This window comes from Diprion similis, chromosome 2 (genome assembly GCF_021155765.1).
Source record: "Diprion similis isolate iyDipSimi1 chromosome 2, iyDipSimi1.1, whole genome shotgun sequence".
In the NCBI taxonomy this organism is placed as follows: Eukaryota; Metazoa; Arthropoda; class Insecta; order Hymenoptera; family Diprionidae; genus Diprion; species Diprion similis.
In genome coordinates this window covers 22632302-22776480 of record NC_060106.1, presented here as the reverse complement: position 1 = coordinate 22776480, position 144179 = coordinate 22632302, and the positions used below count along the sequence as shown (strand labels likewise).

Below are 144179 nucleotides of genomic sequence, written 5' to 3'. Positions count from 1 at the left end.
TAACCTAACCTAACCTAACCTAACCTAACCTAACCTAACCTAACCTAACCTAACCTAACCTAACCTAACCTAACCTAACCTAACCTAACCTAACCTAACCTAACCTAACCTAACCTAACCTAACCTAACCTAACCTAACCTAACCTAACCTAACCTAACCTAACCTAACCTAACCTAACCTAACCTAACCTAACCTAACCTAACCTAACCTAACCTAACCTAACCTAACCTAACCTAACCTAACCTAACCTAACCTATAACCTAACCTAACCTAACCTAACCTAACCGGAAGTCGACCGGTGGTCACGGCTATAACCTAACCTAACCTAACCTAAACCTGACCTAAACCTGACCTAAACCTGACCTAAACCTGACCTAAACCTGACCTAAACCTGACCCAAACCTGACCCAAACCTGACCCAAACCTGACCCAAACCTGACCCAAACCTGACCCAAACCTGACCCAAACCTGACCTAAACCTGACCTCAACCTGACCTAAACCTGACCTAAACCCGACCTAAACCCGACCTAAACCTGACCTAAGCCAGACCGGCGAATGATATTGCCGACCGAAGGTGATAACCCTCCAGTTATCATGATCGACGTGATTGTGATTCGACTCGTACTAATCTGAATGATTTTTAACTCTGGGCTGCGACTATTTTGGGAAAGCTATCATGATTCTAACCTTATGATGCTATTGTTCCGGAAAGGCTCTCCTTATGCAAACTTTTGTTTGCCGTTATTATATCATTGTTTTTCGTACTCACGTTCGTGTTGTGCCTCAACCCCAGCTGGGTTGGTGGAGTCCCTGAGCTCAATCCAACTTTCTATGGGTCACTGTCACGGATGTCCGAACTTGTACCAAACATACGCGAGACACGGCCTCCTCAGCCGTTTGTTGCACCCACCTGCGCGTGAGCGTTTCGGAAAGCAGAACTCACTACACACTATACACATTCAAGTTCGATTTATTCTGACTGTCAATATCCTCTGAGCCCTACGTTTCGGCTAGGTGCTTCAAAGGACATTTTTTCGCCGCGGTGGCTGGATTTGTCTTCCGGATGTTTTGCAACTTTTCAGGGCAATTTTGGATCGATTCGCCTCCGAAGTGTCACTGTCGTGGGATGACCGAGCTTATCCTGACCTTCCGGTGCCACGGTTACCTTTCGCGGTTTCCCTACTGTGACATATGTGGCGGAAAGCGAACCGATTCTCTCGCGACGACGCACCCGTTTGCCGGGCACCTCCCTCCGAACTTGGTTCCTCACTACTCGTGCTCGCTTTTCCCCCACTCAACCAGCCGCACGCTGCGCGCTTACAGCGCCACGCGGGCACAGCGCGGGCGCTCAGAACTAACTGGTCTTAAGCGCGATTGTAGCGCAGCAGCGCTCCGCTCGTAAAGCTGCCAGACTAGAGTACCCGACGCTTGTCTTACCCCTTGTTGTGCGTACGGGGCCTTGACCATCTTCTCGACTGGAGAATGTCGAGACCACATGCCCGACACTTGGCTCGACCTTTTGGTGTGCGTGTACGGTTCTTCGACCGTGTCTTTCACAGAACAATACCGAGGCCACGCTACTTGACGCCTGGGTTGTCCTTTGGTGTTCATGTACGGTGCTCAAATTTAATTTTGTACCACTAATCAAACAGGAAGAGAGAAAAAAAAAAAAAAAAAAAAAAAAAAAAAAATTATTTAACATGAATTATAGAATCCCTTCCAAAACGCCGTATTGTAGGCAACGCCCCCAAACTTTAGAGATAACGTAGACCTCTATTGCAGAACCGTACAAAACGCTACCCTGAAGAGTGTATCAGTAACATAATAACAAAACCATTGAAGGAAAACCAACTCACGGGATGATTCTGTAGGGCGAAGCAATCAAAAGGCAACCCAGGAAAATAATGATGAATAGACTTTTCTTAAATCATCAAAATCAAAACATCTACATTATTTTTAGAGAGATAATATAACAATGTTCTAGAATTAATCATCTTTGTACTTCGATAAAATATATAAAATGTTATATTATAAAACGCTCTTGTATCGCAGCTAAACATTAAGCAAGCAAATTAATCAATTATCTTCTATACAATCCATCATTGCATTCTTCAGCACACTAGAACATTCCAGAAGTAAAACCACGCTTGTAATATAACGCCCCGTCCGCTCGAGAACGCCAACGTTGTATAAAATCAAAACCAACATAATGGTGTAGGTAAAGCTCACACGGATTCAACCCTAGGAAGCGGCGATCTTGAGCACACGCGCGTTACGCACCCGAAGGCCACCTCATAAAGTTGTGTTAGACCCCCTACTCCTTCAGTACAGCTATCAAGGGACCACGCGCCTATCGTCAAATACATTAGCGCGTTGCACCAACACACATATACATGAAACTCATGCCCATAACATACACTAATTCAAATCTCTAAAAAATGAACACCACTCTAGTTTTTAGTTTTCGAGAGGTGGTAAGGGCAAAGAGTTGGGGGGACAGTTCAAAGTCCAACTTTGCACCCGGCACCAATGAATCCAATAGCATAGCATACCAGCCTAGTTTTAATTCTTAGAATAAGGGGAAGAAATGCGTTGTTATGGGGCAATGCTTGAGGAGAGGATTTCACACCCCTACCGCTACCGATCTGAATAAATACGAGCACCCAGCGATCATTCGCTCTCTTGGTTTTTATCTCCAGTAACTACTAGTTCTCAAGTAGATCCTCGCGGTAAAATCCTCCAGCACTTGCATATTAACAACGAATCTCTGCTCGATTCATTATCCAATTTTATTATTCACTCTTATTTTATGTGCTAAATCGAAATATATTCTATTTTAAACCAACTTCAAATATAACTCTAGTGCTTATTTAAAAAAAAGTTCCTCGTCACATCTATCCAACAGTTCCAGAAGAAGACATCTCATAAAAGGTAAAGTAAACTTTATTTCAATAATTTATAACAATTTCCAACTCCCCGTATTAACCCAATTACGCGAATTCGATCAAGCTGTCCGTTTCACTTCAGTGATTAATCGATATTTGCGACCCACAACTACTGATGTGAAGTCCAGCTAAACATCCGCGATAATCTCCAGTGGCAGTTTTGGGGAATTTTCGTGGAGTGCCGCTCCGACGTCACATTGGCGACCCACAGCTACTGATGTAAAGTCTAGCTAAAGATCCGCGATAATCTCTAGTGGTAGCTTTGGGGAATTTTCGTGGAGTGCCGCTCCGACGTCACACTATATACCGACGAGCGTCTAACTGTACTTTCGTGATTATTTCTGAGTGTCTAACATTAGGATATTTTAGTGGAATGCCGTTCTGACGTCACACTATTGCTTGGCGACATTTGGCTACCTGTGTTCTTCCTTTTGGCGACTTACACTAACACTATTTACTTGGCAACCCTGGTTACCGGCGGCGGTGGTGCTTTATCTGGGCAAAGGAAGAAAGAAAGGTGAGCAGGAAAGAAGGACCGGTTTGTCGGCGATGGAGCATCAGCAGATCTTGGGTTTGAGCAAGAATGCCATCTTCGACGAGGAGGTAAGTACATGCTCGGGTAGATCGTAAAGGTGCTCACATCGCGCTGGGTGGTGTGCGAAAACGTGAAACTGATTTTATGGTATTTCTCCGCAGGTATTCGGATTTAGCCGGGAGGATCTGGCCGACGCGGTCTCCTGGGTCGATCCGCGATTCCACCTGGTGGATCCGTTGCCAGACATCGAGGATCTTCTGCAGCAGTTCGATCAGGCCGCTTTCGGCGGAGAGATATTAAAACGCGAAACCGGCCGCAGACGTGTGAAGATTGTGTGGGGACGGCGTATGTACACGTAAGTGTCGCACAAAATCCGGAAATCCATTATGGAGGTGTTGTTTTTCACACTCTTGCAGGAACGCGGGGGTAACGGACTTGCAGACGCGGAATGGCACAATCGTGATAAGATTGTCGATTCCTATTCTTCAGGGCGGAGACCGCGGGAACATCGTCCGGATCCTCCTCGTAAGTAATTAAGCGGATTATGACGCGTAGCGACTGACAATTGTCGATTGTTATTGATGGCTGATCGTATTTCAGCAGGAGATGATACACGCGTATCACTACCACAAGGGGATGGTGGACCCTGCAGATGACTACGGCGAGGAATTCCTGCAGGAGAAGCAGCGGCTTGAGAAGCTCGCCGGTATTGACGAGATATTCGTAAGTTCGAATACAATCGTGTGACGATGTTGTTTGATTCCGGCATTTTATTTTTAATTTGTATAGCGTTGGTTGTTTTCATCGCTACACAGGTAGAACATAAACATGTCGCGCAGGTGCCGGACGCGGAAGCGCATGTATGGGAGTGCTCCTCAAAAGCATGCCGGGACACTCCACCGTTTTACTACGGCATGTACCGCACGTGGCGCGACCGTGGGCCGGACATCGGGGGCGCCAAGAGGCAGATTCACACGGAGGTCTGCGGTGGGACGTGGAGGAAGATTCGATGGCCTGTTGGGTTCAAGCCGAGAAGAGGGCGTCGGAACTGATGCGACGGCGCAGAACCCAACGGAGATAGGTCGATACCCAATTAAGGTAAAATAAGTTGAGCGGTTATTACAGCGTGCATGCGCTATACATCATTAGCTGTTGACATTTGTCCTCTTCGATCCATTTTGCCTGTTTGATCGCATGCCCATTGTTTGTCTAATTCTTAACTTTTTGTTTCCGGTTATATTCATTCCTTATTCGTTGTTTCTGCAATCTGATTTCAGCTATTGTTACTTCGATTGAGTAGTTTTGTTTCATCCTTACTTCTGACTACACAGTTCCATCCGTTCGCGTGTGACTCACTGGCAGTTTCTTTTGTTTTTAATTTTATTTCATCTTTTTAAGTGTTTTACAACCTTATACTTATGTGTGATATTATGTAATAAATTCATGAACCTTCTTACCCCAGCTCGCACTTTTTCCAATCTTCAAAGAGGGTCTTTACGCCTTGGCGAATTGTTGCTTCCTTGTCTTTTACATATATGTCAGAGAACGTGGCTCAGGGGCGTCCATAGTTATTCTTGCAGGAGTCTTGTTTACACTTATCTCATCATTAATAACAACAACACAAATAATAATCATAATTCACTAACAATACCTCTATCCCTAATATAGTCTGTTTCTATTCCACTAAGAATTAGCTATCGGGTACAGGCGATGCAACAACAAATCCACCCTGCCTCTAGAATTCTCTCAGTATTCCTTTATGTTTCTTTACCGATCTCTAGCTCGGTTCAAATGCGAACCAGCATCTTCTAGAGCTGTGGATACATGCGACGAAGAGCTTTACCTCTCAGAGCAAATTTTTCACCCTCAAAATGCGCTATTCATAATTTTTCTATTAATTTTACAAAAATGACACAAAACAATTCATGCAATCATAACTTGTATGTTGCTTACAAACTGGGTTTTTGCATTTCCAGACATTCCTGAGTGAAATTTCATTCAAATACATAATATTTACCATGAATTACGATAAGTACAAACAAAAAAAGATTAGGTGTCACTTGGGGTCTTTCATGCTTCCTGCGTTGACTGAGGATATGGAAATTTCAATGGCTCTTTTCCCATAACGGGGAGAAAGCCGCCTGGCTTTCTTGTTTATAAAATATTAATTATCATTTACCTAATTGATGAGAAGTAAAAAAAAAGCATTTAATTTTATGAATTTGAATAAATTACATTGAATAAAAAAAATAAATAAATGAAATTTGATAACAAAAGTAAAAAAAAAATATTCACTTACATAATAACTTGATTACTTATTTATTTCATGTATATCGACCGAAATTTAGAAACAGTGCGTTCAACGACACTCATTTACTAGACTGTTCAAACTTTTTATTACACACATTGTACAACATAATACCCCTTGCAACGTGTTATAATATTATATTTCTTCAAATTAGGCGCCATTTTGGGCTTACTAAATGGCCGCTGTAGGCTTTCTAAGCGGCACTCGGCAGAGCCCACGGTCTTACATACAGGGCATACAGGTCTTGCAACGAAGCCAGGTTTCTACTGAGCGGCGTGGTTCTCTTGTTGTCCGCGGCGCTGCTATCTAGGGATGACGTGGGGTAGGGATGAAAATGTACCACCAAAATTATATTTGAAATGAAGCATATAACCTAAAATCAGCGCGTGCATCATACTGTATTAACTACTTTCATTCATAACAATTCATTGCTTGTAATAACATCAATAATATTATTATTAGGTTGGCGCTGTATTGCGCACGCGTTGATTATCCATCCCACGATCACAACGCCGTCCTGGCGGCCACAAAGTGAAATAAATAACCGCCCGTGAAATGATCCACCCCCACTACCTTCGTTGCAAGACCTGTATGTAAAACCGTGGTAGAGCCTATGCTACCACGGGCTATCCTTCATCCAGTTAGTATATATACTAACCATATGAGATACCACCTAGGCGCCGCTGACCTGGCATGTCATATATATATATTTCGTGACGTCAGAAGCGGGAAAATTGAGTGAAAAAGCCTATACGAATCCTGCGATAACGAGAGTATGAATCTTACTCGGAAATATTTTAAATCGTAGCCTGAATAAAAGTGTGCGTGTGAATCTCAGTCACTGCTCAGGCAAATCGCTGATAATGTTTATAATAAAGAATGATGAAGTGAATAAAATCACGCGACAACAAACATGGCCGATCGGAGCTACCGCATGTTGAATATTCACTGATTGCACTGTTCCACAATTTCTTTCACCCTCGCCAGGGAGATTCACACGTACAAAAGCACATACGTTATCCGGGAAAACTTATACTATCAGTTCTTTTTTTGTAAACATGGCTCGATTCGTATAGGCGTTTTTCATGTGACAGCAGCCCGTTCATGGCCCACAAGAAGTATGTCTCGATCTGTAACTGATATCATTGGTTGGATCTAACAGAACAAGCCAATGAAATCAGCGGTGTTATTTCACCGTTTAATATTCAGACGCGCTAACGTACTTATGACGTCACGATTTGATATTTTCAAGTCAGTTCAGCGGCGCCTTAATCCAGGAAGCAAGAGGCATGATACATGCGTAAATATCGGTACAAAATGTCGTTAAAATGAGATGTCGGTATTCTTCATAATCGTAATCGAGATCAGCTGCCATTTCGTCATTTTACCATCAAATCTTATGGGACTGGCTCAAAATGTGTGTTTCAGCAGCGCCGAGTGGGCATCATAACGGATAGTTAGATCCATTTAGTGCAGCAGTGAAAATTTTCCGAATTTCTGTGAGTGATATTCGGTCTGTAAAACTTGGACAAAATTAAAAAAAAAAAAGTAAAAAGTCGCTCCACTTTTTGCTAAAATAAAGCATTAATTGCCCAAGTTTCGTTCTGATCGTTTCAGCGGTGTAGGAGTGCAGCGTGGGTCGCGTACCGCCGCCGCGCCGCGCCGGCTTGACTTGAATGTGCGGAAGATAGCGCTTAAGTTTCATCCCGGACGTTGCGGAGCTTTCGAGGACTAACAACAATAATAACATAGGCAATAATAATATTGCGTTATAGAAACGGCTATGAATAGAATACAACGAATCATGAATTGTGATGACAACTTCGTCAAAAGATTTACCACACATCATTTACAACTCTGTATCTTACTTTCATTTATCTATTCAATTATCAATCTTTGGTACATGAATGTATCGGCGTTGCCCGTTGATGTTTAGATAAATAAACGAATAACCAAATATGTGTGCAAAATTGTGAAACTTATTCGAACTTTAGGTCTGTGTATTTATCTATTCAAGTATCCCACTGCCATAACAATTTCCCACTAAATGTTTCACAAACCAATTCGTAAAATTCCTAGAGATATCGAGCGTATCAGTATTTATCCGACTTTCTGTACATCGTGCGCGTTAATTTTTTTTTTTTTTAATTTTTTTTCTACGTACATACATTTTTCCTGTGCAGTACCTTCGTATTTCTCGATAATTTCACCGGATTCTACATTACTCAAGAAACATCTAAGGCCGCAACGAAAAACGGATATGGATGGTTCCACAGATATTGTAAAAAATTCTGGGGCTGTTCCTCAAATACTCTGTCGTGGAGTATATTATAACATACAATTAAATTTCGTGCCTCTACATCATGTCAGCAAACAAACAACAAGTTGCCTTGGTGATCTTCAAATGTACTGCTGTTCGCTTCCATGTTTTGAAATCTTTATAACTATAGTACTCGGTCAATTTTGATAAAATTCTCCATAGTCTCCACCCATTTCGCAATACGCATAACTGAGATGATATTGGATAGAAAGTCAGAGTCGATGCAGTAATTCTCGCAACCACCCAATTTTGACGACTTCGAGCAACCCGTACTGTGGCAATTTGATTTTCATAATAGTGGGGTAAGATTTGGCCAATTCTTTGCAGTTCATGTAAACCTCTGATATTTCTTCGATCAACTTACCATTAGCACGTTTACTGTGCCCATCACTCAATCAATGACATTTGTATTTATAACCTCGAAACAGATATCTTTATACATTAATTGATTACAACTCTGTAGCAATTGCAGCATGAACTCGCGGCCAAGTCATCTTCCTACCTGTCCACGCGTGATCCCAGTGGTGCCCTGTGCTCCCTGCATCACCTGTCGACCTCCTTGCCCCCCACGTTGTCCACCCCGCCCGACGAAGACTGTGGCAAGCTCTTCATACCAGTCATTCTTGTCGCGCTGGATATAATAATTTCACAACTACGATGTTATCTTAACCATAAATGTGAAACTAGTTCCACGCATTATATTCACCTCCCATGCGGTAGAAATTTATTTTTAATTAATATGCAAAAATACAAATCATCGTATTCGTGTTTGGCTGGAACCATGTGAATCGTGACTATGAATTTATGAATAACTTGTATAATCAGTGATCATGTACGCAAGTTTGGATTATACCTATATACGCACTTGCACCATTCGTAGGTGTATCTTCAACCGTGCCCTGCTTCACCGCCACGTTGCCCAATGCCCTGTCCACCGAAGGTACTTATCACGAACTCCCCGTGGGCGGCTCCGTCAAGTTCACCACCTACGCTGACCTGTCGGTATATCTGTACTCCAAAACAAATTCCATGCATGCCATGCCCACCACCGTGTCCCCCAGCATGTTCTCCGTGCAGACCGAACTGTCGTTAAGTGGCGAATCTAATTTTTATATGCCATCACTACTAACTTGATTTATATTTCCAAGAATTATTATACAATCGCATATGAAAAGTATTTAAAATATCAAACATATTTGTTTCTTTCAGTCCCGTGCGCATATTGCTAACGATTGACAACTAATCTCAAAAAGTTCTCGTGGTCCCAACGCAATCCTTTCGTTCTCGATATAGTATCGGCCCTGCCCATTCATGTGTAAGAATTCCGTTACACGACGTGAGGTATACTCTACCGTACTGGCAACCAACTCTTCTTCAGACTCGGCTGCACAATGCACTTCGTACCAATAATGGTAAGATATTTAATTTTACTTTCGTTGAACGAAAGTGTTTTACTCGTAAACTGCACTCTGTACCATTGAGTATAACTGGCCCTACCCAATCTACGAGTGGTCCGCTCCACCTAACATTTACTGTACCACATATACCATAATTAATAAGCTATTTATTCTAATATTAAATACTCATTATAGGTTACATGCAGTTCTAGTACTGGAACTACGATCAACGGAAAATTACCGTTACAGAGGACCATACTGTATACAGAAATGATAAGTCATCGCAGACGAAATTTCTATATGCAAGCGACTCACGCATCACATTGACAAGCCTAATTTCATCAACACACTATGAATATTTCTCCGTACACGATTCTGGAAAAACAGTCAATATCACCGCATTTTGTAACAAGAATTAATAATTTATACATGATCTAATTTTTCTACAATTGATTTATAACCTTTCTTCCAAAAAACTATATCTACGGTCCCCGATCGCGCCGAGTTCGTGAAGAATCAAATGAACGCGGCTAAGTCGACCGCGCTATCTTTTAGCGCGATGAGAAGCATTGTAACCCCCCCGGCGAAAATGTTATCTCGCGTTGCTCCCCTCTCACGATGAAATTCGCCATTGGACAAGTTTCATACGATTGTAGAATCTTGAAGCTTTTAATCAAGCCCTGCATCGATACGATCGATACACGGAGAGCCGAAGTATACCAATTCCAACTCCGACGAAATCGTCAGTTCGATAAAAATTTTCGTTCTCGTCAGATTAGAAACTTTTGGTGTGTATAGGGTGGAATCAATTTTGTAATACGAAATTTAAAGCATAACGCCTAGTGTCGTTTTAGAGTCACAATTTCGCCAGAGTCCACGATAGCACGGGATTTTAGATCTTAGGATTCTTGCCCAGATAAATAATAAGTATAAATATACGGATCTCCAAGTCGTTTTATACGAATCCTCGATATTTACGAAAACCAGAATTTTAAGATTACTCGAAGTTCACGAGTACTCGACGTTTGCGAGTGGCCGAAATTAAAGAGTACCCGATGACAATTTCGGGTACCCGATTGTAGCGAGTAATGCAAAAATGTAACCCGTCGGGTACCCGAGTGAATCGAGTACTCGCAGACCCCTAGTAATCAATAAAGCACCAGTAATTCTTACAATTTATATGGCAAGACCTAACTTGGATTTAATAAAAATTTTAAATATTCTTTTCAGAATAATGTTGCACCGATTCAATGAAATCCAAAAAAAAAAAATTGGAATAAGGGTACACAGAAAACTACTATTTTGTAAGACTTTTATAATTGTACCTCGAAACGGTCATATTGAAACGGCCATTTTCAATTTTCATCTCTTTGTTAGAAACAAGTATTGCTATAAAATATTTTAAAAGCTTTTCGTTTTATATGCTTTCTCGATAAGTACTTAAAAAATATCAACAGAGTCAGCATCATAAACATAAAATGTGAAAAAAGAATAACAACTGAAATTCCCATTTTTTCGATTACTCTGAAAATAATGGGATTAGAGAGTTGAAATTCAAAGGAAAATCTTTTTGTGTAAGGATGCAATAGGCGTTGCAATACGTTGAGTCCATGGTTGAGTCTCATTTGAAAACTCGCGGGTACAGTTTCAGTATTTTATTTGGTAGGTATACGCTTTATCGTTCGCACCACGCCTAGGATGGCGTTGCGAGGCTAACCACCGTCACATGTTCGACCGACATTGTTGCTTATAATTTTGACATTTTGTCTGGTGGATGTGCAAAATCTGACCGCAAATTACTTCTATACTTCCCTACAATGATTTTGTGACCCTACAAAAACGTCGATTTATTAAGTATCGTTGAAAATGAGTAAAAGGTGAGCTAATGAGGAGTAAGTTTGCCCATAGTCACGATCCGTCTTAACAGGACATTTTTTTTACAACACCAAATCGACCACAATAGTGATTTAGTTTGTAAACTATAGGAAAAATATATTATACTAAAACATTATTAAAACTCGAGGAGAGACGTTGTCGGGCGATCCAACATTCAAGTGTGAAAAAAACATTCACTCATTCCTGTAAAAGATGTCACTATTCGTATGGTTCAGTTCATGTTCAGTTGATCACTGTAAACAATTGAATTGATTATTTTCTGCAGTAGATATTGTGCGCTATACTTGCACATAGAGAAATTTATTATTGAAAGAGTTGATCAAACTACGTGACACAGTTGTCAAAAAATCACACTTAAATTTCTACTTGAAATATATATAGTTTGTTTTACTACATGCATCTCTTAGTCGTGTTCGGATCACTTAATTAGGGATGGGATCATTACAGAAAGTCGTCTACTGATTCGAATCGTGGATTGCCTTCACCTGTAGGAAATTCACGTATCACTAATGTTCGAGCACAAGCAATGAATCTCGTACATCGAAAACCTGGTGCCATGAACGTGCGACCCACGTCAAGTCACAAAATTCTACAAAGTCGTATGGACGCCAAACGAAGTAGTTCGAATGTACAAAATGCCCGCAACTTTGATGTCACTGGCGCGAGAGCCTTTGATATTCCGAAGACTCGCATTGGTTCCGCAAGGAGTTGGAATGCCCGCTCGTCGAGGCTTAGATATTTTCCTGCAGAATCGGTTAAGAAATCAGTAGCCGGTTGGTCACATTCGCGACCTTTCGTATGCAAGGCAGTTGATCAGAATGCTCATCAAGAGAGCAAGAGCCAACAAAAGGGAGCAAATCAATCGATTTCAAGGGCATCCTTTCCAAATCACGGGTACGGGGACGCGTCAAATATTCCTCTGGCTGTCGGACGAGTACAGGAGCAAATGAAAACGGAACAGAATCAGCAACACCCGACAACGAATGCAGGTCTTCGGAACGCCCCAGGTGGTCAATACTTTGACGGAAAAAACCAGTCGGAATCAATTTTGAACAAACACCCGCTTTCGCCGGGACGTCGAATACATCGACCGTTTGTACCCGATGCAATGCACGGGATGACGGTGCGAGACTTGACGGAGTATCCATCGATCTGCAATAACTCTGTGTCTTCAACGCAAATGCAACGGCAACAAATACACTCTACAGGTATGCTACAGTCTGGACAATCTCAAAATCCCACTGAGCAACAACTTTCACGGAATACCCAGCAATCTGCGATTAATCCGATAGATGAAGGAAACAAAATAGTTATACAAAATATCAAGCCATGGTCGACCCAAGATTCCTTAACGTCCAATTACGCATCTCTTCCCATCGAAAACAGGATTTCCGTCGGACAGGATAGCGAATTTCCGTTTCATGGCAAATCGGGTGAGCAAATTCGGGATGTTACTCTTACCGAGTCAAGGAGGCAGAATGGTATTTCATGCAATGACTCCGGCGTGCAAAAACAGGAGACGCGTGCAGAATTACTGCAAAAACCGCATTTGAATCAACAGGAGCTGAGGCGGGGGCAACTCTTCTCGAACCACCCGGTAAAAACACCGCTAAAACCACCACAGGACGCACGACAGATATATCAACAGTTGCAAAATAATATGATTCGTCAACGGGAAATGCAGCAACGGGCGCAAAATCACCATCAACACACCATGGCACAGATCGTACGACAAAACGATCATTGGTCTATGCCTTCTCCACTGAGAGAGTCGACAGGACACATGCATACACACCAAGAACCCTGTTGTGATCACTACAATCAACAACAATCTGTTATCGATGAGCGATTTTCTAAGCCTCTTCGTGACGTACAAACTACCTCCACGCAAGGGTATCCAAAGAGTGAAATGAAAATCCCCCACCACCAAATGCTTACTCAGAAAGAATCTAACAGCTACAAAATACCACAATTATATGCGCATCAAAGCCGTGTGCATGATTTTCCACCGGCGGCTATTCGTGAACGTGATACTGAACAAAATTATACACCTCCGGAGGCCACTAAGCGATATAGAAAATCACAATCGAGTTACGCACACTTCAATACTGGTCAGCAGATTACTTATCATGCCAATTCACACCAACGAGCGGAAATTTCAACGATGCACCAATATCCTAATATTCAACGTCAAGAGCGGGGATCACTGTTCAGTCTCTCGCAACAGCAACATCAAACAGCTTCCACACCATCACCAGTTCAAGCATGCGAGCTTGACGACCGTAAATATAGCGGACCACAACTGCAGCAGGATGAAAAAGAAGCAAAAGGCCAAACAAATACTCCTCAGAAATTCGATAAACTCGATACCAGTCAAACGTCTCAAATTTCCAAGAAAAAGTATTCCGAATTCACGCCAGCAATGGTTCGTGACCAAGAGTTGCTTGTCGCAAATATGCGTCAGCAAAAGATCCCGGAAAACATAATGAAACGGCAGTTTGACACGCTTCTTAGCGAGCAGCGACGTTATCTCGCGTTCCTAAGTTCACAAGAGTCAGTGACGGCGAAAAATGAAACCCTGTTTTGCAACAATTTGCCATCCTTGAGTGGAAGCGCGGGACCTGATTTTATAGAAAGAATGACACCGGGACGCATAGAGTTTGAAAAAGAACAAGGGTTCAGAGGTAACTCAAATCGACCAACAGTCACCGAGAATCGAGAACGGCAAAAGTTGGATTCAGAACTTATTGGGAATAACGGTGGGAGGCAAGTTCAGTTATTTCGACAGGCATCAGATTATCCAAGATATTCAAACTCGCAACCGTACCTTAACCAGAGTACCAAAAACATGGATCAGTTACGGCAGCAACAGATAACCAACTGGCATTTATGTGACACAATACCACCGACGCGATCATTGTACACCAGGATGCCGACGCAGCAAGTATTTTCGACGATCCAAGCTACCTTGGGCTGCGCGCAACCAACTGATTGTCTGCAACCGGAGGAGCCGTGTGACTTATCTCGCCAGAAGGATTATCGACAGATGGCGATTCGGCATGACCCGCAGCAACAGGAACGTCGAGATCACCCACATGAAGACAAACATCCTCCGCAAGTTTCGGCATTGCTTCATGAACAACAATCGCATCAATCCCAGCATCCACGTCTACAAAACCAGGTGGAGCAGCAATCGCCGGATTTCCAGCAATCATCGGCCGTGACAGAAACAATGCTGCAACAACGCAACCAACATGAGATGACAAGGCAACGACAGAGTGACGCGCATATTGGTTGCGAATCAAAGTCGTCGCAAGAACCACGTCCAAATATGAAGTCAAACGAACTGTCAAGCTTGCTCAAGCAGAGGGAATATCAAAAATATATACGGCCACAAAAGCAAAATAATGGATTGCAGGACGTGCAAACAGTGATCGAAAGCCTAGAATCATTGAAAAGTCATAAAGCCGCGAAAGGCTTGGAGTACGTCATTAACTCAGGCAATAAAGTAAAACCTCTTCAGTTAAACGGCACCCAAGATCCAAGCGAGATCAGTAAGATCCCACAACCACCGATAGAGTATCTACAGAGAACACAGCAGCCACAGCGGTCGAGCGTGTCGTCGAATGGATTATGCAATACGCGGAATGCTAACAATCCGGCGCCACCTCCGAGAACTTTTCGGAAACCGACAGATAACATGCCACCAGTTGGATATCCACGACAATATTGCGCCACCGAGAGTCAACGCGCAAAAGTAAAACAAGATAGCTATAATATGGCGGCTGAGAAGGAAAATGGAAGTGTTGCTGATGCATTATCGCCGGAACTGCACAACGATTTCGCATTCCTCAAGTACAGTCGGTATCCTCAGATCCAAATTCCGACTTCATCCCGAACCCCCTTCCTTTCCAAATCACCAATAATGCCGTACAGATTTACTGACTCAGCTCCGCTGTATCGGCAAAAGGTTGAGGAAGTCGATGGGAAACAGCAAACTTTCAAGAACGCTTCTAAGCATAATGGTCAAGGATTTTTAAAACTAGAATCTACCACGCTAAACGATTCAACTACGACAGCCATATGCTCTCGGGCACCACGAACCGATGCAGATTTCGAAAAGTCTGAAGTACGAGGTAAAGAGACTGTGCTGAATCATTCTGGTCAAAAGGAACCGATTTCAATCGAAACCAAGTATGCAGCACTCAGCCAACCAATTGTGATGTCGAGCACTGAAAAAGACGTTCGTCAGTTCCCAGCTGAAAACAAACAATCGATTGAGTATTACCAAATGGCACAGCGGGACACAACGAACATCGATAACGGTCAACCGGAACTTCGAGAGCCGAAAAAAATTGGAGGTTTTACGTACCTGGCACGCAAGGTTAATTATATTCAACATTCTCCGCTCCAGATCGCGCCCAACACTCTAATCGCCAGCAAGTTTTTGCAGCCTGTCATCAATTTTAGCTGATCGAAAATGTAAAAAGTCAAAGTCAGGTCAACCCCAAAATGGTCCGGAAACACTTTTCATTGTTCATTTGGGATTCCTCGATATTCTTATATTATACTATCCGTGTACGGACTTTCCTTCTATCACAGTTGTGAGTCTCGGTGCACGGAAAAAAACCGTTTACTTATATACGAGCATCTGACCGAATAGACAACGTTTTGTTGGAGTGAAAATTCCTGAGATTGTTCTGAAAGAATAACTTATTAGTATGTTGAATTTACATTCACGAATCTTTTTTAAACTTTTTTAATACTACCGTCCCCCCCTCCTGCTCCGATTTTCCTCCATCAAAAGGTTGACCGTATAATTATTGCGGCGCATGTAAATCCAACAAGTTTTTAATTCCATGTGGTATTTTTAGCGTGGCATTTAATTTTGTATGTAATTTATTTGTAATAAAACATGTCTATCAGTATTTTCACTAAATTTCACGTCGAGTATTGTTAAGTTACTACGAACGAAAAAGAATACAGTTTACTTGTGACTGCGCTTTTTCTGTTGAGTCGTTGAGTAGTTCATTATTTACTGTATGATAAATACGAATTTCAAATCACTATCCGATCGTAGATCTCGGAGTTCAAATCCCCAGCGCATCGTGTCGGTGACGACCTGGAATCGCAGCTCTAAAAAATTGTAGGACGGGTCAATTCGTTCAGGCGTCGAATCGGCGAGCTAAATCTTATACTCGGTCCAGCTACACCTAGGCAAGATTTTCTGCAATTTTTCTTATCCCTTGTTCGAATGCGGGTGTTTTTATTTTAATATCCGGAGACAGCTGCAGACGGTCACAAACCCATCGCTTCCTCACTCCGCACAGGCTATCCACTTAGAAAGGGTATGATGGGACTGGCAGTGATTAATAACGTTGTTGTAGTTGTTGTTTTTGTTCTTGCTGATGTTATTGTTCTTATAGTTTTTACTATTATTATTGCGGAAGAGGCGGGCAAAATAGGCCCCTTAATAAAAGAATAAGGCTAGACCAATTTCGACAACGCCATTATTTTTTGTCTTTTACCTGAAAATACATTTCATACGCTATCGACATTTTCTGAAACCCCATTTGATTGTACAGGTAGTCCATATTGCCCGCACTCTTCTATATCATACCTATATTATAGTCCTCATTTTGAACATTTGTATGCTTCATTGATGATTAATGACAATTCTCTATGCAATTTAATCATTCACCTTCCTTCGTAGTAAATCCTACCGTTTTGACTCATTCGCTATATCGAAGGTAGTTACGCGAAGACACGGCTGATTAACATATCGCATATGAGGCATTCCAAGTGAATTCGAGGAGTCATTTGCCTCATGTCACCAGATCCTTGCATAACTTTTTTCGCATTGATTCCACTTCAAAAGAAGCCTGATTTTTTTCAAGAATTTTCTCGCTACTACTTCAGGTGGCGCGACGATAATTTTTGTGTAAAAAGGGGATTACCAAAAAAACACCATTTTTTAAATTCAGCAAATCTTTTCTACAGATTCTGGATAAAAAATAAGTAATATCTATCGTAATTAGAAAGTGAGCTGCGGCTGGTTCATATTTTTTTTACATTTTTTTTTTAATTACCAAAATAAAAAAATTAAAAAAATCAAATCCTGATAAATGACTCCTCGATTTCACTTGGAATGCCCCATATATAATCCAAGTCCTGGCCTGACTGATTGCAATTTCCACCACCAGATATCCTGATGGCAAACGCCATCAACTTGTTGTCACCGATACACATAAAAACAATATGAATAATGAAAAAATTGAAACTTGTTGCCAAATTGCACAGGTTGTTTTCGGATTGGCTTTTAACAAATCTTAAATTGAAATAAAAAATATATTAATCAACTACAAAAGGTTCTGGCAACGTGATTCACCAAAATATAGGAAACCTGAAAATATGGCACATTGTGGCAAACGTAACTACATGAATGAACTGCACGATATAATCTGTGCGATTGAAAATACGTAAGTATTTTATCTGTGACTTATTAACCATACCTATGCCGAGCATACCCAGTCTAGGAATCCTAGGTCATCCTAGGAATATCAATTACAAAGATGAAACTGTTGGCTAACTGCTATTTCTTGTAGTTAAGACCCATAGCGTATACTAGGTATATGACTTTCAGACGTCTCGACTGTGGGACATTTTGTATGGAAAAATTCGCGGAAGCATTTTTTTAGCAGTTTTTAGTGCAAAAACACTGTATCTAGTCTCCGTACTCTCAGAATCGATAAATGCAACTTGAAATTTAGAATATTAACTTGTGTTGGACTTTGAGATCATGGCTTTTATTACGTGTGTTATATACGACTATCAAATCTTTATGACAATCAAGCGATTTTTCTCACTGCATGCCGCACATATGAAAATCAGAGCGAGCTAAATCGACTGATACTGCTTGTAGGAAACAATAGTACATGTATAAGGAAAACAAACAAAACTGACTGGCGGCTTGGCCTGTGAATGGTTCTGATATAACAGGACTTACCCATAATAATGTTTTTAGCACATTTTTCTTGACTGTATACATCTTAGGAAACGAGAGCCGGAAGTCTGTAACGTGAGATGTCCACCACTCGGATGCCCTAAGGGTCCCTGTATCGGTATGTGCTGTTATCAGGGTACGTGCGACGCCTGCTGTATATCGCGGATACCGCGCTGTGCTCCGCTGCCAGAACCTCCACACTGCTGTGTTACTCCGTCGATCCAAAAAACACGGCCGCCCTGTAAAATTATCTCTCCACCGGTGGCACAGTGCAAGTTGCGAGAAGTAGGCGCCGATGGCCCAACGGTGACATCACGATGTTCAGCTTCCCGATCGTGCGGTAAGAACTGACGTTGCCATGGATTATCCAGCGGTCATTCATCCTATGATGCTGCGAAGTGACATTGTCCTAGCACATTAACCATAGAACTGCTTTGAGAAAATCTTTCCAATTTCAACACCCATATATGTATGCACAGTTACTCCTCCATGTAACCTGCGGGGTATAATAAAGGTATCATTTATTGAATTGTTGCTACTCATCAATACGCTAAGCAAGCGATCTCAAATATTACATCGGGACTGGCGATGCGGAATAGGTTTAAATGCGGCCGGATTGATTGTAAGACCTGATTCGATTTCAAACGAATCATACTACGGCAAAATCAAGTTTATACGATAAGACTTACACGGTATGGTATGTATGAAGTAAAAGTCTGAAATAAAATGCGAGTTCGATTCTTATGAATTTTTCGACAATGACTGTCGATGCAGTTGATGTGAGAGAATCGGATGAATGGGATGCACGCTAATGGTGAGAGCATGTCTTATTCACAAAATTATTATAACTCCTAATTCTCGTCTAGCGACCTCAATTTTGCATGATAACAATCTCACGATGGCTCATTTTGATCCTCAGTCTTTCCGGAATTGCGCAAAGTATCACAACAACGTGCTTTTTGTTGCAATTATAATCTAATTATAATTATTGTAATTCTAAGACACTAAACTTGTATCCCTTATCACTGGTAATCCTCATAATAGTCGGTCATTTTACTTCGTTTAGTTTTTAGATCCTGTCGCCATGTTGAAAAATAAAACTGTCTTCTTCCTTCCATTTTCAGGCCGTTAAGAAAGACGCACGTGTTTTTTTATTATTCTACCGCCCATCAAGTTATTGCAGGGTTAAAAACTCCACACTTTTTGGCCCCTGAAATGCGAAAAATGTGGAAATAGTAACACGGATAAAAAAAAACACACATTTTTTTACGATTTTCGGGATATGAGTAACTTTCCTGAATTCCGCTACGAAAGCGAGTCATGCATGGTTGAAAGTTGAACCCTTTCCGTTATTTACATATTTAATATAGGAAGAAAAATGGTGAAGTTACTGGGTCGGTGAAGCTAGGAGTACTACATTCCTCTAATGTACATTTCTGTACAAACAATCAGTGTTATGTCACATTATAATTTCATTCCAGATTATGGGTCGATTATTTTGCTTTACATACTCAATTAACACTCTTATTATAAATCGTGACTGTTGGAACGAATTGTACCACTAAAGGCAGAATTCATGTAGGATGGAATTGTCGGGGTTTCAAGTAACAACACAGTCATTTCGCGGGTAATTTAGTGACTATAAGTTGCTCGGACGTAAAAACCCTCACGGAGTGGAGGGAAAAGCCCGGGCAAACCAGTCGATAATAGCTTGTTTGTTGGACAGAAGTGACGTCTGACCTGATTACGTAAAGATGAGGACCGTTAGCGGTCAACCTTAATCTCCAACTTAATGGACGCCACCAAAGAGAGCTCTCTGATCCTAGTCTAATAATCATATGACGGACGGTCTTAATAGTAAGAGAAACAGCACTTGGATCAATCTGTAAAGTATTGTGTAAGGCACACCCGCCTAAGCCCGTAACGCGGCTCCAACGACTCGGGACCCACATATATCACGTTGCAGGATATGGATACGAGGTCTCAAAAGGAGGTACCCCGGAGGCGATCTTGAGACCACCCCCACGAGGATAGCGTGTGTCTCGCTCAGCTGATGCACCTGACTAGCTAGACGATCTCTAGTCGAACAATTTGCAACTGGTAGCCCGCGCTCTTACAGCCTGATACATGGAATGGCCATAATAGAGAGTAGACCAAATACCGGGAAATCCGATTGCGGGTAAGACGGCTTAGGGAACACGCACCAAGTTGTGCTCGTCCGCGCTCGTTCACTGCCGAAAATTATCTACGAAAATCTGCGCGCTCGCGGTTATCAGGTCGTGAAGCGACACCCGCCTGCCCTCTGGTTCTGAGCGCTGAAACTACAAACTAGTCGAGGGGGGACCGGCGAGGAGTTAATATAAGCTTTACATATGAATACTTATCGTTAGAGAACGCGGTAGATAGAACGATCAATCTTTCTCATGCAAGAAAATGTACCACAATGTGTTGGTTGTTATATTGAAAAAGGTTCGATTTCTTGCTCGCTATTGTTCGTCGCGCATCGTTCGTAAAGGCAAATGGTATACGTAAAGGTAATCAAACAATTCCAAGTCCGGGGACATTTGGTGACCAAATATTTTGGAACTCGCGCGCCTCTCAAACCTAGATAAACAAGGGGCCATGGAATTAATTTCCATCTTATACGTGGTTTACATTCTATCTAATTTCAAAGTGTATCTGCATAGTCGTAGTTTTGTTTTTAATGTCGAACAGTTTCAAAAATTCACTTATATTGTTTTACCTGTGTGGGTATGTAAATCGTCTGCATCTCCATTAAGTTCAAGTTCAGAGCGTCCACAAGTGTAGCTTGACGTGAGACTTACAACCTCGTGGGACTCTACTAAAAAAGATCAGGGTATTCGAAGTCACACCAAATTCCTCACCCGGTATGCATTGTTTGTCGTTAAAATAGAGAGGGCAGCAGGTTAGAAGAATTTGTAGGGAATATGCCGAAGAATTAGAGTTGAATTAAGTAATTCAGTCACACGAGATACATTTGAAGTATAGAACGAGAATCTAATTTATTAAAAAAGAAGAATTTAGGTCTTTACGGTTACATGGCTCACGGATGACTAAAGACCAAATTTTTTACTCTCGACGCTAAGACTTCGAATAGCGAAGGTTCGTATCGACGCCACAACTGACGTGCGAGAAGCGCTGCCAACGGCTAACAATATTTATGTTCAAACATAGCCTACTTGAAACTAACTACAGCGTTGGTGCTGCAGGTGCCACAAATTCAACGGCTATACCGGTCTTGATCTTGCGTAAAAAAATTTTCACCCTGAAGATCTAAAACCTGCGGAGTGCATCCAATACATCCATTGATAAAACGAATAATCTACACTGTGGAATAGCTCATTATCGTTGGATTGAGTCCTTTTATTATCACTCGTATTATTCAAATACAACTCTCGGGTAGCAGGTATAGGCCAATGAACATGTATTTTTTAATATTTTTGTTTACAAATGATAATTCAATTTTGTAAGGTTTTAACAGTGACAAGAGTAACTAATGGATTCTTGCGTTTTTCAATGTGGCAATGGATGGACAACTCGAATTCGCCAGTGAAACTGGGTTGAAATTGTACCCTGTAGTGACAAGTATTTTATCATTACAAAATGTTGACTATTTGTAGACTCAGCCGTAGTCATACTCACGATCAGCTATTCATTATAGACGTTGACGAAGGTATATTTAGAACAATTAATGTTGAATAGGCACTTGAGATAGATAAGTATATAGTGATAATTTTTTAAATATTCATCGGCATTAATGGAAATCAATTGTTGACTTAATTATACTTCATCAAAGTGAATTTCACATCTTTGAAAAGAATACGTTGCAAATGATTCGCTCAAGAGCTACGGTTACGGTGTACGTATCTGGTAAAAAATTTGGGAGAAAAAAGATCATCACCACTAATTATTGTCCATATTGGCACCGGGTGCAAAAAGTGACGAATCATTTATATCTGTTGAAAAGTATTGCAACAATCACTATGATGTAGAGTATTATACCTATACGGAAGTGGATTCCGACCGATTCTAGCCCGCCTGTATCTTTTGCTGCCATTTATATTCAACCTGCGTAGCAGACGGCACTGGTAGCCCTGAATCTATCAGAATGCACTCCCACAGATGTCAATTTGCAGTACAACTTTAACCGTTGCACGGAGTCGCACGCAAAAATTATTGGGGCATTTACGATCAAGTTATCAGACGACGGCGAGATGGCCAAAATCAAGAGCAAGGCCGTGTGACTACATGATCCGTACTTCTGAACACAGGTATTCGATACTCTTAAATTGGTACCTAGTTTGGACTATATGTATCTATGCTTTAGCACAGCGCATTGCCATCTCGAGATATTATAATTGGCTACCAAAAAAACAAGAGTTTCCTCGTAGGAGAGCTAAAATTTTGAAAAATCTTACGTGTGTACTGTCTTATGCCAGGAAAATATCAGCATCAGTGCAAAGATGTACGATAAGAATCATTTGGAAGAATATTCGGCCGCAACAATGGGTTGGGCATCAGCTCCACACTCGCGCTATAACTACGGAATGAAGAGCTGGTAACGGGAGAGCGTGCAACGGCGGAACTTGTACCGGGTACCGCGGGTAACACGTTTATATAAGAGTTCATTACTCAAGGTGGTGTTTCTTGTTGGGCTGCAAGGTGCCGGTCATTGGCTTGACAAGCAGACACTGACTTCGATCCTCGGTGCGCAGCGTTTCTGGAATTATGCGAAACGATAGTGGAATGTTTTCTTTATTGAAGATGGTCATCGACGCATACGCCATCTCTCCTGAAACAAAATATAATTCACGTATAATCAGGACAGTCGTCGTCCTATAACAGAGAAAGTAATACGTTTCGGCACTACTGTGTCGGCGCGAGTCACTTAGCCGCTGAGATGAAATCTCAGAGAGTATTATTCTTTCGTTTAATGTTGCGATAATACGTGGTGAGTGCCGATTCGAGTGAGAAAGTAGTGTAAAAAAACTACTAAACGGGAGCCACGATACCACAACAGAGTTAGAAAAGGTCGAAGACTATATAGAGTCGGATGGAACCGATTCGGCTCTAGAGTCGATTATACATGCATCGTTTGCCAATTCTTGACAGCAATCCCTGAAATCTCAAATGTGTAACAGGCACTCAGCAATAACAGTTCAGTGGAAGTTGAGCACTGTCTCCTGTCTTAAACCAATGTACATGCACTTCACACATTCATGTGGATGAGACCCGACCAAATACGGCAATTACCAACTAGTATTAACATCTGCCGTGCAAGAATCGATTGAGTATGCTATATGTATATTGTATATGAAAATTACCAACGACAGTAGGCGCAATAGTCAGATGTCCGGGCGACAAGTGTACAGATGGCTCGGTGACCGTACCCACAAAGAGAAATGCGGTTTTCAACTCAAACTTTTCAATTGAAAATATCCAGAACGATTCGTAAATGCCCACTTCCTCAGCCAGAAACGTAAAGGTGAACTCAGTCTTTTTACCATGTTCAGCAATACCCTCCGGGGCAACGCAATTGAAATAATAAGCTCTATCGGCGCATTGAATCGGTTCTTTGGTTAGCTTACACCATGAAAAAAGATAATCCTCCGTTGTCGGGTTAATCATACGGAATTTTCTGTAATTGCAATAATAAAGGTCCTTATTTTGGGAAAGTTCGATCTGAATTGAAACAATAAGTTATACATATTAAAATATGCATTCATCTACTGTTTCCAGATGACTTTATTATTCCTGAGATGATTTTATTCTTTGACAATTTATCATACTTTATTCTACATGAAAACTGGCGTTGATAAGATAACATTATTCTGGACTCGTGAAAAAATTAACGACCCCCCCCCCCCAGCTCTCCCTTGTTTTTAGCCGGAAACGATCCAAGTTTGAGATGCCATAACTTTGCGTAGATTGCAAGTAGAAAATTCAATAAAAGACAACTTTCAAGCTGAACATCTTGGATTTAACCTCCATTCTCCACATTTAGTCTACATCCATTTTGTAGCTAGGAGTTTTCCCTTTAAAATGTTTTTTTCACTTTTGTCTGTGGTTTTCGCTCACTAAGTTATTCAATGTCAAAATAAACAGTGTCCGAAAAACTGTAATCTTACCTAAGAATCGAAAAACTCTCGGGTACCTAATGTTCATATCGGAGGTAAGCGGACAGTCACTATTTTTCATTTGAACTCAATATTTTTGGTGATAAAAAATGTGGATATAATTTAAAAATATTTTTTTTTCATATCGGATATCTTCGCGACACGGAACCGCAGACAAAATTGGAAAGTAGCGTTTTGAAAGTAAAATTCGAAGTTAGAAAATGGTCATTTTCTAAAATTAAAAAAAAATCTGTACATCGCGTGTGACCGCGTGAAGTTGAACGTTCGCTTTACAAATTTGACACGAGTGACTAAAAGATAGAATTACTCGAGCAAAATGGCGTATAGGTTAAATCTGGTATATGAGGCTTGAAGCCAAGATTTTTAGCTTCGAAATCGTTTTTTACTCAATGTTCTACTCTTGCAATTTACGCAAAGTTAAATCGTTTCAAAGGTGGGCCTTGTTTCGGCCAAAACGGTTGGGGGGGGGGGCGTTAATTTTATTCATGAGTGTATCTTCTATTGCGATTTAGTTTATTTTTAGTGTGTGATGTACAACTACCCCAATGATAATTTCAGTATTACTAGATTGACCAATGTAACGTATAAACCCGCCACGTCGCTCGACTTACTTCACATGTTTCAGACCCGATCCGATTACTTTAAATTCAACAACTCTTATTTCACCAACCGGATGACAAGCAAATTCTCTCGGTAATGGACCAAATGTGGCCACATCTCGTCTGCTGCTATTAAAGTAGTCGCTTTGGGGTAGTTCGAAGTGGTAGTAAGGCAACAGGCTTCGCGCTCTTATCGTTATCTTCAAGGGCAGTAGCCCCGGATCCAGATTTTCTATCCTTGAAAACATGTGCAAGTGATTGTATTTAATCATTTTTGTAGTGCGATGGTACATTTCGCATCGTGACGAATGAAATATACCGACAATTGTCTGTTGGTTAGAACGGATGGAAATGCCTCTGCACGTAATAGTACACAATGAAATGTCGGCCAAGAGAATATAAATCACTCGTAGCCGTCAATAACACCCTGATAATGCAATAATGCAATAATGCTTCGTGAATTGGGTCTTTAAAATTCCAACCGTAATAGCGAATGAATAAGCTGAATGAACTCAGTGATTTTCAGTACAGCGAAGCGTTTAATATTATATTAATACACGTATACCTGCACGATAGACACGCCGTATAGTCGAATACATCCAACGGCGAAAAAACGAAGGTACATCGTATGGATTCACCGGGAATAAGAACCCCGGCTCTTGGCGTAATATCGAATGGGAGGTGATTTTCAACCAAACCCTCTACAGCGCTACTTTTCACAAAGAGGACATCGCTACCGTGTAGATGGGCCTGCGTCTTATACTCTACTTCGTTTGCCATATCTGAAACTCGTTAAGGGACAAACAGTTATCTCTATAATTGCAGACTGATACGAATACTACCATTCGTAGATAGGGTGGTACATAAATTGCGTACGGCAATTTTTAGGGGTTTCAGTTAGGTGATGCTATAGTCATTAAATTTTTTTGTTTCGTTTTGCAGCACTTATTGTTACTTTCAGATGTTACGCGACCTCTGGGGAGGGGGATATCATATCCGTTTTTGGGGTATGTTACAATTTGATGAAACACCTGCATGTCTTGCGCTTTTTTACTATAATAAAAAATGCCAGCCGATGAAGCTGACAGGTATACATAAAATGAGTATTCTTCGTCTTAGTGGTCATTTCTCCACGGCGGTTTACTTTCGACTCACGATCAGATAATGCTTACGGTCAAAAACAGAGCAGATCAAGGGAATCGAGTGTCTTATACTTTCCGTGGACTATAATATATTTACAATTGACATAGCGCACCTGCGATGGATGTCGATATAATTTTGGAATGTCTGTGATTTTGCTGACCCATCGAGTCAAGTGTCTCGTTGGATTCTTTGATATTTGGTTGAGCTTGCCAGTCACCGGAATTGTCCAACGTACTCAGAACTTGATGCAGCACCAAATCAGTCAGCCTCGTTTGGTACAGGGCATCCGTGTCTATATCCCACTGATACCGCATGTCGACGACTCCAGAATTCTTCAGTTCGAAAACGTACTTGCAGCTCTACTGGTACATATTCACATTCGTCGAAACAAATTTTTTTGAAACTAACCATACGTAAGGAGCACTTGAATATGAGGGAGAATATGTCACGTTTATTTGAAACCAGCATAAGCGAAGGGATCCCTATCTCACAAGGCTTACCGGGCACCTTACGTGTGATAAGAACCCGCTTCATATACAATACGTAACGTATCCTCACTCGCAGACCTAACAAGGTGTATCTTTATGTGTTGTTTATGCGTATACAAATCTGATCTGATTGTGAAAAGTATCGCTGTAGCATTTCTGGGGGAAAAAAGGGGATATCGCTCGGGAAATAACGTGGATTCTTAAACTATCCGAAGTAAGGGTACACAAATTTTTCCCAGGCTAAAACTCTATATTTAATAGACTGGCCTTTGCTATATTTACCTGAAGCATCAATGTATCTTTCAAGTTTATTTCTCTAACCGGACAATCGTATTTTGAGTATGCAACAATGGCAAGTAGTACGATTCGAATGATTCTAGTCGTCTCTGGTGTAACATGAAAATCTGCTGGCTCCGTTGTTCGTTGCACCAATTTCCTAAAGACCTGTTCACTGTTTGCAATACAAAATCGTAACGTGTCCGTAAGATGTTCATTCAACAATTGCCTACACAGTGGAATGTACCCAAAACATTAAGACAAAACAAGTTTAACATCCAGGCACTTGGAACAAAAAATCTGTCAAATAATAAGTAGTTACCGAATGCAAGAACTCCGTAACGTTCCAAATTAAAACTATACCTATACTTGTATATATCGGTATGGGTTTAAGAGCGTTCATTAACGAATCGACTTACTATTGATTGTCTTGAAATATGGACCAGAAGATATTTATAGTATCCTCAATGCAATCACAAAATTTTGAGACCCGTACCGGTACCAATAAAGTGGAGATTTTCAATGTGATAATTTTAACAACAAAATTTTAAGAGACGGGGTTTCCTAGTTCTGTTGCTTAGGCGTCGCGATAATCCAAAGCTCGTGATCCGACAGTATTTTCGAGCGCACCGCGCCATTTAGGGGCTGCCGGGTCTCCACGGCACCCTACCGATGCTCGTATTGGTGTACCACATACTATGTATAAGGCACACCACAGACCAAGTTGCGTTAGTGCGTAGTCTACGCTATAAAAGTTTTGGACTTCGGAGAGCGGCCCGGCCGAGCATGCGTCAAACTTTTGCGTCCGATTGTCAATAGAGAACGGCCTTAAGTCGAAGTAGTGTGTAATTTCGTTCCCAATAACCGTTTATCGGTCGATAAACGACCACGGAAGACAATTGCGAAGTGAAATTCAACATTCGTGCGAACGAAAATTGCCGTTATTTTTAATTGAATAACTCTAAACGCGTATGAAATATGATAAGTAACCATGAGCCCCACGTATAGTATTCCCCAATAATATTACATTAGCTTCAAGCGTACGCGACTGGGGGCTTTCGTCATTCGTAAATTATTTTCCGATTTACACTTGTTCGTCTGTTTTCGCACGCGTTACCAATACAGTTTTTACATAATTTGACAAGACTTGGCAATTTGTACCTGAATGCCTGATCAAATTTCTCTAATTTGTAATAAGAATATTAAAGTAGGATCTTTATTTTTCCAGACCGTTAGCTAATCACTTGCCACGGTTTCGTCAACTGGTCCGATTCGCTGGGATCCCACTGGATGTTCCTCTGCCTGTCATCCCAACAAATGTCACCTGCCGCCTTAGATATCCGTGTCACTTCATTTATTGAGCATTCCATTTGCGTCTAATAGTTTAGTAAATGATTAATAAATTGTGTCAGTTGATTAATATGTTTTTTGTATGTCAATACATACGAATCATTCATGTAAGCATGCATGCACGCATGATTGTTTAGTAAATACCATACATATGCATAATCCATACATACATGCATATATGTCTTATATATATATATATTCAGAAAAAAATATATTTTCAAAAAAAATTAATTTGCGATTTTCCACTGTGGCACCCCCTAATGAGTTTTCTTTAGGTTGAAAGTAAGATTTTTTCAAAAGATGAGCTTTCTACATTATACGCAGGATCGCACTCGGTTGATTTTTCTCTCTTATACATTTTTCTAAATTTATGATGTATCGTGAATAAAATGTTTTCTTATTGCTTACATCAATCATAACATCAATTTGCGTCGAAACGAAGACCGACACTCGTAATATTAGATCTCCAGTTGACGTTTGAGATGTGCATCTGACGACTTCTTCTTAATTAATTCAATCTCATTAAATGGCAATAATTTAGTATGAACTTTTGAAATTGAACTTTAGGAGACTAAAATTCCCAGTTCGTATATCGTTGTGTTATGGATCGTGTTGTTTGGATTGAATATTAATGTCAGGAAGGAGATGTGAATTGAAGTGCTACAACTGTGCTTCAAAAATGAGAAAACAAAAGTGAAAAACCAAATGAACACGACCTTCCACATGTCCTATTGCATGGGAAACATGTTTATTCATGGTTATAAGTTAATAATTTTAAGTTGGCTTTGTGCTGTCGTAATAATCAGCACCATGATTTACAACTTTGGTGCGCATCAAAGTGGTCCAAAGCCATCAAATTACTTTTAAACTAGTGATTATGACCGCCGTTAAACGTTTACCTCGGTATGGACCATCGGCTCCACTGCCAGAAAAGTAGCGCTGATGTCTTTGGTCTCGAGCTCGTATAGATAACCAGCCGAGGGTGAAAATATAACACTTGGATGCGAGCTCAACTCGAAACGAAAAAGTTTTTTCTCCGATTTGTTGGAAACTTTGAATCGTATCCGTTTCATCTCACTAACGAAGCATCGACCGTAATCAAGTTTATAAGTAATCGGGCAAGTGGATTCTGTAAGTTGAAAAAAAAACGGTTTGCCTGATTACGATTATATTACGAAACGATACATGCATTAGGTACTTAATGTTCATTTGCAACTATATACATATAAGATATAATCCTGACCCGACTAACGTTCTATTCATTTACTATTTATTAACAGATATACTATTTACAATTAGTATTTAGTATGTGGTAGGGCTGTGCCGGTGCGAAAAAAACGTTAGATTTCGTGACCGGACGGGACGGATTCGTATCGGATTGGGTTTTTTGGCGATCCCGGAATGGTTCGGGAAACCCGAAATCTTTGAAAAACCCAAAGCGTGGGTAACCTAACTTACCTAACATTCATAGCCTTAGATAAATACTAAATTCTAATGGTAAACACTATATCTAGATGATATCAATATTCTAAATAAAAAGTATATCACCTTTTATCGGGGGATCCGGGAATCCCGAAAATTTCGAAAGACCTAATATTTTCGGGAGTCCAGAAAACCTACAGGCATTTTCCTGACCCGAAGAATTCTGATACATGCACAGCCCTACTATTTATTAATTTATTATTTGTAGAATCTTATAATTATTAGGTAAGTTAGGTTACCCACGTTCCGAATTTCTAAAAAAAATTTGTTTTCTCCAAGATTCCGCGTTTTACGAAGATTCGAGGTTTCCCGAAGAAATCCGGTTTCCCGACTATTTCGGAATCGCCGAAAAAAGCCGATCCGACACAAACCCGTCCCGAACCGAAACTTCTTTAACCCAAGATTTCGGAGAACCCGCACTGACAGAATGTACCGCGGCGTGTAGGTCGAGAACCTGCCAGGGCATAGATATGCCATGCAAAGTGTTCTCACTTCTATTTGAAACACTTGGGTAAAATATGGAAGCGATTTCCTGAACCAGACCGGAGTTATTTTACTTTTATTTTTTGTAATTTTATATCGAGTCTGACAGCTTCTCATGACATTCAATGGGAAATCGCGAAAAATTGAACGTAAAATAACTTGAGTACGATTTAGACAATCGCTTGCCAATTTTACACAGGTGTTTGAAATAAAGGTAAGGATAATTTGTATAATTCTCATCGACCTAGCACGACTTTGACGCTATGTCATTATTATAAAGTTGACGCTATGATACAAAGAAAAGCATAAATCTAGTTCAAGATCATGATCGAGTCGGCATGGAAATAATACGCCCAAGAGATGTGCGTTATCGCAAGACCTCTTTTCGTCCGAGAACTATTGCAACCCAATTTCACGACTCTCCCCAATATCCCTCGTCAACTTGTCTGTGAGCTGGGTCGTGGAACGTGTCGGAAATATCTTGTCAAAACCGAACACTGTGCATAACCGTTTTACGCTCCTTGCGGTGTGAATGAAAGATAGAGGGGAGTAGGTGTATAGAGGGCACGCGAATTTTCGGTTTTTACAGTGTAAGCCAAATTTTTTTACAACTCGCAAATGGGGATAACCAACTCTGGATGAAACTGATCGAGATTTGTTAACAGTACGTGTTAAGTCTACCATATGGTATATTTCACCTGCGGTTGGGGTAGCCAAGGGCAATTTAATTTGAGAATATCTGGAACCCTTCCGCGACTGCGAAGAGTTTTCGGTCATGAAGGATGTCGCTAATGCATCTTCCATTACGGTAAGACCCTCCATTATTACGATCTCAGCGTAACTCTCAGCCACGATAAACACCGAGGTTTCTTCGTACGGATTATCTAGCGTAAGTATTTGAAGATTGCTCTCGTACTTGCCAACGTGGTTTGATAAAAATCTCACATTCACAGAAGCAACCTCTTTCGGCATCAGTCGACAAACGATGCGCCGCTCATCTTTGGCTGAAATTTGAAACGGCAGTCTGTGAATACTTGGCAAACCGCGATATTATGTTACGTGTTACTTTTTATACATTGATATGTATGGGATATATATTTGTAGTCCTATAGGTATTGCCTTTATCCGTCGATTTTAGAAGTCGTCGGAATAAAGGCACTTTCAAGCGATTCTATATCAATTATTAGAATAATCTCAACTGCGAATCGAATGACCAAGGCAATAACCAAATACCTGCGCCGGAATTCACGTAAAAGGAATTTGCCGCCGTTTCTCAGACAACTTCTCAATTATGTACGACCCGAATACAATAGATCCTGATTATGCGAATTGACTGTCACGGGGCCTTGTTCGGATAGTGGAACACTAATGCCAGATAAAGCAATACTTCCCGATATAGAATATTAAGCGCATAACGCATGTTTGTGTTACTTTTGCACATTCGATGCGTAGCTTTAATACACGTCATACTATTCCAATTATACGTTAACGTCTGAAGTTGATTAAAATATCATAAATTTCGATACAAGACTGTGAATGAACCTTTTCCGAAATATTTTATTTCTAAAGACGTCTTTGTGTATTCCGAAATTTCGGACCCTCTTCGAATAATAGAATATTCGCTTAACGGAGGTTTGCATAATCAAGGTTCTTTACTATGTGATAGGAGATTCACCGTTTAACGTCCCGGCAGGAATTCGTTCAAAGTCGTCACAAATTTTCTAACAGTTGGGTTAAATATTAATTGTTAATCAGGCACGCATTACTTGCGTATTTCGGTGATCGCCCCGTGTCGTCGCCGTCATCTTCGAAGGTAAACAAGCCGTTTGTATCATTTATTCGAACGATTACTTTTGCTTCGATACAACCAATATTCTTGAAACATAGCAATCGGTTTCCCGTTTCCCCTACCACGCTGCATCCAAAGTTTAAAATATATCGATCGTTCACGTTCGGAGTCGTTGGTTCGACCAAAGCTATTTTCGGGACCACACCTTCTCCACATACTCTGATGTCCACCTCCTGATTCTTCAAAGGCACCGACAACTCATGAACAATATTCAGCGTCACCACGGAACACTAGACAATTTAAAAATCACGTTAAAACTACAAGTTTCAGTCCGCGTGTATGCAGTGAAACGACCCGGCGCTTTATGGCAACACTTATGGCGGTGGGATGCGGCCAAGGATGCGGCATTTTCCGTCTGACAACTCTAAACGGTGTCTTGTGACTGAATATCGCTTGACCAATATGTATTCTGAGCAGTCAACCACCGTACGTGATGATAAATGTGCATGATCACAGGGTAAACAAATCGGTGGCTACAAAAATCAAATCAGCCGATGATTATGAGTCCCTGTATCCTGACTCGACCAAACGATCAAATTCGCCAAAGACGTCGGATTATCAGGAGTACTCATTGTCGGCTGCTAATGTACAATATGTATGTTTACTCCCAACGTTTACCCGAAACCTACGACAATTGATGGTCTAATCCCACATCAAGTTCCATCGACTCCTATAAAATCCCTGTTCATACATTCGGGTAAACATATAGCTGGATAACGTATAAGGCGTAGCCGCCCCCACGTGTAGAACTGCCCTTCGTCATCCGCGCAATAAACAATAATCAAAATAGCAGAATAGCGCGAACTTGCTAATTATTCTAAAAAATTGGCACAACCGAAGGAAAGTCTTTTTATCCCGTCAGGCTCTGCCGTCGCTAATACCACAAACCGGTAGAAGCAATATCAATGTGGTTCGATGGAACGAATGGGTCCAACCGCACCGCTTTTTAGATCGATCTGCGATGCGGTGAGCCGAATTGCGTTGAGTAATTGAAAAGCCCGATGCAGCGAAACATGCAATTGTATATCTTGGACTGTAATGAGTACAACATTTGTTGGATGTTCTGATGGTAATTTACTTTTCGCCGCGGGAGGCGGAAAATGGGATTTTACCTCCGCATACAGATCATAATCACCCATCTTACACCTAAGTAGGGCGAAAAACATTTTCCCCATCACGGACTTAACAGTTTACACCCTTGATACGCAAATAGCTATTACTTCACTTACCCCTAAGGTTGTGGGCGTGAACGAAACCGTGAAAATTTTCGCGGACATCGGGGTAACGGCAGATTTCACTGGTTGAACGTCAAACGGGCCACTCCCGTACTCACTATAGATAGGACCATCTTTGGCAATATTGGCGGTTACGTTACTCAAGACGAGGCCGGGATTGTAAAGTCTGAGATGCACGGCATACGTACTCAATAGTTTTACATGCCGAATGTACAAACATTTTTCTTGGCGATCAAATACAGAGTGCGTGCCGAACTAAGGGAAAAATAACAGCTTTATATTCTCCAAATACTTTCGCTGGAAAGTAATATATTGCCATTGGGCAGTACTGGAGTGCCTACACAATTTGTTCGGCTAAGGTAGATAGAGGTTTCTACTTTGCGAGGGTAAAAATCTGGCATAAAGGGATTACGAAAAAGACAAATTCACTTCACTTTCTAATACGATGAAAAGAAGAAAAAAGAAAAAAGGTAATAACGGCGATAGGAAAGAGAGTGTAAATTGCGTGCGAATTGCAATTCGGACATACCTCGCACGGACACTCCAAGTCTGTGATTCGGTTAACGATAAGGCTTCCTGGGAAAATTGCGTGAAAATTGCACAAATCAATAGTGGGAACACAACCCGTGGCAGAAAGCTTTAAGGGCTCTCCGTCAAAAGTACTCCTCGCTGCATTGGGCACGAAAACCACTACTTCCTCCTGAAAAATCACTGCCGAGTCTGGACAACATTGCACTTTGACGGTCTCCAATTTCCCAGGCTCGACTTCTCCCTCAACCTTCGAAAGAAGGAATGGGCCCATCCTCAGGCAAGATGACTGCTGATCTTCCCTGTCGAAAAGATTACATAAAATTTGTATTAATCACAGAGTTCAACGTGTAATTACAACTGCTTGGCTGCAATAAACTCAAACTATTCATAGCGAATTTTAAACTCCCAAGATATACGGCTTTCTTATATTCAATTGCATTACCCAGTAAGTTTCATTGATTTCAGATGTGTGAAATGGAAGTTACCTAGACTTAGTCCCTTTTCCGGTATCGCAACTATTTTTATCCGTCTTGGATTTTCCTGCAGGGCTTCTTTCCGATTTCGACCTGTTCAATTTATCTATTTTGTCTGCACTTCTCTCCTTTGCGTCACCTTTGTCAAGACGCGAAGAGGCTCGCGTTGATGAACCTAGTCTTTGAATAACGTGCTGTATTTTGTATTGTAACGGGAAACGACCAACATTCTCAACTTCTAAGGCCATAATCTTTGTGTCAAAGATGGCCACGGGTCCAAAGTCCAGACCTAAGCTAGGCTGAATCTTGAATCTGGATGTTGTTAAAAGTAAATCGACACAAATAATGTAGAGAAAATAATACCTCGCATGATTTTGAGCAAGTAAACTAATATTGAAAGTTCTGATCTTACTTGGCGTAAAAAGCGCTTATTGATAACAGAATAGGTAACTCAGCAACTACATTTGCGGTCTTGTATGTATCAACCAACTGGCACTTGAGCAACGGAACCTTAACGATCGTAAATTCAACGCGAGGTACAAGCTTCACCTAAAATTAATTATTTCGATTTGAATGACTTTCGCTATCATAATATTATAGCGAAGGCTACGGCACAATTATAAATTTCACGAATTTCTTTAAAATGTCAGGTCGTATAATTATGATTATATTATATAACAATAATGGTGATTATCAGGATTAGGAGTAGGTATAACCTGGATGGTAACGATCCCATAATTTCTGTGCTATAGTGCTAAAATTAATAAGTCGATTATCTCCGGTGATGAAATATTGCACCTTTATGGTAGTGGATTCGCCAGGCGATAGACAGCCAGTGGGTGGCTCGAGCGTAAGATCTTCAGTCAGGGTGAGTGGTAAATTCAATTCAAGCTGATTCGAAATTCCCGTCAGATCAAGTTGAACACTATTTGTTGAATATATAATAATTTAGATATTTGGTACATAAATTGACACGCGCGTGGATCAATAACGCAACACTTGCATGAATCCAATATCGTATGGTCCGCGATTCCTTATGGAGAACGTCTCGGTCATTACTGTACCCACTTGAACGGTTTTGAAATTGATAGGAGCAGCGTTAATCACATCCACGTTCACATCGTAATTTTCCCCATTTATTTTTATCAAATTCGCGAGCAACGGTTCCTCGTCCCGCTCCTCGCTGAACGCTTGAAAGCTGACACTTCTATCGACGATACCCACCTATGCATTTTTGTATGTATGAAGTAGAAAATATTATACACTTTCAGCTATAGCGGGACACCATGTATATGTACGTACCGTTTCAGCGTAATAGGTGCATTCAATGTTAATAGTGGCAAGTGGCGGGACCGTACCTTTCTCTGGATACAAAGCCACCTGATTATCTGTAAGATTATCACCGAAGTCCAAATTCCAGTAGAACGTTACGTTGGACTTATTTTTAACGACGATTGTTCGCTTGTCTCTCGTCCATAATAACATTTTGCCAAATGATACAAGTTGCCCTTCAAGTTCCACCTCCAGCTTTGCACCATAACTGCGGAGCTAAAAGAGGTAGCACTAATTTACATAGGTAGGTACAGCTATTATTGTATTGGCGCGGAGTCCTGTGTAGGTTTTTTAGTTATGGCAGATTATAGATATACTCGTGTGTCGCCACGACTGGCTGGCACCGGCCAGTTACCAGCATATGATACTAATTTCAAGACGATTGTCTGCGTACAGGTCGCGAGGTGGATTCTCAACGATTCGAGCACACTCGCGTCGTTTACTGTGCAGGTTGACTATACATATTAGACTGTATCAAAAAAAAAAGGACCTCAAATAACTTTTGAAAGAATAGATTTATCGTAAAATGACAAGAGACCTTTTTTGTAGAACGTTCAATTTTCTACAAAAATATGTTTATGAATTTTCTGTACGACGCGTCGTTATCTAGTTATAAAAATCGCAAGGAGCAAGAACCATTTTTGCCATGTTATTCTTATGGCAAGTAGAAAATCGCGATGAGGCACCTCTAAATATCAATATTAAAATCTGAAATCTTTATGGTATTTCTTTTTCGTCATCTTGAACAATAGTTTCAGTATACCATTAAAAAAAAAAAATTGTCAATTTTTTTGATACAGTCTAATATATATGGTAGTAGTCGACTTCGGCAACCGTGAATCGGTCAGAATCCACCTCGGGAGGTGTAGAGAAAGATTTTCGGCTGATTTAAAATTCAAGGTAAGCGTCGGATGTCCAAATGAATGCTACGAACAAGGTACCGCTCTTTGATCTTAAAAAAGTTTGCTAATGGCTGGTCTGAGTAGGGCGGAGCGTTACAATCGGGTAATGCAGTGGTTCCAAGTTTCAGAATGTGCTAGTCAAGTATTGGAATCAAGTGCTCGCGAAGTGAGCATAAATACCGGTAGACTACCGCAGTAATTCCGTAGTAATTTTCCGGAAGGGTAACGATTCGTAATAAAGTTACACCAGTCCGTTACCTCTATCATTTTCACTCGTGGGTTATTTCTTGTGCAGAAAAGAAGATGCTCCAGATTCAAGCCGGCCTCGTGTACTTGTGCCCATACATCCAAAATATTGGACTCTCCGGGCTTCAAGTGAAAAATTATGATACGTGGTGTATTATTATAATCATACCGTTGTTTCATACTCACCTCAACATTCAGGTGCTCAGCCGCAGTACCGAAGTCACCTGTATTATCCATACAAAAAATGTCTGTGGTTGCCGCGACCGATGAAATATTTGACAAAGTGAATTGGGCTTTCCTTTTGAGAACTCTGAGGAATCCGAAATTATGTATACATGATATAATTGAAGTATCACTGCACGAGCACTTTGCCCGTTCTTATAACATAGTCATTTGTTTTCCATTCATAGGTTTTTTTTTATTTAATGTTATTACGATGTCACGCCGCCGCGTCATTTACAAAATTAGCGACCAAATAAACTCATAAAACTATTCTCTACTTTCGAGTGGCAATATTAGTTCAGGTATCTGAAATTTGATTGTAGATTCTGGTTCATGGAAACCAGAAATACCCTGAATCCAAGTCTCGATCAAATCGAATTAGAAGCAACAGGATCACTTATTGAATACTAGCCAAAAGTACAACTGACGTAGTCGGTTTTATCTAGAGCTCGCAAAAACGCCTCTCTCTCTCTTACTCAAAGGTCGGGTATAACCAGTATTCAATAACTGACCTCGTACGCATTCTCAGGCATTGTTATGATGTACAATAGCCGCTGTAAGCCCGTGAGTAAGGAATAACAAGAACATCGACAGAGGTTTAACGGTGGAACCGAAATTAATTATGGTGAATTTCATTAAGCAGCACTGTGAATCAAAACTTCTCTTTTGTAACACCTGCATGGAAAGTGTCATTTTCGAGGGTCGTGTAGCGTGCGTGAAGTGCCTTATTCCTGAATAATAGAGTTGGCGCATGCGCGCATTCGATATGCTCTATTTCCCGGTGCAGCGTATTCTTGTCACCTCGCGCCCTCGGACCTCGCCTCGCCTCGCGCGCGGCACTCTATACAATTCGACGTTGGTTTGCCTCTCAAATAACACTTTCCTATGCATGTGTTACAAAAAATAGCGTGTGCAGCACGTGCGTGAAGGCGATATCTGAAGAGTGTGATTGCAGCACTCGCCGTCGGCTCGTGCAGCAAAGTTCACACTTTTCGGATATCGCCTGCATCACGCACTAGGCACACAATATACTATTATTGCAAATTTCCATGCGCTGTAAAGGTCCGATTAATAACAGTTTTAATAGTAGCACATTACTGATCGGTGTCTATAACACCCCAAGCATATCGTTTAGTCAACTTCAATGAATCAAAACTCCCCTTGAAATAATTTCACCCTTGGCAGTACAAATTGACACGCAAATTGGGCGCAATTGATGTATCAAAAGAATGATTTCAGTTCAATGCTGCACTTTAAGACATAATAATTTACTCACCTTTCTTCACCAGCTTTGTCTAATAAAATGGATCCAAAGTCATAAGATTCTATGTCAAGAAAAAATGCAGGCTTGGTAGAATTATCCGGCTTTGATTCTTCCACCTGAAACAACAATTTAACCCAATACGCATACATGAGTATATCTAACAGTCACCTTCTTAAATCTAATTATTATACCGTCCTGAAACGTGGAATTGGAAAAGCTCGGTGCCAAGCGTAGGCAACCGGAGATACAAGTTGCCATCTTACAAACGAAATTATAACTCCGGCTACCTATATCTGCTTGGCTGCTTGACACGATCCAGCGGAAATGTAGAATAAACTACATGAATTTTACTCGGTTGATTTTGTAAAGTTATATTCGTCACTCCCAAGTTTCAATTTCATCTGTTGTTATTCCCGTAATCATAGGTATATAATTTATAGGTATAACAAACGCAGAAATCAATACAAGCGTTACAAAAAATATGGTGTGTACCAACGGCAAGTGGACTTTTTGACCTCGTATGGTTAAAGTACTCGGTCTAAAAAAGCTCACTTTGCGCCCTTGGTACACAATATACTATTTCATCATAGTAAGCGTGTAGTACGGGTAAACGTTCATTTTCTCGGGCATAGAGTTTGATATTTTATGTCTCGGTAGGCGTAAAGTATGGGAAAACAGATCGCGTATTTCCGTTCGTTTAATCGTTGCATGTACTTTTCTCCGAAATTACAGTAATGTATGCCATTTTTAAAGAGGGGAAAAAAATTGAGTGGAAGGGTAAAGATATATTCACACATCAAAAAAATAGCCATGGAACCCTTAAAATCGGATTCCATTACATTCAAATGCAAAATTTTGAAGAATTTGAGACCGAACTTACGATAAGGATTATATGACAGCAACGAAACTCTATTATCAACGTACATCGAGGCTCTGCTGCTCTAATATAAATAGGTCTGGTCTTATCAAATAATACTCTCCAGTGAGGTGGGTGCATTATATGGACCAGCAGCTTATTCACAATGAGACTGTTATGACGTACGTAATCTAACCTTACTGAACGTAACGTTTGGGTCTATACTCAGTGTTGGGATATCGGAAACTCCAGTGACGGCAATTTGACGACTAACATTAGAGCCAACCGTGCCTAATTCATATTCTTGTTTATGAGTTCCAACAGTTTTAGGGGAGAACTGTATTTTGAATTTTGAAACTTCATTAGGCTGCATGATCCAGCGTGGTTTGAGAGGTTCTCCTATAACTGCGGCAGAAAATAGTTTTCGATTACTCAAAAAGCAGCATTAGCGAATTTCAAATATATAAAAGACAGCTTTTATGAAAGAAAAAAAGGTTCCCATGGTATGTCTTTGTCGTGTCGGTTTTCTTTGCAAGGCGTGGGCATTGTAATTAATTGGAGCCCATTCCATCGGATCGTTATAGGGTCTATTTACTGGTGATATAGCGATCGGCGGTAACTGAATTTTAACAAGATTTCATACTTCCAGCAACGAGCTCTGATTCATTAGGCCTGATTTCCCTCATCGCGTAAGCGACTGGGGTTGCGTCACTTCCAAGCTCCCCAAAGAAGCTGGACCCCGTGGAAGTCAGCGTATACGCACCTACGGAATATAGCCACGTACTTGAGCAACGAAAATGTAGCTTCGACATGTAATTACTATAAAACGAACATGACCATCCTAGAAATCAATATTACTAACCGTATGTCTAAGCGACTCGTTTTACTGTCAGCTAATTGAATCTACAATAGATTTAGCACGCGTGTATAAAAAGTAAAAAAGGTTATCATAAAATATTCACTGGTTTGGCCCGGCAAGGTTCTGGAGGGAGCGGAGCTTCGATCAACCACAGTATACAGCCTTGAATCGAGGCAGACTCTTGATTGATTTGTCACTGCTGCAATTAGAAGACTTTCGTTAACTGTTCGTGGTCTGAATTCGAGTGTATCCACGGCACCTATTCTGCATAAAAGTGCTTATCCACTCGTCCTGTTTTTCACCGTATATACGATGTATAGGCAACCGATGCTATTTTGTTTCGTATTATGCCGCGTGGGCATATATTAGTAAAATTTTACCTGGAACGAATTTGACGTAGTTATCGGCTAAATGGGACGTGACTGCTTCGTACAATTTACTGTTCCACGGATCTGCTGGTGCCACATACCAGACATCAAGTCCGTTGCTCTGACTTATTTGCTACGATAATTTAAGGTGGTTGCAGCTGATTACGTGTATTGGCGAGTCGAATGCTACCATACTATTAGTTCACGTGAGTTACGATGACCGAGCCTTCGATTCTAAAGTATCAAATTGGAAAGTACCTGCACTATATCTTGTGCCCTGACAGTTTTTGGGGTTCTATTCTTCGCGGTCGTCTCCTGGGAAGGAAGAGGAATTTCTCGGTTGAAAAGTTAGTCTGAACGGATATATCGTAGCTGTATTTGGATTGTACGTGTGTAATATACTCACGATGTAAGTGCCCTTTCGAGGATCCCAGTTATCAAGTACCGGCTGCAAGGCGGCCAAGCTCATCTGATATGCATCCATAAGTTTGGATATTTCTTTCAATCCCTCTGTCAACATGTATTTCTTTCAGAAAATCCAGCACTTGAATTTAGCTCCTTTGATCACCATTAACAGGTCTCAAGGAGAAGTGCTCAAAAAATCGGGATTGATCGCAGAAAAGATGTTTCGATCATAGATAATTATACTTATAATGTGCATGACGTAGCTTATTGTTAGGGAAAAGAACCTTCTTTATGGGATAGTTGCATATTTTTTAGATAGTCAGTAAAACAACGACTCACTAGTCACTAGCTGCTATGGATATTTTATCCCTAGTATATAGACAACAAAATATAAGCAGCATACTGCAAATAATTCATACTTTTCACGGTGTCTCTGTTGGTTGGTTCGGCAGCCCTTACGCTGGTATTTTCGGGCGTCGATTGGAACACCTTCGTTGGGGCCGATTCATTTAGTTTTAATGCCTCGGATTCGTTGGATTTTAACCTTAGAGATTTCATAGCATCGACCGGCGTCGCTTTGGCGTTACTTTTTTTATTTGCGCGCTTCGCTGTCGCTATGGGTGCATGTTCCACGGATACTTTAATCTATATGTAACAAGAAAACGAGGTGCCCAGAGTCTAATGAAACCATCGCACGAGAAATTATCTCTCCTGACATTCTTACTTTTCTGTGCGACCTTACTGCCATTAGTCTTTCTTTGTAAATTGATCGTATACGCAGTCTGTCTGCTCTTTTACCAGACAGCGTATGCTCGGCATAAAGTAGTTTGCTATCTTCAGAAACCTGTTCGTATTCGGTAGATGTCATTTCTTCTATCGCCGTCACCTTATTTCTCAACTCTTCTGTTACCCTTTTGTCTAAAATAAGCATTGCAATTGATCGTAATATTCGAAGTTTTACAGAACGAACACGATGTAATTTTGTACAGCTGCTATTGGCATTGTAACATTTAGAAGCACTCTAGCATTGAAAACAGCGTGTTAGAGCTGGTTCATTTTTAAAATTAGGCCGATAAATTTGTGGGTATTTCTCATCAAATCCCGAAATTTAAGTCCCGAGTCATTAGTGCTGAGTCACATGCATTCATTACCGATGTAAAATTTATCTACACTAGGATTGTTAAAAACAAAAACCGAGATATCGTCGCAGGAAAAAAAAATTGGTCAATTTATTGCTCTAAAAGTTATTCTCTCACCTTGTCCCTTAGTTTGAAAACAATAATAAAAAAAGCTTTTCATCTCGCATGTAACAATATGCTTATCGATTAAATATAGCTGAAATATTCGAAAACTAGCATTAATCGTGCGTCAAAGCCTTCGTTGCACTACGACAAATACATAAAGCGGATAATCCATTTTAAATACATTTCCTGCAATGTAAAATCATTCCCTCACCTTGTTACGAATATTCGATTTATGATCGCGTTAAATGAAATTTGTGTACACATCCTTAAGCTTTCAACATCTGGCAACACTCCTAATATGCATGTGTGGCGATTTTTTTTAACACTGAAATTAACACTTTTATTCGTCATTACCTCACTGTACGTATCTAAAGGTAAATCGGTATATATGCGTATGTCTTAATTTTTTTCATCGCGTTTTGGGGAGTAAAATGCATACACAAAATGCTTCAGGAATCGGAGGTGACGTGCAAGTATTTTCTATAGCTTTTGTTCGAATTCGTCATTCCCTCACGGTTATTCCCTCATTATATTTAAAAGTAAGGGGGACGACAATTGTATGAGGAAATGATTTATGCACCATTATATCTTAATAATTTTATGTAAAATTGCCGTTTGAACTTTTTATTGTTTTTCTTCAGCTTATATAGTGTTTTTTTTTTAATTTTCAACAGATATGTACTGAACAAAATGGCTAGGCAAAAGAAGTTGGAAACAAAAATATGGAAGACCGTTACTCTTAAGAACACCTGATTGAGTAAAACTTCGGATTTAGGCGATAAAAAATGTTTTTCTCAGTACAAAAAATTTTGATAAGACCCTAACTGAAATTTTGGAATTTGATGAGAAATACCCTTGCGTCGATGTCTCGTGCTGGGCATAAATCTGTCCCTGAAATGGGACCATGCATCAGGTAATGCTATTACGCATCCTGGAATCTAATGTTTAAGAAGTTTCGAAACAAGGCATTCGTAAGAATGCAACTCTTCGGCACTTGAGGACCCGAATATCTACAAAAAGTTCATGATTTTTAAACTACTCAATGTATATCAGGTCCTTGCGACGACGCCGTGTCACGGTAAAATCTCAGGTTCATGGTAGAATTTTTTTTAGTGTGTAGTGAAATCGTACGATGCGGATATATGCTGTTGGCTATTATTAATTAATGTCGAGTGAGAGACTCGGGATGTGCTTCGAATCACTGTAACGGTGGCTTAATTATCCGCGAACCACTCTTGCCGCGTCAAAATATTTGCCTCAATTAATTCGTGTGTCACGTAAAATTGGGAATTACTTCGAGCTTTTTACCTTCGGCTTGAGCAAGTTTAGCATTCCGGGCAAGACACGTGTTCAAAGTGTTGTGACAAATTACAAACAACAAGGGCTTGGCATTCCCAACGATACGTAGTACCATAAGCAAGGTGTCCACTTCGCTAGTAATAAAAATATTGTCCATGGTCTCCAACGCAAACCCAGGGTGAAAATCTGGCATGCAGAGTCTGGAATAAATGTAGTATGGAAATCAATATACACAATCCCTTTGCAACTTAAGGATATACAAAAAATAAGTAATAATAATTGTGTGAAAGAGTCGTCTGACAATAGATCATATACAAGGACAGAGAATAAGGAAATTTGTGTGATTGGGCATTTCCATCAACTCTGACGCACCCATCCTGGTTTTAAAAAATCGATCCGTTTCCTATTCTCATACCTATTTTATTCGACGTGATAAAAGTGATGTGTCAAATATTGGCCTTTCAACTCTGTTGGTCTTCAAGAAAAAATTACTATCCATTTCGATGCATGACAGTTTGAAACTTTTTTCGATAATTTTTTCAGGCCCGTTGGTGACCCGTAGGAAAAGAAAATAGATGAAGCGAAGTTGTAGAACCAAACAAAAAAATCCAACTTTTCCAATAGAACGAATTTTTTCTTACTGTAGGTTTTTACCCTGAGCAATTCACTTTTTCGCGAAAAAAACGTGTATTTACAGGTACTACAGAACAAAAGTCCAGGTGATATAAGAAACCTTTCGGTTTGAAATGGATTTTTAACAATCAAGGCTTGGAAAATCCGGGCACAAACAGGCATAACGATGTAAAGTTGATTTTGAGAGACAGCTTTTAACCAATCATATCTGAAGCACGGAGCAGAGACGGCATGTATCATTGAATATAGGCCCAAGGTGGACGCTATTGTTACCAACCTCATTATTGACCTGCTAAAATAAGGGGGTTCGGAATCGACTTTACTCGGCTATATAAAAACTTACGTGAAATTTACTCGATAGCACTGTAAGCCAATTATCATTTATACTAAGTACCTCTGTTTTAGGGCTTCGTAAATCAGATCAGAATCGATGTCGAGAAAAACTTTTCCATCGTGAGGCTTTTTGGCGCCGGTACCGATATTTTTTTCACTTGTCTGATCGTTTGCAACATCTTGGTGTGCCGTGCGTGGATTTTTTCCCTTCTCACCCATCGCTGGCGATATGATTCTTTGTAAAAGCAATACTGACTGAATTTTGTATTCATATTCATTCAAGAGATCCATTGATTCAACATATCCTGCGGAATTATTTTTGCTTCATGTATGAATCGGCATGATCGGACAATCGAGAAAAACGATAGGGTAGGCATGTAGATGTAAAGTATGAGGTGTAAGCTATAGCATCTCACCACGTGGATGTATTTTGTTGAACTCTTCGAGAGCGTCCGAATTTCCAGAGAATTTAATAAAGCCTTTCGTAGTATTGGTATTATACTCCCCCGCAATCGGTACACTATTTCCAGGTGCAGATTTGAGGCTGACTGGGTGTCCAGCAACGACCTCGTCATTGTCCGTTGCATCAGGGCTCGAACTACTAGATCGATCAAGATCCTTTTTAGTTTTTCGAGTTATTCTTAAAGTATAGTCATCTCGGTGATTCGGTTAGATTTCTTCCGTACAGTCCGACCTCTCATCTCGATAAGAACGCTTCCTCGTAGTTTCTCGCCCACGCACTTCCCCACTTCGTCTCAACCTCAAAGCACCAATATTATTCGCGTGCAAACCTCTCAATAAGAGTGCGCAGACGACGAGCAGAAAGGAAGGAGAGAGACAGAGGGGGTCGGTGAGCGAGAAGCGCGCACATGGCAGCGGTACACTCGAATCGGTACACGCGAATTCGCGGACAAGTTTTTCCACTCGGAGGCCTTGTCGTTCTTATTGCGAGGTCTGTACTTGACGTTTTTTTTTACCCAGTGTACGTCGTGACTCGAGTAACTATGCAGTGGGAAAATTTCCCGAGGCAGAGGCTTACTTACGATCAAGCGCTCGATCGCTAGCCTCTACCTATATGGTATAGTGGAGACATTAAATTTAACCCTACATCGCTACTAACCGATAAGGTTCCGAAGTCTTGAGTAATACGTCATAGCTCCTATCTACGATCTCTCGTAATTTACAACAACAGTCGCTTTTCCCGAAAGCAATTACCTCCACAAGTGCATTATTTATATTAAGGACTGGGATGCCGATACTTTTCGCAACTTGACATGCGACCCGTTGATATTCTGAAATGACAATAACGTTCCTATATTTATATCGTCACTTCCAGGCGACAAGCTTGGATACGGCAATGTTAACCAGATAAAATGTATGCATGGGGTATATTCAGTCTAGTATATTGAAAAAAACGCAGTTCCAGAATTGGCAATTGCAATGTCTGCAGCGTACTTGAAGCTGAAATTCCAAGCGAATTTATAGGTAATCGACTGCGTGCTAACAGATCGAAAGTGATTCGAAATAATTTCCCCCTATATAACCTACCGATACATACGCGTATCAAATATACTAGATCAAAAATCATATAGTCAACTGTAGATGATTCTGATCTGGTATATTCGACGATTCGTGCTTTTGTAATTTGATACGTCATTTTCTACATGGTTGTCTCGAATTCATAAGATAAATTATGTAATAAATTATATGTTAATTTCGGTCATAACATCATATAATTTATGACATGGTCATTTTTAGTAGAGATCTCACTTCGCGGAGGCTTACCAAGCAATTGGACTCTGAAGCTTCTATTGTTTCACTCGTCCACGTTATGCATAGGTATAATTAGACTTCACTGTGAAACACATCATACCTGTAAACGGAGCACCGTGGAAAATGATACAGGGCCCTGACAGCGGCATCTCGTTGGCCGACGGTGGTTTGATCTCGGCTTCTTTCGGAACTTCAGCCATTGGATCTCTCATGATTTTCGGGGAAATCCCTCTTTCTTGGGACTCATCTATATAACCTGCGATATAACCTCAGCTTATTATTTGTGGCAAGTACAATAATTTATACAGGAGGCATTCACATCGTAATATCACTGGGTGCCAGTGCGCGATCACTGCAAAGCAAAACCGTTAAAACTGTACGTAAGATAATGCGTTAAAAATAATTACAGGCACTTGGCATTGATACAAAATCAATAAAATTACAAACGCGAGTAGAATTAAAAAATTATACGCACAACACCCGACAGAATTTGACAAACAATGAACAGATGGATAAAAATATCGATTTAATTTAGCAACCACCAGGCGGGCACAATTGCGCTACATAGCTAGTCAAGATTAGATTGACGATTTTTACCCGTCTTAGCATCGTCCTAGGCCATCTACTGATTCAATCGCGGCTATTTGAATTATATGCAAAGTAAAATTTAAGGCATGACCACAAACAATTAGAGACCCTGTTTGTTCCGATTTAATCGTTGTAAGATTTAAGTTTCCACCAAATGATGGTATCTATCAAAAAATTCTACTTAATATGTATTTCTTGTAGGGTATGCCTTTATAACGCATTGAGGAATTTTTCAGATTTACAGTACCAAAACAAGTACAAAACTTAAAAAGTAGCCAAAAAAGGTACAGTGGCCGCGAACGGTGTCTCCACCTTGCTGTATGCTAACTGCTCTTTTGGAATGATTTTAAAACTGTCGAAAATTTTTCAACGTAACTACTGCATTCAAAACCTTTAGCAATTCCCAGAATCCATCTACAAATTTGTAAGCTCAACTTCCGCTAAAAGACCAGATCAGTACTGTTCGTCAAAAGTCCTCCGTAGTACGTAGCCACAAATAACTGTACGTCTATCGATACTCGCGTCACCGATCGCAAAATGATGTGTTTAACCACAAATGCATATCTATGATTATAGTATTAAGTGTATCAATGTTGATGCGTGTATCCCGACGATCCCTTATTTAAAAGTGGATGTAAATTTGACGTGACAAAGAATCGTGTTATGAAAAAATCAACTTACAATCCAGTAAGGCTTCCACTTGTTTAGGATCGTCGACAGAAAATTGTGAAGATATTTCGAACATCTTGTCAGAAGAAAACGCTTTGCGACCTTTTCCCGGGTTCATTGATCCTTGAGGCCGTTGTAATAATGGGATTTCTCCTTTATGCGGCAGGCGATGAAGCCCGGTGCCAAGATCGCTATCAATTCTGTTAACCTCTTCGAGCCCATCTTTATCAACGACTTCCTGTTCTTTTCCTACTTTTTCGCCTAATCTCGTGTCTGGAAAAAACGTTGCTACTCCATAAATTTTATACAGACACATCATTACGTATGATACTCCAATTGTCGTTTAAATATAACTGTTTGTAGATAGAAGAAAATAAACGAATTCATAAACTGTAACGGCAATCTGTAAGATTCGCAATGGTTGTTCGTATGATTAGGGGATTTTTCATCGACTACCGCTTTTCAAATAAATGATCCGATTTATATTTGCGTGAATTAAAAAAAAGCGTTACGACGCTTCTCTGAGAGTTAAAAACATTTCATAGTAATAAATATGTAAAGCAAAAATCTTCATCACTCTTATCCCACTATTATTGGGATCTGTTGAATTTCTTTAGATATTCAACCATACAAAGTATTAGCTACCTTGGGAAACCGTTTCTATGGCTTACCAACGCCAAACGTTGAATCAGATTCATGTGATCCAAATATTGTCAGCAGCTCGGCGCACAGCGATCGATAACAATCACGGATAATGGATGATAATTGTTGACCTGCGGTAAGACGCAATGGGAATAACAATTCATCCACGCCGTAGTAGTGCATCATTGATCGTATCATACATTCCTCGTCGATATATTCCCTACAAAAACGGCCAAGTCAAACGTATACGCAGCATTCAACATCTAGTCGACCTGACGAAAACCCTCACCGTTTCAGAACCGGTTCGGACTTTGTAAAATAGTTTCATCAGTTGATAAGATTACATGTGATATTTTGTAAATTTTTATATGCAGATATTCAGAAGCCAGACGCTGACAAAATACAGGGTGTCTTATTTTTAGTTAAAGTTTGACAATGTCACGGGGGACATTTGATGGTAATACTATGAAATTTTTGTGTCATCACTCTTACGAGATGTCGCACCAGCTGGTAATATTTCAAATACAAACGTACAGTTTTTGTCTCATACAAAGATGCCTGATTTAACTTATGGTATGAAAAATGCATTCCAGAGTCATAAAACCATCAAAGTGAATGCGAACCGGAAAACGACTAGACTACATTCTTAGCGGAAGAACTTGTATTTAACTCCACACCGATGTTAATTTTCGTGGAAAAAAACAAACTTTTTTACATAGCCGTTGTCATAATTAAAATCTTCCACGAAATACTACTAAACCAGCCTAATACTAATTGCCACGTCCACCGTCTCGATTAAAGGCACTATGCCTGAAATGTTAGAATGGCAATATCTCGAAAACATCAAAAGTAGAGTTACGTGGTTCTTCCAGTTCACCACAGAGATATACTTACGTGTCAAAATTCTTCCAGAATACAATTACCGGGTACGAATAGAGGTTCTTCACCAAAAATGTCTTCTCGACAGGTTGATCATACGGTACCGTTGGTTGGAATCGGAGCGACACATCCGAGACCTGTAACTGCGGTTCGATGCCCTGACCCGACATCGTCACCAGGATAGGAGAAATATTTTTGCATATTTGTACCCTCAACTGCCCTTCGAAGTATCTCTGAATACAATCAATATACCACATCAGAATAAGAGGGCCGAGCCCTCGGAACTGAATGCGTAAGACACACTATAGGTACACGATAAAATACATGTACCGAATTTATTGGGATAATTTTCTGTTGCTTATTCAATTCTAATTGTAAGAGCTTGATTGAAGGAAACTTACAGGCTCTTTTGGCTTGAAGTATACGTTTACCACGTTTTCATTGCCCGGCAAGAACGTATCTGCACTGTTATGGAGAAAAAAAGGTCCCCCTGTTCCTTCCTTCCATCGGCCACTATCCTTATAACGAATTTTCGCTCGCCATTCACACGGTACCCAACCACTGCGTGCCGACAAAAGAAATTATTATTGTTGAATGCCGATCTGCAGGCAATGTGGAACTTGAGAAATTTCTGGGTCGGAACACAAATGAAATACTCGTTGACAGTCAGGTGCATTTAGGTGCATGTTCGGTTCCAAAATGTTGATCTACTCAACTCATTAGCTTACGAGTAAGCGAATACAAAATTATTCACCTATTGCGCAGTAAAACGGGAATCAGCATGCAATTTCCAACGGCAACTTGACCAAATGATAGGTAATTTGTCTGGACAGTGAGACAAGGATACGTAGCAATGGCCTTGATGGAAATCGGTATCGTGGATCCGTGGCTTACCTACCCGAAATGAAGTTGAAGAAAGACGACTGAAATAACTATGTGTTTTTACATACAGTAATTGAAATGGAAAAATGTCACATGCTGTGAAGGATCTCTTATTGTTAGACTTGACCGTGAGCTAAGCATCCTATACTTTAGGTGGATTTTGGGTTTTACGGTTAAAACTAATGTTTATACCTTGTTTGAGCATGGCAAAAAAATTAAAAAATATTTGTCTCGTTTGAAATGGTCTACCCTGGATACGTTTTTTCGGATAAAAACAACTCATTTCCTGTGTTCGGTATGTGGAAAATGTTTGAATGAAACAAACATCGTGTACCTCTAGGTAAATTGTATGCTCAACGACCGTTTGTTGCTCCGTGTATTTGGATCGCGTAGGATTAAAGGTCACGTTCAGGGGAGTGGATTCGCCAACCGGTAAGGTTTTCCCCTGGTCAAATAGTACGTAAATTCCAAACTTATTCAATGATTTCTTCATGCGGATGTCTACCGGTATCGGTCCATAGTTAAATAAGGATGTAGAATAACAAGTTGTCTGCTCTACAACGACGTGGCCCATGTCTGCCGATTATATGTTATACATACATTAATATATATTCGTCGACATAAGGCACTCGATACCAAAACGTGACATGATTTTCGCCGCTACTTCGAACTCCTTTTATCATACACTCTGTTGTCGCCGATAAGAAAATAGTACATAAATAAACAGATATAAGTAATAAAATTATGAAACAAGGTTCATACTATTGATACAATCGTGTATCGTACCGATTACATATTCGGGAACAAGCAGCGACGATGCGTCTCTCTTCTTGATGGATTCGTCGTATTTCTCTGATAATTGCGCATTATCACGAACGTATTCGATGAACAACAATCTTTCAATAGCCATTTCCACGTCCACCGCAGTAGGAAGCGTTTCGTCGCAAGTGATTATCACCCACCCATTTTCTGGAAATTCATACGTGTCAAAGATGAGAACGTATCAGTGTTGACGCCTTTTCATCTTCCGTGCCGGTAATAGCGAAACTGAATGCAATCATTGAAAATTCTCTACAGGTAGAATTACTTGGAAACCAACTACGAATTTTGTTCCCTCTTACCCAAGAGTAGTTGTCTGTCGTTCTCCGATATCAATGAATACCCCTGGGAGCGATCGTCGATTGCCAAGCCTTTCTCGACGGTCAATGGGGGTCTAGAAACGGACAGCATTTGACTGATTGTGAAATTCAAGGTTATTCCGCTTGACGAGCTATGCATGCAATTGTAGCTTACGTGTGGCGTGTGGATTTCAGTTGGTTCAAGAATTCCGTCGTGATGGCGGCGATCGCTCGGTAGCATATATAGACTGGCAGTTTACTGAAAACCATGTCACGCGGTATATTCAAGTAAACCTGCGGTGCCGATACGTAGCCTTCGATGCAAATGGAAACTGGAGGGTGGTAGGCGATCTGACCTTGGCCAAAAGTTTCGGATAAAATGTAATAGGTATGACTAAGGTGCGCACATATACGTACAATACAGGGCCATTCGTCGATTGCCATACACCCGACCCTTGAGCAAGAGGGAGTCGCTTGTACGGGCTTCGGTTAAAGTCGACTACGTGAACAGCCACCGATGTATGACCCTGTATGTCAAACGGGACACAGCTAGAGGACCCATTCTGTATGCATTGGTGCATCATGCACGCTGATTAGATAGCAATATAAATACATCACTATATATGTATAACACGATGTACCTCCAAATCGAATTTTTCACGAATCCGCCCCGGTATCCCTGAGTAATATATAATATCGAGATAGGACCTTGACATGGGGTTTACTAATCCGCATCTTGGCTCCACTTTCAAACGATCTACGTTAACACGTTGCTCTGTTCCTTTTACTAATTCACGAGATTCCACGTTTGACGAAGGAGCCGGTGTGAGGTACGTGGCGAAATTGAATCCAACTAAGCCGTGATTGACAATAGTTAACCTCGCACGGCATGACTTCCCGGGTAACTTGGATAAAATAAAAATAGTAACGATAATAATTACATTGACTAACATTATGCCATTGATTCTTCATTGCCATGGCCAAATATACGCCTAATAGTCAATTAAGCACAAGCTTTGGAAGTTCGATCTTAGAATATGCATGAGAAACAGTCCTTATACCTCGATCATAGTTGAATTGTTGAATCAGAAACGTGGCTAATTTTTTTTTTTTTTTTAATGCACGCTAGTAGTGGAAATCGATAATAGCAGTTGGCATACGGTTTATTCTGAAAATTATCACTTGAAGACTACGAAACAGGCCTCGGAAAGAGGCTCCTTACCTACTTATTAGCGTACGTTGAGTTTAACCGATAACAGTCATTTGCCCACTTCGACACATGGTTAAGGAGTGTTTCATTTCTTGTTTTTCATATTTTGAAAGTAAAGTATATTGAGAGTATACTGTGGAAATTTTGTACCGAAATTCGAAATATTAACGGAGTTATAGCACGTACCAACAGTGCGCAAACAGAGAAGATGTCTGCAGTCGCACCCCGTAACTGATTTGAGCAATGACGATTATTCCCTCTTGACATTTTGTCAAAAAATAGGTACGCGTAATAATTCATACCGTCAGAGGCAAAAGGATATCGACGTACGTGTTGCAAATTTGGGTCACCACAGTATTATGGGTATACTTATCTGTAGAATTTGAGAGCGTACCTGGTAATGAAAATCAATTTTCGTCGGGTCAATGGAAAAGCCAATCGTATCGCACAAGGCTTGCACTTCTATCATCTCGGTAGGGCCGGACAAAAGATGACAGGCTACTTTCGCGTTGAATCCAACACGTGACAATGCATTAAATTCGAAATACCCGTATTGCGATGAATACGGTAAAATAATACCTTCCCTTGGTACTACTTCGAGCATCTGAAATTAAATAAACTCGATTCAGAAACCAGGAGATATAGGTATACATATACTATGCAGTGCCGTCCGGAGCGGTGCTTTGCAATATTTCGAACAGGTAGAAAACATTTGCTTATCGCATAAGTCCTTTAACAAACAAAAGAGCATTTCCAAGTAAGAATATTTCCTTCACATACGTAGGTAGATTATTGGTCAATTTATATGTATGTGCTCCCAGTAGTGTAGGTAGGTATGCACATAGGTATAATAAGGAACGAGCGCAATCAAGTATGGAATGTAATAAGATTGAACATAACTACGAAATACCGAATTCGTACCAAGTGCAAGTGTACACAGGATTAATTGAGAACTAAACTTCTCATGAGACTCACAGAAGGGGTTAGATGTGATTATTAAAATTAATGAAATCTGTCAGAAAAATTGAAACCGACCAAACAATGGTACAGCAATGAAACGAACCTCCGTGATAAGCTGCCGTTCCAATGAAAAATCTGTCGTGGCCTTTTGCGAATCTTCGAGGGCTGAAATCTCCGAATCTTTATGGAAGTATCTTTCTATTACGGCGAATATCAAGTCTTGAATATCACTTTCCTCAGTAGATGCCAAACTCTGTGCTTTATCTTTTTTTTCGGTACTGTTGTCAGTATCAATCGAGTCTAATAAACGTATCGACCCTAAAGTCCTCTCTTTCTCCCATTCGTCTCCTTGCGCCGTAGTGGAACTCGTACTGCCAATCGTATAAACCAAGTCTGCAGCGGCAACTGTAAAATAACAGTGGTAATTACAGTTGAAATTCATTGCATGTGCAGGTAATTCGAGGGTTTTTTTCCGAACAGGGTTCCGCGGTGGGACTCACTAATCTACATTATTATTCTGCAACTGACGAGTGCGCGCACTGAAAACTTACAAGTTTACTTGAAATGGAAGATTCCAGATGATATATAATATAACTAAATTTCAATAAATTACCATCGACCGATCTTGCTGAAGGTATCGCGAGCTTGGTGATTTCTGGGACCAATCGCTCAAATAGGTAATTGCTCGCACTGTTTTCGGGATCTTCTTCGTTTTTCGCTTCTTGCTCCGCCCCTTGTTCTTCGGTTGAAGAAAAATCTCGAAGAGTCGATTTTCCTGCTATTCTTTCGGTTGACTTATAACAAATAGGAATATTCCGTCGAGATTATAATCTGTACAAGCATCCTATATTTCACAGTATAATTAAAGTGATGTAATAATCGCAGATATATATTTGAATTCGTTCACGGAGCTGTTCTCTGAGGTGGACCCTCTGGGAGACTGGAACTTATTTTTCTACAACGAGACTCAGAATAAAACGTAAAAAATTTGAAACAGCCCAATCTACACACGTATAGTATACATTTGTGTAATTTCATATTTTTGCACGATTTTAAAAACATTTCCTTACGTTTGACTCCTATGTGAGGTAAATTTTATGTGGAATAAAAATATATTATTATGCTCGATTTCTTACTTGTAAACATCGCACATGATCGAAGCGGGTAGATGCAATACCAACATCATCATCGGCAAGGTGCTCGAAACAGTACCGAACGGGCAGATGCCCAGGATTTGCAAGGATAAGGTTCTTATACGCGGTAGATCCGAAATCGCTGTTGAGAACCGCTAACTTGGTCGGTAATATGGATATGTTAGGATAATTCAATTCGGCGATGCACTTTATTTTATCCTGCTGGCAAAAGGAAGTTTATAAGTACGTACATCAAATAGATTGTAATTATAAAAGGGAATGGCCATGTCAAAGGATTTCACAGCGCATAGATACAGCATGTATCTCGAGATGCGAAACCTTCCTATGTGTCTGAGATTGGCCTAAGTATTTAGAATATACTATAAAAACGCAACCTTTGCACGATGATTCTCGTACTGGAATGTCAAAATTCCGTTAAATTTTCTGGAGTACAAATTTAATGGCTTCATAGCTTGGATGTTGAATCTCACGCAGATGCGATTGGGGGTGTCATCTCGGAGATCTATATTCGTATTAGCAAGACCATCGTCCTCATCGTCCATCAGTATTTCGAATGGAGGATCGATCTGTAACCACGCCCTCAAGTCCAGTCGTGATCGGTTCGTTACAAATAGTTCATCTAAATTGTCAAGGGTAAGATTTATGTGTGTGATCAACCGTGATGTACCATATTAATAAGAGCCAATTCTAGGCAAAATTTTGTAGCAATTCAAGGAGCGAGGTGAACGAATTAGTGCTAGTCAGTAATTCCAGTAATTTTTAGATATTGTAATAGGTCTATAGGACAAGTGACTTGATGTTTATAGGTATGTATGTAGCGAAACTATGTTTCGAGGGTAATTTAACTGCACTTTTCGAGCACGTATCCAAGCTTCACGGATCACATGACGGATTGGCATTAGTGAAATTGCTAGCTGCTAACAAGGATTCACATTAGCAGCTGTTCATCGAAATTAATTATGGCTCTAAAAAAGTCAGTGCACAACATTCATTTCAATTCTACAATAAGAACGCGAAGTGTACAGCGCAGAGAGTGGAAGTACACTATACACGCAATCCTTATACGCGAAACTACGCTGTTTTCGTAAAGTATATATGTATAGATGGAGTGACTGACACACCTGTTATTTGAGTCTCATTTTCAGATGCGCTCATGTCGTACCGGAACATCAATTTCCGCTTACTAAATATGACGTGCGGATCAATGAACGTTGCACGAAATAGACTTGTTGCCAAAACCTCCCTTCTCCCGTATCCTTTTATCTGACCATGAAGGTACCACTGTTCGGCGATTGATTCTTTCCTACAAGTAAATAAATGGTACAACAACTCGAACAAATGGCAATAGGCTAAACTGACACATCGGATTACCTTGACGACAATAACCTAATGTAGCTACAAGAGTATAATAGGACTATGATAATTGTACTATTAGGAACTCACGTTTGCCAGCGTATTCTGCAGTGAACGATCGCATTCGTGCCAGGCGGTAATTCCAAGATGTGCGGATCAACGGTGAACTTGTCACTTGAAGAATTCATGTTGCATGGGTTATCATAAATACCTAATATATAAATTGCAAGTCATTGTCAACGTTTCCGGACTCACTGTTGCTGTTCGTGTTTCCCACTTTTCTGGAGAACTTGAGATTCCTCTGTAGTAGTCCACACCAATCGATGATGCCTCGTGCCCTTATTCGCTATCGTTATCGGTATACTGATATCCTCATCCCTAAAATATGATATTATGCGAAACAAGACTGTATTAAACATTTTGTCTGCCGAAAGGTACTCTATAAAAACTAAGAATTAATTTATTCCTCCAATGGTGCCGTAATGTTATATTATGGCATTCTGTGTCCATCTTTTCTGCCAACCGAATCTCCGCGGAAATCGTCTACCGGTATCGTATTCGTACCCGTAACGTTATGCATGATCTTCGCATACGCGCAGACAATTTTTGGTGTCAAATAATAAATTTACCAGGTGAGCGTTCGTTCTCTCTCAACTCACTCGCATGGGTAAATTTCCGCTACTCGTGATGAATAATTTCCAGTGCACTAATTAGTTTACTGATGCAACCATTAACCAATGAAGCAATTATGACAAAATTATGGTTTGTAGTAATAAGGGTCAAGCAGGGAATCGGTTGACATAATATTGTTTAGTTGAGTATATTTCAAAATTCTTTTTTCAAGCTGATTGGATACTAAGCAAGCATATTGTCAATTTCATGTTTACGATTGCAAAAATTTAATTTTCGTGGGTGCGTCAGTGTGTATTATATCCATTTCCTACACTATTTATTCTTACTTATAAGATACTCGTATTGTCAGCAAGTCACCTGAAGAGAAAACCAATATCGAATACCGGTATGATGTTTGGATCCAATTCAATGCTGGTTCCAATCCCAACAGCATTCAGCGAACATGTAATGATTCTGCTATTCATTATTTCGATGTCAACTCTATCCAAATACTTTCCGGTGTCACGGAGATAAAGTGTTATTTCCAATTCGAGTGACTTGTTTGGCTCCAAAGCACCGGAGGCTGGACTCACCGTCCAAGGGGAAGGTTTCTTGTGCTTGTCGAAAGACGAGGGATACATTTTCAACATTAACAAGTATTATACTTATAAGGTTACAGCAGACTGACAGCTAAAGAAACGCTGTGATTAAAAAATGCATCTAATCGGGGAACCAGTGGCCAGAAAATTTGTGTCCTTTCGCTAAGAAAGTTTTCCATTTTATTACATTTTCTTAACGTTGTTAATTCCTCATTCGAAAGTCTGACTTGTTTATCACGGCGGATATGGCCGTGTAGGTATAGCCATAAAGACGTAAGAAAAAACATTGCAAACACGTGAAATCAGTATAAAACTGATGTTTGGCGCGATAGTACTTTTCCACTAGCTGAATATAAAACATCATTCACTGCTGCGTGAAAAAAATTAACTTTGCAGAAACGACGCTTTGGTATACGATTTTTCAGATGGCCCTGAGACGCCTTCAAATCGAGTCAGAACGACGTAAAACACCTCCAATACTCGTAATGTCCGAATCCGTCCAAAGGAGACATCTGAAAGACACAACTTGACTCCCGTGTTATTTCACCTTTTCCCTACAATATATTGTACGCCTGAAAGCAATGCTAGAAAATCGTTAGTAAAATTACAAAACTTGACTCCTGTAGACAATACACCTTGATCCCAGACTTTAGATTTCAGTTGAGAGTTTGTCTTTCTCTTGGTTTCAGATCAAAATTGTCTGTCTGTAATTTGATTACAACAATTCAGTAAGATTTTGTCAGCTTTTGAGAAGGGCCTCCCCAAAGAACTGACACGTCATGACATTGGATTGTGAGGTTTTATTCATGACCTGAGACATCGGGAACGCTAAATCGGTGTGCCGAATGTAGCTATCGAAAAATTCTAAATTAAACTTACAAGCGCTGCGACGAATTGCGCGACGATCGGTGCGTCGCTGAATAAAGTGATTGTCTTTTTAACTGGTTCAAGAAGTCGGACCTCACCCCAGTTGACCACCATCGGTTGCACGGTGACGACGGGGCCCTGTCCATTGCATGTCACGGTACAACACGGCGCGAGACTTTTATCACCGAAGGCAAGAAGACTGAAAATATATACAATCACGCGTGTGTAAACTTTACAAAAGAGAATGCAAATGCGCGTATGGAAGCGTAGGAGCGATCATTCCATACACACCTCATGAAGAATCTTTGATGAAGAGTGAGAAGACCTAATCTTAGTTAACGATGAAACCTACATATTAAATTATGCAGGTATCGCAGGTCTCTCACAGACCACATATCAGCAGTTTAATTACCACTTGCTTGCTACCTCACCTTTGTTTTTGCAAGAGAGGAAAGTTCGGACAGAAATTCAAGAAAACTTCGTTGGAAAGTAAAAATTGACATAGAAATTTCGTATTCTCCTATGCGTGTTAATACGGCTTTCTGCTTTTGCTATCCGAATCTACATGTAATTTCGAACAGGACCGAAGAGTCCTCGATTACTGGTAAGAAACGACCGAACATGTTTGGGCAGCTGTGCAGTCACTATGCCATAAAAGTATTTCATAGAGGAATTACCTTAATTGCACTTTTTGTCTGCCCAAGGTAGTTGTGATAATCTTCAAGGATATGGATGTCCATTCATATGGTTTCAAATATCCCTGGTACGCTGACAAAGAGTACATTACCGTCGAGCTTGTCATTACCTGATGGAAAACGTCATTCCCTTCATTGGCATGAGGAAAATCTTTTTATACATAGGTGTCGTACCTACGTGTAGACTATATGTGTATTGCGTCAGTGGTGTACGTTTAGTACCATAGTTTTATGAATGCAGTGTAGATGAGATCACTCGTCACTGGCGGACTTTATAGGTATGTATCTGAATTTGGGGAGTGGAACCGAAACCATCGAACACCCTCTACTTTACCCATACAATATATAATTACATGTGGGGGGGAGGGGGCTTGAACAGTCAAACAGTCAAATGGGATTTCAAAAAATATCGATAACGTTTAAAACGTATTTTTATGCCAAAGGCAAAAAAAACCGTCGTTGGAATCGTTCTAGCATTATGCTTCCCTTAGGGGGACCATTTTGCGCGTCTTTCCTGTACTTTCATGGCGAGGTGTATTACCTTGGGGGCAGGTATGCATACATATTAGAATATGGCTGATTATTAAATTCAGAAGTGAAGTTGATAAAGTTGAAATCACTACATTAAGCGGATTCCGAAAAGGTCAGACTGACTCAGCTACCATATAGAACCAGAAAACAATCAATTCCTTACGTATATCTTCAGAGGACTCCCAGTCTTTTCAATGATTTTCGTATAGTTTAAAATGATGGAGCTTTGGTGCTGAACTTTCAATTTTACCAACCTCATTTGAGAGTTGTTCAACCTTTTGAACAACTCTCAATTGGGTCCAGAGCAAGAGTATTTCATCGGCGAAAAAATATAATAGTAAATAAGAAGCCAATACAAAGTGTAGAAAACTCCCAACAGATTTTCGCAAATTTAGCGGTGTTAACAGATTCCAATGAGTCGACAAAGGTATGTGAGCCATTGACTCCACAACAATCGGTTTCAATTGCAGCCCAACTTTAATGTATTGTGTAAGTTGGTTATAGTCATGATTTGAATAATTGAGAATTCCTGGTGCCCGTACAGATGGTGTATTTTTCACTACCCCCCCCCCCCCCCCCATTCGGATGATGGGCTACAGAGGCAAAGGCAGGCATCTTACCGGCTGTGGGGGTAAGTAAAAGTATGCCTCGACATCAGAATTATTCTCAACGGTTATGAATCTGGTGTACGGGAAATTGATGAAACAGAACCTGAAGTGAATTTCACAGGGTTTTACAGTTAACGAAGCTACTTTGCTGCTGAAAATTATCGGCAGCGTAACGGGCACTGAATCGGAATCCCACATATCCGCCCTGATAGCCGTCTGACCACACCTAACTATATTCGGTGTGTACGATATCTGCAAAGCATACAAATAATATTTGCCATTATTTGTCAACAAATGCAAATACGTTGGCATAGACCGCAGTGTAATGTTATACTATTTGGCAACTGGAGTTGATTGGAAAGCGGGAGATTTGCATTTACTGCCAGGGTCAATTCGCTGCAGAGTCTAGTGTACGTGCAACGTCGTTCATGCGAGAATTCTCGTTCAGAATTAACTCCATAAGATAAACCTCGTTATCACATAACATTACAGATGCGCGCTCGTACCTGCGATATGCATACCTTGATCCGTTGAAAGCTGTTGGGTGCAACAACACCTTCACTGGGTACTAAGGTAAATTCTTTGGGATTAGCGATTAGCACCGGTTTGATGGGACAGCGAGCAAAATCTTGGTACGTTAACGATGGTTGTGTACCATCTTGCGTGGCCGTTAGACAAAAGGTCACAGGTACAAGCGAGGAATTGTGAAGGCAGACTTCGCGTTTCGTCGTGAAACCTTGAAAGATTATTATGCGGTGACTTACATGTATTACGACAAGTCATTCTGTACCAATGGTAACCAAGCGATTAGGAAACTTCTTTCGTCCATGCGTATAGGTATGGTATACACTTGTCTCAAGTCGATTCTGACCCCCCTCGTTTTAGCGGGTTAAACAGAGATAAGGTTGGCAGCTTAGCATACGTTAAACGCCAGCGCTGACAACCTTATTTCCGAGTTGTTAAAAGGAGGGAGGACAGAATTGACTTTCCTCTAACGTACACTGTATTGGAAATACATGTAGAGCGCACGCCTCTTACCCAATGCCGTCGTACCAAAATCAAGACTCTGTTTGTCAAAGTGCAGTGTGGGGCAGACGACGGATCCTCTGAAATATTTCCATATAATATTACGTACAATCTGCACGATTTACAAACTAACGCCAAACCAGAGTGAGATATTTGAACTGCACGTATTAACATGCCGGTTTCGTAAAAAACAAAGTTCCGACGTTGAATTGTAATAGCGTTGAAACGTTGACAATCAATTTATTCCCAAAAAGAGCCAATTTAGTCAGAGAATTGTAAAATTTGGCCTAAACTCGACTGAGGTTTGACCTCGAATCATTACTAGTATTATCTATGCTGGCTTCTTGAAATTTACGATCTATTCAATAATATATAGCCTTTTATGATGATACGAATTGGGACATGAAAACTGAAGGGCCAACTCACGGATACAAATAACGTGGCTAAGGTTCTGTCCGTCTCACTTTAGTTTGTTGTATTCTAAAACAATGTTAATTAGCAATGTTCTAATTAGCTACTATAATAGAATTTCAGCATACTTGATAGTCAACGAAATGACCTCCAGGCTTTCTTTAATAACGAATTCGATCATCTCGACAAAAACGCCATTACGGTTCGACGATAACGAAATATCAAATGACTTGTATTCTCCAGGTTCAAGTTTCACTTGTGCGGGATTCACTTCGATCTTACCGCCGAAATCGAGAGTCCTTGGAGCGTGCACCAACGTACCGGGAATATCGCCTTTGTTCCCACAGATGACCTATTTTACAACGATAATATAATATGACGAATACACATTGAACAAGGTGTTCTAACTAGATCAATTTTCACTAGCATGCCACTGTGCCCACCGCACCGCGAAAATTATCTGTAAAAGGTCCTTCGAGCTAGAAACCATCAAACTGGGGTTCAACGCTCGGAGCTTCAAGTTTTAGATACGTTTTATCGTACTATGACAAACAAGATGAAAGTGAGAGAAGTGATACCCACCAGATCGCAGGAATAAATATCCCATTCGAATGTAATAGTAATAAGAATTATATACATACCTACATGTATATACAATAATAATAATAATAATAATATTTGTGGTTGTTGTTGTTGTTGTTGTTGTTATATACACGTTATAAGCATCCCTTTTCAATCCCATTCTAACTATGCTTGAAATTATATAAGTATAATATACGGCTAACCGGGCCAGACTGTTATTTGAGGGTCTGTACTTGGAACCGCACAGGGGTAACTTAATTCCGTTGCTAGTGGAATAGTTACGGTATACAGGTACAGGAATATTCAGTAATGCCTGCCCACTGTCCGCCAACTTTTTCTATGCTATGCTTTGCTATACGCTCAGCTATGACTCGAACGTCGTCGGCTGCATTAGTGCCAGTCATATAGACAGCCGGAAGAGGGCAGACATTGACGAATATTATTTTACATGACGTGTGCATGGTTCAGTGTATAATTTATCGTACAAGAAAAAACCCTGATGAACTTGCATCCGCAACCGTGATTTTATGGAGAACGCGGTAAGTATTTCTGCAGTAAGTATTACAGTGATCGCAGTATGAATTACTTACTAGACTATCGAAGTTACATTCACGAATGTTATTTGAACTTGTGAAATGCCACAATCCCGCTAATTTTTACTCCGAAACAGCGCTTTTCATATAATTACAGCAGTACCTGTAAATCTCACAGATTTCTTGTCCGAGCAGGTATGACAGTTTTAAAGCTTATACATTCCGAAACTACTCAAATTCCATACAAACCGTACAGATTATCTGTGTCATAGTACCTCGAAGTGATGATTGGAGCACAAAAATATGGGTCCCACGTCAACACAAATCACATTCAATCTGACCAATGGGCCGATGCAAGTTCCACGTAACCTGAGGTACATACGTTTGAACCGTGAATAGCATAACATTTAATTGCCGTAGTGATACAATAATATGCGAGTATGAGTGTACGATTCAATAGTTGTCGTTCAACATCGCACGTATAGTAGAATTGATGAAACTTCTTCAATATATGGGATAAATTTACTTGAGGCAAATCCTTTCTTCAGAGCCGGTAATCTCCAAGTATGCTTTGGATTCAATTACACCAATCTCATTCGGTTCAAATATTAGGGTAATATCCGCCTCGCTGTGCGGCCATATTTGACCTTCCTTGAAAGACATGCGTAAGTATAATGTTATACGACAATATAAACATTCAGATGGATTCTTACGTGTAACGATACATGTATACCATTCATCTGTACTCGCAGATGAACAGTTAACATAAATTTCGACAATATTACAGATCCATAGAGACTTGTTGTGCTCTCTTTCACTTGGAAGAAATATAATATTGGGACTGCTTAGATTCTGGCATTTATAAAATACAATTGGAAAAATCGCGAATGTATACTGAAAGTTTCAACATGGGTCTCGTTGATAAAGTCGTATAAGCAACACGACGCATACCGTTGCTGAAGAAATAAACTTATTGGGAAAATATAGGTTCGAACTTACCGATGGAATCAGACGGTATGAAGGATGATGGAACGAAAATGTCTGCTCCGGCAAACCGAACAACTGGTCCGTGTATACACGCTGGCAAGCCAGTTCATGAACCAGGGTATCACCAACATTGTAATGGTCCAAGTCGACTTTCCGTGATATCTCCATGTTTTTCAACATCTCGAAAGATCTTTGATATCTGGATGTTTAACGTAAGATAATCCGTATATAATAAGTGTATTTGAACGTTACACCTGTGCATAACGCGTTCAGAAATATTTTTCCATACCTGACGCAAATTATAGGGAATTTTTTTTTTTTTTCTCTTTTTCTTGTCAATATGTCTCTTTATGTAAATAAGTTCATCTTTAATGAAATGAGTCAGGTGAAGATTTTTGCAGCCTTGACCCTGTTGCGAGCTACGACAGGACTTATTCTAGTTTTCTATCGTTAAGTACAGTTTTGTAATTTATGACCTCATGGCTAGCCATACGGAATTTATATCCTAATTCGAATATTAATTGAATACTACTGCGATCGCCAAATTGCATTTGATACACGTGGCTCGTAACACCACTTGCAACTTCAATTACATCCGACATCAATATTCTATAGGTATAACTTGGAAACTCGACAGCTACAAAGCCCAAGCACACGCACACATCTGCAATGTCTTTGATAATGTGCCTGCGGTGCCTTCCCCCTTCGGGCAAGGACCGTTCAAATAATACGTATCGAAATGTTTTGGGATTTAAGATACCCCTCTTCACCCCGCCCGACTCTTTGTAAGAGCTTGTAACAATCCCCAATTCCCCGTAAGAAAAATAAGTAACAAACCTAAACCAGATAACGGTCAAATTGAAACAAACAATCGGAATGAAAACGAGGCAAGAAGATCACCGTAGTATCAAAGTTGTTGATCATTAAAAAAAAACACGATGAAACTGATTTTTTTCAGTGGAAACTGGTGTATAATAATGTGCTAAGTATTAGAAGTATAGTTATATCTGCAGTTAAATTTTCAGTGGCTATTTGCGTATGCAATTAACACTTGCATGCCACATCTATTTTTTCTGAATACCTGTATTCCTGTGTAACTTGCTACACCAGGGTCTGTGCGACCCCACCTGATTCTCACTTACATGCCACACCTATTTCTCGGGATACAGATACGTTAGGTTTAATTTAAAACCGCAAACTATTGATGCGTAACATTTCCTAATTCGTGCGAAATTGGCGGACTTGAGGGAAAAATAATTTTATAGCTCGCGGTAGAAATTGGGTTCATCGTGTCTATGGGTGCACAGGGCTCCCCCGTGAAGTTTGATAATTACACTTCTCGTCGCAACTCATCTCTTCTACGATCCGCATATTGTACCCATTGAAAGTTTAAGATGTAATCACTGCCGTTACGAATAGTAAAAGTAGTCGATGTTGTCAGTCCGAAGTATGTTTCTTTCATCACAATCGTTGATTTCTCGAGCGTTATAGCGCAAGATATAGCCATACCACACAAATCAAGGCTAATGATTTCGCCTGGAAAAAATGATAAACCTGGACTGAGCTGCAAGCTTTCACATACCGATGTAATGAAGAGCGTGGCCAAAGTCGAGAAAGCCTGTACAGGCTGCACTGAGGTTAAATAAATTATAACGATACTGTATCCTGTTAAACGACTGGTAATAAGGAATTTCGGAAATCTGTAATGTAAAGCAGTATTTGTTAAGTGGGTTTAGCAGTATCCAATACCTGTGTCATACGTAACAAGTAGGCTATCTCTGAAACATCCACTTTTCTCGTATAAGAAATTAACAGTCACTTGCATAGCTGCTCCTTCGGCGATATTTCCTTTTCTCGGGTAAACCGTGAACGGGCTGTAAATATCATTTCCAAATTTGAAAATTGAAGCAAAAATAAAATTTGGCTATCTCCCGAGCCACTCTAAATTCACCGCCATCAATAGACTCTGTGCCCAAAAATCCATTAGGGAACAGAAAAGGTAAAAGTAATGAGAAGAAAGAAGAGGGGAACAGGAAGGAGGAGGGAAAAAAGAGAAGAGGAGAGCGGTAATACAGTTGATACTATGTACAATCATCTTGTGTATATAATGAACACCTGCAAAGGTTGATTCTAAAACGGGAGTAGTGTCTAGAGTACTGATTTAGGTAGGTATTGCAATCTGTAAAAAACAATAGCGCCTCTTTTTAGTGGTCGCTATATAGTTCATACTGTGATACCAACCCGGGGTATCAGTACCCCGGACACTATTTCTATGCATTTCAACATCGTACCCCGCAGGCGTACGCGTACGTACACCATAACGTACCTGTTTGTGGTTAAAGAAAAGGCGGCAGACACATCGCTGATATTACGTACAAGTAAACATTTCGAAGATAAGGCTTTCACCGGCGTTTTGGGTAGCTCAATAGTGTCGGGAAAATCCAGCAATGGTCGAGGTCCAATTGCTAAAGCCGATCAAACGTAAGAAATCACGGACAGGCGCAATGTACTCTCTTATCGTACCAATTGATAAGGTTGCATTAGTAAATGTATGAATGGTATTACAGGTCCTCAATTTCAATTTTATAATGTTTTTATCGTATATTGATGTTGATTTGTTTCCGATTTTACACATCCGATTCATTTTACTAGATGAAATATTTAATTGATTTTAGTATTTTTTGTCTCATTTACCCCCAAAAACGTATCTTTAATTTTAGAGAATTATTCAATTCCGAGGACTAAAATATTTCCTCATTCTTGTCGTATATCGACAATACACCTGTGGTAATAATTGTTTCCCATCAGGAGAATTCCGAATACCCTGGACCCCCAGCCCGTGGAACGTGAGCGCTCCGTGGAGATTGTTATTATAAGTATGCTACACGGTCGCTCAATTAATATTAAACCGTAATACGTAAGAATTCGTAGGTGCGACAAAGAAACAGGCAGGAAATGTTTCATTGAATCAAAGCAAATTTTTTCCTAAATTGGTATTTTTGTTACAGTTGAAGATAAAAACTCGAATGATCGAGTACACACAAGTATATTTTGCTTGTGATTTATTACAGACTGCACTTCTGAAATCGATTCACTACTACTGCGTGCGAACTATAGCGCGGTATTTTAATAACATAAATTATCGTTAAACGTATGTAGTTCCTCGACAGGTGAGACCTGTAGTTAGACAGGTATATCGACGGCGTACTTTTATTCCGCTGAAGAACATCCAATTGCCAGAAGGTCAAGTACATCCAATTGTTGAGATCACAACTACAGGAAAATTACGATCAATTCTCACCTAAAATGGGTATCACGAACACGTCAGAACCCATAGAAAAAGTTGCCTGGTGCTTGTAATCCCGTCTTTCCTCTGGGCAAAATTTGACATCGTAAACGACACTCATTCCTGGTGCTAATTTTTTTCGGTACGTCGTATCATTAGACTCGATTCTGAACCATGGATTCTCGATTCGAACCATCTTCAAGTACTGCGAAACCTGTGATATCACAAAACCCATCCACAAACTACGTCGCGCACTTTTATAGGAGGACGAGGGAGGGGGGCCGCGGAGGCTCTCGATTTCTTACAGGGGGAAGGGGGTAAGAGCCTTCGTTACATAGCGCTGTTTGTCCATTTCTTTGGAATTTCACAGAAGATGCTAATTTTCAATTCAAATTCACCTGGATACATATCCAGCCATATTTGTTACTCTAGTCGGGGCCGATAAGCATCTTTAGATAAAAATAGCGTTGCGTAGTTTATAGACGGTCACGCACAGTAGACATAGATTATGTATTAAGACTAGAACTACAGAAGTCGACATGTGCCGTCTGAAATTCTTGATAGACGGTAAGAAGACGGTAAGAAGACAGCAAGCAGACAGCAACACGCTGACAAAAGCAAAATTTACCCTCAGACTGCTAGAAATTTATCGTGTTTTACGGTTCCACCTGATTGCATAGTTGCGGTTTTTCGTATATTGCCTCATTTTTGCTGTAATCTATTTGTCCTCTAAACTATTTCACTCAAGGTGCTTTGGTAAAGCATGTGACTATAATTTTTTTTGCTCAGAAACGCAAGGCTATCCGAGACTTATGTGCCCGTTCAGTCAATTCATCTAAATTCGGTTCAATACTTGTCTCGCCGATCTCGTAAGCAGAAAGATCATCCAAGTACAGTGATCTGCGCTTCGCTACTAGACCATGCAAAGAACATTCCCGTAGATAACCGCTAAATACACTTGACTAAACTGAAGCGCTTACCGAGGTAATGTTCTTGATGGTTAAAGCTACACTATAATTACTCCCAGGAGAAAACTGTTGGAATATAACGATGCTAGGGATAACACGAAAGGGGACACTCGACGGGTCAGCATCCAATTTGGCTTTATGCTCTCGTTTTATTAAACTCTCGGTACGCTCCTCCGTTGTCAATAACATTTGCTTTATGTAACAAGAGGGTGAGATTCGGTGCTGCAAAACGAAAAAGTCATCACGTATTTCAACCAGTTGATTGAACTTTTATATACGTGCACTGAACTTACGGAAACAGACTCGTTTCTATTCTCACTGTCCAAGAAGACTGTGAATATCTGTACGAAGTCAGCAATTCTTTGTTCCTCCTCGGGCAAAGATACCAGTTTATCCTTAATAAATTCCATTTCCTCTAAGGTTTAATATAACCAGTTTGTCCCAGCGATAAATATGTCAATTAATCTAGTCCACCATTGAAAACCACGAAATAGGATTAGAAATAAAACACAGTTCAATTTACTCCTGTTTTTTTTTTTTAAATTCACGATTCGGTCATCCAACAAAATAACGAGCAATACACTTATCTACTCTAATTATCTACTCTTTGTTAAGCCGGGTACAGACTTGAGCACGAACGCGAATGAGGCAGGCCGAGGCCGCATGAGCATGCAAGTGTGGACGTCGATCCGAGGCGCGGCAAACTGCCTCAAGTCGTTCGGCGCACGGCCTCGGACCGAGCCAAATGTTGTCGGTCGATCAAAAGAAATTCGTGCTCAGTCTGGACGTGTTCGTATGCGCATCAACAAGTTGACGTTTCACCGCGAACAGAGCATCGGAAAACCAGGGTATGTGCGGTAATTATAATTCCTAATTATTCCACTTTATAATACAAAATTGTATCTATTCATTCATTTCATAATACGGGTTGAATTAAAATTCCATTTGTATTTTTTATCTGATTTTTTTTACTTGCTGCGTTATTCTTATTTATACAAATACTACTTGTTGATTAATTAAATAATTAATCAATTTTTAGTTAATTTACTCTTTTTTTTGTTTGATTCGTAATGTTTAAAATCGAATAATAATTAAGTCGCAGTTAACATGAAGGAATTACTACACCATGTATCGCAATGTAACGTGTCTATTTTTTTTTAGTAACTTTTTTTCTTTGAATTGGAATGGGATGAAGAAACTTGCATAAAGCTGATTGGCGAGTACAGAAACAGAGAAATTTTGTGGAATCCTCGAAATGCTTCGTATTATAATAAAATACGAAAAGAAGATGCTTGGAGAGAAGTTTCTGAAAAAATTGGAAAAGATATTGATGACGTAAAAAAAAAGATGGAGAGCCTGAAAGGTTCCTACAGACGAGAGAAAACGCGAATGAAAAAAAGTGTTGGAACTGGAAAAGGTAAGATATAAAGAATGAGAGATTCAAAAACAATGAATATATATTTGTAAAATAATAAAAAAAGGAAAAAAATATATATTTGTAAAATATACGTACAATTGCAGGACGAAATGAGGTTTACACATCTAAATGGTTTGCGTTCGAATATTTAAACTTTTTGGATGATAAGAACGAGATTCGGAAGACTTCAAGTGTAAGTATTTTTATTTGAAACTATTGTGAACCTTACAAACACTTATCAATTGTAATAATTTTGCCACGGTACACTACCACAAGTACAAAAATATTCCGTGAACTCTTCTCGTATTTCTTGCGCGATTAGTTTTGTTCTTCGAGGTATATTTTGTAATGGTAAAAGAGATGCCATTTCTTGCTGATCATTTCGCCAGTATCCAGATATTATTTCTCCATTCTGAACATAATCTACAGATCCAGTAGGTGTATAGAGATTTCTTGAAGTGTTACTTCTGCGTAAAAAATTATGTAAAGTTACCACTGTCATTACAACCAGTTCCGCTTTTTCTGGTTGTAACAACATTGGTTTTCGCAAAACTCTGAACACACTAGCTGCAATGCCAAAGGCATTTTCTACTACGCGACGTGCCCTTGATAAACGGTAATTGAAGATTCGTTTTGGAGATCCTACTGGATGAATGCCTGAGTAGGGTTTCATTATATGCTCATTAAGAGGAAAGGCTGCATCTCCCAATAAGACGTAGGGAACTTCCATTTTTCTCCCAATTAAAGCTGAAGGCTTGGGTAACTTCAAATTTTCTTTCTCGAGTTCTTTAAAAAATTCACAATTTTTGAAGACACCTCCGTCTGAAATCCGTCCTTGAGCGCCAATATTAACGAATATAAAATTGTAATCAGCATCTGCTACCGCCATTAAAACAATGCTGAATTGGGATTTATAGTTGAAGAATTCGCTTCCACTATTTATTGGAGCTTGTAAAATGACGTGCTTTCCGTCAACGGCTCCAATACAATTTGGGAAATTCCATGTCTCATTAAATGCATCAGCAATGCTTTTCCATTCATTACAAGTTGACGGCATCTGCAATAAAAATATCTCGGTAGTAATAAAATAACAACAAATAAAATAATTTAAAAAAAAACAATGAAATTATAATACATTTAGTCCTACTCTAATCTAGTCTGGTCTACTCAAATGTTCAATCATTCCAAAAAAACTATAACAATATGCATTTACTTATACAGTCGTTTATTATTTGCATAGAATGTACGAACACCAACCGACGAAGAAGAAGAAGAGGATTCCAGCAGTGAAATACAAGACGAGACTCTCGGAGAAAAAGAAGAAATTGGAAATAAACAAACCGCGAAGGACGTAATTGATGAACAAATACCAGGCAAAGAGCTATCGGATAAAGCAAATACTAAAGAGTTTAAGTCACCAAAAAAACGTACAATAAAACGAAAACGGGATGACGAGGACCCGAGAATCGCAAAAGCATTTGGGTACCTCGAAGAAGCAACAGCAGCCACGAAGCAGAAAAAAGACCAATGTAGTCTTTTTGGAGAGTACATTGCAGATAAACTGCGTACATTTGACGCTCGTACTCGTGCCGTCGCGCAACATCGAATTAACAACGCTCTATTCGAATTAGAAATGAGTGCATATCAGCATCCGGAAACTCCACTCACACAATCTTCTTTTCCCATTCATTCTTCCGAAAGAAATGTTTATCAATCACTCGCTCCGTATAACCAGAATGAAACACGATTTGCTTACAACGATCAATTTCATCGAACACAAATTTCTCCAAGTTGTACTCAACCTCCCCCGCATTCGTCTAATTTCCAACAACAGATATTACGTCCACCTACTCCACAAACACTCGTCACTGACAGTTCTCGCTCTTCCACTCCAATAAGTCAGATAAATTCGCCGTATCCTTCTCCTCAAGAAAACAATTCGCCCTCTTTATGCAATTATTTCCACCAATTTTCCGATTCATCTAATGATGTTTAATAATGAGTCTCCATAACTCATTATCACTACAGAGTCACTTCAATCACTATAATATTCATATATTTGTACTTCATATATTTACTACTAATAAAAATGTTTGTGACAACTATATTAATATTGGTTATATTTTTACTTACCTTTACGTGATCTTTAAGACAATCGATTATTGCTCGGCACACGTCTGGGATTATTTCCGATATCAATTGTTTCGATATTTTGAATAGATATTGCAAACTAGTGAAGGAATCACCTGTTGCAAGAAATCTTAAAGTTACAGCCAATCTTTCTTCAGGGGAGACTGCTTTTCGGAAAACCGTATCTTTTTTGGATATTTTGTCTTTGATAGAATTGAGAATGAAATTGAAATCATTGCGAGACATTCTTGTAAAATTTTGAAAATGACCGCTATCTTCAGTTACAAGATCATTTAATATTGAGGTATTAATTTCTGTTCTCCTCCGATACAGGTGGCGTGACCACCAACGTCTTTTCTTTTTTAGTTTTTTATTTTTTTTCAATAATAAACAAATAGTTATAAAACTTGCACAAGCAACTGCGACATTTGCGTCAGCCATGTTGGTACGGTCCGAACAGACTGGAGCACTTCCGAACAATGGTCTCAGTTTGCCGCGTACGTCCTCGGGAAAAGTTATTATTTTCTAGCGCAGAACGTTCGGTGCGGCCTCGGCCTGCCTCATTCGCGTTCGTGCTCAAGTCTGTACCCGGCTTTACAATTTGATGATAAATGCATCAGTGTATTTATTGATAAACTTAGAATGATTGTTTTATTCAAAGTGATTCGTCAACATTATCCGTAAATTAATATCAATCGATCCACGGTATAAATACAAGGATTATTTGTGTATTTTTTCGACACATTTTCACCTGACAGAAATTTACGAGCCAATTTATAATTCTGTATTTAATTGCAACTTTAGAATATCTTTGATGGAGTCGAGTTTGCATAAAATGCTACTATGTGCTGCTTCATTACGTTTTACCGTATTGCAAACAATTCCGAAGTTGCCAAGACCGACGATTCCTAAAATTACATGGTTATATTAAAGTTTCGAACTTTAACTTCATTAACCTTTAGCTGGTACCGTGAGGTCGTTGAAGACTCCAACCGGAAATTGCTTGCTGGTAGCAGGCAATTTAATATTTTTACCTAAATTTTCTTTTGGGCTATTCACTTGTCTTTTACAAGATAAAAAAGGTCGTGACAATGATTTTTAATTTAATTGACCTCAAGGTGCCTGCAGCAATGTTACGCCAGCTAAAGGTTTAAAGGTGCCAGCTAAAGGTTAATAGTGAAGATCCTTAGGAGACAAAATGTGCAATAAACATTACTCCTGTAAATCGAGTAATTATATCTTTTATTTACATTAACTCATATCCCCTAGATAAATACATTCTTGCATACATACATTTGTTATACTGACAGGCAGATATAAAACTTAAAATTTTTAAATATACACAATTTACAGACACCAGGGCCGAAACTTTAACAAAAAATATATGTAGGTGTATTCAACGTGGAACCCTTGTTTATCGAATTGATTTTTTATACTTAACGGTAAGAAATGACTGCTACAGTCGTAACCGAGCTCACACTGGCGCTTTGCATAACATACCCTAATTGTAAGTAATTGGCCCCTCGGTACATACAATATTAATCGTATAACATTATCTATTCGTTATGTGTTATCAATACCTATTTCCTGCGCTACAATTTTCTGTCAAGTGACCACATCTTCCCATTGCCTATTTTTTGTGAGGGTGAAAACATATACGTACACATGTATGTTATAACACAATACATGCACGCCGACTTTCACTTGATGCGAACAAAAAGAAGCATGAGCTAAGCTTATAGTTCCTATCACAACAATAAATCCCCCTAAATCCATGGATACATATTTTTTATACATTGCGTGCGTGCGTGCGTGTGTTTGTGTTGATTAGGGTGGCCCTTAATGTTGGTAAAAAAAAAAAAAAAAATTCTCTCACCCCTCAAATCGACTCGAAATACTAAAAAATGATTTTGAAACGTGAAATCTGCTCTTAATTTTAATATTAACCCGTGCCCCAAAGACCATTTCAAGCTGTTCAAATCGTTAAAAAAAAAGAAACGGCAATGGAAAATTTTTAATACTCTTTTTTTAATTTCATTTTTAATTTATTTAACTTTTAATATTCAACTAAACAAAAAAAATAGTGGTAAAGAGATGTTGAGTTTTTGTTACGTCAATGAGAATCCTTTAAAAATTTATTGCAATTAATTTACAATATTCAATATGAAATAATCGTTTCCAATTAGATAAAATGAGAGATTATTTGATTAGAATTTGAGAAGCAGAAATAAGGAATGCTTTAGGGAAAATTTTTTAATGTAAATAAAAGTGAAACTTCTACAAAAATGAGCTGGAAATTAATGTAACATCTCCGAACATAATTATTGCCAATATAACGTTGGGGTTTTTTGATTTGATTATTTTTCGATTTTCTCATACCTATTTCATGTCAAAAAAAGAATTGCTGTCGAAATAGCGATAACGGCATGGATTTTCGCAGAAAAAACTAGGTGAGACTTACTTTTTTCAAATTTTTTACCTTTGTGATAATCACTCCTAATCGATTTTAACTCCTTGAAAGTGCCTTTGGGGCGCGGGTTAATATTAAAATTAAGAGCGGACTTCATGTTTAAAAATAATTTTGTAGTATTTCGAGTCAATTTTAGGGGCGAATGAATTTTTTTTTTTTTACCAATATTAAAGACCACCCCACATATATATATATATATATATATATGTATATATGTATATGCAATACCAGAAAGGCGAGCACTGGGCTCATGCAGCGAATTCAGACCTACTAATAGTGCTTTGGTACACAACCACGGACCTATGAATATTGTACATTGTACATATATGGTCTTTAAAAGGAAAGGTTTCCTTAGAGTCGAACATCGGGAAATCTCCTTGTCAACGAACTGTCGCAAAATCTTGAGAAACTACAGTAATATCTATGCTGCATAAGAGTTATTTGTTCCTAGAACGAATGAAGATTGACCTTTCGGTTTCATCGCGAATGACTGATGTTCTGCAACAAAAAATCACATCAATTTTTTGTTAAGTTTCTAGTCTTTGTTTTCCTTGAGTTACATCTCGAATCTGCGTGCAAACCGGAACCTCATTTCACAAAATCAAAGTCAATCAAACACCGGGAAACAAGAAAAGAGTAAACCTAGAAGGCTCAGTTGCAACTACTTGCTGCAACGCCTTGTGAAGAAAAACGAAAAGAGGAATTAAAAAAAAAAGGGGCGGTGGTTCGATTTCCCCTCCCGTAAGTAGCGAAATCTATTACCGTTTACTAAATCGACAGCGAAATCTTCTTTCGCTCTCGCAAGGATCATAAATCAGACTGTGTTGTAGCTCTCTATAATGCTTCTTTTAGTGAGATTCGTGACCAGGAAGAAGATAAATAACTGTAGAGGTTCGTCGAGTGTTGGTCAAAAATACAGTTTTTCAAAATAAAAAATCGACGTTTCGGTCGGGCCCCACCGTGCATCTTCAGGAAAATTTGGACAACCTTTGGGCTTAGATGTTGTTATTACGCGGTTTTGGAAAGGAAAAAAAATCGAAAAAATCGGACAGCTGGGTTTCCTGCTCGCACTTCAACCTGCCAGGCCTCTAACTTTTCACGATTTCTACTACAACGATTTAGATTTTCTATGAAAAGGGAAAACCTACCAAAGCAATGGTGTTGGCATTTGACAGGGGTCAATTTCTTTTCCTAGGTAGAAAATGGCTCTTACGGATTCTTCGTTTACCGATCCATCTTTTGTGATTTTACACACCGATTACCAGTTTGAATAGAAGGGGGATGGATTCTACAGAAATCCGTTCTACAGAGCATATGTTCTACAGAAAATATTCGAGCTTCGTTTCTATAGAAATATTGTTCTACATAATATTTTCCTACAGGGAGGAATTCGAGATTCACAACAGAAATAATCCTGCATGAATCATTCTACATAAGAATTGTTCTACAAAATATTTTCCTACAAAATATATTTCTACAGTATCGTTTTGTACAGAAGATTTTTCAACAGAATAGTATTCGGGTTTCATACATCCAACGCAGTACCCGTTCGACACAACACACATTCAACAGCATATAAAATCAAACCAAACAATTTAAATTAAATTAAATTAAATTAAATTAAATTAAATTAGATTAAATTAAATTAAATTAAAACAAAATGTACGAAATTGACGCCTAGATGTATACTTTTAATAATTCGATGGTTGCTCTGAATGTGTGTTGTGTTAAACAGAAGCTTTAGAAAAAAATTGTTTAGAAAAATATTTTGTGGACAAATATCATGTAAGACAATTTCTTTGCAGAAACATATTCTATAAAAAAAATGTTCTGTAGAAAAATATTCTGTAAGAAAATATTCTGTAGAAACGAGTTATTAGAACACATTCTGTAGAACATTTACTCTGTAGAACTGATTTCCGTAGAATCGAACCACATTCATTTGAGTACGTCATATTTACAACTTCACATAACTGTGACGTGAACTTGAACTTCCAAATTATATAGTATATGAGAGTCACCTAACACAAATAAAGCTATCCTACTTTCTGTGCTGTAACTTGTCGTGGGAGAGACGCAAAACCAAACCAATATTATACGTGAGTGCGCAGATATATTATTGGTCTGGTTTTTTTTTTCATGTCATATTTTTTGTCATTCAAACCATCTTCGTACATACAGGTACCATCAATCATGGCATATACTGTAAAGAACTTGTTCATAATATATCCACCGTGGGTACAAATTGTTCGTTCACCCAATTTCACAAGGAATAAATTTATCACATTGAAAACAGAAATGGCAATTGTGCCTCTTGTTGTGAAGTTCAGATATTTAGCTAAGCTCAAATCCTGCACCCGCTTGTATAGCGTACAGAAGCTTTTCCCTTAGCGTTCTTTCGTCGGGAAATTCTGGAAGTTTTAAAAGGTTCATGCACGTGCTCGAAGTCGGCAGCCTATCGACGCTACCTGCGTGTTGAATGCAGAAAGGTGGATCAAGTTCCTGAAAATAAAGAGAAGAAAAAATTGAATTAGAATGTAAGATTACGAAGTCGACTGTCCTGATTGTCGTTAGTTACGAATACTGACAATAACAAAAATTAATCTAAAAAAAACGTAAAATAATCGAAAAATATTAAGTACAGAAAGAACCCTTTTTTTGATACATACTCCAAGACTGTTCTTAAAGTTCATTTACATCCGTTAATTGATAACATTCGGTTCACATAGAAGGGATGCACTTTATTGTAATATATAATAATTCAAAAGAAAATGCCTATACTTTCCTATCTTGACAACGCACTGCCAATTCTTTTCTTTTTGTTTTCCTTCAACGCTCATTGCTGGATCATGAAACTATTCGAAATGGCTTTGAAACATTGTGAATTGACAAAAAATTATTGCATATGATTTGTGTCATCCTCACTTACGCTGACAGTGATATTTAGGGTTTGGAATTTATGTTTGCAATGGACAGGAAACATGGATATTATAATAAGTTTCACATGGATGCATATCATTAGGGCATATTTTTAGGGGGGCAAAACCATTTCTGCTCTTTCCCATCATGCTTACCTTCGCCAAATAATGCCCAGTATTGTTATATGAAGAAACAAGATATTTTGGTAGCAGGAGACAATTCTATACACATTGTAGATTTTAATCATAATCATAAGAGGCTGTAATTTAATTATGCTATACACTTAGGATCACGTTTTTATCCCTACCCCCCTCATGTAACAGACCCTAAAAAAATATTACACTCTCCCCTACCCCCTATATTGTAGATAATTTTTCAATTCTTAAAACTTTTGGGCCATCTTTAAGCAAACTCCTATATTAAGTTGACTGGTCTTGTGCCAAGAATCGCCGCATAACACTAAACTCGGGACGTTAACACGTTTGCTTTAGACGGACTCTAAGGAACCAAATTCGACTTAAAAATTTTGTAGCAATCACCGAAAAGTTTCACTTTTATTTATATTTATTTTCATCATACTGTAGCAAATAGTAACAAACTGATTTGACTCCCCTGCCCCTAAATTTGTTATGTACTTCACTTTTACTTTCAGCCCCTGATCACTAATAACACCCACCATACTCCATAGGATATGTCTGAAGTAGGCTAGATCTGTGCAGGGCAAGGGAGGGGTTGGTTGATGACCATCGTTATGCGGCTGCAACCGATTCAAGATGTTCGCACAGAAGACAAGGTAAACTGTAGGAAACTTTACCCGGGTGTAGCCGGACCGAGTTCAAACTACAGCTTACTGATTCAGCGCCTGAACGGTGGAAACCGTCTGACAATTACTGTGAATTGCCACTAAGGTTCTTCTCGATAAGCTAAGGATTTGAACTCAGACCCTCCCATTCAGCAGTCCTGCACGCTATGCTATTACGATTGCTTTGTTTAGTATCGGTATTGTTTAGGTTATTTCTTGTTTCACCATACCTTGAATCCAAGCAGCGGTGGTCGACTGCAACTTGTCACAAATTTGAGCAGTTGACTTCTCTGTTGATCGGTGAATTCGTCAACAATTTTCCAGAAGGAAATTATTGTAGGGTGATCGGGGGTATAGCCTCCAGTGTAGTTTGTATGTAGTTTCAAGTCACGTACATCGACAGGTATCTGTGCACCAGAGATTAGAACCTGTAGTTCTTTATTATTGAACATTTGAAGCCAGTCGAGGGATACGACATTACTTATGCCCTGCTTGAAAGCGTAGCACTGGGCTCGTATCTGTTTGTTTAATTTGTAGTCAGCCATTAAATGGATGTATTCTATCCGATTGTGCGAAGTCACTGTGACATTTGCGCCACCAGGCTTGAGCTCGTCAACGCGTCTCTCCCCAAGTTCGTCAGATAAAACTGTAAAGTCTAGCCCCAGTTCGGTAACATCGCCTTGGTAACTTTTCAGATACAAGAGATTTCTGTACATTATCGGATCCAGGGAAGCCAAGTGATGAACGTCGACATCGGCTTGCCTGCCGACAATTTTTGATAAAAAAAATTCGGCAAACGGCAATTCAACTAACAAATTCTCGTACAGTGCCTTTCCCAATATACGACCAATGAAGTAGTAGTGTTTTGGAAAATCATCAACAAGAAGGTGCACCGTTGGATTTGGATACAACATGTTATCCTTGGTCAGCCTGAAAAATCCGCGGTTTGGATCAAAGCTCGTTTTTAACAACTCTGAAAGAAATTCTCGGAATAGTCCACCCCCGTCTACACCAGCCTCTTCAAGGCCAGCTGCGTTCACCAATTGAACCTTCATTTTCAGCCTCAACTCGGACTCGTTCTCTGGTGAAAGTTTGTCAAACGCATCCTCGTACAAGTAATTCCGTCTCACAGCAATCTGTATGTATGGACCCCGCATGAAATTCGTCCATTCACCTTGCTGTTCCTCTTTGTCGTGATTCAAGAGAGATTGAAATACCACTACACGATCGCTGAATGGCACAACAAAGGGTATCTCACGAAGTAGCGTAAGCGTTCGCACTTCCTTTGTCGACCAAGGAGGGCCTTCCTCCAAATCTTCACGGGTAAATGCTCGTAGTCCTTGAAATGGTACATAGCCTCTTAATCTGCGACGTCGGAATGTAAAATCCTGTGGCTTGTCCAGTGGTATCACAATGTTTGAAGCTATCCAATGGCCTTCAGGGCAGAATTGTTTTCTCAAATCACGAGTGTGCAGTTGCCGAAGCAAACCTACGGTTACTTTGAACAAGTGCACCCACATTTGCGTGTTTTGGTGAGTTTGAGTAGCAGACGTGCCAAGTACTGCAGTTTTATAATCGTCTCGTACCGTCGGCCGGGTGTCAGGGAACGCGAGCTCAACCAGGCCCAAGCAAACTCCCTTCAAATGAGCAGAAAGTGGCACTAGTTCTACAGTCGTGAATGGCATTGTCTGTTGGCTGGCACCACTTGTTCCAACTTGGGAGCCATCGTTGAAGAATTCGGTGTCGTGCAGCGTTGCAATAAGCAAACTGAAGAGTGAGCAAAAAACTGCTAAAAGAGGTACAATCTTTTTTGTGTTATCCGCATCTAGGGCGATACCTCGAGAAACTACTTGGAGTAGAAGAGTGACACCCCCAAACAGGGATGTTTGACGAACGGACATTAGTGCCGTCCATAAATGGCGAAGGAACGATGGTTTGAATGCAAGCATGTAGAGTAGTTTATATTTTGGAACAGCCATTTTGTTGGTTATCAAAAGATTGTGGCACAACTGACATAGGGCTTGGAGCATTAGAGGATCCTCGCTTTGGTCCACCACCACAAGAATACCTTGTACGCGATTTTCTGCATTCAACATTTCAATGCATTTTTGACGTATGTCCGCTTCATCCTGATCCACCATATCAGTGTCCGTATCACTGTCCGATTCGTCGGTGAAATTTAAACTCTGCTCTGCAGGTGGGGAAGCTATCGTCGAACTCAGCGATGCCAAAACTTGAAGGTAGTTCGTCAGAGTGTTCCTTGACATTCTGCAGGCTGTGGGTGCAAAGATGAAAACATTAGTAATGCAATATACACCCAAGTATGGACAACATTTGAAACATATGAAGTATCAAATGTATATTTGCATTAGTGTTCGTAATTATGACTATTAATCTGAATATGATAATTACCAAATCCGACTGGTTCCAGGGATAGTATGCTATACAAAAGGCACAGAGTAGGCTCATTTGCAAGTCTATTTATACAATCGATTAATTGTTTGTATGGGAGACTTTGAAATTTTGACAGTGCAGGTAAGACAAACATCTTAATTGGCTCTGACATTCTTGGTGCAAGAATGCTGCAGCAGAACTCTTCAAGTATCGTAACAGAAGAATCATTATTCTCTTCCATGGTATGGATAAGTCCAAGAGGTCGTTTAATCATATCCAACAGACATCCCGCCATAGGTGTCGCCGGTACAGGCGTTGCTTCCAACAAAGGAGGCACTTTTTCATCTATCAACTTTCTCAATTGTACAAAGTACTTGTTTTCTGCCAAATATACAAATATACCGATCAAATGGCGATCCGTTTCTTTCTTTAAAATTCCTTCTGTATTTTCTTTCATAGTGAACACTTCCAGGACTCGCAGAGGAACGGCTATGGAACGAGCAGGATCTTGGGAAACCGTGTCAACTATTTTTCGCATGGATAATTTGAGAATCCACCTGAAAAGTTGTAAGGAAACCGATGGTATTAATTCAAGCTGTACAAACTAAAAGGGTAAAAGCACTCAAAAAAATATTAATTTAACAGCAGAGAGGGCAAAGCAGAAGTATTAAATCAAGCTATGGAAACAACATACATAACATGCATGTTTCACTTAATAGTGTCAAAGAAGGTGAACTAGAAAAATTACAAAAATGAGACCATTCTATGCTTTGTTTTTTTTTTCACTTCTTTTCCACCTCAATGTGCTAAATAATACATCACTGTGATGCAACATTGATTTGATAAAAAGTTCAGATGGCTAAGGTAATGTCACACCCTTCTGGCAAATTGGTCTTTATAGTTGCGCACAAATTGAGGAATTGCTTGTAGCCCCAAGGGGATAGTGTTGTTTTAATAATTTGCAAACACAATGACCCGCCAGCAGCTTCGAAATGGAAATGCTTGCCAGTTACGCCCTACTCAACTGGTTTTTAGCTTTCAAATTAATCAGAGGAACAGTATACTTTATTTCATAAACATACCGTAGTCTCCACGACCATTCTGTGGAGGTGGTAGTCAGTTGTTTTATGCGCTCATGATCTTTCAAGATATGTCTAAGTATCCATATCAATCTGGATGCATCTAGAGCCTCGTCGTAGAAAAATAACAATTGTCTGAGCAAAGGGGAAATCTCTTCCAAGCTTGGTGGATTATTACCCAAGGCCTTCTGCGCTATATCAAAGTTGTGCCTTTCGTGCTTACGCTTCAACTGTCTCGTTACAAATTGACGAATCTGAGCCTGGATTTTCACAGCGGCGTCATGCCTCTGACGCTGTTGCTCTCGTTTTGAACGTTCCAATTGAGCATGCTGCAGCAGCACAGCTTTTTCATCCCTACGGCTAGCGCCGGCTAGATTTTGTTGGGGTTTTCGTCTATAGTCTCCGTCAAAGCTATACATGACGTTACTTGGATCAAAGAAATTGCACGCCTGTTCCCTTGTGAATCACTCAGAATTCAACAACGAAGACTCCCCGATCGGCCTGAATTTACGGAGAGAAACATATTGACAGTAGTGGATAATGATGAATAAGATTTAGAAGCATTCAATGCATCGGTTCGTCATTATTGATTGGACATGGATTTTTTTTAGCAAGCAGTAGAATCATAACCGACTAAATTATATCTTTTGCAGTCGTGGTATTTTGAAATTTTCAAGTTTAATCCAGTTTCACCTTCATAAGAATATTTATTTTGCAAAATTATCTATTCATCAAGTATAAAATTACTCAATTACTTTTCTTTACTAATTCGGCTCTTTATAATAAGGTTATGCCCGTATTACTTGATTATTGCCGCACTGTGTATCCATGCACCATCGATATCTGATCCTTGCGTTCAACACTTACGAAATCGAAGTAGAATATTTCACCACTACTACTCACTTTATCATTAGAAATCATTAGAAGTAAATTATAATTTCACAATAATCTTACGATTACACGTCTAGTCATTGAATGCACGCCATGTTGAATTGATGAAAAATATCACGAACTCATCAACTCAGGCATGCCTCAATTCGGAATCAAGGACAGTAAACTATAAGGATTGCTCATACCGCGAGGATAAAATCAGGTGACACACGGTTCTCCACAAACCTATCGGTTGGCAGCGCTGTTGTAAGCAAAGACCCGCTTCCCCCTCTCGTTATCCAGAGATTTGGTATGGGCATTGAATAACCATATCATATCAATAGCCATAAGCGTTGCCATAAGCAATACAAGGGTCGCCCGGAAAAAATTACGAACTCCATGTTTACTGACGAATAAATCCTAGACATAATATGGACATAACAAAGTATCACAAGGGCTAGCGTCCAGCCCAAGACTAATATTTCCTCCGGCTCGGTGGGTCCGGGGTAATTCTATTGTTGTGCACTTACCGACTCGTCATAAAGGATCCCAATATCACCCAATATTAAATCGTATCGGCATAGCAGAATACTGCAATTTTGCCCCGGCTTCTCAGTTACCTTAAATATGCCTTTATCTGCGGAGCAAAGCCCACAAGGTTAATAGTCTTTATACGATTCGTCAGTCAACGGGAACTAGCCTCAATTGACCGCGAGTGCTAGGCGTTCATAACTGTCTCTATGCCTCGTAGCCATAACCAAAGCTTTGGCCGTCATAACGACATAACGTGTGCAGAGGTATAGCCAGCCACAGCTCGCATTCGTGATGGAGATGGATTTCGGAAATGGCCGCGGTAGTGGACGGTGCTGGTGGTGATGTTCACTGATCTCGTGTTCGTGCTACAGGTTGTTTTCGTTTGAAGTATAACCGTAGTTTCACTCAATAAAATTCTATCAAACCTCGTCGAAATAATAAATGTCCGAGATGCCACGATTTCACAAGATAGAAATCAACAGAACGGAATGGGAAGTTCCGGAACGTTATCAAATGTTAACACCAGTTGGCTCAGGAGCTTACGGCCAGGTTTGGTAAGATTTTCTCGCCTCAACTTCGAGCAATACTATATACCTGCTTTACTAATATTCGCTAGCTAAATTTTTTCCACACCAACTAGAATATATCTAATCGTTTCATTTCCCTTTCTATTACCTACCAGCCAAGATATGCCAGGGATAAATGAGCTAGCCATCCTATCATTGGTATCTGTCAACTTTTGTCATAATAAATCGTTTTGGAAAGCCTTTGCCTGGGATGCCTATAACATAGGTGACAGGGAGTTTGTAAAACTTGATTTGAGAGTAGCACAAATTGTCCATGACTTGATGAAGATTACAAAGAAAAATATCTGTTTTGTTAACAGCTTGCTCTTGATTTACAATTAAACCATTACAGGTGCTGTTGGTATTATCACAAATATCCTAAATCTGAGCCTCTAGATTTCAGTATCAAATCCAAATGTTTAAATGACAAGAATTCAATTTCTCTGAAGAACATATTATTCGATTCGAATTTAGGAATGTCGTTCCCTTTTCAATGTATCAAACTCAACTAAGCCGAAGAATATGGGGCTAGATGGAAAAATGTTATTGTAACTCACATAGCTTGGACTACGCTCCATATTTAAGAACACGTCACAGATTCTCAAAACCTATTTGTCCTAAATCACATCACACATCAATCATTATGGTATCGAAATGTATCTGTATTTAAAATTAGTGAAAATAAATTGAAATAGATTATGTAATATACTATTCAAGTCTGAATCACCCTTAGAAATTAAAGGACTTTTTTATTACTCGAGATTTGAGGAAACCCTGCAAAATCAATACAGGTTGAGCCAAGATGCAAGTAGCTGCATTTCCTATCTATTGTGTCAAATACAGTTTAATGCTCAAGTTAGCCGTAGATCCCAACGACTGAGCGTGTGAAAGAATGTAATGAGCTTCAATTGATTGTTACCTCAATAGTGATACAAAGTGTTAAAGAATGCAAGATCCGCAATCCAAAAGAAATCACATCGAACAAGATGGGACTTATTTGTCATTTGGATTGCCGACTTCAGAGCTGATACTTGCGGCTAACTTCAGTGTCACAGTAAAATTAAGCACTCACATCCTGCAATCGTCTACTCTGTTTCCTATGAGTTCGATCATAAACTTATCAGACTATACCTACCGTGTGGCATGAAAAGGCATAAAACCTTTGATGTCAAAAGTAAATTTATTCTTTTTCAAAATCTGAATATATAGCATTTCTCTACTGGTATAGTAATAAAAAACATGTCGCCTACATTGCAATCAATTTTGTAAAAATGACTCATCATTACGCAAACATTAATTTGTTTTTACAGTTCAGCTGTAGATACAACCAATGGGCAAAAGGTTGCTATCAAGAAATTGGCGAGGCCGTTTCAATCAGCAGTACATGCCAAAAGGACATATCGAGAATTACGAATGCTGAAACATATGAATCACGAAAATGTATGTTAGTGTACAATAATTCACAACTTGAAATGAACACGAAATTGAACGAGGCTTGATAAGTTGGGTTATTTTTCAGGTGATTGGCCTGCTTGACGTATTTCATCCATCCACATCGCTTGTAGACTTTCAGCATGTGTAAGTATTACAAGAAAAAAACACTACCTTACCATAGCAGTGCGCCAACTAACAATTATAACATTTGTTATAGATATTTAGTAACACACTTGATGGGAGCTGATTTGAACAATATTGTGAGAACTCAGAAGCTAAGCGATGACCACGTACAATTTTTAGTCTATCAGATACTTCGTGGCTTGAAATATATTCATTCGGCAGGAATAATTCACAGGGTAAATTTATCGTGACATCTTTTTAGAAAAATGAAGTATTGCCACAGAAGAGTATCAGGCTACGGTGGAGATTAAGTTTCTTAACCGATATCCCCCAAAATTCATAATATTCATTCAAGCCGATATTCTGCTTGTGCTTTAGGACTTGAAACCATCAAACATTGCTGTTAACGAAGATTGTGAATTGAAGATCTTGGACTTTGGCTTAGCACGGCCAACAGAGAATGAAATGACAGGTTACGTAGCAACCAGGTGGTACAGAGCTCCCGAAATAATGCTGAACTGGATGCATTACAATCAAACTGGTATTTATCACAAGAAGCGGGAAAGGGACGGGGGGCATCTTGGAGAAAACTATATCATGCCTTTTCTTAACTTTTCCTATATCTCCGGATTTGACTTAAGCTAAGCACATGTCTGTGTATGTACAAATTTCGTTGTTTTGCCACATAAATTAATCGAATTTTAGTTGATATTTGGTCCGTTGGATGTATAATGGCTGAACTACTAACTGGCAGGACATTATTCCCAGGAACAGATCGTATCCTTTTCAAAGATTTGTGCAATAGTTTCATTGGCTTGCTGTGACTGTCGATAAAATATTTATCGCCTCAACAAAAAAAACCTTGGTACCTCAACATCTTGAAACTATGTCGGTCACTTTCCTTTCTTCGTGTTAATGCAGGTAGCGTGCAACCTGTTATCTGAAATAAGCTTGAAAATAGCATGCTTCCAGGATTCATTTTATGTTTTCACATTACTATTGTTTTGTAACAATAGTTGCTTCTGTACTGAGGGCTGCGGGGATATAAATGACATTGTCAACTATAGTGTGCAGGTAATATCAGCTTGATCACTAGTAAATATTTAACTCTTCAGCACTCTCGCTATGAGATTTTCTCTCGTACAGCACAGCTCAACCTATAGAAGAATCAACCGTGAGAGTCAGACGCCATAATATGTGCAGGTGCTGACGACTTAATTACGAAGTAAAACATTCAGTTCATCTCATTCAAATTGAAAGAAAAATATTATGTCTACATGTACATGGTAATGTTCTTTGTTTTTAACACATCAAATTTAGTTTCCATTTTGCTAACTTTTCCATTTACGCCACCTGATACTGTCAAGTTGTGCATTAGTCACCAGTGACCGATACGACAGTTGCCATGTTAAGTTTTGTTCTGCAGGTGTTGTATCTCAAGCTTTATACTTCACAAGGCTTGTACTTGTCTGATAAGTTGTGTAATGTAATTGCGAAGATTTTAATATAAGGATATATCTTGTTGAAATTCGAGACATATATATCGTCAAGACACACACACACACATACACATCTTAAAGAAAGCAAAAATGACAATTTGTGACAGACCATGAATTTTATGTGTGTGTGGGCGCACGAGCACACCCGATTTAGCGACGATACATATTCTCAATAATAATTAATCATCTAAAATAGTATAGTAGATCTGGTAAGTTGGGTTGATATTTATGCAAAACACCTCCATATTTCTCAAAGTCGCGGTTTGCAAAGACTTGCGTATTATCAGTCAAGCCTTAGCAAGAGCAGATATTCATCAGTTGAACCTTATTATGGAGATTCTGGGGACTCCACGAGATGAGTTCATGCAGAAAATATCATCAGAGTCTGTAAGTATGCTTGAATTACCAAATGGTACATAACGCTTCTAAATGCTATGTAATTCCACATGAAAGAGGTTTCCGCAATAAATGCATTTGATCGATGTTTCATTGAATCTAGTCACCGTAAATAAGTTTGAGAGATTCAACACCTTGGTCACTGCCAATTTACATCCCCATCCAATTGTTATCAGTTGGATTTCAATCCACAGCTCTATATCCATTTCCACACTGTATAATCATTACTGGATAAAGTTAACTTTTGGCATGAATCAGCAAATTCTTCAGCTGGAACTTGAAAAGATTGAGAAATTAGCCGAAGCCTCTTTTGATCATGTCAGCTGCACATTTTTCACGGTTGAAAAGCGAGTAACAAAATATTGGCTCTCAGTATGCAAATTTTAAGGTAAGGTAAACTTTGCATGTTCTAACTCTCTGGTGCATGAAGTGTTGACAAATTTTCATTTTTTCGCATCCTACATAAAATCAGGGGATCAGAAATTAATGCACAGGTTCAGTGTGATCGATATTTGTGGCTAACTTACCATACCTCTGTCAAACTTATCCGGACGTTTGATGGCAAATGGTTTAAAAAATGTTTGCGCATTCTGAAAAATCAAAACATCGATCTCGTTTCAATTCTATCATACCGCCCTGTAGATTTATTGTCGCAATAGTTTTTCATGGGCTGATATTCTTCTGAGATGTTTGAGTACTTCACGTATTATTAGCTTGTAAAATATCTACTGTACATTCGTTTCATTAATTCCAAGCAAAATATTTATTTTTCATTAAGAATTCAATAGGAGTGTGCATCGGCCAAAATTACCTTAACAATTGCCAGACATCGATCACCTGACGCGAGTACTCGTGCTCTGTGGCACACCCACAGAAGATACTTTAGGCAAAATAACCAGCCAAGAGGTAAATGGGATATTATTAGTTTGAGGTAACGCCAGGATTCTCACAATATGGTACCACATCACAGAGTAGCTCGGCCCCAAGTATTAAGGGATCATCTCTTGCTTTTTCTTGTGCTGTCGAAATTTGAATTCAGAATTAATGAACTATCAAGTTAGGGGTACTACAAGATCTTGTAATCAACTCAATGTTTGCAAAATTTCTGGTACCTGATTTCCGATACACAGAATTTCAAGAAGGTGAGAACAATCGATTATACAGCAAAGTTTATATTAGGACATCTACCGAGGTTAAAAATGTCCTACGCTTGAACTTCCAGCAAGTTTCTGCACAAATGATATGACTTTTGCAACTATTAACCAGATTTGATTATTCGATTGCAGAGGAAAAATTTGGAAGCACTCGAATTTTTAACAATGAATTAATGATTAATGCTTGTTGCGAGCTGCTACAAACTAAAGTGATACTACAATATTAACATAATATCACATGATATAACAGCATTTGGCACAACCGTGAATTGAGTTTAGGTAATTATCTAATTGCATTACAGGCTCGAAATTATATACAAAGTTTACCACCGCTCAAGAAGAAGGATTTCAAGGAAGTATTTCGCGGAGCAAATCCTCTAGGTAAGGAAAGCTGCACTACTTTATCGGAGTTATTAAAATGTGTACCAAAGCTTGCGGAAACTGTTGCTATAGAATATAAAACAGTCGTATCATATTTAGTTCTAGATAGTTAAATATAAAGATGGTTGATAATAGAATATATATACATATGTATATATATTAGAGTGATTCAAAATAAAATTTTTTTTAATTATTTCGGGGGAACAGGCTTAAAAGTTTCATTTAGGTCTAAAGTAAGCCTGTCAAAATTTGAGCTCTTAGTATCAATATTAAGATGCTCTGCATCGCACTTTTATATTTTCCATAAGAATAACACGGGAAAGATGGTTTTTGCTTCTTTAATTAAACCTGTTTCTGTGAAAAAAAAATTTCATTTTTTCATTTTAAATCACCCTAATTCACATATATACTATATGCGGCGCAACTGAAAAAAATAATTCCTGGGCGGCAGTCCACACAGAATGCGAGACGCATAGGTCGTTCAGGCTATGAAACAAGAAACTGAGATTTCACCTATTTCTTCCTCACCCTGCATAAGCTAGTCACTTATGGGGGCATACACTTTCGGGTGTGGCGGGAGTAGTAATAATTATCATTATTACGATTATTATTCTACTCATATTGCTATGTATTGAGTATGTTTGGATATTGTCAAACCTCAAACTTGACGTATTACAGCAATCAACCTATTGGAACTAATGCTAGAGTTGGATGCTGAAAGAAGAATAACAGCAGAACAAGCTTTGGCGCATCCATATCTTGCTCAATATGCAGATCCTACCGATGAGCCTGTATCTTTACCCTACGATCAGAGTTTCGAAGATATGGATCTACCTGTAGAGAAGTGGAAGGGTAAGTGTCTCTCACTGATGCTTATTTACTATGTTACTACCTCTATATCATATCTCAATAAAGAAACTGCATATCCCCCGGGAAATTTTTGTAAAATTTGTAATGTAGTTTGCACGAGTTAGTTTTGTGTTTCCATATTAAAACCCTGTGTTGACTATGAAAGAAAATGCCAACCTTGTTTCCGCTGTCACTTATAAGTGAACTTTTCTACAGATCATTCTTTGATTGTTATCGATTGTTTAGATAGATACAATCATACCCTGACTTATGCAAACTCGGAGTTATGCGGTTCTCAATTTGTTCGTTTGGAAACACCGACATTCAATATCTTCAGTGTTTCTAGGCATTAGAGGGATTTTGCACGAACTCTGTGTGCACAATTACGATTCTACTATCGACGAAAGCGATTGTTTTGTTATAAGTTTCCTAAACCCTTGAAAAACTATGTAAGGTTGTACCCCGACTTACGCGATTTTCATCAGACTCACCTGTTGTGCAGCTTTGGAGTGTTATCAGTAATAATATTAATTGTTTATTTAGGTAAGTTTCTAGAATTACACATATAAAAAATACATATGAGGTATTCCACACCAACCCAGCGGCATTTTTCCCTGACCCCCTACGATCTATTCCATTATATTTTATTTCATTCAACCTACAGAAAAACGTACTCTGAATTTTTTTCAGATTTTTCGAACCAACCGGTCTCTCAAAAAAAATTAATGAACCCCCGTTTTGGCCAAAAAAAACGCCCACTCTGAAAATTTTCAAAAAATTCACGAAAATTGTGTATCACAAAACAAACATTTTAAGCCATAAACCATAGTGGAAGTACCTTTTTTTAATGTTTTACTTAATTTTATAAGTTAGACAAAATTTTTTTTTGCCCATTTTCGTACATTTTTTGTATACAATGTGTAGAGCAGCACACCTTTATACTACATACTTATCTATACAGGGTGAATTTAAAGTGACTACACTCGGCTCTGGATATAACAAACAAACCCCGCGGCTGGGGCTCCACGCGCTCCTTTCCGAAGAAAACTCAGGAGCATACGCTCTTGAAAAATACTCTGTAAAACATTAAAAAAAGGTACTTCCACTATGGTTTATGGCTTAAAATGTTTGTTTTGTGACGCACAATTTTCGTGAATTTTTTGAAAATTTTCAGAGTGGGCGTTTTTTTTTGCCAAAACGGGGATTCATTAATTTTTTTTGAGAGACCGGTTGGTTCGAAAAATCTGAAAAAAATTCAGAGTACGTTTTTCTGTAGGTTGAATGAAATAAAAAATAATGGCATAGATTGTAAGGGGTCAGGGAAAAATGCCGCTGGGTTGGTGTGGAATACCTCATATATTAACTCCTTGCAGAAAAGGAATATCATCTGAGTGCAGGCCAGAATCTTACATTAATATTTCTCTCAAATCTGATACATTCCCAGCAGAGCAGGGCCAAAACTGTGCGCAAAAATGTCCCTCTTTTTAAATCAACTTCACTTATTTATCCCTGATATACACATTATAAATAACATATATGACAAATTATCGTGTTGTATCTTATATATTGGTAGCGAGCTATGCCTGACACACTATCATCTATGTTTACCAACGTTTGATTAATTAAGTGCGTCATTAATATTTTTTGGTGGTTTTTGAAAAGGAAAGATCCTTATCTTTAATGTATCATGACCTAGCGAATTACAGCATTCTGTAATACAGATCTGTAGTCGTTAGGCTTATTGTCAGTCTGCTATGTAACACCAGGATCTAATTTAAAAAATGCTTTCAAGGAAAGGCTTTCAGTTTATAATTGAACAATGCTACTATAATCAGTGTTGTTGCTTGATAGTTAATTATTTCAAACTTCAGTACATCTATTTTCAGTTTGTTATGCGTATGTGAGATGCATTCAACATTAATTTTGGTTTATGTACACCCACGGAGGTATATTGATTTAGATTGGGAGGGCAGTACAAACCATTAGCAGCCAGCAGCTAAAGACACTATTATTTTGCATTATATGCCAACCTAAATCGGTACACTTTTCCATGCAATCTATGTGCTTTTTGTTATGGTTGTTGGATTATAGCCGTATTGTAAAAGGGAATCTCCCGTGAATATGTGATTAATAAATGATTAAATAAATGAATATTTAGATAATCATGGCATGGACTTCTTGTTTGTTGATTTCAGAACTTGTTTATCACGAGGTTGTGAATTTTGTCCCACAACAGTTGCCAGCATCAGCTACTGAGGGAGAATCGACATCCTAGGATAAAGAATAGTGTATTTAAGTGAACTAATTTTAAGGCAGCAATCACAGAAATTCAATGCGTGGAACATCTGTCGCTGTAAATAATCCATAATTAAGATAAAAAAAATAGTGCAGATAATTATTAAACTTATTTTTGTGTAACACTACCCTAAATTATTCATATGAACGAAGTATTTGAAACTCGTTTATATTAATTAAAATCTGTGTGCCCATTTCATCTTATTGCCACGCGTGTCTTTGCTGCAATCTATCCATGAGGTATGAGCATCGCTTAGGTAATGTGAAAAAATTTAAAAACTGGTGGTCGGTGTATTTGTACCAGGAAAAAAATGGAAACCTTGACTCATCTGTATATGTAGAGGGTTGTCATATGGTAATTTAACAAACATAGTTTCCAAAATAATATTCAATGAGTACTATTATTCTTTTCGCAATAATGTATGTTTATTAAGACCAAATTAAGTTGAACGGTTTTCCTGAAGATATTACTTGTTATCTTTCTTGGAATTTGTGAATCAAAATTTGGCAGAAACTAGAAAAACTTGAAGTCAAAGAAACTGAAATGATATGGACAAATGAATAGAACTTGGGCAAGTGACGAGATACATGAATTCATTGAAAATTTACACATACGGACTATAATTTACATCACTAAAACATTAAAAGCATATCCAATGTACTTAAAGTAGAGCAGCCAAAATAAAACATAGTTCTCGAGTATTATAATACTAAATCTTATAATACCTTACTCGTGGAATTCAGACCGACATTTTGAATAACAGCAAAGCAAGTGTTGTGTGCAACTTACAAATTAGCAAAGCAGGCAAACCATACAAATACTTCACTGTACAATCTACGGTGGACTTGGTACACCTAAATACCATGACTCAATGTTATAAAAATTAATTATTTTAATGAGTCAAGAACAATCTATTGAAGTGGCCTGAAAGGCCTGAAAGGCAATACAACAGATGTTAATTTTCAGTTTTGTTTACCTGTGACATTTAGAGAACACTATTTGTACTATTCTCATTAGGGAATCGGGACTGACGGGTGCAAAAACAACAGAAACATAATATGACTTGTGTGCGAGTGATTTTTCACAATAGAATCAAACTAAAATTACTTACAATTTGTATAGAGCAGCATTTTTCAACCAATAACAAACTGCATTTGTATTATTTCATATTTAACAAACTTGTTTGTTGAAAAGTAAAATAGAATTTATAGTAATATGGTTAAGGTTGCAACAAAGCTTGTATATACATACGTACAGGATTGTACACGTAATGTACAAGATAATATATAATATATTGGAATTTGATTAGGCGCAGGAATGCTAAATAAATCTGTTACATGGTTGTACCATCTCGTTGATTATTTCATTTCAAAATAAAATTAACCACTCAAAATAGTCAAGGAGGATAGTTGAGAAAAGTGTTCAAATTTGCACCACTTCATGCTGCAGCGCAGTGTTGGGCATTTTTTTAATTAATTATATCCTAATTACTAATTACAAATGTAATTTTATTATTGAAAGAAAGAAAATTACTAATTACAATTTTGATTTGTAATTAGAAGAGTAAACAATACTGATTACATTTTCAATTTTTAATTAGAAAAATTTGAATTACAAATGTAATCAGTATCGAATTCTCTTATAATTACAAATGTAATTAGAATCGATTTTTCTTCTAATTATGAATGAAAATTGTAATTAGACTCGAATATCCCTGTGATTAAATTTTCCACATGTAATTGATATCATGTTTCGAAATAATTGAAATCGTAGTTCGGGTATGTATGAGTTATTCCAACGATACATGAGTGACTCCGAGTATATGAGGGTCATTGAACGTAAGTATCAATAATTTAGATAATTTTTCAATCATCACAATGAAATTTGACTGACTTTTAAGCTCATTTCAATGCTGAGTATAAAACATAACTGATTTGACTGAATATCATTTCACAAATATTGTGGGAATGTAATTAAATTACACGATTGTACATAAATGGTACCGGATGCTTCAAGTAATAAGCAATTGAATGGATTTCAATCAGTGGTGGGCACCACTAATTAATTTTTATAATTAATTACATAGAAATTAATAATTACATTTGTAACTTGTAATTAGAAAAAAATCGATTCTAATTACATTCGTAATTTGTAATTAAAAGAATAAGCGATACTTATTACATTCGTAATTTGTAATTGATATTTTTCCAATTACAAATTAAAAATGTAATTAGAATTTTAGCTCCATAGAGTGTCTATAATACGGTCCTACGTACAGCAACCCTGTAGTGATCCAAATACTTTTACATTTTTCACCACTAGGTGGCATTGCTGCACAGTGGTGTACGACAAGGACAGAGTAGTCTCACAGCTCACTGACACTGACTCTCACTCTCTCGACCCAGTCGCACGTGCGTTCAACAACGCGAGCCAGAGACACAAAGGGGAGCCTCTTCTTTGGCCCCACTGATCTCTACTTTGGCCCACCCACGCGCTAGCGATCTATATTATCTCATATCGACGCTTAACCAGTTCAAATAAGCTACAAAATTACCGATATTCGCTGTGTTGACAGTTTTTCACTGAAATATAATAGAACTTTTCACGTGATATCGATTAATGAGAAATATAGCCAAAGACTTGACCGTGTAGGTGTATAATGCAATTGCTACCGCTGCTACGCGATATGCACAATTTCTCTCTATATCTAGAATAAATATTATCAGTCGTACCCAGGGTTCAAATTGATCGAAATGCTTTCAACGCCAAAAGCAAAGGCTGAGTTGTTTCTGGCATCATCTCTTTATGACGGCTTGGAAGACAATAATATAACGTAAGTATTGTTACGATGATTGTTACTTATACACACATAACAACTACTTAGAACATAACAAAAATAAATCTATGTTCATTTATTCGCGCTACAGTTGCAAAATATCAAAATGACTGGCCCTGGTCGATCTCGACGTTGACGTATATATCTTCAAATATCGAAATCCACGTATCTCAAACGCAAAAATAAGTTCAACAGCTCCATTCTATACGCAACGCTGAACCAAAAGAGTCTAACATATTTTCCTTCGTCGCAGAAATAAAGAAATGGTATAGATTTTAAGAAATCGCATTAGTAAATTCATACTATATTTTAATTTCTGCGTCAAATGAAAATGTGTTTGGCTGTTTTTGTTCAGAAATATGTATAGAATGGGGCTGTTGGGTCTTTTTTCGCGTTTGAAATACTTGGTCCTCGATGTTTGGAGACTTATACATCAACATCGAAATGGACCAGGGCACTTTCTTACACTACCTTTCGAAATCACCCTGATCACTAGCAGTCATTATAGCTATTTAGATTGCGGCAATTGGAAGGCAGAGACAAAAGAAAGATGATAGTCACAACTTTTGCACACATCCTAAATGTTATCCTTAACTGTGTTCGCGGAAATGCACTGCAAACTCATATTGAAGTAACTTGATTGTATTTTTTCAATACTGACTGTGTTGTGGTTAGAATGGAAAATATATTTATATTGTCCATTGAGCGAACCATTAGGGCAATGATCTTAAACGAGAGTTGTTTAGTCTCAGCGCATTGCGTATTAAGGAATTTTCTTTTTTAGGCAAGTGACAACCCTATTATTGAATAAAGAGGCAGATCCCAATGTTTTGATACCATCCCAAGGGATAACCCCGTTTCATTTGGTTATCGGCAATGACTCTGAAACATTTGCCGAAGAAGTAACCAAGTTGTTCCTGCGTCATGGTGGAAATCCCAATATCAAGTCAGTAGTTATTGATTAATAAAATATTTATATCAAGTTAATTTTCCACAACGAATGTATACTTGTGATTTGATGTTCAAAATGTTTATCTCCTTGTTTGAACTTTTACTACCTTGTGCAATTGATAGCAACAGTAATAAATCCCTGGATGAAATTCTTTCTTGGACTCTTTTCTGATATACAGGGTGACCCAGTACCCGGGGGCACCGGGCACTGACGGATTCCTTGTAAAAAAATAAGACTAAAATTTGTATTGACAATTTTTTTTTTTGAGCAACGGTTTTCGAGTTAGAGCCGATTGAAATTTACCAATTAGGGCACAGACGGAAGGTATTTCACCGCAAGGTATCAAACTTCTACCCCAAATTTGTAGCATATTCATTGGAGCAAACACAAAACTGACACGTTAGATTCAAACCGATGATATGGTGATGTGGTACAACAGGGTGAAGCTTTAACTGCCGTTATAATTATTTTAATAATTATTTTATATTTAATTGCGGTACATCAAAGTAGACGACCGCCTATGCGGTTTATGTTTGGATCAGATGAAGAAAACATCTGTTTTCTCTACAACTGCTGTTCTCTACAAACAAAGTGAATAGTTAATTAGCTGTGCATCTACAAAATTCACACATTTGTTTTTCAATCATTGCTTAATACTGTAGCTAGATGTATTTAAAAAAAAGGTCTGTGGATGGAATGACACCGGTACATGTAGCTGCTGCCTGGGGCCGCCTTGGTGTTCTTGAACTTCTATTATCAAACGGTGGTGATCCTCTATTGGTTGACGACGATGGGAGGTCCCCTTTCCATTATGCCTTTGACGAGGCTCATTACGACGCGATTGCTACCCTTGGAAAGTATTGCGGTGAATCTTATGAAGAAGACCTAAATCTGAAATACAGTATTGCCTTGGGTAAGGAGAACTTGTACGATGTATGTGTATGCTTGTGTATGTATGTATATCCATTGCTTCCAGGAAATATGTTTTGATACTATGCGTTCCAAATTGTACAGCAGGTGCACTTCACTTGCTCTAAACACTGTAATTTAAAAGGCAATAACTTCAATATATTCCCTTATTTGTTTCACAGATAAGGTTGTAGTAAGCAACGGCGGTGTGATGGCTGAATATGCCGTCTCAGAGGATATATCCACAATGGATAGCAACAAGCTTCCAGATTTTCAAAAAATCCATATATTTAACAATAACAACGTTGATGTAGCGGTAAATTTAAATAATGGGGAATCTGGCAATCATGTGTTTAACCTGTGTGCAAGGCATCCTGCGAATATTGACAGCACAATGACAACTGCTGACGAGTCATCGACTTCTTTGCCGAAACATATAAACATCAGGCGACATAAGAGGTGTCTTCCACGAAGCAGAAAGAATGGTCTTGACCAAAATTTGAACAATAATGACAGGTTCGAATGCCGAGAACGAAATATGATGAACGAAAATCTTCAATCCAATGGTTGCCCTATTTCACACCTCAATAACGAAACCAATATTGAGGAACCTTTTTTTTTAGAACCGCAAAAAAAAGGCGAAAATATGCCTCGGATCAGCTCACCAAAAACCAATAAAAAATCAGTAGAGACTGCATGTGAGATCAGGTCTAAATTCCGAGATATCAAAATGACCGAAACTGCGCCACACCATAACATAAAAACGTCTTCTAAAAATAAGATCATTCACAAAACTCCTCTACGATGTCTAAAGAGGGAACCATTTTCTGAAAGGAAGAAAACTCCATCTACTACAGGGAAAACAGTACATAATTTGAACGTCAAAACTACCCCAATTGGTAGGGAATTCTCGCCAAACAAGAAGACAGCACCATTTCGTACGCCAAGTAAACAGGGCCCTGAAAAAACTTTATATTCACCTGATTGTTCGATTGTAAGTAAGTCGCCAAATCTGATCATAACACCGACTAATGCTTATAAGAAATTGCACGCGGGAGGAAAAATATCTACAAATAGTACAGCTGTACAAATGTCAAAACATTCAAAAAGACGACCAGTCTGTAGTGTAAATCAAATATCAGAATGTCGAAAAAATTTTATCAACGGTGACAGTGGTAAAAATCTTTTTGCAGCATCATGCAAACTGACCGACCTAGGTTACATGCAAATGAAGGAAACGGTACTGAGTCCAAATAGACTTCATACTTCTCCAACGCAGTCGGAAAGATATATGTATACCCCAAACCTTACAGATTCGGCGAAGCAAAAAAAAACATTACCAGCCAAACGAACAAAAATTATAACACCCAGTTATTCCAAGCTACGTTCACCAGCAACCCCATTTAACGAAACCTATAATAAAAGTGATTACTTTGATGCTGCAGGTCTTTCGCCAAATATAGAAAATGCTAATCCATTCCTTGATAGAAGGACTTTGACCAAAAGAATTGCCATAAAGTTAGAGGAAACCATGTATGACGACGATTCTGACCAAAGTATTTTACCTGTGGATTCCAACCAGATTTTAGATATTCCAAAAACTGAGACACAGCTTCAAGAAGACACGAGGACTAAAATTAAAGTGAAAGACTGTATCGCTACTGAGCTTCAAGCATTACGGATTGACGATAATAACCGTTTTAATCATTGGAAGAGAAGATTAAATCCAAATCTTCCAGTAACGAATGAGCAAGTTCAAATAGCGAATACCATCATTGGTTCTACAAAAAACGAGGTCGGTGATGGTATGGACCACCGAACAAACAATCTTAATAGTAACTCGACACAGACAAACAATAACAAACATTTCACAAACAAAGTAATTGAACATAGAACATTCAAACCTGATTTGAATATACTTGCTGCTAATCATATTCCCGCGAGGTCAATTGGCTTGAAAAATAAAGGCAATGAGAAACTAGCATTGACGACCTGCTCACATGTATCAAACTTGAAGGAAATTGATGATTCTGTTGCACTGACTGACCATAGTAGTTATTTCTCTGATACTTATACAGAAGATGAAACAGATTCATTAATGAAACCGCAACAGTTAATCAAGAACAAATCTGCCAGTTATGATAACCTGTCAAAAGCCAGATCCAAATTGCATCAAAATCAGTGTAATTTCCCACTTGATTTGGCTAGCGATAAATGCTCTAGTGATAGGAAAAGCTCTGCCCTCTTATCCAATGTCACGTCAAGCACTAATACGTCAAGCTATGCATCTTTTGTCAGTATTGAAGAGGAGTACAAATATGAAGACGCAGAGGAGGGAGTCATCTTATTGGAACGTCGATTGTTGGTCACTCCAGTCAAGTGAGTTAAGACTACACGTGATTATACTATCTACTTTCCTTATCAAAACAAGCTCAGATTTCTTTGAACAACCATGACTAAGCTATGCTTTATACAACATTTATGCCTATAATTGCGCATGGATTTGGCTAAACTTGAGATTCAAATACAAGGTGCCACTTTTTGGATAACCCTGAGAAAACAAAGATTCCGGTTCTCAACCTACTTATAAATAACGATTGTTACTCTTGTTTTATTTTCTATTTACAACGATCACGTAATTATGAATGGAAATAAGGAATGAAAATTATTAAAAGATTAATTAAACAGACCACTGTGCCACATTGTAAATACTCTTTCATTCAGGCTAACAAAGAATATAGTGAAAAATGGTCAGGGAAAAGTTAGAAAATTCTATGGCATTGTGATGAAATGCGAAAGAAATATGCTTTTTCCACGAAAAGAAATATTATGAACAATTTGTTTTCCACGTCTTCGGTCCCGGGACTATTAAATAGATTATAACCTGTTTTTGAAAACTGATTGATACAGAATTTATTGATTCAAAGTTCAGTCAAGAAAGTTATAATTTGGTCAGAGAAAGTCATGAAAAGGTGAAAGGTTCACATGTGCATTTTGATTAAGAGACATCACAGTCTTAAGATCAACTAATTGCTCCAACTTTTCGAAAATAATGTTCTAGCATTCCAATAATCAAATCTGAAGTCAAATACTCTTCACCATCTGAAAAAAGCAGCGATTGTTTGGATGGTAAGTTAATTACTATGTTTACAGAAGGTTTTTATTTCGGTATATACTATAATTAATTTGGTGAAACTAGTATTGACAGTGACTGTAATTAGGGGTGAACACGTATTTTTTTTTCTCTAACTCTGATTGTAGAACTTTCGTAGAATCTTTTTAATTCAAAATTGGAAAACATGTTGACTGTCTACTCACTAAACACTTGATTATATCTGTTCGTAACCGCCTGGTAACATTTTTGGTATATTTGTGTTCGGAATAATTTGTAAGCATTTTCGAAATTTCAAATTGAAATGGTTATCTACACATACACATTGACAATACGTGTATATAAACGCATACTTTGGTGTGTACTGAAATTTAAAATGCAAAAAATCAAACTTCTACAATTGTATGTGAAGTATTATTTTAAAAAAAGGATGTTACCACAATGAATATTGCTGAAACCTTTAGAAAAACTTGAATGCCTTGAAATTTATTATTATTTGTATTTAAGAATTGTAATATTTCTACTTGGCAGATGAATCGTCAGAATTGTACACTTCAAGTTTACCATCATCGTTGGTATTTATGGACAGTGAAACTCTGCGTGCAGAGTTGACTAAACTAATTGGTCATCCGCCTGGTCCTATAACAGCTACAACTCGCCATATCTATCTGAAACGACTATGGAAACTTCAAAAATTATCCCCAACCTCGTCATGTCCCAAGATTGCAGCTCCACCAAGTAAATAAATTTTTCCCTCCACTATTTCATAATTATTTCACTTCATGCCAGTACAACTTGAACAGTACTTTGTATCATTATTATCATCCTTATCAATATCATTGTTGTTGTTGCTAAAGTTATCTTTATCGTCATAATTTGGTTAATCCTTACTCCGCACCCAGGGGTCAAATCGACCCCACCAAGTTTAATAGTCTATAATTCTATTATATCTATTCAATAGTCTATGGAAAACAGATGTCTTCGTAAATTTGTAAAATTTTTTTACATACTAACAACGGAATTTCCTTGAAAAATGATGCTGCCAGCAAAAGCAATATCTTAATGGTATTTCAGGATTTTCTCAAATCATTTGGTTGACTATTTTCTTTACCAGGCAATAATTAATAAGTGTGTGTCACGTATACTTCACCCGTGCGGTGTGCCCAGTAAGAGTTAAGGTATCTACTAGGGATTTACGGGTACCAGAATTTTTCACAGCCGTAGTATCTACTAACTATATGTATGTACTATTCATATGTGTATGTATTTATCATGAATTTTCTTTGATCTAGAATTCAGCATGGAAATTGAAAAAACGTTGCGATCAGAGAGTTGGATGAATGACTTGTCCCTGTATGAATCGTTAGAACAGCAAGTATTTGGCGAATTTTCGAATCCTGATCCAACACGGCGATGGAGAGAGGGTACGATCAAGTCGTCGTTCAACTACCTGCTTATGGATCCTCGAATTACAGATAATCTCCCACGACGAGTAGATGTATTATCATCGATCGAACGTTGGCGATCATTTTTGTCGTCGATATTTTATGTTGGTAAAGGAAAGCGATCAAGACCATATGCTCATTTGTATGAGGCATATGGTGAATGGAAAAGAGGTAACAGGAGTACAAGCGATAAAAAAATTAACTACATTTTGGATATTTGGAACAGTAACTGCGGGGTGGTTTGCTTGCACTTGTTTCAAAATACGATTCCCGTTGAGGCGTACACTCGAGAAGCTGCAATGATAGATGCGTTAGGATTGGATAGACTGAAAAATTCAAAATCAGGGGAATACTATGGTGTTGCTGCAACATGGAGTCACCATCAAAAGCGATCTTTTGGCGTATATTTGTTATACAAAGCAATGCAGATTTTAATGAATGAAGGCGAGAGACAATTATGCCCTGACAATATTGGAAGATGATGTAACATTACATGACAATGACAACTATTCATAAGTGATATATAATGCTCATATCGACAAAACATGTTTTATCAACATGTCTAATTAAAAAAATACATTGATATAAGACAAGGATTTTCTGCAGATAGTCTACTTTCATAGTTTTACCACAATGTAAGAATAAGTGACTTGACCATGAATCTTTTTATTTAGTAACATTTTCAAGATCATATTGGCATTGGAGTATAATGTGGATCATTAAGGTTTAAAGCATGGTTCGTGTCAATTGCGCTTTCAATTCTGAGCCTTATGTTCAAATTGTATTCATTATTCTGTATGTCTATATGTTCACATAGTGTTGGGTTCATGCATATTTCCATTACACAATTAAACTGAGCGTGAGAAAAGAAAGGAATCAACACTTCTGCAACAAAAGTACAAATCTCATATGTGATAATAAGGTTTGACCCATAAAGAGAAATATATCATAGAATTAAAAGTTAGAGTAAAGTTTACATAAGACCAGGTGGGAAGAACATTTGTATATAGAATATTATTATATGAAATAACTAAAGTGTAAATAGATTTTTGTAAACAATTAAAAAACTACAAACAGATTTAATCTTTTAACAATTTAATAACATGGCAATTGACGATGTATTAGTAGTATGCCATGTTAAATATCTAATGATAGACTGATCCAAAAAATTGACAAAATTGAAATGTGCAACGTTCATGTAACTAATTGTTGTAAGAAGCCATTATTTCGCAACTTTACAATCATTTTATAAAGCTTACAGCTAGTATATGCAAGTGCTCGGCTTTCAATACATCATTTATGAGATTTTACTGCGTTTTCGACATTCCAAAAGTCTGGACATAGCTAGTTTTCCCAAAGTGCTTAGTCACGTAAATGTGGAGATCTTTATTGAGACTTTATCTAAATATAAGTGATACTTTTTTTGTATGAAACGTTGTATGAAAACAGCTGATTATCTCGGCTGAAACAATGACTTGTATGATACAAATTTGTGTTCCAACACTACAACAATTTTTTTAACGACCTGAATAGATTTCTTGGCAGGATCATTACTATGATATAAACTTTACCTCGTATCCCTATTATGTCCTTGGAGCAAACATTATGCCCTAACGACTGTGTCATGTACAAACCCTTGGATTGATTTTGGCACATTCAAGGGTACCGGAATACTCTGTCACTACTTGTTTAACACGTGTCAGAATAAATCTACAGTCTATACATGGAAATCAGTACCGAACCCTTTTCTCTATGTTATTTCTGCGTATCTGCATGCCAAACACTAAAGATGAAAGAGGTGTTGCCTGAATTGAAGCTGACACCCGCTATTGTAAGCTTGACATTCCAAAAATTATGAGACATCGATAACCGAATGCAAAGTTGAATTATCAAAATAATCCTATTTATGTACACAGAAATCATTACCAGAGGTACAACAAATCATTAAAAGTTTCCATGGGCTTATTTCACTTAATCAATTTATTGTGGTGCATTACAAAACAACGTCTACTTAATTATGTGACGCACGTACGATGCATAATTTTCTCAGCTAGCGAACAATCGTTTCAATAACTTTCCACTACAAGTACTCCCTATCCATAGGCGTTTTCTTAGCTTTCTTATCCCTAGCTCTCGGATACCATCTGTGTTTCGTCGTGAATGTGATTTTAGACAGTTCTTCTCGTACTACCTCCGGATGTTTTTTTCTAAATATGTCTATAGCTTGTTTTGCTTGATTACTGAGCACGGAATTTTCCTCAATTTTTTCAGCTGGTAAAGGTTTGGTGTACTGGTATGGGAAATGTTGTTCAGGATGCCAGCAAACAATCGTTCCATCGTCTGCAACGACCACTGCTTCCGACGGCAACGTAGAATAGTTTAATTGTAAGCTCCGAATTGATCGTAGAGCAAGCAGCGGCCTTTTCAGGCAGAACCTCATCTAAAACATTGTAAGTATGTTTACAAAGGCTGAAGGCTAGTGGATGAATTATGCTTTATTAGGTGACCAAATGTATACGATTATTACCATGTCTGATAAACCTATCAATCGGGATGATCAGGAATATACTCCGGTTACCGGAAATAGCAATTTGTGCTGATCTAATTCATTGCTTTATTCACCTAAAATGAGCGCTATTCTTCGTTTTTCTTTATATTACCCTTAATCCTGATGGCTCTCAATTATATATCAGTGATGGGTATATTCTTCACATTAAAGTGCCAATAGTCTTAACTCTTTCGCCGATTTTAAGCTTTCGAAGTACGGAGAGTACAGAGAAGGAGGCTCAACTCGGCGCTACACGTGACGCCAAAACTCAAGAAAATAGTAATTCTTTTTCTTGCCGCTACGTGGCACTGACAACGCTTCTTCTTGATAAGGTATATACCGGGACCATCTCTAGAAACTAAACAGGAACTGCGCATGCGCGAAATGATTCAATTTCATTGGTCAGCGAAATTGCCCCGCGGAGTAATTTTCGTCAGCTAACCAAGGCGACCAACGTACACGAAATGTGACAAGGCTCTGAATATCTCGAGCGTAAAGTAGCGTATTGAGGTTATGTTGATATTTATTCCTACTTATCGTGAATTTTCTACGAAAAGTGTCATTCAGCAATACCGTAGTTGATATTAGAAGATATTTAATCGACACAATAAAGGCGTCAATGGAGAAACAAATATCAAAAGCTACAGAAATTGGATCAGTTATTTATTGAAAGAAGAAATCTGAAATTAAATGTGGAACGTCATCAACGAGTGGGAGTCTAGACAAACTGAGGCAGGTAAGTAAAAATATTGTTTATTTCAAACAGATTCTTTATTTACATAAAATTACAAATAAATGGATTGTTGAAACCCAGTAGAAGGTTGCTCCAGAGTAGATTTGTTACAGTGCAGTGCTCCGGAAGCCAGTAATCAGTGCCAATGAACATGAAATATTAAAATAAAATCAGTAACAAGGAATAAAAGAAATAGTGTATCTTGAAACACAAAGCTTAGGAGTGCAAAAAGTAGCAATTCGTTTTTCTGTCGCAATTTATTGAAAATTAGTGGTATTCAAAACAATTAGAAGCTCTTGTCTGATGATAATATCTTTTAATATTTTCAGGTGGGAAACAAACATCATCGAAGCGAGACTAAAGTTGTCAGGCGTTGAAGCGTGTAAGTAAATTTCTGATACTATGATATTTGCATATTACAATATTTTCACATGTATTCAATGATAAAATTCGTTTGTTCTGACAGACTTGAAGTTTCAAGTTTGGATAATAGGATGAAAATCATACCTTACCTGATGGTCAAAACGTTTTGGTGGCTAGGACCCTAGTTTCTCGATTGGTGCCACCGTTCCAACCATCGAACCTGGTTGTTCCGTTGTTCCATTAGACAACAGGTATCCGAAGGAATTTCTTCTGGTCATCGCCACCTTCTGAACATCAGTCGTGGCAAAATTGAAGAGCACGACACACTACAGATCATGGTGTTTGAATATTCCATCATTTTAGATCTATCGAGCCAATAGTAAAAAGTTTGTTATTCAACAATTGCTGCTAACTAATTTTACAGAGCAATCATTCCGTGCACCATTGTAATCCAAGCAGTATTATTGGCCCGCATTATTTTTCAAATGTTATTTTCGGCAGTTTTGATATTTTATTTTTCACTCTCTTGGTATTCAATTCAGATGAATAGTGTTTCAAGTGTTAAATCAGATTCCAAGGATGAATTTTGATGTGTAAACTGAACCAATCTCAATCTAAAAATGTTGGATAACTTCAGTTGAAAATGTCTTTAAAATCAATATTAATCGACAGTATCATCTGACTAGCTAGTTGCAGCTATCATCCGTGCTTGAGCCTCGTTCAACCCCAGCAAGGTCTAAGGAATGCATTCACTTACTAGTACACATTACAAATGATCACTTTGTCTACAATAGGACTTACTTGCTGGCTAACTTTTTTATGATGAATCTTTATCAGGGAGTCATCCGGTAACTTATTGAAAGCTTGAAACCAGATTCAATTTTATACTCTTACAATGGTCCTTCATTGAAACTGAGAGTTTGTGAATCTCCATTTATTACAATTAATTCTGCATCCCATGTTAACACTGTTCGAAACAAAAAATCTCATCCTAAGATTGGAAATGGAATCTGCAATGCAAAAGTTATCTAGTGGCACAAGTTAAAGACAAAGAACCTTATAACGGTTTCTGCGACAGAGGGATTCCTTCCGGATATTCATGTTACTGGATGATGTTCGGAGCACTATGAACAAGATATTGTATTGGATTTAGGTTTAAGTAAATATTTTCATGGACTTCAGTGAAAATTAGATATTCATTTGTTTCAAAGGAACAAGGGGTACAATGTTGAATCCGATAAGTCAATATTTTCATATGAATGTTCTGAACATTACTCTAAAACATGATTATCCTTAAAGTTAATTACTGAGGCACATTTTGAAAATGTTGATTTTTAACTTGTGTCACAGAATGTTTCTGAGTTTTACTCTTCGGATTAGATTTCTTTAGATTAGATTTGAAATTGAAAGAAACCGTAAGATCTACAACTTCCTTTTCCAACCAACAAAAGTGGCCGATGATCTCTGCATGTGTCATGAATTGAATGGGAAGAGAAGACATCAGCTAACAGCAGAGATGCTATTATTTTGGCTGTATTTTCTGTTGAAAGAAAAAAATTTCATTGTTATTCTTAATGTATGAAGTAATGAAAATGATTTTTGTCAATGAAATTGTCCCCACCTACCTGCTTCGTTTCTTCCAAGCACCCAACATTTGAACAGATTTCTTGTTTCAATCGAATAGGACGAATTTTCAAAGAGCATCAGCATTAAATTCCGACCGTTCTTTGAACAATCAATTTTCAATAACAAATGCTTCCCAAGCCTTTCCGAGTGACTATCTCAATAACTTGAGATTCTAACCTCAAAAATGCATGTGAACTACATCGCCGACAGAAACAGAGTTTGACAGCAGGGTCTCGGGGTGGCCAGACTGCACGGACGGCGGATTTAAATTCGCGCATGCGCAGATCCTGTTTAGTTTCTAGAGATGGTCCCGGTATGTATATCTTCATGCTCGAAAATGTATTTTTGAAAGAACACAGTGTTACCCCCACCACCACCTGAGGTAACCCTATCGTCGAGCATTCCGGCATTACGCACGCACGCGTTGCGCGCGTTGCTTCCAGTTTTGTTTTGTTGGCGGCGAAGGAGCGTCAGGCGTATCCCGACCACTTCTATAATACGAAACGAAAATGACTTCATATACCCAGTATAGTCCGATTACAGCTACATGGCAGATGCTCCCAAAGCCCTTTATGTTTTCGCAGCTGTTTTCCTTGAGAAAAAAAAAGAATTAGAAATTCGTTGACAGCGGATCTTAGTATTGTGCGTCCCAGGATAGAATCATCTTGGGTCTGTAGGGTATGTGACGATACAAACTGTTATGTTTACCAAGAAATTGGTACATACATACGTCTCACATGGCCGTTCATGCGTAGAAACCGGAAGCGGAGGGTCCTCTGCGAGTGCAGCGCAGTCTAGGGGTGAAAAAAAAAACTGGACCCATTTCAGTAACGAGAGATTTCTGTACTTTCTTCTCTGTATATTCCTGGTCCTCTGTGCATGTGTTGACGAGGCGGCATTTAGGCCACTGATGTTAAAATTAAAGAAAACTCGTGGAGCTGTAAACTGAAAAATATTCTTATATTATAATGGCTGATTTTAGCGAAGATCTTTTTCAAGTGTTCGAAGAGAGCAGTGAAGATGTAGTTCAGTTTTCTGGAGATACTATTTCTCTCGAAGAGTCGGCAGCGACAACAAAGTAAGCCGTGATCATAGATGCCTAACCTCAACAGCTAACCTCTGAAATTACCGATTTCTAGAAAGGAGGAGCAAACCGATCCTAGCATCAAAAGAGATCTTGAGGAAAATGAGGAACCATTTGGAAAAAGACAGAGGACAGATTCCATAACTGAAGAAATAAAGTACAGTAATTATGTGTGGCATTGTATTCACTTCACACATAATTTCTTGGCATACAAATTTTTGTGTTTACCTCGACTCGACAATCCATTCCTGGGTAAACTGTCTTATTTCTGTTTAGCTTGGAAGAGTTGGCGACACGTATAACGATACATACTATAGAAACAATAGAATCCTGTACCCATGAAGTGGCTGTACCACCCGCACAGGACTACCTCCCTTTGGAAAAGAAATCTTCGCTACCGGCAAAAGAATATAAATTCGTTTTAGATCCGTTTCAAAAGGAAGCAATTTTGTGCATCGAGAACAATCAATCAGTACTCGTATCTGCACATACTTCAGCTGGAAAAACTGTCGTCGCTGAGTATGTATTGATAAACGATTCCGAAACTGTAAAAACATTAGAATTAAACATTTGAATGCAATTCCCAAACAGATACGCTATTGCATGTTCTTTGAGAGACAAGCAGCGAGTGATATATACTACACCTATAAAGGCCTTGAGCAATCAGAAGTACAGAGAATTTTTCGAAGAGTTTAAAGATGTCGGATTGATTACCGGCGATGTCACGATTAATCCCACTGCCAGCGTTCTAATTATGACAACAGAGATTTTGAGAAATATGCTCTACAGAGGTTCTGAGGTAAGCCCCTACTTCTTCGAAAATATAAAACTTACAACTGCAGAATGTACATTGACAGCCTGTATAACTTGAAATTATAGGGTATTTGACAGCATTAAAATATGGTACATCATTTGCATACAAACTATTAATTTAGACAACAACCTCCTGTCTCAGTTTCTTAGTTAATGTAACTGACTATTTGCACTACAAAGTGAACCTTCACTCAATACACCAGACACGCCAAAGGTTTGATCGTCCCAAATTTTTTGCAAAGAATCAAAGAGTCTGGATGATTATTCTGAATGCTTTAAACATACTGTATTATTACATATTTTTTAAATATGTATCATTTTGACTGGCCTGGTAAAAATAGCCTTGTTTCAATTGTTGGTTGTTTTAGTGTTGAATATATGTATATAATGATCATGAATACGAGAAGATTTTACTTGTACGTTTCAGTTCTAACCATAGTAATATTGATATGAATATATCAGTATAGGTTGACCCTATTTTTAATTGAACTGATATTTCTAGTGACTAATATGTTTTCAATGTGATTTCTTGTGATATGGTTGAAATTCGTAACGTTGATGCAATGATGTTTTTATAGCAAACATCGTTATTTTGCAACTTTCGGAATGTGTGAAATCCAGTGATTCATAATAAGAATAAACATATTTTCATATTTTGGAAACTCAACTCCATCAACGTCATTCTAATGTTGCCAATAGTGATCTTTGTTTCAATTTTTCTTTTCATTGACGTTGCTAACTTCGATCTTATTTCTTTTGTGCAGTTCGCTATGCAAATATAAATCAATTTAGTCTACAGAAAATTGTCTGATGTATGATGAACGAATTACCATTACCAGGTGATGAGGGAGGTTGGTTGGGTTATTTTTGATGAAATACATTACATGCGTGACAAAGAAAGAGGGGTGGTATGGGAAGAAACCTTAATTCTCCTACCTGACAATGTTCACTATGTGTTTCTATCGGCAACCATCCCAAATGCTAGGCAATTCGCTGAATGGGTAGCGCATTTACATAATCAACCTTGTCATGTAGTATATACAGATTATCGTCCAACACCTTTGCAACATTATATATTTCCGGCTGGCGGCGATGGAATTCATTTGGTTAGTATCGCTACCTTTGCACAACATTTTACGCTTTCATTTTTTGCTATCAAATTTTCACTTGTGTCTAACAAATTTTTGGTGAATAGGTTGTCGACGAAAATGGTGAATTTAAAGAGGAAAATTTCAACAGAGCTATGAATTGTCTACACCAAGGCGGCGAAGCCTCAAAGGGGGATCAAAAAGGTCGAAAAGGTGGAATGCGCTCTAATGCTGGTCAGACCAATATTTTTAAGATTGTCAAGATGATTATGGAGAGAAACTTTGCCCCAGTTATAAGTTTCAGTTTTTCAAAGAAGGACTGCGAAATTTATGCCATGCAGATGGCAAAGTTGGATTTCAACACCATAGATGAAAAGAGATTGGTTGATGAAGTATTCAACAACGCAATGGATGTACTCAATGAGGAAGACAGACGTCTACCTCAAGTAGAAAATGTGCTTCCACTGCTTAGGCGTGGCATAGGAATCCATCACGGTGGCCTTTTACCTATATTGAAGGAAACCATTGAAATACTGTTCGCAGAAGGGTTAATCAAAGCTTTATTTGCAACAGAAACATTTGCTATGGGCCTCAATATGCCAGCAAGAACTGTACTATTCACTGCACCAAGAAAATTTGATGGTAAAGATTTTCGATGGATAACCTCAGGTGAATATATTCAGATGTCGGGTAGGGCTGGTAGGCGAGGATTGGACGAGAAAGGAATCGTCATTTTAATGATAGATGAAAAAGTGAGCCCAGCTGTCGGCAGAGACATTGTTCAGGGAAAACCTGATCCGATTAACTCAGCGTTTCATCTGACGTATAATATGGTTCTTAACTTGTTAAGAGTAGAAGAAATAAATCCAGAGTATATGCTGGAGAGAAGTTTCTTTCAGTTTCAGAACCAAGCAAATATACCAGAGTTATACAATAGTGAGTATGCAAATCGGTAGTACAATTATTTAATGAATATAGTAATGTTTTTTCTACATCGAAAGAAGAAATTTGAATTACAAAGATTATTCTCAACTCTCACAATCAGAGAAGAATTGTATCTTCAACAGTTTCGAGTAGTTGGTATGAGTATTAAAGTACTGCCAATACATGTTATATTTTCTTCATGTTAAATATGTTGTAAACATGTATTTAGGTGGGCTCTTAATTTTGTATTTTATTAACCGAATACTGTGATATTTTTCAGAGGTTAAAGATTTGCAACAACTACACGATTCCATAGTGATCGATAAGGTTGTACAGGTTTCATCGTATCATCAGATCAGGGATCAACTAGACAAGCTTGGCAATGAATTTCGGACGTATCTAACGAAACCAGAATATCTTGTTCCATTCTTACAACCTGGTAGATTAGTGAAGGTAATCAGATTTTCCAGTGTTCTATTTATACCAATCATTTGTAGTTGACTAATACAATTTACAAAGCTCCACAGTTGTGAATTCTCAGCTACTTTAATATACAGAGTAACACGTATTCGTTTTTTCGTGTGAGTGCCCTTTAAAAACTATATGTTTACGTGAGCACATAACGAGAAATGTTATTAAATTGGACTGAAATTAATTTCCTGCTTACACTGGGACCTCTATAATTGCAACTTTGATAACTGCAACAGTCCCGACTATGCGACTCATATCGATCAGTCTGGTGCGTGGTGGGAGAGCGTCCGGCCTGAAACTGATAATCTCGTAGCACGACTTATATAAATAAGGGCGCATTCCGGGGCCCCTCAAACGTTATACGAGGCAATGACGAATATATATAACTTCAGTCGTTTCGTTGACAACAAAGAAAATATGACAATTTTCGTGGAAATTGGGCTTTCGACGATTCAGGTTATAGGAAAATATCAATGAACACTTTTAAAGAGTCTCTAATACACTACAGATTGCGACTAATTGCAATGAAAAATCGTAAAACCGAACTGAGCTATAACAATTAAAAAAAAAACCAATGATTTACATGTTATTTAAATGGAAAAAATTCAATGATCGAGAGGAAGTACTTAAAATTCAAATTAAGGGCTCATCTTTTGAGGGAATTTTTTTTCGATGTAATTAACAAAATTTTCATGTGTCGCCGAAAAAAAAATGATCATTTCAAATGAAGCACCCTAATATATATATATACATATATATATACGCAATAAAGCAAGAAGGCGCTGATCGTAACACCCAAATTTAGTATGGCACTGCTAGCGACTATGTGCGCTTGTCCACAAGGACACAGCTTGCTCACCCATTTTTATGAATCTGAAAAATACCAAGCATCCTTAATAATTTGCAGTCTTGGTCATTCCTTACTGCACATAAAAAATTTCTGAGCACCTGATCCAGGGTTCGTACACACACGAAACATCTGAAAAACTAGAAAACCTCAGGGAATTGCTAACAGCAAAGAAAAGTCAGGAAATTTCGGAAAGAAGACTGGAATTTTGAGTCTGTCAAAGAAATAAACTCGTTCTTGTACAAAGTAATATCGATCTAGAGAAAAAAAATCGTACTTAAATCTTGTTTCATCACACTACTTCATACAATCTATGTATATTACCTAATACCAAACTTTCTTTCCTTTTTCCCGAAAGTCGCGGGCTGCTTTTTGTAAATTGGTAGTCACATAGTAAGATATTTTCTAGGTAATATTGAAGGTATTAGTAATAATGTGTAAAAAAAACTATCATTATTCAGCAGTATACTTCTTGAAAAGTTACTAGACAAATGCTATTTCCAGGCTGGAATACCTGGAAAACTCAGGTAATTTCAGATGTCAAAAAGGGTACGAACCCTGTGATCTTACCCGAGATCCACATGAACGGTTGCTGCTTGCTTGGTGCTCATTTGCTATCTGATCCCCCAGTAAGAGAAACCCGCTTACTTAGGCTTCAGTTAAAATCAGGCATCTTGACTTGCACACTCAGGTTCCCTGTGGGTCATGAGAAATGACCAAGCCTGTGTAGCATCAATACTACAAGCAAGATTTAATTCTTTTTATTCATACCTGGGACGCATCCAGTGCATATATGCAGTCTCATGAATAATGGGGAGTCGGTAATAGTCATGCGGTTATACTAGATACTTATAAGGAAATGCTGAATCCCAACAGGAAATTGCTCAGAAAGAAAATAGTCAGCGTTGGCTGTAACCTCCTATCACTTATTTATCTGTTGTAAATCTACTATCTATTATCTACTGTTGTAAACCGCGGCACTTAACAACGCGACATATTCTCCTGAATGTTCTGTGTAATGTTCACTTGTAAATAATGTCGGTAGGTTAAAAATGAGACTGCTGAATTTGATTGGGGTATCATTATTAATTTCAAAAAGAAGAGTCCGAACAATCCAATGAAAGATAAGACTGTAATCATTGTGGACATTCTGCTTCACATATCCAGTCAGTCTACTGAAGGAAATCCACTTCCATGTAGCAATGGTAATGAGGGAGACATGGAAGTCGTACCTGTGTTACATTCATTAATCTCACAAGTCAGTTCACTACGGGTATTTTATCCAAAAGACCTAAGACCTGCCGATAACAGAAAGAGCGTATTGAAAACTATTCAAGAAGTTGAAAAGCGATTTCCGGATGGTCCACCGTTATTAAATCCGATAACTGATATGCATATCGTAGATCCAGGTTTCAAGGATGTCATTAAAAAAATTGAGACCCTGGAGGAACGACTATTTTCCCATCCATTGCATAAGGTAACAAGCCACCAATCACTTGTGAGCTATACTCTGATTTGTCAGATATTTTATGTAGATGTGGTGTTTTCATTCTGCAGGATCCTGAATTACCAGATCTTTCCCAGCGATTTTTGCACAAAGAAAAAATTGCCGAAGATTTAAAACAAGCAAAAACCGAGCTCAAACGTGCCAAGTCCGTATTGCAGATGGATGAACTGAAATGTAGAAAGAGAGTCTTACGCAGAATGGCTTATTGCACAGCAGCTGATGTTATTGAGTTGAAAGGTCGGGTGGCTTGCGAGTTGAATGGTGCTGATGAATTGTTGATGACTGAGATGATTTTTAATGGGTTGTTCAACGCATTGAGCGTACCACAAATGGTGGCTCTGGTTAGTTGCTTCGTTTGCGACGAGAAGAGCAATGAAATGCCGAAGAGTACAGAAGAGCTAAGTGGACCCCTGAGGCAGATGCAGGATTTGGCCAGACGAATAGCTAAGGTAACCACCGATGCTAAACTCGAGATAGATGAAGAAGCATATGTGGAGAAATTTAAACCGTATCTAATGGACGTTGTGTACGCGTGGTGTAAAGGTGCCAATTTCTTACAAATCTGCAAAATGACCGATATATTTGAAGGTGTGTATTCTAATTATCAATAATACAGTGGATATTATAGATTAATCACTGAAATACCTATTAACGCAGTTGTGAAATGTTCATACAGTGTGTATGGAATGTGTCTGGCCATTCAGACATGGCCAGCATGTGCACTATTTTCAATCTGTTACTCGGGTCAGTAGTTTTTAGGGTATAATAAAAAACACTGTTCACGCTGTTTTAGATTGAAAAAAAAAAAATAAATAAATCTTAGTTCGCTAGTGAGTGCTTGAACATCAAAATGATAGATAAAAACGAGTTTTATCAAATTCAAAATTCTTCATGTAGAAAGAATGAGAGCTTTGTTTTCATATGGATGCGGTTAGTTTTAAAGTCCAGATTTTAGCAGTTTTAAGATCACATACCCTTGGGAGTTTTCTGCTTTTATACTTGATAACAGCCAGGATGTTTAAATGCAGGATTTCATAAAAATTAATGTTCAGTATGATTAATAACACGATACTATAAGGATCATTCAAGATCTCAACTCATGTTAATTACATTATTAAAGACGAAGTGTTCAGTTTGAAAGGCAGAAATTTAGATATATTTAGAGAAATTTCATTGGGTGTGCAGTTCAGACCGCAAGTTCAGGTTTCAGGGTATAAGAAGTTACAAGTGCACACAAGACGTGTGACCGCTTGTATTATGTAATGAAATGAAGAGGGACAAGGAGGGTTAAAAGTTAAATAATGAATATTACAGAATTGCGAGATGAGAGTAAGCAACTTACACAAGGAAATTAATTTTGAAAAAATTCGACTTTCTCCGTTGATCTAATATAAAATGATATTAAATTATTTCCAAAATATGAAATTTTGCTGTCATTTTTATATTCGAGCAATTACTGTAAAGATGAAGTTTTTTCAAAATCTAAAGCTTTGGCAAGGGTGAGAGTTATGGCTGGGTCAAAATGTTCGGCTATGCTACATTACATGTGGAAAAAAAAGCCGAGTGGCTATGTTAAACGTACACACGCATCCTTGGAAGCTTCTGCATGTTTATACAAATGAGACTACCTTTAGATTCATGTGCTTCATGTGTTACACTTCTTTACATCACAACAATACATTAACATGTTATTTTTTCCAGGGTCTATAATAAGATGTATGCGCCGGTTGGAGGAGGTTCTGAGACAGCTTTGTCAAGCAGCTAAAAATATCGGAAACTCAGATTTGGAAAATAAATTCAGTGAAGGTATAAAGGTGATAAAACGAGACATTGTTTTCGCTGCCTCCTTATACTTGTGAAATAATATTGTCTATAATTAAAACGGTGACGAGTTGTCAGAACAACGAAAAAACTGACGTGGAATTGTAAACGGAATGGAAAATAGAAAGAATATACGACTATTATCCTGGGCTGTGTTCTGAAGGAATGCCCGGACCTATTTTCATCAGTTAACTGCCAAATTCTTGGTGATAAGAAAAGAAACAATACCATTTACAACCAGGCAAATTCAGCATATGTGACGACCTAGCCCTGGAAATGTGTGGGATGTTTTACGTTATGCTAAGGGTTTATCTATTTCTATAGACCGTACATGCGACTGAATTATGTTTGATTATAAATTGGAATACTTCATTTGTGCATTATGGTATTATTATTAGGTAGGAGACCGAATTTCTTTTCCCAACCGTTGATATATTCTACCAAATTGAACCAACCTAATGCGAGTTGGTGTGTCAACAAAATTGAATGGTACACTATCGACAATTCAAAAAATCATGTGTGTGTGTGTGTGTGTGCGTGCGCGCGCGCGCGTACGTGTGTTATGTGTGGTCAGTGTATATTACATAGCCAGTTTTTTTCGTAGAAATTCCCGAAATTTCGTAAAAAATAACAGTTTCCACAAACATTCTAAAGACTCATAATTTTCTGTGAAAGATAATTACTATTTCAAACCCAAACAGCATGAATTTTTTTCCTCGTAGAATTCTTTGAATTTCGCTGAAAAGTACAACTTTTTATGAACTTCATGAATTCTAATAAAAGAGTACGAATTTCTACGAAATTTAGATCGATAAGATTACAAATATCTTTGAGAAAGTATGAAATACTATTTTTGAACCACTGCTAGTTGTCGCATCTCGCTCACAACGAAAACTTATTGCAGACAGGACAAACCTAGAAGAATTTAGATCTTCATCTGAACACTAATCTTCTCATCTTTTGTGTATGATTTAGACTGATTTAGAGAATCCGTTGTATATTTATCAAGTGACCTTGTCTCAAGACGTGAGTTTTATAAAAAAACATTTGTGATTTTTCCAAACCAGGAATTAAATTACAATCTACATTTTTTCGTATTTTACCCATTTAGACATCTGGTATAAGAAAAACGATCGAGTAAATGCAAGCCATTCTACACTTATCTATAAAATACGACGAAAAAGCACGATAATTTACACAAAATTCTAGGCCAAAATTACATAAGTGTCCGAATTTCTCTACTCATATTTTTGATTAGGTGTTGAAATTATTTCAACCAAGGTAACGAAGTAAAATTTTTTTTTTTTTTCAACCATTAGGTATTGGCCTTATAGGCCATGTCCCGTTGAAGTCAAATTTCAGTGCTGGGAAGTGCCTACCCTCAGTCTCGACCACAGTCTTGCATTACAAGTCTGGGAATTCCTATGCTGGCAGCACACGATTATGTTGCCCCTGCATGCAAGACCGTGGTTTCTGCGCAGCCGTCTCTAAGAACGAATCGTATCCTGCACCCAGTGGAAGCCATCTTGGATTTTCAACCAATCGCATTCGAGATCATTTTGCGCACATTTTAAAGTGTGAAAATCTCCACATGGTACATGCGTTGACTGAGGATTACATATCCTCAGTCAACAGTACATGTATGTTAGATGATGTATAGCCTCGTTCATGTTCAAGATGGCTTTCAGTCAGCTCAAAGTCAAATAGGGTCCAATCAAAATGATGGGACAAAAATGTGTCCACCGAAGGAACGTACGTTATCTTTTTCCATCATGATAGCAACCTCCTACACTGATAAATTGGTCAATATTGCTAGAAAATGTGTATATCGAAGCTGTCCGTACCCTCACTTACCTAACCGCGCTGAGCCTGCTGAGCTCAGCTTCAAAAAGTGCCATTTCGCTAGCTGTTTTTGAGAATCTTCAGCAACGTTTTTAGTCAACGACGTTGCTTATAGAAAGGACATATACAGGCTGCCAACTTATCAACTTTATTTACTGCTGGGGGTCTGGGGGATTGAATATATTGCAAACTCATTTACAACAGCGGATGCTTTTTTACACCCCCTATAACCACCTCCCTGGACTCGGTTTCGCATCAGACAAGAACAATTCGCAAAACGACGTATTGAGTTCACAAATTCACGACTTTACCAATGTTGTATATGAAAGTGAACTATGAAAACCGTAATTATGCTGCACTTTAAAGTGCAGTGCATAATTCTGCTCTTCAATTCATTTTGTATAATGAGAAATGGAGTTTTGACTAGATACCTCTCAGTTCTGGAAAAAAGGGGAAGAGTCAGAAGCTTGGAAAAAAAATAAAAATTCTTGTAAAAACTCTTCATTATTTGACATCACGCTCAAAACATGCTAAAAAAAAATCAAAAAGTGTATAATAGATATTTTTTGGCGAGCCATTGACATAGCAATTAAGGTGTACCGGAACAATATTGTGTGCCACGTAAACCATACTTTAATTCATTTTGGTACCTGTACCAGCGACTCGAATCGCAAAAAAAAATGCCTCATACAGCAATAAGAATCTTGACGTACGTGTTTCTTTGATGTATTCAAAAATATTCGCTCTGCTGATACATCATTTTCTGTTTGGGGCAACAGACCGCTTTTTCCACAAGACGTTGTCTGAAGAATTCTTCAGTCAACGCACAAGACGACGAAAAAAGATAGGGTTCAATCGAAGAAAATATTTACTTCGAACATCTTTAATAGACAATTGAAATCGATTGAATATAATGTGTCGTTCTTTTCTCGTATATTATATACATATAAATAATTTTCCAAGGCAATGGAAGTAGAGGTTCTGTTGGTTTTTACATATTATTTTCAGAATGTGCGTAAATTTGTAACTTTGTTTGGCAGATCCACCATTTTAATGGTCACGAAGTTGAAATATATTGCGTCACGCGAAAAATATACGTATTGGCTGTCCGGTGCCACTTTGGAAGCTGTTCAACGATTGAGTGGGCAATGAATATAGCGTTGACTGAAGAATAACTATAGTTAGCGTGAATCGGCTATACTTTCTCTTGAGTAATTCAAATTTAGCGCTAGTATTTGTGATTAAACATGGCTGACCCCGCCAGTCTTTGATTCGAAGGTCTTACTCGACGGAGTAAAATCGGCAAAGTCACCCGCACCTGATCCCGTGCACCTCTTGTGCTACCTTGCGCCTCGGCCCAGAGGCACTTTACGTAATACACATGAGGAAGAACGTAGTACAATAGGTAGGTACGCAGGGTTAAATCAATGATGCGGCGGCTGCGCGCCGGAGGGATCGCACATAGCGACGCGTGTCCGGGTACCGGGGCTGCTCGTCGCCCCGTTCCTTTCCTCCAGAAAAATCTACCTTCCACCACCGTATTACCCCCACACAACCCTCAGCCCTCTGCACCCCGTATAGCTGGACCGCGCCCTGCGCCCTGCGCCCCGCGACCTGCCGACCGACAACGACGACGCCGACGAGGACGTAGACCGCCGCTACGTATCAGCGTAACGTAGTACGTAGTAAAAGGACTGCGCCAGCGCAAGTCCAAGGTTCGCCTCCAAGATGATTGTGTTCCTCGACCGTGTCCCTCTACGAATAAGGCAATGGAATGCGTAAAAACTTATGGAATTATACTCTCGAATATATCGTGTGGTAACGGAGGCACGTGAAACTAATATACGAACCGGGAATCGTCAGTTTTTCCTTAAACGGACAAGAAGTGTTTGTCACGGGGAGGTGTTTGTCGCCGAAGTGAACGTCGTATCCGAATTTATCGTCTAAGAAATCGAAAGACTTACACGAAGAACGTTCGATGTCGTTTAGAATTTTTAAAACTGTTTAGTATGCTTTCACCTAGTTTAGCCGATTTTTAACAATATTATCATAGTTACTGAGAACGATTGATCGCATAATTTATACTCGCAAGGGGAGTGACTGTCATTTGTGTTTCGTTTTTCTTCGCCGATAAAACCCAGATATACGGATCTCCACCCAACGTGCACGGTCTGCGGGCAGCGAAACTCGATGTTTCCAAACGTTATACCACATACTCGGTTCAACGCTATTGTGGACAGTTTGAACCCTCATCCGGACCTCTCTATGTAGCGTTCTCACGGAGTGATAACGTCGAGCGTTCTTGCGGAATCAAAACCAGCTTGATCTATCCGCCGTGCCCTGGGAGCTCCGCAGGTGTGAAGAGGGCTGACCGTCGGTCCGATTTCTTGATAAAGACGAAAAAAAAGGCAGTACGAGTGAGAACTGGTGTCATGAGGTGCAAAGATTCGAGTGCGACAAACTTACGACAATAATAACAATAGCACAATTAATTGTGGCAGAGCATTCCGATAGAAATCAAAATCGCTATTGTTGATCGTGGTCCATTAAAGTTATAAGAAGACCTCGGGTTGACGGTTCGTCGAGGCGGTGTGTTGATATATATTCGTGCGTTGACAAAAATGTGTGAATCCACTCGAGGCATAAACCAGGATCTATATAGTTTCGTCGTTTAAATCGAGAACCGGGCAAAAGTAACTAGTAAAAAAAGGATACCTGCTATTCGTATTTCCAGTGAAAATAATTGACGATACCTTAAAATAGTTTGTACCGCATGTTTTACAATTCATATTCTCCGGCTTCGCCGTCAACGGTACCAATTTGTGTCCGGTGAATATTATTAAATCGTAATCACTGCCGCCTAGTGCCGGATCAAGACAAAATGGCTTTCGCTTGCGTAAAAATTTTGTGTTTTGGTGTAATTCTTCTCCTGAGGGCAGAAACTTCCCGCCAACAAGAAGAAGATATTCCTCACAACGAGTTAGTATAGCCTTTATGCAAATCTATATATCTATATAGTTATTGATAATGTATGTACACGTGCATGATGCAATGTATACGTGGATGACTTGTTGTGTTAAAAAATACGAATTACGTTACGGTATTAGAGGAGGGGGGCATGAAGTTTTCGGAAGCAATGTTCAGAAAATTTTTTGCCAAAATTTTCTTCCGTATACACTTCCATGATAGAAGATTGAAATTTTTTTTAGACCACACTACCGTAGCCTCAATATTGTCGGAATAAATTTTTGATTGCTTCTGTTTTAGTCATTTCAAGACTGAAAAGCTCAGCATTATTAAAATTTCACCGGAGTCACCCCCCCCCCTCCCCCCCTGCCCTCTCCCCCCGCCCCGTAATTTCTGTAGTCGCGTAACACCACCGTACTTTTTATGATTCAAGCCCTCCATCGGTGTAACTTAACGTAAATTATACATGCATATCTCTCACGTTCAACTGAATATATACCTATACGTATATACATGTATAATTAATAATTGGCTGAAACAAGCCAGTGTACTTAGAACTAAATCCTGGAGGGGGGGGGTGTTACCAATTCATTACTTTAAGTTTTTGAATTAGACATGTCATCTGACTCTATAGCGTCTCAGACGAGGCGTCAACATATTCCCTGACGTTGCAAACTGAATTAAATTTAGAGCTGCTGGTGATCAGTCACTACATCCAGTTTTAGTTGCTTTTCGGTATATATACGAAGGCAAGGAGGAATGTCGTATATGCAAATATTAACTTGACAAGAGTATCTCTTGTGAAATTTGAACGCCTGAATCGTCACGATGTTTAATTTTATCTGCTATTTTTAATAATTTTTTATACCGAGCTGTTCTTGTGAATTCTACGGTGTAATTTTCAGTCAATTCGGCGGCATGAAAAGCTCTGATTTTGTGACAAAAATCGAGACACTATATTGCGAGGTCTCCAGACTTTTTTTACTTTCTGTAATAAATAATACGTCTCGCCTTGTTCTCATTGTCAGTGTAGAAGAACGTAAATACACTTGCAAAAAAAAACGAATGTGTCCCCCCTCCCCTTTTTTTGCTGAAAAAAGGTCCAACTTTGAAACGCCGAAACTTTGCGTAAATTGCAAGTAGAACGTTGAATCGAAAACGATTTTAAAGGTGCAAATCTTAGCGTCAAGCCCCATCAGATTTAGTGTATGTACATTTTTTCCAGAGTAATCCTATCTTTAAGTCACCCACGTCAAATTTTTAAAGCGAACCTTCGACTTCGCACGATTAACGCAATGAACATAATTTTTATAAAATTTTCAAGATAGCTTGTAGTCCTCCCTTCAAAATCAATTTTCCAATATTGTCTGTGTAACGACTTGTTTCATCGCATTTTTTCCTGCTCGAGTTTTTCTTTGCAAATGGACAGGCATAAATTTCTCTTTTCATAATTTCTGAGTGCAGTTGATGCATAAATGCAGAGGGATTTCGGTCACTTCTTGGTCACTCAATGGACACTTGTTTTGCTCGAAAAGTTAACCCTTTTTACTTTTTCCAAGCAATAGGTATCACTGTCAGCCCTGGAATTAGCGCCTCAATCGAATTCTATAGCCGCTATCACACATAGTAAGCGTTCCCTAGTGTATAACAATTAATGTCGATGAATGGTAACATGTGTGTAGTTGCAACGTGTAGTTTGGAGTAAAATATCTATGGATGCGTATTACTTAGGGTATCTTGCTGTCAAAGACTGTTTGCCTTATACATTTCACAATACTATTCAACACGCGGCATTAAAGTGTCATATGCTACTCCGTGGAAGTGTTGGCAGACTGTATGGTCGCGGTATCGAGACGACTGGAAGAAACGTGGACGCTTCCCATGTTTGCAAGCTCGTACAGCTATAGATTCTGTCTGTCGCTGAATCTACACCTTATAGGAATAGACTCTTACCGGGCCTGGGACACATTCGTATCTGTAAGATTGAATTTAATTTTTTATTTTTTTTTTGCACAAAGTAAAGTTTATGCAATTTTTTTAAATAAATTTCGAATCAAACACGATCCTGCGCACGTGGAGACTTGGTAACGTTGCAATGTCGCCGTCAGTAATCGCCAATGATAAACACGTGTTTCCCCGAGTCTCATGCGGCTGGTTCTTGAGTTGTATGTAGTACAACAGTATCCTCGTCCCATGACACGTGTCTCCTTATTATCGCCACAAATTTCTCGATAAATATAATTGCATAATAACCTACGTATTTTTTTCATGTCATAGTTGAAGTTTGCATAAATTCTTAACAAACTGTTCGGTTTGGAAATGTGCGTGTCCATCGTGCGAATAAATCCTTTGAAGAACAGCCGTTCCACTAATCCTTCCTACATCGTTAGAAATAGTGTATCTGCCTTTCTCAGATCTTATACTTGTGCGGGACTCACGTGTGCTTCAATTTTCATCCGCTAAAACGCAAATCTCCTCCGCTGTGGTCAATTTCGTTGCTCATCCGCGAAAGGAAGGGCGGGCAATATTCGGAAATCATTTCGGAATTGCGTAACGTGTGGATATTTTCAGATACGTATGTCTGAATGCATAAGTATATGCAATCGTGTATGACATTATAATATATACGCGGTATGTAGCCATGTAGGGATACAACTGTGGCCGTTTCTAGGAACTGTAAGGACCGTGCGTGGTATTTCTGATACAACGCAATTGTCTCACTTGTTTGAGGCTCGAGTTGAAATCGCAGTTACGCGTCGGTATCTCAACTCGAAACTCATAGAGTTTACCTCGGTGGACGGCATAAAGTAAATAGGGTATCTATTTGTGTATCTACACAGTCGCTATAACGCAGGAGGTGCGCGTACGTACCTTTGTTGTTACGTAGCTAGGTACGTACCTGCAAGTTGTAGTTCACCTACTGAAAGTTCCAAGAACGCGGAAAACTCCGATGTTTGTAGGCCATAAGATATTCGACGAATTAAATGCTCCAAGTGGACAGACATAAGTGTTTTGTACAATATTGCCCTAAACGGAATTCGAAACTGCGGATTTATTAAAAATGCACTTGTAAGTCATTACCTGTATGAAAATTTCAACTGGCCAACGACGAATGATGGTTTTTTGGCCTACAGAAAATAACCATTGGTAAGAATTATTAACGTAATAGCATGATGCCAAAAAGTTATTCTTAATTCGAGCCAGGGATACGTGCAAAATGTTTGTAGACTGGGAACACTCTTTAAGTTTCGATTCCCAAGTGTTTCTTTTGTATTTCTTTTTTACTAGCGAAATATGAACGAGTGAGAGTAGAAACGAACTACGGATAGTACACTCACGAGATATTATACCGTCTTGTAGATGTGTGTATTCGAGCTAATCATAATCAATAATCTACTGAATATGCATTTGAAGTGTTTCACACAGGTCCATTTACTAATTTTCCGCGTCACCGTTATTCTGTTATAGAGTCAAGAACTGGGCGCTAAAATTTGGCGTGGATCTTTGGGAATTTGGCCGGCAGGTGACAAAGATGAATGAAATACAACGGGTAAGTGAAAACTAGTCCGTCAACTCCTTTTCTACGCCACGCTGACCATAGTACACATCGTGTACGGTTGCAGAAGAGTTACCTAAGCGATAGTGGTGCAAGTGTATGCATGGATACAAAAGATCGTGCAAGTAAGGTAAAATCATTGACAAATTAAGAATGTACATTTAATAAACACTCGGACACACGTGTTATGAGAGAAAATTGAAAACCTTGGTGTAGAAAATCCAGCATTTCACGTCTAGCTATACTCATGCACGCGCCTATAGTAGATTACGTGACAAGTGCTGGAAGTAGGTGATACTTGCACGAGTGCAGGGTAAATTCGCGATAAGATCTGATAAAAGTGGTATTGGTCTTTTGCAATCGATTTTAGTAATCCGAGCGTCACCTTCGCTCCATAGCGCCGCGTTTGTTTACATCGATTATAAGACCCATCATCTGTATACAGTATAATCTGGTAAACACACAGTGCGTAGGATTTTGTTATTACAATTCTAGAGATCGCTGTAAAGGTAACATTCACTTACCGCACCCTCCGCAGGCACGGTAGAACGAACTGACCGCACGCTGTGTCAAAAAATTGTTTTACAGCACTTTTGTGCGAGAATGCGCGAGTCTAATTGCGCTATGGCCTGCGTTCATCGTTGTTGCGCTACGGTTTTTTTTAAACATACACGTGATTATAAATATATTCCCACTGTTGTAGTTTCTCTTTGTCTTTACCTTGATTCTCTTTGAAAATTGCTGACTCTCGGTTCCTATATGTACAATCATCCAGATGTATTCTACCCTGATACAAAAATAATTATTTACTTAACGAACGAGTCTAAGCTTTAATTCTTTCCAATTTTTCGCCTGGCTCGAATAATAAATTTTGTGTATTTACAGTGCAGATGGCAAACATGTAGGTATATGGAACAGTCTGTGATCTGCACAGGTATACCCGAATTTAAGTCTTCTAAAGTGAAACTTGCGTTCGTGCGTCTAGAAATTACAGGCATTATAACGATCCTTGCATAAGAATACGCCAGAGTTTAGCTACGCGTCGGATGCAGCGGCGCAGGGGGAGTGGAGGGGTAGTTCGTCATCCGTCATCGTTAGCGGTCTCTCGGCTGTCGGTAGCACATCGGCGAGCGCCCCTGTCGTACCACCCTTCCTATCCTGTCGTATCTATCTAGGGATACACTCTCGCCGTCTACACATACCTCATGCGTGGAAAGTTACTTGGAAATAATAACAATTACGGATAGATACAAATTGTACGTACAATAACGCAGTTATTAATTACATGCACCTGTGGGACAGCCCATGCGATGGTAGAGGCACCTTTGGGATATTTTTTTAATTTTGCTTCTTGACAGTCCGTGAAGAGATTCCGTGAGATTTGTCCGCTAAACAACTTTGCAAATTACGAAGAATTCGTTGGGCAATGCAACATTCATATACGCTTATTTTCAAAATTATTTTTTTTCATCAAAAATGAATTACCTACTTTATCACAAATAATTTCAGATCGAAACTTCTCTGTATGAACAGGCACAAAAAGAGTAGAAACACCTGGTTATGTGTTCGAGGAAATACAAAAATTTGTTCGCTAGAGCCGCGAATAACTCAATGAATTCGGCATAACGTGAAGAATTGTTACAGGTATGAGAATTCGATACCCCGAAGACTCTATCAGAATGCAAGATTACTGAAAGGTTTTTTAAAAATGGCGAACAAACTGGTGAAACTCCACGAAATAAATATTTGTAGGGGCGACGAAAACGCTTCGTGCGCATACTTGAAATTTAAATGGCTATTCAGACATTGCCTACAGCTACGGATTGACAAACTTTGGGACAAGTATCTACCTACTGATTGACAAATTGTGGGGCAAGTAGGTATCTATCTACTCATCTCGGACTGATCGTTAAACAGACAAAAGCCACCGTTCAAGGGGCAGGCCACTCGGAAAAAAGTGACGCAGGGCTTTTCAGACTACAGGGATTACATAAAATTTTGTATGATTGCAAAAGATTTTCCCTTTTGGATATGAAAATTTAATTACATATAACTACAGAAAAATTTGATAACTACCGTGATTACAAAAAAAGCACTCATATGTAATCATCTGTAGTCATCGGAGATTTATCATCGCAAAACTTTTTTCAAAGTCACCGAAGACTCATTGCAGTTACTGCAAAATTGTTTTATATTTACCGTCTGTCGGCACATTTCATAAAGATTCGGATGCATAATTTTCCACTCACATGTACAATTTCTGCAGTCATTTCTGAAAGAAAACTTATCGCAATCGTACATCTGGTTCTTCATATTAAACTATCTACGTGAAAAATTAATTATTATCCGCTGAAGCGCATAAACAGATCTTGTACTGCTGTCAGGTCCGCATTCAAATTAGTGTCTACTAGTGATCGTTACCAGAGTAATAACAGATTTAAAAAGTCCAGAACTTTCTCTCTAATTTCTATAGATGTAATAAAATTTAAAAAAAAACAAGGATAAAAAAAGAAAGTAATTTGTCTGTTCAAGACGACAAAGTATAAAGGGTTCTTGACGTTGGACGAATGACTTATGATCTCATCTCATTTGAAAGTTGTCAGGCCTCATGGTAACGAGTGGCGACTAAGCATAAGTATGGGTAAAGAAGATAACTCGAGTACTCAACTGGTCAATATCGAGAACTCGAAAATTCATTTCTAGATGATACCTTTCATTGTCTCGTTATTACAATAAACTTCATCTCTTTCTTACAGAAATACCACGAGGTAGAGGCTGACGTTGTACGAAAGGACGGGCTTCTCTTGATCCGAGAAATGGCAGCAGAAGTGAAAAACATGATGGATTTCAAGATGAATGCCGTCATGGTGAGTGGTCATTTTTGCTAACTTACACAAAACAGTAGTAATCTGCGCGTTTTTGCCAATAGTGCCACGCGGGCACGACAGTGCAGCACTTATCACGCTCGCGCTGGAAAGTATAGTACATGCAGGGATTGCTCGGGTATAAAATAGACAACTTTGAGTCTATTCTACCGAGAGTTTTACTTGAAAGTGCAAACTCCAAGCCACGTGTCACCGCCAGCGCCAACGCACGCACAATTTCACGTCGCAGCATTTGTCCGCTACGCTCGACTCACATAAAAGTTGGGCGCCTCCTGTTAACGCGAAGGAGGATCGATTTTACAGAAATCAAGTCTACGGGGCAAATGTTCCAGAGAATATTTTCTACAGACTTGTTTCTACAGAAATGTTTTTCACAGAATATTTTCTACAGACAGGAATTATTCTAGAGGAGAAGTATTCTACAGAACATGTTTCTTCAGAATATTTCTCTACAATAAATAACCCTTTGCCAATCAACTGAAATCGCGAATCCCAAAGTCAATGAAATTTCATCCGTGCTTCATTCAGCAAAAAACTTCAATTTCACGGTGAGAACACAGTTTGTAATTAAGATGCCGTTACTAAATTTGAATTATCACATATGAAATCACCATATAACGTCGACTTAAAGTCAAAGAATTATCCCGTGTCCTGGGTAGCAATCTCGCCGTTTGGCTAAGGGGCCACCACATGAGTCACGCACCTTAAATACTGACCACCGTTACTGTCGGAAAGATGGGCATTTTATAAAAAAATCATTAACTTTGTATTATTGAACGTAATGTCTCTACGCTAGGTCATAAGGTTGTTTTGAGCTCATATTATGCCGAGTGAAAAATACTTTTTGCGCATATTTCTAAACGTTGGCATTGCAGTTGCTCTCAAAAATGGCACCTGAATCACCGGCTAACAGCTAGACTGCGGGATGGTGCACTCGAAAAAAGAACTGATGATTTTCTTATTTATGATACGTGCCACTCTAATACAGCGTACCAGCTCTTTGAAATTGTGTTTGAAATTAGGGAAAAGATGGCAGGTGATAAAAAATATTTTCTCCTGGTGTAATTTAACAAAAAAAAATTATATTTTCGCGAAGCTTATCGACCTATCGCAAAAAACTTACGCGACATTGCAGATAACGTACAGAAGAGCACTGCATATGTATCTGAATTCCACGTCGATCGGTATACATATAATAGTTTACTCTAACATGTAAGTAATTTGTCGGAAAACGCAAGCAAAAAGAAAAAATCTGCGACTGAATTTTTGTCACAATTCTTCTCATTTTGCCGCCAATCGCATGTAATTATGTCCCAAACATCGCATGTCGTAATGTTTTTACTCCGAGTTACATTATTAAGAGTATTGCGTTAATACAAAAATACCTATGCCTACTTATGATACGAAGGGCAATACGGGGATGACCAGGGTACGTGTCTTAAAGCGCTCAGGATTCTCAAGAAGAAGAAATAAGGGCCAGGTATGGAGTGCGAGGTACGACGGTCGTAGGGACGCCCAGCGTCGCCGGCCGCGTCTCAAGACCACCGCCAATCAATACTCTCCATTTTCGCTTGTGTTTATACATACCTAGACACGGCGCACACAAACACACGTGGGCGTACACCTGCTTGTAGGTTTACTTGTGTTTGTCAACACGTATAAATAGGTATCCCTTGAATTTAGTTGAGTAAGATGAAGCAATACTTACACCTAAGTCCAGCAGGGGGTACACCATTTGTTGGTACTTTTTTTTTTTAAATAAAATTCTCTATTCGTTGTCGAACAACAGTGTGACCATATGGCACGGGTCTGTGAGGAAATGGTGCATCTTCAACGAGACGCGACCTGATGTTGACACTGAGCAGTTTGGACGGAGTGGGGGGTGCTTCACGCAATTTTCATACTCTACGTAAAATGGGATTTAATAGGAAATTGTAAGACATGGGTACTTGAAGCTAATGAGTCACAGACGAAATCCTTTCATGCTATTCCCGTTGCAGCTCATTTTGCCCAGACTAGTTCTTTTAAATCTTGCGGGTAAAATACTTCTTTAACCAATATATTGAGAACGCGAATGGAGTGCCGTTACACTAGTGTTCTCTGAGTTAAATTTCTAAGCAGATTATGCAAGCACAATGAGCCTGCGGGATGCTTCAGGAACGGCGACCCGTGAGGTGAATTTGATTGAATTAATTGATTTACGGTGATCTAAAAATTCTCGAATGAAAGTGAACGATGATAATATACTGTACGTGGAAGACGCTTCGGTTCCCAACCAGGCAGCACCCTTAGGTAATTGATGCTTGCGTCACCTGCACGAGAGATATTAACCGTGTGTTGTTCCTATTTACCGTTACCAGGCATTAATATAATTAATATATGTATTTGTGGTGGTCGAAGAATAAATTCGAATTACATTCGAATGTTACAGCGGATAATGGAGAGCGCGGAGCAGGCGGCCGTCTCGGCCCCGAGGGACGTTGAGTCACCCCCCAAGTATTACTCTTCCCACCGTCTGAATCTATTTACAAAGGATAAAAAAATTGCTCCCGGCGCGCAAGAAATGATCTTGACTCCCAGCCGTCACTTTGACCATTTGCCCGTAAACGTTAGCCTGTCCGCGGTGCTTTTACCATTTGGCGTCAAAGATACCGGTAAGAATTTTTCTCACACGATGTTCGTATCGAATTATACGTACATCGTACATTTGATTTATATAATATTATTCACGATCATGAGTTATAACTATAATGAATAACAATGCGATCACGGCGGTACGTAGTGCCTAAGAGTATATTTTTATTATTCTCGACTTTGATTCAAGACCCGGATGTTGCCGCTGGTATTCGATGGAGCGACTATCTGGATCCACTTTTTGCCAATAATTACGAGAGCGACCCGTCCCTTTCGTGGCAATATTTTGGAGCAACTTCCGGCTTCCTGCGTCGATTTCCTGGTGGGTAGAAATTCCTCCTTTACGTTCAAGAGCCCTAGAAGTGGATATGCCTTTAAAGTATACCTCCTATAGGTATGAAGTTATTCACTCAAACCACAGCAGGCCGTCCGATTAATGCCTGACGCCCCAGGCTGGTGAAGTATAAAGTTTTGGCTATGTCGTCAATAATTATTACCACATTTCTGGGGTCTTGGGGTATTGCGTGTGCCACCTCACGTCCAATTGTACCAACCGTATTGTATTCGCCAATTTTGAGATACGATCTATTCGACGTCGAGCGCGTAATTGTCTCATTAAATACAGGGAGGAATATGAATATATGGGGTGAAGTAAGCGACTGATTGCCGTCACGGTCGGGGATAACCCACCTTGCTTGATTACGGAGTCAGCTCGAGTGATCGGGCGATGGTTCGCTTTGCTGAATATCCTTTAGTATAATGAGATCGCACGAATTCCAGCTACTTCGTGGCCAACTGTACCGACGTCGACGCCGTCTCGATCTTCGTCGGTGGTTCGTGACGTATACGACTTTCGCAACTCTGGATGGTTCGTCGGAGGAGCGACAAGTTCCAAGGACGTCGCAATCCTTATCGACAACGGAAGTTACATGTCCGGAAAGAGGCGCGACCTCGCCGTAGCCACAGCCAAGGCCATTCTGGGGACCCTTGGCCCTGACGACTACGTAAACGTGTACCGTTACGCCGAGGGCGTCGACGAGATAGTTCTCTGCTTCAAGGACAGTATGGTCCAGGCCACCCCTGAGAACGTCAGGGAGCTCAAGGTGGCCCTCGACGCTATGAAGCCGGAGGGAACAACCAACGCTTCCGCCGCCCTGAGCACAGCCTTTGAGATATTGCACAAGTACAACAGAACCGGCCAGGGTAGCCAGTGCAACCAGGCGATTATGATGATCACGTCCGACACGAACGACGTGCCGAAGGAGCTTATCAAACGATATAATTCACCGCACATGCCGGTAAGGATATTCGTGTACCTTGTCGGCGGAGAAAAGAGTCCCGGACTACGCGCAATGGCTTGCGCGAACAAAGGTAAACTCACTCGTGATCCTCCGGCGGCTACCTATTATACATTAATATCATTATACCTATATAAATGTAATTCACGATTGTAAAAAAGCTACACCTATAATCCCGTGAATTCGCGAAATGTGGAAGTCTGTTCTTTCGATCATTCGTTATTAAAATTATTTATAGGCTACTACGCCAGGGTCTCAAATATGGATGAAATTGAGGAAAAAGTTTTCGAGTATATCAAGGTCCTGGCGAGACCTATGGTGTTGTATCAACACGATCATCCGATACACTGGACATCTGTATACGTTGGAGGAAAGGTACTTTCAGTTATTTCTACCTGAATTAGAACCGTACTATAGTGAATTGTACATTTCTGACTTACGGAGTTTAGTGCAATGATCTGAACTTTACATTATTAAAATATCGTTCCGGTCTTTTCATGGATGCGTAACCCGTCATAGGCGGCAAGGGTAAATCCACCTGTATACCGTGGGCAACTACGATTTTACTTTTTGCGACTGACAATCGTTTGTTAAGCACTAAGTACGGAGAAACCATGTTACTTTGGTCAATGGACTTTCTTGCGACAAACATTGGTCATGAAAGATGTATGCGTTCTCTATGCACAGGCGCACTTTTGCCTCATTATCTAATTTCCTTTGCCACGCATTCGTTAAAGATCTGATATCGGATATAATTATATAGCACATTCCAGATCAAATCGCCGCGTTTTGAACCTCGGCACCTTTTTAATTTACAATTAGATAAAATACGTTTGCGGCTATAGTAGTAGTTTCAACATTCCTGCATACTGTGTTTTTTCCTTTATTGTGTCAACGTCTTTCGGTTATGTCCAAAAGAATGTTTTCCGAATTTTTATGACATATCTAAAAAATTGGACTTTTACGTTGCTAATAATAACATTCTTTATAATAATTACAATACTGTAGTATAAAGGTGCCTGTCCACATGAGAGTAAAATCTGAGAGTTGCTCTCGAAGTACTCTCATGACTGTTTGCACGTGAGAGTATACTTCCGCGAGTTTCACACTCGCGAGTAGTTCAGACAGTAGCCTGAGAGTTACTATCACAAATTACTCTCTGGACTATGTCCACTAGAGAGCGTCTGCAACTCTCGAGCTACGCAACGTCAGTAATTTTCCAGATGGCTTCTCATAAACTGCAACGAGTCGCAACAGCCATGATAGTTTGAAAGTGAAAAAATTTCGAAATTTCATCCGAATGACCGCAGTTAAATTAGAAAAATTGGTAGAATTAGTCGGTCCGAATACTGCAAAGAAAGATAACATAATGAACGAAAAATCGAGAGTGAGTACCCCGGGCGAAGGATGTATTGTAAGAGACCGATCAGTTGTATTTTAGCCGGTGTCGTGCACAACTAACATTGTAGCGAGTAATAACTATATAAATATTAAATAAAACCCGTTGACCAGCACATAGGAGCTGAAGCTGTTATATTATAGATGAAGGTGAAGACAAGATGCAAGGTTGAGTTGTTAACTGGAGGAATATGGGAATTGAATTGGTGGATCATGTGCACTGGTCGGTTTGACGTAATACAAAATAAAAAATAGACCAAAATTTTCAGATCACGGGAGTGATCTCACATATATTCGGCATAATGAAATGAATTTTTTGATAATTTAATATACGACGATCTAGAAAAACGTTTGCATGTTCGTAAATCAAAAACGTTTGACTGAAAAAAGGAAAAAATACGTCGGTAAAAAAACAAGTGCAGGGATTTTGAACGTGTTACTCTAGCCTGAAAAGGTTTCTATAAAATTGAACATGGTGGAATTCAACACTCAGCGATTTCACTTGGTATGCCTCGTATACTGTATACATTTTTTTTCTTGTTTTCGGACGCAGAGCAACAGGTACGGCGAGGAAGGTAACGGGCAGCTGATGACTTCTGTGACGGCACCCATATTGGACCGCCGAAACCATACGGTGAATATCCAAGTACAAAGTTATTTCAATGCTTACAGCTGTACCCCTGAAAAAAATTAGAATCCTTGGATAATGTAAATTACATAGGCGTATGCATCGATATTAGGTGTACAGGGTATGTATGTATGTTTCTAGGTGAGGGTAGCCAATCTGTTGGGGATCGTAGGTACGGATGTTCCGGTTGAACAGATACAAAAGCTTGTGCCTCCGTATAAGGTTTGTATTATATATTTATGACGCCTTATACATGTACTTATAATAACTCTATGACGTGACAACAGAAATATCCGAAGCGTGATCCAACGACGTGGAAATATCATACGACGTTGCTTTATTTTCAGCTCGGCGTCAATGGCTATTCGTTCATTGTTGACAACAATGGTCGGATTTTGTACCACCCGGATTTGCGCCCCCTGGTGAGGCATTTTTATTTCCCCTGTGTCTTGCAGAAGCTGCATCCCGTTCCTTATATTCCTAACACGAGTGGTTTAATTACACGCAGCCAGGAAATATTGACGTAAGTTCATGGATATCATTCCTGACTACAAGTCAATCATTAACAATAAATCGACTTATGTCTTACTTATACAATTCATTATTTTTTATAGCTTGGTTACTTTATTATTGGACATTCTACATAAGCTTCCTGGGCTCAATCTCTGAATTTTTTTCTTTACAAGCCATATCTATTTTTTTTTTACTCAGAACGAGGTGTTAAGCAACCACGGAACTACACGGAAACGTATCCGTGAATTATTAGACATGTCTTTAGCCAAAAACTGTTGTTTTTTCACAAAGAAGGAAATTAAATTCACACGAGAGCAGTGTTATCTAACAAAATCAGGGATAGAAAGTAGAATTGTATACGGGCTTGTATACGCTCTGAGGAGATGAAATACGTAAAAATCACATTTCCGAAACTAAAACATCAACCTGAAACTACCGAAAACGTCGAGTATGTACAAATACAAGGTATTATTGACAGTTGAGCCTCGAACAGGGACTTAGTCGTACTTTATGCATCCAAAAATTTAGTGTAAAATTTTGGACATTTTCCTATCTTTTTTTATAATACTTATTCATACCTGCTGATTATTATAGTCCTTGAATGATAAAAAAATGCTCTCGTACTCTACCCTCCTTCCTGCACTGCTCTCAAAACAATAACGATGGTAATCACTCGCCTTAATAGTAATTATGTCTCGCGTCAAACTCGATATCTTTCAGATACACATATACTGGCCTACAGAATTTATTTACTCATTTGAGCAAAACTTAACGATTACTTTGCTTCAGTACGACGAGACACTGAGGCCAAAGTACGTGAGTGTTGATTTATCAGAAGTCGAACTGGCGGAACACGAGGCGTCCTCCCATCCGCTGAACAACTCTCTGCTCTTGGACGTAAGTCATTATGTCGTCAATAACAATAGTTTCATTTGCCACTGGCTGTACCAAAATGTAACGTCTATGGCGATTGGTAATCGAGATAACTAGTTGTTCATCAGCGCATAACGTATGTGCCAGTATCAATGTATCCTCGAGTTTTTCAATATCTGTAGCATTTTTCCTTCTTTTTTGCGTTTCTAGCTGAGACACGATATGATTGATCAGAAGGAGGGGGAGACCGAATTCGCCGTCAAAATTCACTATGACGATATGGTAAGTATATCACATTATAAAAAGTTGAATTAACGTTTCCTTATTCAAGAGAAACGAAGTTAGAAAAGGCTATTAAAGTACAAACGATACAAATACAGAGTCTGGAAGGTATTGCAGTGATTGACATTTTTTTCTCCCTTGATAAGACTCAATACTTCTGCCTTTTGGATATTTCGATAAAAATACAGCATAAACCCAATGCCGATATCTACGTAGGTAGAACCTATTAATGATTAAGAGGTATTTGAGTCTCGATGAAAAGGGGTGCCGCGTGCTGACAATTCTGAGATATCTTCATGACTATTCCAATACTTGATGTCTGTTCCAATAAACATTCACAGAAGAGGGTGACCTTGAGGAGGCACAAATATTTCTACATGCCGATCGAGGGTACACCATTTTCTCTGGGTCTCGCTTTGCCGGAGGGGTACGGGATGTACGAACTCCTCGCAGAGCAAGAAATCAAGCACGCTAAATTTAATGGTAAGATGTGAATTAAAATTTTTTTGTATTGACTATGATTTTTATTTCGCTTCCCAAATCGGCATAATCGAAGCTTTAAAATAGGTATAGTGAATTTTCATAAATTAACGGCTGTTTTCTGCATGTACACATAATGATATGTTGGTAGGTACTAATCACGAGTTAACAATTGACAGGCTGCCCCTATGTTACCCTATAGGATTTTACTTTAGGCAAAAGAGTGACAAGTACCGCCATTCACTATTGTCCATTGCAATACAAATTATAAGCGTCTCATACTATAGCGCAATCGATTCTTCGAACACCCGACTCCGTATCGTTCAATTTACCAGGTCACTCACAATCAGTTTATAAGACGAAGCCAATGATTAACCTCCCGCTAAGTTCCCGTTACTGTACGTCAAATAGTTGTAGAATATCCATACCGATGCTATTTCGAAAATATCGTTTTATTGTTAGTCGTTAAGTGGTGTGACTCTTTTGGATTGATTACCTTTGTTCTCTGATCAACATTTCAGTTACCGACTTTTTCAAGGGGAATAACTGGAAGGTACACCCCGACTGGGTTTACTGCGAGTATAACTCAGGGTCGAACAAATGGTTCGCCAGCCCCGAGGATAGGGTTTTTCATTTCTTAGACCGGACTCGCCGTCCTGGTTGGAAATGGATGTCGTTGAGACCCAGAAGCCCCAGCTCGCATCATAGACAAGCGAGTAAGCCGGACAAGGATTCGCACTATTGTGAGTATCCTCACCGGGTAACCGTATTCCGATTTGATGAAACCTCCGTCTGCGGTGCACCGACGAGAAATCATATTGGTGAACATGTCCTTTCGTCATTTCAACTCTTTCATCACCTTACGTAGCATACATTGAGTAATAATTCTAGAAGCGAGCATGATTTGTTATTGTCGATGAGATTACGTATTGATCCTCTAAAAATCTATCAGGCCGGTCGGTGCAATTGAATTGTTGTGCGTATTGTACCTATGTGTGATTAATTACCGCTGGTTTCAGGTGACAAGACTTTGGTGCAGTCGTTGCTGCTGGACGCTTTGGTAACCGATGAGTTTGATAGAAAAAGTACACATTCTATGCGTAAAGATGATAAGCAAAGGTACGTCACCCTCAACGCACATTATGCGGATGCCATACTGTTTCCAGTTAGGACCATTTTTTGCGCACCTCATGCACTGGCACTCAATACGATATTAGAATTTTCGATTCGCTGTTCGACCGACATTAATTGCAAGTTATTCCACGCTTGGCAGAACACAAATATGATATCCGTACACTGTTCAAATGATCTGTGAGTGGAAAAAAAAAATATGTCGGATTGACATGCATGACCGTAATTATATGGATACTACTTTCTTGGGGTAGAAATTCCAGGGATTGCGGGGAGATAATTTTTTAATACGTTGAACTGACGTTCACGTACGTCTTTGAACTTGTCAAATACCACAATCTCGATAATTTTTATTCCAGAAAAGCGCTGTCCATATAATTTCCGTCGTGCACGTGAATCTAACATATTTTTTTTTCTTCGAGGTAGTTTTACGGTTCCAGGTACCTGTTGGACGAATTTTTTTGTATTATATACAGCAAAAAACGTTTCGACCATACCAAATATGGTGATCAACCATGCGGAGGAATGAAATTTTTCGCTTATTCAAATATATGCGGTACCAATTGAAATCGCAAATCGTCGTTGCATTACTTGTTCAATGAATCAAAATATATTTCTTTGGATACGAGAAAAAAAATTTCTCGAAGGTATATTAAATCAAATTTAACTTATTGCAAAGGGAAATCAAAAAACAAACATACGATTGCGCTTGTCTCTGCCGAATATATTTATCTATGGTTACGGGCGCTTCGACGATAACCCAATCATATTCGAGCCCTGTCCGAAGACCGGGAAGGATAAGCCATTTGATTACGTTCTGCTTGACGTGGACTGACTTATATCGTATACCTATGTTATTCGTTGTTTGGTTGTGACAATTGAAATTTTCGGAAAACAACTCCAGTATACGGATCAAATCCTTGTGGAATCATAATTCACTATTTTTCGCGGAAATTCAGACGTAATATAAGTACATGTTTAATACAATCATAATAATCAGAGACGCAAGTTTTCCGACGGGTTGACCGTAATTTGAATTTATAATTTGAGAGCAAAATTTTCGGTAATTTTTCCATTATTGACAAAAAGTATTTCAATAAAATCTATGGAGAATTGAGTGAATTCGGAATCGGGCGAACTGTATATTCGAAAGAGCTTGTAAATGCACCACTGCACAATACACTATACCGATATGGATGTTTCGTAATTTCATAATTCATCATGTTCTTTGAATATTCGTTTGGATCGAAGGTTTCATCCAAGATTTCATCATCATCATTATTCTCCTTACGATAATTTTTTCATCTCGAAGATCGTCATCGATATTACTATATTCTCCTCATCGCACCATACCTATTATCGCCACCACCATCATCATCATCACCATAATTATTGATTATGTTGTTATTGCCGCAGTTGCGTTGTTGTTGTTGTTGTTGTTATTATTATTACATTTTTATTTGTGTCTCCACCGCTAGCCCAATTGCCATACTGATGGCTCTACTGCACAGGTAATTTATTACACACGATTATATGATTAAATTTTGTGCACCTTTTTATCTGAATATACCAGTCATTAAAATACTGGATTTCGTTGATATTTGTAATATATATGTATAAGGTATGCATACAAATAAAGTACGTATACCAAGATGCTGTACGTGCATATGTGTGTATGTATAACTTAACAGAGCGTACGATGTTCACGTGCGGGCGTGAATAGTGTACAACTGTAACGGGTTAGTTAGAAAAGTCTTTTGTTAGTTGATTTGTATAGATCAAACCTGATCTTTATAAAAATTGAATGATTTTATACATTTGATAACTTGCAAGAATGTATAGGAATAAGTGTTGATGGAATGTTAATTTTACTTGCAGAGCGTAACTATACCTATATCATATGCACGCCCGCACAACGAAGCTTTTTACGGTTGCTCAATGCAATCACCAATGCTATTTAGGATTGAGTGAAAATTCGTGAAATTCTACGATATACGTATGTGGGTAGGTTCGATGGCACGAAAGCTACTGATCATGATCGATGCTACTGTTGGATAAGCGGCATGTCTCCAAATAGTGTGAATTATACCTGTTATCTTCTTAAGATACTAGTAAGATATTGCAGGGTAACTCGTCGCCTTAATTTTCCGCGCCCATGCCGTCCATCGGATGCACCGTCGATTGAAATTTCATTTCCAATACCCTAAGCTCATTTTTTTATTCACTGTAGTATCCTGATGTGGCCAGCCATCCGGAAAGTAATATTCCAACTATGTGAAATAGTGTGAAAATAGAAAACATTTCGCAGAGGACCAAATACTTTCATTTCTGTTTGATTCTTGTTCTATTATGAATATCTACCATCGGATATCGCATCTCGAGCCACAAATTCACACAGGTCTATTACCATTAAATGAACAGTACTAATATGCGTATATTGAAAGGTGAAAATTGTTGATAAAGTGAAAATATCACTGTCTATGGCGTAAAATTGGCTTATTACTACTAAATTAAATATTAAAATTAAAATTCGTTAAATTCGCAACAGTATCGGGTTTGGTTCAGAAGTGGTTTCTAGATCCAGATCAATCGATGCCGCACATAAAGCTTCCGACGTATCATTTCAGAGAAGGCACTTTTCCTCCTCATTGTCAGTCTATTTCGCACACAAGCGCATGGCAATTGGGAAACAGTATTATTCGACATGACTTATTTCTGCACTGAATATTATTCGACACTAACTTGTACTGTACGTACGTGTTGTTCAACACGGGTAATATTTGCCAAGAAGAAAATTCATCCGAAGGTCAGGATAAATTTTTGATTCGACACCTCGTCGCCACATTATCCGATATTTCTCCACACAGGACTAACGTATTTCATCGATGTACGAATTTTTCTTACTTCTTTTTGTTTTGGACGACATCGCTTCAATCACATAAATGTTACGGTAATCTTGGGAAGGAATCAAAATTTCCTTTTTTCAAACGCAGAATAAGTCCGTATTGAATAACACGATGTGTCTGTGTGTAAAGTAGACTTGAGCAGAATCGGACCTTTTCCATATGCCACACAAGAAATTGTTTATGCCCTGTACCCGAAATTGTTATGATATTCCGATGCATTTGCCAATTGCTCAACACGCAGCATACACGAGGACGACGAGTGGGTAATTTTGGTAATACGTTATACGAATATTGTTGACCTCTAGTCCGGCTCCATAGAATTACCACATTTATCTGTCTATACGATACTCCCCATTTCAGTCGAATTTGTCCTTCAATAGTGAATGACTATGCAAGTGAATTTTGCCAATAAATACTACTTGCCATATTAATAAGGAATTTTGTAATTAGTGGTCGGTGAAAGGGTATACGTGGGTCAGAGTTCAAGCGTGTATACAGTCATTTCTGGAATGTCTCCGAGTAAGAAATTTATTTTCGCTTACGCACCGATTCACCAAAAGGTCACTTACATTATCGCATCAAGTCCGTAATAATACTTGATGCTAATTATACCCGTAGGATAAAACGCCATCCAGGGTTACATCGAGATGTTTTATGCTCGACGTGAAGTGAACATTCATTTCTGACAATGTTCTCTTGTTTTGCAGCCAAGGAAAAGGTATGTTCGGAGTAACGCGCAGTTTTATTGCCACCCGCAGTGGACTGCTCCGATGGCACGAGCATCCATCACAGGAGGATGTTCCAGCAGTCGAAGCTACAAACGAACCGTAAGTATACCTGCTGCATTATACATATATATGCTGTCCATGCACCAAAACGCGGTAAAAACTCATCTTGATACCCGATTCGAACCTTTGCTGGGTAAATAACCATCACTTTCCCGCGATCCGCAGACACTTTGGTGACGTCCACAGGAGGGCCATGGATTCATCCTGGTACAAGCGGGCCGTCGACCAACATTCCGTCGAACCAGAAAGTTTTGTTTTCAGTGTGCCGTTCAACGCCGGTGAGTAACTTAAGTACTTTTCTACATCATATAATCTGGATGCGTACGCGCCGAGCTCGTCAACGTACTATAGGTATACTACGCAATGAACATGTCTTTGCATCCAAGCTGAAACGATGTAACTAGACATTACTCACGCACAACAAGTAGAAATAATATGCCTATGTATAAGCTATACGCACGTAATGGTTGAAACACTACGCAACAACTTTTTCGGTTAATCAATTTTTCAATAAACAAAGCGAATCTTGATCCCGCTAACGATAGAGGTGGCTAAGGATTTGATTTGCAATTTTGGACTCGCATCGGACGCACGCGTTAAAATAGTACCAACACCGATTCGCATGTAATGCCTACATAACTCGTATAATATTCGACCCAGCTCGAACAGACTGCACTACAGCAAGTGACACTCATTCGCTCATTCATTACCGTTGGCAGGGAACTCATCGGTGTAACTGACACCACCTGTAATTGCTAATATAGTGTGCACTCGAAGCTCGTGTAAGCGGTTCTTTCAGAGGAGCTAAGTAGATCTTATAGTCTGCTACTTGAGTTTGCCTCACAATTGAGGGTTGAGCGAGCGATAGACGCTAATTTAGGTACGTATACGCGCAGGGTTTAGGTGACATCCGGTATTTTTACTCGCGTGGCGAACGAGTTCTCTTCGATGAGAAGTAACGAACGACTGACCCAATACAGGTAGGCACTCGCGTGTTTCACTTGTTAGAAAGACACGAAGTAACGCTCGAAGCAATAATTTAATGAACAAACCCCGCGAATCAAATGCCACCCAAACTGGCTTAAAATTAGGGCACGCTTCCAACTTGATAAATAGAATTTTTCTATCTTGTATCCGACAGCCGACAGTGCAAAATCATTGGTAACCGCAACGCACGCTGTATTCGTTGAACGGAAGGGTCATAGAGCTCCTGCGGCAGTGGTCGGTCTCCAGTTCCTACATTCATCACTGGCATCTCACTTTATCAATATCACATCTACGGTGAGTAGATTGTAACTTGACCTCTATTCGACTACCCGATAATCTAACTTCTCTCAATATTGCATTGTTCTTTACCCAACCAAAAGATTTATCCCGATTGTTAGCCCCACGCTTTACCGATACATCGCGATAAAAAATGGTTGTGCAGTGAATTGTAAATGAAGCGTTTCAGTTGAATTCGGATCTAATAATAATCATTTTGTTTTTTTCACGAAATATTCAATTCACTCGCAAAACGTTTTTTTACAATCAGCAAATAAATTTTCTCTTGTGTATTTTAAGGAAAAATTTTTCGCGCGTGCAACAAATATTCTACGAGTAAAGCAAACAAATTAAGCGCAGGCTTAGAATCAGCCGTTCACAAAGATCTATAACCACAACTCGTATATTTATATGAAAATTATCTAAATTCATGTATTTTCATCAAAACAAATCGTGGCGAAAATTTGAGATACACGACTGTGAAGTAAAAAATTATTACAATATCTTTAAAGGAGCACATTAATTTTATTTGAAGTGGACCAGAGAGCCAAAAATCATTATTCATCAAAGTCGTGTAAGATTAAAATTATGGGTCCTTATAATACATGAATCGTTTTACAATCCGCAGTGTACAGCAATGACGGAGTGCAAAAAAACTTGTGCTTCTGAAGAACTGGACTGTTATATCCTGGACAACAATGGTTTTATTATTATAAGCGAAAGGCACGAGCACACTGGGAAATTCTTCGGTGAAATTGACGGAACAATCATGGACTCTTTGGTTCAAGATAGAATTTACAGGTGAAACAAGGTTTAAATAATGATCGTTCGGTACCCTAGACAACACGTGGTATTTACTATACGCTTCGGAATCATGTGCCCAAGTTAACTGCCTATCATTGAGACGATGTTCACGGAATCTCGTGAGACTGCGCTTATAGTCAACCTGACATTTTCTATTCAAGCATATTTCGAAATTTCTAAAATCGTTGAAGCTCAGATCTATTTCGTATTTTTCGACTGTCAATTACGTGAGCTTGAGTATCAGCCGTTCAATACATAAAACAATCAGAGTAGATTCGAAGGAAGGTATCAGAATGTGCACAGTTCGGTGCGTCTATTTTTTCTGCTCAATACCGATTATCTCGGCCTCGATACATTAAAATTTGGAAATCCGTATAGTTTGTTGTTTAAATTCTATTTCTTGGGATGACAGTGAATGATTATGCTATGACCAATTCACGCAATTTCGTCAACATTAGTTGGTGACTCGAGTGCATGACTTTGATGCAATTCCCTTAATTAGGATGGTATCCAACATTCGCAACGTTTCCGCTTTCTCTGATTCGAATAGAAACATAACGGTCGTTGACTACCAGGGCGCTTGTCTCCCTCAACGGTCACATTATTCAGCTGCTGTGAGAACCATTTCGAACTCGATCGTCAAAACATTAGCATCGATTGGCGGTTTACTCTGGAGTTTCGCCATCCGGGTGAATCTGTACGGACTATGGGGATCCGTCCAGTGGACTCACGCCGAAGAAACAGAGCCGGATGGTAAGTGTCTATAAGGGCTCACAAGGTCACTGCAGGGTCTATAAAAATATGTATCCTCCTGTCTTAAGCGTACACACAAAGAGGGAAAAATACGCCATTTCAACCTTCACGCGTGGCAAAAGGTCGTATAATGGCGCATACGAGCTTATGCCATTACTAGACACGCGATATACTATTGTCACTTTGATTATTATACTATTCTACTTTACCTTACGTTAGCCAGCTATTAGGTATTTTATGCTGTCATTACCGTTATATCGTATTCCTTGTCACTGTACTATTCACCTAGCTCCGAGGTAAGTCGTACGTACCAAAACGTAGTAAGCAAGTGATTATTCAATCAAACCTCTCTGGGATAGCGATAACGACGTAACGTATGATGAGGATTTTTGGAACGTGACGCATTTTTCAGACGAACCTGCCTATACGGACTATGATACGAACCACGTTGAGTCGTACCAGCCTAAATACTCCCAAGAAGCCGCACCCGAGACGGAGGAGCTTCCGGCGCCCCCGGCTGCAGGACCCGCTCCAGCTCCAGCTCCGGCTCCAGCGGTTCCTCCGGCGACCCACGCGACTCACGCGAGTTATTACGCAGGGCGAAGGATTCGGGCTTGCGAGAAGAAGACCGAGCTGTACATACTACAACCGGAGCGATTGAATACCAGCGGGCTCAGTAACCCGCTCAAGGGGAAGTTGACCAATTGCGACGAGAGCGGCTGCGAAAGGTATCCTATTCAAGTATCTGCATATATTACTTGATTCACGTTATATTTCTAATGGTTCAATCCCCCGGCTTATGGTAGGTACTTGACCGCGAAACCTTCTACCGCGCTAGGTATGTCACTATGGTAATATACACGATGATCCAGGTTTATATATTTTTGTCAGTCGCCACTTTTATAGCGTGAAAAGCGGGCATTTCCCCTCACTTATCCTGGTGTTGTTTGACAATGGCAGACTTACTTGGATCCGTGTAAGGATCGATCGCTTCGACTTTTAGTTTCGTACAAGTTATAAAATTAAATACACTAATTGCGTTAATCGATAGGGAGTTATGGGGGGGAAGGGGGGGGGGGGGGAGGCTGACTTTAACCAGATCTTAATTTTCACCTCAAGCCTGAAGTAAAAATCTCTAATAGAGATAAGTGCTACATGTTATGTTTTCCTCTCATTCTAGACCGTTCAGTGTGCAGAAGATTCAACATACGAATTTGATCCTTCTGGTGGTCGACACAACGTGCCCCTGCGGAAGCAAACTGCTCAGTATAGAGCCAATAGAGGCACTGACTGAACCAGAAGCGTGTACCGCGAGGAGAGAACGCCTTTATCGACACAGACCACCGAAATGTATAAATTATCACCCCGAAGAGATGGAAATTAAACAGTGTGGAGGATCAAACCGCGTCGAGATCAGTGTAACGACTCTGGCCGTCGTTACAATCGTCATCGCAACTGTAACGTCTCAATTGACGTGATTTTTCTAACTGACGCAACAATAATTCATATAATTATATAGTATACCTGGTTCGGGACGGGGGGCAAGTATACAGTATATCACATATATGTATACGTGTAACACGTAGGACAGTGTCACACATATCATATCTGATTATTTATACACCGCCAGCACCTCAAATTCGAATGCTTCGGTGTACCTAACAATGCTGGTTATCGTATTAATTAACACGCGAGAAACGTTATCATGCTGTACGTGTATACCTATATTACCCCTGTACTTCGACCCTAGAAGTATTGTGTACATGCATGCTATGCGTACCTTATAATGCCTCTTATGAAAAGTAGCACGTTTCAGATTTCTGAGGAAAACTAGCATATTGTGGTTTTCACCGCAAAAACTAGCACGTTTCCATTTTCACCGCGGAAATTAGCACGTTTCAATCCAGATCAGTCAAGGTGTACTACTGCTGGGTATAAAAATTCAAAAAGACTGATTTAGTCATCTCCAATAAGATACAATAGTTGTTACGCACTTGTAGAAAGATTATGCATAGTTTTGGTAAGAGCTACTTGATATAAATATAATAAGACCAATTGATATTTATATTCATAAAAAAATCTGAAACAAATTTAAAACATCTGTGAAGAATATGTAAAAAAGGCATGCATTTTTCAAAGATTGCAGATGCGACAACACAATTTTGAGGATATTTATGAGTTCATTTTGATGCGAGAAAATGTACTTCTGCATTTCGACTCCGCACATCGCACAATTCGTCAGAAGATCCTTATTGCACTAATCGAGACGTGGTAGTTTTCGCAGGGATAACTATAACGTGCTAGTTTTCGTGGCGAAAGCCGAAGCATGGTGGTTTTCGTAGGAAATCTAAAACATGCTACTTTTCTTCATAAGAGGCGTCGATACGATACACGGCATACGCCCGGACACGATTGCCGATTATTTTGGAGCATGCATCGTGCGTGGCACGAGTAGTAATCACGGTTGGCAATGCGTACCTATAAATATATAGTTCTCATCTGCACAAAATATCGTGTGGATTGGCGCGCGTGGATTGTGTGTGTGTGTGTGTGTGTGTGTGTGTGCGTGTATCCTGCACGTATGAGGGGAACGAGAGAGAAAGGAATAAAACTACTGACTGCAGAGGACCTGATCCAAATGATATAGTATCGTACGTTATAGGTATGTATATATTACATATACATATATACATTGTGATTGGGCCGCATGGGAGGCGGCTGCCGTTATAATTACAAGCAAAATTTATATCAATCGATACGAACAGTGGAACAGTTGAAAATTTGAATGACCGTTTCCTGCAACAGATTATACAGATTCGGAAATTCCTAGGATCTATATAGACGCGTAACGATAGAGATAAGGGCTGCTACGTACGATAATGCTACCACGTGTACGTATATAAATTACGTTAATTGCCGGTGCGTATATAGTTCCGTGCTACGTGTAAATTTGACGTGCGGTCCAATTTCTTCGACAGTTGTTAACTATCTAATCGTCGCGAGCGTTTCAATTGATTTCATAGTAATATGAGGGTAATTAAATACGTTGACACATAATAGGTATAATATGCAATTATAAGATATATACATATATATATATATATATATATTGCTAGGTAATGAAAACATTCTATTTTATTCATTTCGAGTTGTATTGTTATTAGATAAATGTTTGTTGCGGGAACTATTACGAATCATTCTTAATCATTATAATATAATATAATCTTGACATATCCTTTGGTAGGACAATAAACGTCCCTGTATTCATTCGATGCGATGTATAAGTATGATAATCATAATTACAAGAATCATTACGTCATCGTCATTCTTATAGCGAAAAAATTTTTGTAATATAATTATACTCTTATCATAGCTATCGTACAATACCGGAAGGTCATTGGGAAACTGCATGGTCTG

The 144179-nt window shown here is 39.0% G+C and overlaps 9 protein-coding genes across 21 annotated transcripts; 5 read left to right on the top strand and 4 right to left on the bottom strand.

The window, feature by feature from the left end:
- Positions 1-3441: 3441 nt before the first annotated feature.
- Positions 3442-9901, top strand: LOC124413575 (DNA-dependent metalloprotease dvc-1-like). Of its 9 annotated transcripts, none has more exons than XR_006929889.1 (7): positions 3899-4007; positions 4083-4205; positions 4322-4580; positions 8574-8709; positions 8991-9108; positions 9320-9522; positions 9703-9901. XR_006929889.1 is itself a non-coding variant. In XM_046894287.1 (6 exons), the coding sequence occupies exons 1-5, from the start codon at positions 3497-3499 to the stop codon at positions 4532-4534; spliced, it is 717 nt and encodes a 238-aa protein (XP_046750243.1). In that variant the 5' UTR covers positions 3442-3496; the 3' UTR covers positions 4535-4580; positions 9320-9380. The 9 variants fall into 9 exon arrangements, 5 of the variants coding, with proteins under 5 accessions (XP_046750243.1, XP_046750233.1, XP_046750251.1 ...); XR_006929890.1 differs by having other exon boundaries at positions 8991-9112; XR_006929886.1 differs by having other exon boundaries at positions 8991-9198.
- Positions 9902-49335: 39434 nt separating this feature from the next.
- Positions 49336-57923, bottom strand: LOC124413205 (hydrocephalus-inducing protein homolog). The gene is made up of 16 exons (XM_046893641.1): positions 57755-57923; positions 55920-56042; positions 55755-55838; positions 55433-55614; positions 54686-54930; positions 54294-54509; positions 53771-53951; positions 53261-53550; positions 52592-52801; positions 51629-51892; positions 51163-51338; positions 50995-51082; positions 50656-50842; positions 50204-50445; positions 49742-49881; positions 49336-49548 (listed from the first exon to the last, which is right to left on the bottom strand). The coding sequence occupies exons 1-16, from the start codon at positions 57886-57888 to the stop codon at positions 49356-49358; spliced, it is 2955 nt and encodes a 984-aa protein (XP_046749597.1). The 5' UTR covers positions 57889-57923; the 3' UTR covers positions 49336-49355.
- An 11101-nt stretch (positions 57924-69024) lies between these two features.
- LOC124416331 (protein ALP1-like) lies at positions 69025-71162 on the bottom strand. The gene is made up of 3 exons (XM_046897264.1): positions 70920-71162; positions 69588-69843; positions 69025-69533 (listed from the first exon to the last, which is right to left on the bottom strand). The coding sequence occupies exons 1-3, from the start codon at positions 71160-71162 to the stop codon at positions 69025-69027; spliced, it is 1008 nt and encodes a 335-aa protein (XP_046753220.1).
- Positions 71163-75181: 4019 nt separating this feature from the next.
- Positions 75182-81475, bottom strand: LOC124415867 (ubiquitin-protein ligase E3C). Its single transcript, XM_046896548.1, has 4 exons — positions 80584-81475; positions 79520-80058; positions 77338-79382; positions 75182-75888 (listed from the first exon to the last, which is right to left on the bottom strand). The coding sequence occupies exons 1-4, from the start codon at positions 80997-80999 to the stop codon at positions 75721-75723; spliced, it is 3168 nt and encodes a 1055-aa protein (XP_046752504.1). The 5' UTR covers positions 81000-81475; the 3' UTR covers positions 75182-75720.
- A 696-nt stretch (positions 81476-82171) lies between these two features.
- LOC124416392 (mitogen-activated protein kinase p38b-like) lies at positions 82172-92028 on the top strand. Of its 4 annotated transcripts, none has more exons than XM_046897401.1 (10): positions 82172-82538; positions 83861-83990; positions 84070-84128; positions 84202-84343; positions 84486-84648; positions 84813-84884; positions 85863-85993; positions 87459-87537; positions 88216-88389; positions 90582-92028. In XM_046897401.1, exons 1-10 carry the CDS (start codon positions 82426-82428, stop codon positions 90659-90661), a joined length of 1143 nt encoding a protein of 380 aa, XP_046753357.1. In that variant the 5' UTR covers positions 82172-82425; the 3' UTR covers positions 90662-92028. The 4 variants fall into 4 exon arrangements, with proteins under 4 accessions (XP_046753357.1, XP_046753359.1, XP_046753358.1 ...); XM_046897403.1 differs by lacking the exon at positions 85863-85993 and adding an exon at positions 86829-86908 and having other exon boundaries at positions 82173-82538; XM_046897402.1 differs by having other exon boundaries at positions 82174-82538; positions 85914-85993.
- Positions 92029-93270: 1242 nt separating this feature from the next.
- On the top strand, positions 93271-100980 carry LOC124416390. Its single transcript, XM_046897398.1, has 7 exons — positions 93271-93515; positions 94303-94464; positions 95154-95383; positions 95562-97758; positions 98441-98508; positions 99023-99229; positions 99784-100980. The coding sequence occupies exons 1-7, from the start codon at positions 93436-93438 to the stop codon at positions 100416-100418; spliced, it is 3579 nt and encodes a 1192-aa protein (XP_046753354.1). The 5' UTR covers positions 93271-93435; the 3' UTR covers positions 100419-100980.
- A 907-nt stretch (positions 100981-101887) lies between these two features.
- Positions 101888-102629, bottom strand: LOC124416393 (39S ribosomal protein L42, mitochondrial). Its single transcript, XM_046897405.1, has 2 exons — positions 102464-102629; positions 101888-102376 (listed from the first exon to the last, which is right to left on the bottom strand). Exons 1-2 carry the CDS (start codon positions 102464-102466, stop codon positions 102017-102019), a joined length of 363 nt encoding a protein of 120 aa, XP_046753361.1. The 5' UTR covers positions 102467-102629; the 3' UTR covers positions 101888-102016.
- A 3484-nt stretch (positions 102630-106113) lies between these two features.
- Positions 106114-114136, top strand: LOC124416391 (exosome RNA helicase MTR4). Its single transcript, XM_046897400.1, has 10 exons — positions 106114-106284; positions 106346-106447; positions 106567-106809; positions 106882-107089; positions 107943-108209; positions 108299-109127; positions 109396-109568; positions 111479-111910; positions 111991-112528; positions 113642-114136. Exons 1-10 carry the CDS (start codon positions 106175-106177, stop codon positions 113797-113799), a joined length of 3060 nt encoding a protein of 1019 aa, XP_046753356.1. The 5' UTR covers positions 106114-106174; the 3' UTR covers positions 113800-114136.
- A 4042-nt stretch (positions 114137-118178) lies between these two features.
- On the top strand, positions 118179-142802 carry LOC124416389 (voltage-dependent calcium channel subunit alpha-2/delta-4). 2 transcript variants are annotated; one of them, XM_046897396.1, is made up of 24 exons: positions 118179-118582; positions 122039-122120; positions 124883-124993; positions 127443-127665; positions 127836-127967; positions 128426-129016; positions 129182-129318; positions 130895-130975; positions 131111-131191; positions 131317-131391; positions 131478-131492; positions 132272-132379; positions 132566-132637; positions 132979-133120; positions 133639-133860; positions 134137-134236; positions 135727-135759; positions 137862-137981; positions 138108-138220; positions 139084-139223; positions 139834-140006; positions 140560-140762; positions 141175-141490; positions 141943-142802. In XM_046897396.1, exons 1-24 carry the CDS (start codon positions 118485-118487, stop codon positions 142238-142240), a joined length of 3666 nt encoding a protein of 1221 aa, XP_046753352.1. In that variant the 5' UTR covers positions 118179-118484; the 3' UTR covers positions 142241-142802. The 2 variants fall into 2 exon arrangements, with proteins under 2 accessions (XP_046753352.1, XP_046753353.1); XM_046897397.1 differs by lacking the exon at positions 135727-135759.
- The last annotated feature ends 1377 nt before the right edge of the window (positions 142803-144179 follow it).

Coding starts and splice junctions, on each gene's coding strand:
- LOC124413575 (XM_046894287.1), top strand. CDS start 3,497: ATGGAGCATCAGCAGATCTTGGGTTTGAGCAAGAATGCCATCTTCGAC. Junction 4,008..4,082: donor ACATCGTCCGGATCCTCCTC/GTAAGTAATTAA, acceptor ATCGTATTTCAG/CAGGAGATGATACACGCGTA. Junction 4,206..4,297: donor CCGGTATTGACGAGATATTC/GTAAGTTCGAAT, acceptor ATCGCTACACAG/GTAGAACATAAACATGTCGC.
- LOC124413205 (XM_046893641.1), bottom strand. CDS start 57,888: ATGGACAGGGCCCCGTCGTCACCGTGCAACCGATGGTGGTCAACTGGG. Junction 54,931..55,432: donor AAATGAGACTCAAATAACAG/GTGTGTCAGTCA, acceptor TTGACAATTTAG/ATGAACTATTTGTAACGAAC. Junction 53,551..53,770: donor TTCAGCAAGATCGGTCGATG/GTAATTTATTGA, acceptor TTGCCGCTGCAG/ACTTGGTTTATACGATTGGC.
- LOC124416331 (XM_046897264.1), bottom strand. CDS start 71,162: ATGTCTCGCAATGATTTCAATTTCATTCTCAATTCTATCAAAGACAAA. Junction 69,844..70,919: donor GTCTTAAAGATCACGTAAAG/GTAAGTAAAAAT, acceptor TTTTTATTGCAG/ATGCCGTCAACTTGTAATGA. Junction 69,534..69,587: donor CGGAGGTGTCTTCAAAAATT/GTGAATTTTTTA, acceptor CCAAGCCTTCAG/CTTTAATTGGGAGAAAAATG.
- LOC124415867 (XM_046896548.1), bottom strand. CDS start 80,999: ATGTATAGCTTTGACGGAGACTATAGACGAAAACCCCAACAAAATCTA. Junction 80,059..80,583: donor GAATGGTCGTGGAGACTACG/GTATGTTTATGA, acceptor ACAACTTTTCAG/GTGGATTCTCAAATTATCCA. Junction 79,383..79,519: donor CCTGGAACCAGTCGGATTTG/GTAATTATCATA, acceptor TTGCACCCACAG/CCTGCAGAATGTCAAGGAAC.
- LOC124416392 (XM_046897401.1), top strand. CDS start 82,426: ATGTCCGAGATGCCACGATTTCACAAGATAGAAATCAACAGAACGGAA. Junction 84,649..84,812: donor GATGCATTACAATCAAACTG/GTATTTATCACA, acceptor ATCGAATTTTAG/TTGATATTTGGTCCGTTGGA. Junction 87,538..88,215: donor TCGCGGAGCAAATCCTCTAG/GTAAGGAAAGCT, acceptor GACGTATTACAG/CAATCAACCTATTGGAACTA.
- LOC124416390 (XM_046897398.1), top strand. CDS start 93,436: ATGCTTTCAACGCCAAAAGCAAAGGCTGAGTTGTTTCTGGCATCATCT. Junction 98,509..99,022: donor AAGCAGCGATTGTTTGGATG/GTAAGTTAATTA, acceptor TCTACTTGGCAG/ATGAATCGTCAGAATTGTAC. Junction 99,230..99,783: donor CAAGATTGCAGCTCCACCAA/GTAAATAAATTT, acceptor TCTTTGATCTAG/AATTCAGCATGGAAATTGAA.
- LOC124416391 (XM_046897400.1), top strand. CDS start 106,175: ATGGCTGATTTTAGCGAAGATCTTTTTCAAGTGTTCGAAGAGAGCAGT. Junction 106,285..106,345: donor GAGTCGGCAGCGACAACAAA/GTAAGCCGTGAT, acceptor ACCGATTTCTAG/AAAGGAGGAGCAAACCGATC. Junction 107,090..107,942: donor TGCTCTACAGAGGTTCTGAG/GTAAGCCCCTAC, acceptor TACCATTACCAG/GTGATGAGGGAGGTTGGTTG.
- LOC124416389 (XM_046897396.1), top strand. CDS start 118,485: ATGGCTTTCGCTTGCGTAAAAATTTTGTGTTTTGGTGTAATTCTTCTC. Junction 127,968..128,425: donor CTTCCTGCGTCGATTTCCTG/GTGGGTAGAAAT, acceptor CACGAATTCCAG/CTACTTCGTGGCCAACTGTA. Junction 138,221..139,083: donor CAGTGTGCCGTTCAACGCCG/GTGAGTAACTTA, acceptor TGTATCCGACAG/CCGACAGTGCAAAATCATTG.